A 113901-nucleotide genomic window follows, 5' to 3' on the forward strand; every position below is an offset into this window, starting at 1 on the left:
CACCCAGCTACTTGTTCTTTGCACAGAAGGAGAGCCCGTGTCTACTGTGAAGACTTTCTGTTCCCAAAGGTGCTCAGGACAGCAGCAGATCTGTGGCTGGTTTACTCCAAACCTGTCCCAGCAAACAGCAGGGAGCTGTGGACCTTGTTCCTGCAGTGTTCCTGTGTGACAGCAGTGATAGGAAGCCTCTTCTACAACTGGATGTTTGCTTCCCTGGAGTACTCCTGGCATTTCTCTGTTGGAATGGCCACCTCCTTCTGTCTGCTCCTCCTCCTGACCCTTTTCTTGGTACATCCTGCCCGTTGTGTCTTCACTCTGATCATGCCAATGCTGGGTACCAAACAAGGCCGGAAGCTTCTCTTGTCGACTTGCATCATGATAGCAGTGGTTAACTTGACACCCAGCATCATAAGCAACATTAAAACCATCCTGCAGGTGATTAAGTGCATCTGCAAGAATTCCTCTGAGAGTCTTTTGAACTCCACTGCTCTGTTAAATACAGGTTCCCGGGAGTTTGGGGATGTCATTCAGGAAAATGTTCATTCCATTGTTATTTATAAGCCTATGAATGGACCTTTCCGGTTTTCAATGCTTAACAACAGCTCCTTGATATACCAACAAATGCACCTTGCTGGTGAGAAAATAAGGAAGGATTTTATGGATATTGAGGCACTGGTCAAAGACTCTGTAAGTGTAGGCAACAAGCTGGTTGCTGGCTTCTCCATGCTCTATCTCTGCTTTGAGTCCACCTATTATTTGAAAAATTATCTCACCAACATCCGCTTTGACAATTTTTACATCACCAAGAAGCTGGAGCGTTTAGCTGTGGACAGAAAAGCAGCTCATCTGCTGGTGGGCTCATCCAAAAACCTCATTCGACCGACAGGCTTGAAGTTATCCCGGGAAGAAATGCTGCTGTGCCTCGTGCAAGCCATGCTCCTCACTGTGGCCCTGCTGCTGCTGCTGCTGCTGGTGGCAATGGAGCACTTTGTGTTCAGCCTGGCTGACACTGCAGTGAGGAAGGCAGCTCAGTTCTCTGTGGTGCTCGTCACCCTGGGCATCAAATACAGTGTAGGTGCTGCTTCCCTCTGCTCCCCTGCCCCCTGGGGATCACACGGTCAGGGGTGGTGGGGACTGCACTTTGCAGCCCTGGTGACACCATCCTCACTTCCCTCCCCAGCTGCCAGCTGGATGTGCCATGTAACAGATTTAGTCGGGGAGGAGGTAAAGCCACAACCTCAGCTGCTCCTTCCAGTGCATCAAATAGCAGCGTGTACCTGATCCGGATTGCAGCCCCTGGCCAGCAGGCATCCCTGTGTCACCAGGTCCCTTCCCTAGGCAGGGTGGAGGAACAAGCTCCTTGTGGCACCATCTTCCAGCCACAGAGAGGGGACAAGCACAAAAGGGGAGGTAGGGAATGAGTTTCTCAGCTGTGAGGATGTCTCCTTGCCTTGTTACATTGGCTGCTCTTTAAAGAGGAAGCCCTGCTCACTGGCTCTGTTGTGCAAACCTTCTCACAAACCTCCCTGGTTTCTATCTGTTTTAATGCCCTTTATCTGCACTACCTCTGGTTTAGTGTTTTAGCTTTCCTCTTTACTAGGCAGTCTGCAGTCCTCCCCAGCCTGGGGCTGCTTAGCACAGACACTTGCTTCACAGTAGAATTATCAGGGCTTGGGAAAAATCTCTGATATTCAAATATGGTGCCACTAAAACTGCTGCCTATATTATGTTTTTCATTATAAATCTCAAGCAGCAAATAGCTGTTATGATCTCTGTAACAGCAGAGAAAGATGACAGGTAGGACTGGGTTTGGCCATGTGAAGTGCCCAGCACCTACACATCATGTTCTTATTCTCACTCAGCACCTCAATGCCCCCCAACAAGCTGAAGCTGTGATTACACCCCCCAGGCTGATGGTTTGGTAGTAACCAGTTGATTTTGGTTTGTTCAGACCTCACTTACATTTTACCTTCCTTTATTCCAGGCTAAAATAAAGATCATGCCCGTTTTGGAAATTTTCCAGCTTTCTTTTGATGTACCACTTCAGGACTTTGAAAGAAGGTACCACCATCACCTGAACTTCAGCTCTGCCCACTGTGGGATCAGCCCCCCAACACCTCCCAACCCTTCTGTGCTGCTCATCTTGGGGCTGCTCTTCTGCATCCTTTACACCACTGTGCTCCTGCAGACCTATGCCCACCGCCTCTCCAGGAACATTGCAGGCTCCTTCTTTGAGAGCTGGGAGGAGAAGCGAGCACTTTACCTCTACAAGAAGCTGTCCAGGAAGCACAAGGAGGAGCAAGACTGTGTGAGAAACTAAGGGTACTTTTGGAAGTGCAAGGGATGCCTGAGAGCTGTGGCACTGGCTGGGAATTCTTAAAGATCTTTTCCAACCCAAACAATTCTATGGTTCTTATCTAGGCCAGCATCCTGGAGAACTTCAAATGTGATAGAAACTTAATGTTTGAGTTGGTGCTCTGCAGGGAAGAGGGAAATAGCAGGATCTGGGGGCTGGAATTGCCTGGGCTTGAGCTGGTTTTACTTGTTGGCTTGTCTCAAAACCAAAACCTCTGCTTCTATATCCAAGATGCAAAAATCTATCATGAGGGCAGCGTCTGACATGTGTTAGTTTTGAAAGAGAGATAGATTAGACACCTCTGAGTCCAGAGCCAGAGGAGGGGGAGTTAAATCAGCATCAGATTCCCTATTCTTTCCTTTCATTGTCTCATTAAAGTCTTCATTAAGGTAATTTTTTGGCATACTGCAACTCAATTGGATTAAATTAGAGAAGTGAAGTGGCAGCAGCAGCCAGATGCACCAAATTCCCTCAGCTTCTAAGGTACTTGAAACAAAGTAGGTCTGGATTTATTTTTTTTAAGCATCTATCTCACAAAATTCTGGAGCATTCATCGCCCCAGGTTCCTTAAATTCCCTGCTGTTCTGATGATTAATCCAAGCAGTTTTCTGCCTCTACAGTAAGTAGGGGGCTTTTTCATGAGGTTTCTGTAGAAAATGCCCTGTGCTCTTCTGTTTGGGGAAAGCAAAAATATTTCCATGTGCCCACTGAGTAGCCAAAATTATCAGGAGCCAGGAGTTAAAATAGCTGGGAAGATAACAGAGCAGCCCCTACAGCCAGCAAAGCAGCATGTTGCCTTCTAACAAGCATATCTTTAGGGAAACCTTTTCCTTGGGAAGACTTACATTTTTGGCAAGATATGCACACTGATCTTTAACAAATTATTGGGGTTTTTTATGGCCAGTAGGATGAGGTCTTCAGAGGAGATGGGGAATGGGGAGAGGAGCTAAAATGGTGAAGTACTGGGGACCAGCATGGGCCTGGTTTTGTTTTAGAGATGGTTCCTATAGGCTCAGAGTGGGGTTTGGAGCAAATGAAACCACAGAGATGGTGTAAGAGGACTTAAGTACCACTCCGAGTGTCCCATTGCATCCTCCAGACAGGCACTACCCAGCTCCCAGTCAGGGCAGCTTAGCAATGTGTGAGACAGCTCCTGAAATACCCCTTTTCAGCCTCAGAACAGTAATTTCCATCTTTTCTACAGTCTGCTTCAGCCCCCACCAAGTTTTAACTGCTCAAGACCAATCCTGGGAACTTTGCTTTTCTCAATTGTAAAATTCATCATCAGACAAGCCTTGATTAGTGTTAATTACATCTGCTTGGGAGGATAGCAATCAGTGCAAGGTATTGCCACTCTGCCTGGGCCCCAAGTTGCAGCCTTCACAAACCCCTCAGGAGGCAAAGCTGTGCTCCCACTTCCATTTTGCAGAAGAGACCAAGGATGACATTTTGTGACGTTCTTTGGTGTGCATCACACCCATTTCAGCGGGTTCAGTGATTGGGCAGCAGAGCCTCTGTTGCTTGCAAGCATCTAGGGGTCAATTCCCCCACCTTGGGTTGGATGTCTACCCAAAGAGGCAATGGGATGTACCCAGGTGCCACCCCTCTCCTCAGCCCTGTGACCTTCATGCAAGGCTTTTTGGTTTAGTAACTAAAACAGCAGGAAAGAATATGGGTTTGGAAGGTGGTTTGCAAAGTGCTGGTGAGGAGCTGAGGGTTGGGCAGTAGCTGAAAAACTGGCTTTTGTCCTGGCAATGGTGAGGTTTGTTGCTTAGAAAGGAAGGAGATAAATGTAAAGAAGTTTTATACTGTGCTGTAAAGTGTCATCTCTCTAGTGTCAGAAGGAGGTTTTTACATGTAGAAAGGAAAAGGTCACTTTGATACTTATTATGGTTATTTTAGAGGTGAAGTTGTACTTACGTTGAAATGTGTTAATGCTGAAGGCTGCTCTACTTGAATATCACTGAATCAATGCTCATGAAAAGGTGTACATGGAGTACTTGTTGCTTGGGCTGTTGTCACCAAATACAGACATGCATCATATGCAGTGAAGTGATGACTCTCTTTTGAGGAGAAAAAGGATGTTGAAAGCTGGCTCTTTGCCATTGTGCCACTTAACCCAGAGCCTTGATTTTCATGTGAGAAACTAAACAATCTGTAGCAAACAGGATGTTTGAGTGGGAGGCTTGGGGCAGAAGAGCTCTGAGTGGTTTCCAACCTGAAGGACCAGCAAGGAAAGCCATGGGAAACCAGAGGTATGAGTTAAACCCAAAGAAGTGTGTGGCAAATGTGAGACCTGGGGCAGCCTGCATGGCGTGAGCAAAGGGGACCTGTCAGCTCAGCTGGAAGGAGCTTAATCCCTGCAGTAACTTGCTTTTTCACCTCTCTGGGGGATGACAGCAGGACCCCAGGAACAGAAATAGGAAAGAAGGCCCTGAGGAGCAGAGGATGCTCTAATGGTCTCTGCTTTGGCAGGAACAGCTTGTGCAGTGCATCATCCATGTCCCTGGTGCCAAATTGGGCTACCATGTTTTCCCTGGGCTGGGGGAAGGCAGAGCCAGAGTTTGCTTAATGGTACAACAGAGGAATAATGAACAGATTTAACCATTGGCAAAGTTAATTTATTCACATATTTTTATTAACTAGAACTAATTTACAAGCTTCATTATTTGTGAAGGTATTTTCATCCCTCAGAGTCCCACTGTATTCCCACCCTTCCATCTGCTCCTCAGTGCTCTCATTGCCTTTCTTTCAGGAGCACTTTCCTATCTTGCAGGCAGGAGGATATGGGGGATGAGGCTCTACTGCTCCCCCCCTGAGCCTCCAGTACTGGGCTGGAGCCCACCAAGCAGGTCCTGTGTGTCCACCTCCTCCACTGGGAGGAGGCACCTGGAGGACAGTGATTTACTGTCCCTAACTGCTTTCTGCAGGGAAGGATTTCATCACATCCAGCTCCTAGGTGTGGAAATTCATGAAGGTGAAAGTTCAGGGTCAGATGTTTGTGTGCAAAGAGGCTCTAGGATGCTCTGGGTGGGCTGGGGAGCTTTTGGTGATGGGTACCAACTCTTTTTGGTGCTGCTCAGTATTTCCAAAGCCAGCTCCCATCTTTGCTGATGCCAGCCTTGACCCTGCTGTCAGGGCTTGTCATTGCAACTCAAACCTGTTTCAGCTGCCACCAGTGGAAATGTTGCCATTGATTTTTGGGGATCTGGAGCAAGCTGCTGTCTCCACCCTGCTTCTTGCTGTCACAGAGCTGGCTGCTGCAGAGACCCAGCAAGGACATGGGAACCAGAGGGGTCCTGAAGGGCTGGACATGAGAGGGGACTTGTAGTTGTGACTGGCAGCTCTCCCCAGAGCTCCCCTTGGTGTGGGGCTCATTGCTGGGGGCAAAGTCCCTTGTTTTGGCTTTGGCATGGGGATGACCCTGCCCAGAGTAATTCCCCCCAGGGGACACTAAGTCTATTTTGCCAGGAGCTCCCACCCCACAGTGCCCGTGGAGCTGTCTGCTTGGCAGGTTGCACAGGAGAGCAGCAGGCAGGGCTGTTTGCCTGGTTTGTTCCATGCACTTGTTGAGGTTTGAGACTTCATAATTACCTAGAGAAAGGTAATTAAGGTGTTAATTACAAGAGAGGCCCATGAGTTACCTTTTCTCCACCAGCACACTGAGGCCAGGGGACAGAACAGCCCTCAGACATGGGAAAGGATCTACCCTAAAGACCTTGAACCCCTTGAGGGTTTTTTGGTGGGTTTTTTTTTGTGGATTTTTCATAGAAAAAATATACAGTAATTTCTTGCTTATAGCTGCCAGGCAGGCAAGAATGAATGGCTGTAATATACTGAGGAGCAAGTGTAAACTGTTCAAGTGAGACAGTGCTCTAAGTAAGACAGTGCTCTAGGAAAGATCTCATCCATTGCCACAAATCTGAATTTTTGAGCAAGTTCTCTTAGAGATCTTTTTTTTTTTTTTTTTTTTCCCAAGGAGGAACCAGAACCTATCAAAATGGGTTGGAGATGTGAAACAGCTGCAGAGAGAAGAGAAGGGCCCTGCAATTCATAGGAAGAGTTTTCCTAATGCAAATGCAGATTGTGTCAGTGTTTCATTCTGAACTTAACGGGCCACATTTTGCAACATAAAATTTCTAAATTATTTGTAACAAGCCTTCAGCCTGCAAGAAAGGGTGTGGAAATGAGGAAGAAGAAACTCTGATTATCTCAGGAGACTGATAAAAGCAGGGACGTCACCACAGAAGCCTATAGTCCAGGCACTTTTCTCAGCTCCCTTGCCTCAGGACCCTTTGACCATCACTGATTGATACAGGGCTCAGGCAATTTGGCCACCAGCTCACTCCTGGGGCACTCCTGGGGTCCATGCTTGTGGGGTTTGCAGCTCTGTGCTTCACCAAGTGCTTGTGGTTAAGAGAGTTACCTGGCTGACATTTAGATGTCACAGAATCTGAAATAACCTGTAATTACAGCCTCATTATTCTGCTAGATTTTTCTTCTTTCATAATATTGCATGCAGTGCTTTTGTCTCCCCTCAGATTTATCACTGTTATTATCCTCCCCAGGCTGCCCCTCCAGTGCCTCCTCCACCCTGATGACAGGTTTGGAGGGCTGCCTGTTTCTGACCCTGCCCCAGACAAAACCCACCCCATGAGTTGTCCTTGGGACAAGCATAGGGGTGAGCTGTTCAGGTTGGATGTGATGCAGCTGGTGCCCAAAAGGCAGATGGGAAGATTTGTCATTTTCTGTGCTCAGCCTCAAGCCCTGCTGGTGTTGCAAAAGCTCAGCTTTGGTTGCCCAAACCACAGTTTCCTCCTAGAGCTCACTGAGGTTTTCCCACTGAGTGGGAGGTCCAGGAAAGGCCAGGACTCTTGAGGACTTCTCCTTTGTTTTACTGCCTTGAAAGCCAACACCACCACCTGATCATCTGGCTTTTAGCTTGACCAGGCAGAATTCCTGGTGGATTTGGCACACTGGAGCAGGCAGCAGAGCTTATTGGAGCAGCAAATGTTGTGAACACCAACTTAATGCTATGGGTGATGCCCAGAGCCCTGGGGGGGGGGGGGCACAGGGTGCCATGGGGCACAGGTGATGCCATGGGTGCTGAGCTCAATGGGAGGGGAAGGGGCACTTTGGGCTCTTTCTCCCACATTGAATCCCCTGCAGGTACCCCCAGCCATCCTGGAACCCGGGGCAGGGAATCCCTTGGCACTCAGGAAGACAAGGTTTGTTCTCCCACGTTTGGAAAGACACTCTGTGTCCTCTGCTTGCTTGGTTCCACTGGAGCCAAATGCCTGCAGAAAGTGTCACTCCAAGAGCTGAGGGGGCATCCTCTCCTGCACTGTCCCTCTCTGCAGAGCTGCACGGGTGCCCATCAGCTTGGTTTGTTGCCCTTATGCAGTCACTCCAATGCATATTACTGCAGAGTGATTTTCTTTACTATTGAGGCTGCATATTTAAGAGCTCAGCCCTTCCAGGATCTACTTGGAACAGAGTCTGAAAGATGTAAGCTACCAAAATGTTAACAGGGACAAAGGCAATGTATCCAGAAAGGGTGACTTAGTTTGGGATGAGGCAGCTGCTGGGACTGACCCTGTGGTTGGGGAGGCAACATCTTTCACACTTAGGTACAGCTTCAAAGAGGAGCAGCTTCCTTGGTTATTAAAAATTTACTGCAAAGCTGACCTCCTCACTGCCCTGCACCAGCAAACAGCTGGTTCACTGCTCTGTTTGTACAGTATTTTGACGAAAAGTCAGGTGCTAATGCTGGGCCAGGAAAGGGAATGCAGTTGCTGCTCTGAGGGGTAACAAGTTACTTCCTTCCTCTGGGCTCCAGGAGCTGAATTTGGCTTTCCAATGACTCCATGGTGATATTTCTGGGGATTAGCAGTTCTTGTGTTTTTTTTCTTCAGCAGGCAAAGGAAAGGAATCATTAGAAAACCACCAGCTAGTTAATTTTTATGTAGCACATAACCAGGTCAGTTTTGCATGTTTTAAATTGCCTCACAGTTGCCTCTTTGCTTAGGATTGATCTCTGAGGGCATTAACCCATAAATCCCCAAAGCAATTTGCTTCCAGGCTGTGATTCTGAAACAGGTGAAGGCAATTTTAACATAATTTCTCCTTCCTTTGCCTTTCTGATTGAGCAATAATGCTGCTTTTAACTGCCTGACTCATACCTGTCTCTAATAGCACTTGTCAACCCTCAGGCTGCTCTGCAGAGCCACCAGCACCTTCCTGTAGGGGTACAGATGTGGGAAATACATCCCCATGATCACTCACTATTCAAAATTTCACAGTTCCCCAGGGTCCAAAATCCCCTAGTCCATCTAACCCCCAAAACCCACTTGTTGCTTTCCTATGTTTGTCAGCACTGTGTGGATGCAGCCTGTGCTCCAGCTCTAACAGCAGAAGTTTTATGGGTTTAATATTTGCAGCTTATGAAGCACCAGAGAATCAAGAGCTGTTTATCACACATTTGGGTAAGAAGCTTGCTTTCTCCCAGCTCTGTTTATTAAATATGTGAAGCCTCAAAGGTCTTTTCTGTCCATAGAACTAAATGTGCTGCCCAGCAAGGCTGAGTGAGAGGGATGAGCTGCGTGAGGAGTGTGGGGAGATGCTGAAGCTGGCACTGGACTTCCTGAGGACCCAGCCCTGGGACTGTGCAGCCATCCCTTCCCAAAAACAGCCCTGCCAGAGCCAGGGGCAAGGCTATTCCTGTTTGGGAACCTCCAGGAAAAGTAAGACCTCTCCATCCTAAAGTTTCAGGCTGTGGGTGAAGGCAGGTATTCACAGGAGAATATACCAGTCGAGAAGGACACGCACAAGTATGTTAAAAGAGCTGAACAAGAAATGTTAGTTTAAAGAATTGATGCCTTTTTCCAACAAAATATTTGGGTTTAAGTCAAGCTGGAAGAAAATATTTCCTATAATTATCAAGCTGGTTGGCCTCACCTTAAATACACGCCTCAGCCACATCCTGAGCATTATAACTATGGCAAGAATCTAAAATGGAAAATGTTCATCAGCCTTCAGAGCCAACCTGGCTGTCTCAACAAGGTGTAGGCAATGTCACCCATGTGTGTTTACCAGACACAGACAGCACCCCCAGCCCTGGGATGGGCACAGGGCTCAGCTCAGGGGCTCAGGCAGGAGGAGCTGCTCCAGCAGGTGGTTTAACACCACTGGTATCACTGTGCTAATAACTCCTGAATTGTCAGTGCCACAAAGCAAAGCATCGAGGGAAATAATTATCTACAATGATCCTACACAATGTTCCAGGTTTGAGCTAGAGCAAAAATTTCTCAGGTCTCTGGGTATTTGTCTTATTGTTGTATCCTGATCCCACAAAGCCAAATCCTGGCATGGGTTTGTGGAAGCAGATGAACCCCAAGTTCCCCCTCAGGACATTGAAGCTGAGTTTGTGTCTCCTCCCTTCCCCATGTGCAGTGCCACCATGCTGGCAGGTTGCTCACCCATGTTTTGCAGTCAAGGATGTGCCAGGAACAAAATTTTTGCCAGTCCAGAAGTTGTTCCACTGGCTGGGCACAACTCAGGGCTTGTAGGATTGTTACCAGGTGGGCATTGGGGCTGTGCAGCCATGTGAAGCTCCTGACCCCCATGTTTAGTGCCTCAGCACATCAGATAAAGATGAGGAAAGGGGAAGCATCATCTTGTGGTTTAAGCAGATGACTATGTTACAAGCTGGGGCTCATTTGCAGCTCTGCTCTCACTCAGCTGAAAGATCTCAAGGGTTTGAAAGGTCTCAAATCCGAATGAAAAGCAGAAAGAGCCAAGGATGTGGCTGTCCCACAAGTGCCCATTCCCTCGAGAGTGAATTTTTAAAAATGCGAGGACTCACCTTTTGGTGCCTGGGAGGCATTTCTCTATAACTTTGGTGTCTCTCTAAAAGCCTGTGGAAGTTTCTATCACAGTGATGTGCTTGGAAGTGGAATGCCCTGTTGGGTACTGGCCCAGTCTCAAGCATCGCTCTCTGCTGCTGTAGCTTTGGTCCAGGTATGGCCATAACCTGCTGACAAGGGTGTCTTCTCCCTCAGGGAGGTGCTGTGAACACCTCCTGCTCCCAGCCAGTCTATCTACTTGTTAAAGGACAGGATTCATAGGACAGACAATCCCAAATCTTCTGCAAAAAAGCAGAAAAGGGGAATAGGCAAGGAAGGGTGGGTATTTGGAGACAGACACCCCCAATTTAAAATAAACACTGTTTTCATGAACTCATGAAAAGCAGGCACCAATGATTGTAGTTTTGAGTTCTTAGCTGTCTCTGCCCTGGTCTGCATCCACAGGACCCTCAGGATCCCTGTGGTACAGCAGCATTCTTCATGAGAGTCACTCCAGAGCAGATGAGTATGCAAACCTTTGAGCTATGTGAGCAAAATACACATGCCCACACTCATCCTCCTTCCCACAAACACGTGCAGTAAGATTCAATCTCCCCATTACTCATTTATCTCCTGATTTGTGCTGCTTCCCAACTAACTCTGAGCACCATGGCATAGTGGAGTATGGTTTCTGATCTGGATCCTCAGCCCTGGGTGTTTCCTGGCAGTATCCATCACATCCAGCACAGCACAGGTTGCTGCTGGCCCTGACAGGTTTCCATCTGTTGAAATAAGTGTGTGCCAGCCCCTGTGAGCAGTACACAAGAAGGGGGCATTTATTTAGCTTGGAAAAGGGCCAAAGCAGATGGGAATGTTAGTGGGACCTGAGGGCAACTTCAGAGAGGGACAATGAAGAGCAGCTCTGCTGATGACACTGGGTAAAGCAACCAGTAATAACCAAGCTGTGCTCTTGCCAGAGGACAGACACACTGATTGCTATGGATAATTGCAGTAGTGCCTTCTGCCTGACAGCTCCCTGAGCCTGGCAGAGGGGTGTGTGGTGGGTGTTGTCAGGCTGATACTCAGGCAGAGGTTTGTGATGGGTTGCTGTGTAACACAAGCTGGAAGGACTGGGAGTGTGAGGGCTCAGGTGTCAGGTTCCTGGTGAGAGGTTGCAAGAGGATGCAGAGAGAGAAGCAGGGGAATTTGGGCTCCTGAAGAGGTGGTTGCCAACTCAGTAAGTGAATACAGCCCAAAAGGTGTCACTAATAGATGTAACTTCTAGGGGTGGTGGTGGGATTTAAAGTGCATCTATTTTTAGTAAAGTGAGAGCAAAGTGCAGCCTGGAGAGGTGTCCAAGGGCAGGGGGATCAGCCTTGCTTCCCCATCCTGGGGGGGCAGAGGTGGGAGACTGGCAGGGATACAGACAGGCCCTGGTCCAGGATGCCAGTGGAATCTTAAGGAAGGCAAATGCGAAGAGAAGAACAGAATGCTTGTCCTTTATAACTGACCCAAAAGTGAATGAAATTTCATGGGAGGGAGTGAAACACTACAGGAATTGTCCTCTGTAGAGTCAAATAGGTACATAAGGTTTCAAAGAGAAAAAGAGAAAATATTATTTGAGATAGCAAGCCAGAACCTGGGGCAGACTGCTGCTCCCTGGGATGGGGCAAAAGACATTTTATCCACCCAGGGTTGTACAGCCCTAGCTTAGAAATTTACCTCTGAAACACTGGACTTGAGTCACCAGGCATAAAGACAAGCCTTCACACTTCGAATATGTGCCTCTGTCTGTGATTAATGGGACATCTCTGCTTCTAATTGAAACCTAATCTGATAAAAATGTGAGTTTTCCCCTTGTCCTTTCCTCCACTCCACAGCACTTACCTCTGCAAACACAATTGCTCTTTCAATTTGAAAATGCATTTTCTGACAGTCTGTGGAGATGTCAGGAGCAAGCATGGAGCTGGCAGCAAATTCTGGCTACTGCTGACCACCAAGAAGGTACTGGATCTCCCAGCCTGACCATCAGGGAGGTTCCAGATATCCTAGCCTCACAGCTGGGAAGACACAGGATGTCCTAGCCCAGGAGCAGGTAAGCCTCTCCAAGAAGTGACAATGATGTACTTGTTTGGGATGGGGTGGCTGCAGGAAGGTCACTACCTCATGTTTAATGACCCCCAGGGGAGAAACTACTCTGCCCCTGCCCAAGGGAAACAGGAAAGGTTCTCCATCCATGGCATCACCCTCCCATCCTCCTGAGGACAAGGAGGGAAGGAATGATCCTCATCCCCATTTCTCCATGCCAGGGAGCTGGCTGGGGACACAAGGCACCCACAGTCCCAGGTCCTGGAGCAGACCTGCTCACTGCTGGGGTGCTCTCAGCCCCTCAGTGTCTCTGCCCAGGGGTCTCCAACCTGATACCCCCACCTCTTGCCTTGGCTTCTTCCTCCTCCTCGGCTCAGAGGTGCGCTAGGACCCAGAGGGCACAAGAAGGGGATGTGGGCGGGGGTCCCGGGGCTGGGGTAGCCCTAGGTGTCGCGGACTGTCCTGGTGGTTCCCGGGGGGTCCCGGGAGCTGGAGATGTCCTGGAGGGTGCCGGGAGCTGGGGGTCCTAAGCCATCTCAGGTGGTTCCCTGGGCTAGGGGGACCCAGGTGTCCCGGGGGGGATTCCGGGCACTAGGAGGGTCCCAGCCTCTTCTCACCCCTCGGAGTCTCAGGGGGTGACTGTGCAGAGGAGGTGGGTGCAATTAGCCAGGTGGCCGCAGGAGTTGGGGTGAGTGGTGGGGAGAAAAAGGAGAGGGAGGAGCCGGGGCGGGCGGGAGGGGCGCGGGGGGCAGAGGGGCTCCGCGGCGCGGCTCCGGTGCCGGCTCCCCCCCATCTGCCCGCCACAGGGTGCGCGGAGCTCCGCGGGGAAAGGCTGCGGGTGCCGATGGAGAACGACTCGGTCATCTCCGGAGCCTCGCTGGGCGACGGTGGCAACCAGACCCTGGGTAGGATGCCCCGGCAGCCCCTGGAACTGCAGGTGGTCACCATCCTGCTGGTGCTGCTCATCTGCGGGGTGGGCATCGCGGGCAATGTGATGGTGGTGCTGGTGGTGCTGCGCACCAAGCACATGGTGACCCCCACCAACTGCTATCTGGTGAGCCTGGCGGTGGCCGACCTCATCGTGCTGCTGGCGGCTGGGCTGCCCAACATCTCCGAAGTGGTGGCTTCTTGGGTCTACGGCTACGCCGGCTGCCTCTGCATCACCTACCTGCAGTACCTGGGCATCAACATCTCCTCCTGGTCCATCACCGCCTTCACGGTGGAGCGTTACATCGCCATCTGCCACTCCATCAAAGCGCAGCTCCTCTGCACCGTGTCCCGCGCCAAGCGCATCATCTCCTCGCTGTGGCTCTTCACCTCCCTCTATTGCCTGATGTGGTTCTTCCTGGTGGACACCACCCATATCACCTTCTCGGATGGGGCACAGGTCAGCTGTGGCTACCGGGTCTCCAGAAGCCTTTACATGCCCATTTACTTCTTGGATTTTGCCGTCTTCTACATCATCCCGTTGGGGCTGGCAACTGTCCTCTATGGCCTCATTGCCCGCATCCTCTTCCTGAGCCCTCTGCCTGCCACCCCGCAGCATTCCTGCCTGGGCTCCATGCACCAGGGTCGCTCCCTCAGGCTCTCCTGCCGGGACAACAAGGGGGTCCTGAGCTCCCGCAAACAGGTAGGAGCTCCCGGGGGGCTGGGGCTGCCAGCAGCACTGTCAGGGGCTCAGTGCTTGGAGGGGCATTCTGGCAGAGAGTGGGAGCCCTGATATTTGTGGAGGGAGTGGAGAGGGTTGGTTTGCTGCACAGAAGCCTCCCCAAGCCCAGCTGGTGTCTGGCAGCACATGAGGGTTCCCCTCGATTCGGCTGAGCTGGGTAGAGCAGGACAGGGCTGAGTGGCTGGAGTGCAGGGGGGTTTGCTGGGTAATTAACTACTGATTGCCTCCCTAAGGAGCGAAGCTCAGGGACACATTGCAGCAGCAGGACTCACCCTCCAGGCAGGGCCCTGGGTTGGTGACCTCAGATTTAGAGAAGCAAAGGGAAGGGAGAGCAGGCATGAGCCCCTGCCCTCTGAGCTCAGCCCTGGCTGCAGCCACCCCAGTCCCTGCAGTTGGGAAAAGTACCTTGGTGTCCTGGTGATGTGTTTGCCTGTTGATGATTTTGTCATTCAGCTGCCTACTCACTTCCCATCTCCTCCTCCTCCCAGCTACTGCCCTCGTTCCTCCTTTTTCTTTGTCCACATGGACAATCACTCTCTTGCCCCATCTCCTTGGATGGGTCAGCATGTGAGCATGGGACACTCTTGCCTGCTCACTGCCCATTTCCAGGAGGCTATCCCATTCCAGTTACAAACTCTACATAGGCAGAGATATGGACTGTTATAAAGAAAAGGGCTGAAACTCAGAGTCTGGCTTAAGTCTCTGAAATCACCAGTTCTGCTGTGATTTTGAGTGAGCAGGACTTGATTTCCAGAGCCTGAAATGGGCTTCAGCTTCTCTTAAAGTCTTTGTTTTTCCAACTCATTTTGTCATTGCCTGACTTGCGCGGGAACCTTCATTTCCCAGGAGAGATGATTCAGTTGCAGATGGGAAGCAAACAGCCCAGAGAACATGTATTTCTTCATGAACTTCTAAGTCTTTCCAGTTCAGCTTTTCCTTCAGCACAGAAAGGTTTCAAGCAAGTCCTGACTCCTGCAGAAGCTCTTGCTTGCTCTCGCAGGGTCACCAGCTGCTATGGCAGCCTGGGGCAGGGTGTTTGGCAGGGAGGTCTCTAAACACTACAGGGCAGTACCTAAAGGTGCGGGTTTATGGACCTCTCCTTCCAGAGCAGTGCTGCTCCCCCTTCCGTGCTGTGCTGTGAAGTGGCTCCAGCATCCTTAGGACAAGTGGCTGAGGCTGTTACCTGATGGGGCTGGATGATGGGCTCTCTAGCTCCTGGGAACAACTTGTGCTCTCCTTTCTGTTTCATGAGAAGTTTTCTCAAGATGGTCGTTACCTCCTGAAATATTTTAGCATTATTAGGAGAGCTGGAGACATTAGGAATAAAGCTAGCACTGAGGTTTTAACCTTTGAAGCATTTTCCAGGGGTTTCAGCTATGGTTTGTTGAATGCTTCTTTGGAAACGGAATCACACCAGCAACTCTTCAAAACAAGCTGTGCTGAGGGTGATAGAAGAAGAAACCCCAGTGCTGCTCCTGGTGGCTGACAGCTGGGTTGGTGGCTGTCAAATGGATACAATGCTGTGCCTTAAAGGCAGCTGCAATCCAGAGTTTTCCATAAACATCTTTCACAGGTTGGATATTATATACAGCATGATTACTTTGTTTTGTGTATAGTCCTAGTGCAATTACTATGAGTGCCCATAAAATCAGAGGGAGGAAAGTGTTAGCTGTGCACTAAAGCCAAGGGAAACCACAGTTATTTTGATGGGAGTTTTGATGAGAGCAGGAACAGGAGTGCTTGGAACAGAGCAAATCCTACTCCTGCCAGAGCATCCACCTAGAGCAGTGCCTGAAATGCAGCCAGAGGCTTTTGCTGGGCAGATGGAGGGGCAGAAGCTGCAGTGAGTCATGATTCTGCATCTAGTTATATGGGAAAAGCCAACAACCCAACCATCCAAGGAGGAAAGAGGCCTCCAGAGACCCCAGAGGATCAGACCTGGAGGCTGCCTGGAATTTGTCACCCTGAGCAGGGGCAGCCAGAGCCACAGGAATTATATTTTCAGGGAGATGCTGCATCTTGAGAAATCCCAGAGGGGTGGTGGGGGCAGAGCAAAGGGGAAGCACGAGCTGAGTACTGGAGAGTGGGAAGATCAGATATTGACCTTTGGGACAGATATTGACCTCTTATGCTCTTCTGTGGAGCATTGCTGTCTGACAGGCTTCACTTGTGCAAGAGCTTCTCAAGACCCTTCAGTCAGCAGGTTGTGTCCCAGTGAAGCAGGACCCCAACCCCACAACCCCTGTGAGTTTGGTGGGGTGATGGTGTACCCCAGCTGCCAGATTCCCAGCACAGAGCAGTGGTGTGAGGGCTCTTTGGCTCCTGGCAGCCAGGAGAGCAGAGCAAGGTGAGGGGGTGAGCAGGGGGTGTGTGTAGCTCAGGTGGTCCCTTTGACCAAGGTACAGCACCCATATCAGCCCTTCAGGGCCAGAGGGGATGAGGCTCTTCCAGGCCCCGTGCCCAGAGCCCTCTGGAAGATGTCCAGAAGGAGCAGAACAACACAAGGCCTGAGAGTTTGCTGTATTTATCACCTATGGAAGCAAAGCCTCCCAGGTACAACCACCAGCTGCCTCCCAGCACAAATTTCACCTGTCGGAGAGGGACCACTAGAGGGAGCGAGATTCCTAAAAAAGGGTCCTGCAGTTTGGGATGCTGGTGCCCAATCTCAGCGCTGACCAGATTCATTTTTACACAAGCACCAAAAGCAAATTCCTAGCATTTCAAAAGTGCTACAGTCACTTCCCTCAGCAAGATAAGAGTGAGGAAAGGAGACAGGTTACCCGCAGATGATGCTGAAGACATCTTTCCCCATTGTGAAGATATGAGAGTGAGTTTGGGGTAGGTGGTCAGGTGCTACCCAGCAGAGACATCCTGTGTCAGCACAGCTTTGCTAAACTCACACCCAGAAGAACTGCATGGATGGCTGTCTTTAAAAGGCAAATTTCAAGCTTGCAGCAAGCCCAGGGCAGGGCTGCCCATCCCCAGCCCGGGATCTGGATGTAGTGGCCTCAGGGAGCACTGAAGGAAGGCATTTAGTGAGACAGGGTTAACTTTTTACTGTGCTGTTTGCCTCCCAGGACAAAGGCAACTTCTTTGCAGGGCAGGGAGGATGTGTAGCAGGAAATATTTTTTGGTTCCAGCACTATGTGATCTTCTGTGGCCAGAAGGGAGGTGGTGGGGACTTGCTTGGGCAAGAGCTGGCAGAGTGTTCACTGGCACTGCTGGCATTTCCATAACAACCAGCCAAAAAAGCAGGGGCAGTTATGGCTAAAAAACAGATGAATCACTGACTCTTTTCCAGACTACATTTCTTTTGGTCTCAAAAAGGACCAGAATGAGCTTACTTTTCAGCCTTATTAGGATATGCTTCCCTTGGTGCTGTGGCTTGGATGTTCAGATCAGTGTTCACAACCATCATGGGTTACTGAACAGTGAAATGAGGCAGAGAGTTACAACAGCTGAAAAGCTGCTTCAGTCTAAGGAGAAAGCACGTGAGCAGTATTGATGTATTAGTTTTAAAGGAGACATTTTGGCCATTCAGAAACCTCCTGGCCAGAAGTGAAACCTGCCAGAGAGCAAATCTAAGTATATAAAAATTCTGGTATTTATTCTCTCCAGCCCTGTGGTGGGTAACTGTGCCTCAGGAACTGAAACAATGGCTGTGCTGAGTGAGGAGTGCCTGTGTCTCAGCAAGGGCCTGCAGAGATGTGGTATATCACTTTTCTAGGATTTTATTTTGCAGCAATCCTGCTGCCTAGGACTGCTGAAGTTGTTGGAAAGACTCCAACAACTTTGTCCCAGAGACAGCCCTTTGACAAGGGCTCTTCCAAGCAGGACCAGGACATGTTCAGTTTCTTCATGGGATGCAGAAAGCTCTGAGCCTGCCCTCATCTCCCAGCAGCATCAGTCCCAATAAACTGCCTAGCAGGGAGTAAATTCTGATTGAAGTTGTACTTAGGATCACTTAAGTTGTGGAGCTGGTTGCATTTTGCTGTAGGGCTCAGCTATTTGCACAGTTTTGTTCCAATCAGCTTCACTCAGGTTGTTGGGAAACAAACCTCATGTGCATCAAAAGTATGGCAAAAGCAACTCTGCAAACCTCAGAGGTGGGGCTGGAGAAGGCAGCAGGCTGACTGCTCCATTGCTTCTGTGGCTATTTGTTTGCTATAAAGATATATAGAGAAGTAGGGACTGCATGCACCTCTCATATACTAGGTTGATCTTGGCTGAGCTGGTGTCTGGGAGCTCTCTGTTCCCAGGTCTTGCAGTGCAGACCACAGCAATATGGTCTCACCACTGCTATCATGATGAGGGGTGGCCAAGCCTGGCTTGCCCTGATAGCCTTGGTGGCTGCAACCATGCTGGGACACAGAGATTTTGACCACAGTCAACTGTGTGACAAGCATCTGCATTCCACTCCCAGCCTATCTGAACTATTTCTGTAAACCAGATTATCAGCCCCAGGAGTATTTCTATAAACCAGATTATCAGCCTCGCAGTTGCACACCAGATAGGGTGGCTGGAACCCAAAAGCTCATGAGATGGGTTTCACTCTGGGATCCAGCCTTGTAAAAGGCACTGAAAAGCTCTGAAGACACCTTTTACTGACACGTCTTCTACAGTTCTTCATATCTTTCCCAGAAGGCAACAAACATGCTGCAGTCTTAGCAACAGCCTCAGTACTGACTCTATCACTGCAAGATCTTATTCTGGGAAGCGTCCTCACATTCCCATTAAACCACACACAGCAAGACACTTCTATTTTGGCCACAGCTTGATAATAGTCCCTTTCTTGTAGGGAAAGTTTTGTTGCTACTACCAACCACCCCTGGTTTCTACTCAAAGCATTACAGGAAGGCAGAGTTGCTTGTGAATAAGTAAAAAAAGCACTTCAAGGAAAGCTGAGAGACTGTGAATGTGATCTAAGGGCTTATTTCCATATTGAGAACTGGAGTCATTGCACAGCTCCCTTTGTGACATTTGAAATGCCACTGCTTTACTATGCGTGTGGCTTCAGCGTTTGCTCATATTTTCCTCCTTGGGGATGCTTGTGTTCCATAAGTATTTGTTGGAGAATGATTGTCACCTACCAGAAATAGTTGTTGAAATTATTAGGATCACTGGAGTTTCAGTACAAACCTCCTTTTCTTAAACAAGCTTGAGTCAAGCTGAGGGCAATTGCAGCTTACTTCTGAATCCTCAACATCTTCCTATTCCTAATATATTAATGTAGTACTTCCCTAGAGTGCTGCAAATTAAAATAACCCCCACCAATTAACTAAGTAACTCCCATAACAGCACAAGTAGAAATTAGTGTAAGACTCCAGTCTTCTCTACTCCCAGCACTTCTCTGTACCAGGAGCTCATTCCCTGGAACAATATGGTTAGTGTAGGAAACCAGGAGATCCTAGGCAGAGTATTGAGATATACCTCATGGCACCCCCAAAACTTAGGTGCCCACTTTTGCACAAGATATTTTCCCAATTGATTTATTGTTTTATAAAGTTTCCAAATTTGCATTCTGGTACAGATATTGCTGTGATTATCCCAGACCATTTCCAGGCTGGTAGGTGCTTGTCATACAGAGTTTAAAAGGCTCTTCAATGTTAGGTTAAAAATTATCATGAAAGGGGTTTATGCAAGATTGTTTTATGAACAAAGAGGATCTGCAAAGGAATAGCCCCATGGCTTGAATGCCTATTTTAAATGGTTAAAGAGAGATAGAAGCAATATGTAGCCTCAGTTAGCTGTCTGGACCATTTCTCTGGGTGGGAAAATTCTGCAGGAGATTTAGCATCATCTATTTCTCTTTTTGCATATCCTGACTGCCTAGGTGACCAAAATGTTGGCTGTGGTGGTGGTGCTCTTCGCCCTCCTGTGGATGCCTTATCGCACACTGGTGGTGGTGAACTCCTTCATGGACCCTCCCTACCTGAACATTTGGTTCCTTCTCTTCTGCCGCATGTGCATCTACCTGAACAGTGCCATTAATCCCATCATCTACAACCTCATGTCACAGAAGTTCAGGGCTGCTTTTAGGAAGTTATGCAAGTGTGAAGAGAAGATTCGTGAGAACCCTGTGCCCTACACCGCCCCGGTGTACTACAGCGTTGTGAAGGACTGTTCCCATGACAGCTCCGATCACAATGTGACAGAACAAGAAGATCTGAACAATCTCCCTGTACCTGCAAAGAAGAACAAGGCTGCCAAATAAATCCTGGGACACTGAAACAATGCAGGGAGTGGGAACTATGCGGCTGTATGCACTGAGTTGGTAAAGTGCCAATAGGAATTGTGTTGATACTGCAGCAAGCTGAATTTAATACCACTCCAGGGCATTTGACAAAAGAGATTCAAATTAATTTGTTTTTCCTTAGCGTTAATTTTTTCTTGTTTGGTGAAGTGTTAGGCACAGGTCAATGTTTAGCAGCCTTAAAGACTCTGTAAATATAGTGGTGCAATGGCTGTCTGTGTTACATGCAAGTGTGGCTGCCTGTTGTGTGGGATCAGACACTGAAAATAAATCCAGAGAGAGAAGTGTATTCAAGGGGAAAAAAGATGGGTCAATTTTGTTGAATTTACATGCCTCTGATACAGCACCCTGTAGGAGCTGCTCCTTCAGTATCCTTTGAGAGTTAACTATCTGGCATTTAAGAAATCCCAGCATAGTTGTCTGAGGCAGACACACACCTCAGAAGGAGATGAATGTCTCCTGAGATGCAACAATTTCTGTCCATTGACTGTAAAGGGACTCTAGCAGGTGGAAACTCCTGTGTTAGGAATGAATGAGGCTGGGTGAGATGAATGTCACCCTATGGTTCTGGAAATATTGCTGTGCTGGTAGCAGATAAACCCAAGGTCCAGACCAGTTGGATTTGTTACAGGAAAAAAATGAAAAACTAGAAATGAGTGTTCCCAAAGTTAACAGTAATAATTCCATCATTGTTGGCTAAGCCGCTTTTGGATAATTTTACCTTTTCTGTACCAATCTAGTTGCTTAAGCTGGATACTGTAGCCTTGTCCTGTAAGCCCTGGTGTGCTGTACCTGCATACTGCCCTGCAGCATTGCTGTCTATCCCAGCTACAATTGCATTTGAGTAGCAAGTGAGTCTTTAATTTCCTGAGAATAATTTGTGAAAGTCCAGCAAGTGTTTTGTGGTAACTGGCACACTAACTGTAAGACATTAATAAAATGCATTGCTGCTCTCATCTCATGAGCAAGGTGGACATTTATAACCTGAAGTGTCCAAGAAATCAGGCTAAGGACACTTGCTCCAGACTTGCAAGAGACTATCTGGACTTGGAGTAAAATGTACAAAATTATACATGAGCCAAACAAAATCAGGGTCAGACACCAGTAATCTTGCAGTGACTGTATACATTTATTTGAACAGCTAATTTAGACTCACTCTTCAACATTATTTTTCATCTAACTATAATGTTAAATGTTTATAGGATTTTGCATCCACTTTGGAAAAGATCATTGTGATATTTCTAAGGCCACAAGATGTTAAGTAACTGTTGTCTGTGTATGGGAAATCACTTCCCTGGGCAAGTCAGAACAGACCTCATCTCCCACTGATGTGTTGGGAGCTGTCTGGGACTGGTTTCATTTTGGTGGTTTTGCATGTATTATTGTGAGTTATTAAACTATCTATTTCTTTCCACAAATAACTGAAGGACGAGGAAAGAGAACATTGTTTTTTGTAATTACTTGAAACAGCGTCTTTGGAACTTGGAACAGCCCTTTATTGCTGCTAAGTTCTGAAGAGATATTTAAGATTTGCTTGAAGAAAATGTGTTTTTGCTACAATGTGAGAAAACTGTTCCATTTAGCAAAAGAAACTATGAAATGAAACAATTTGCTTGTGACAATTCTTCTGTACTACAGAATTTTTTCCCTCTTAGAACAGACTTTTCTTTAGCAGCTCAGAGCAAACCATTGATAAAAGCATCTGCAGACAAACCAGAGCAGTAAGAATGAAGGTGCCTTGAAGTAACACACAGGGGAGGTGTAGAAGGAGGAAGGGGAGGGCTGGGGTGGCTGCTGGTTCCCTAGAGATGCTGAAATCCGGGCTAAGGTTTGGATGTGTCATCTCTTATGTGGGCTGGGTTGAAGCTCACAGGAACCAAGCTGGGCTCTTGTGCTAATGAGTCCTTCCAATGCATCAGAGTTGTCTTCTCAAAATATAACCTCTTCCCCTTAAACCACTCCATGCCCTGTACATCAGCATAGGAATTAGTTTCCTTCATCTTCACAGCCAACTGTGGCTCACACCTCCCTGACGCACAAGCTCCTGAGCTCACAGGCACTTTTGGGTCCACATATAACCAGAGCAAGCAGCATCCCATCCTCTCCTTTCTCTTTCCATCTCTGCTCTCCAGACAACTAACCTGTATGGCTGTAAGGGGATAAGGGATGGTAAGGAAGGAAGCGAGGAGCAAATTATCCTTTCTTAGCAACCCTGTAAGCCTGGTGGGGCTGGAGAGGAGGAAGAGCCAGGGCTCTGCATCCTCATGCTGTTTGCTTTGGTTCAGTAACTAGATCAGGGCAGCAAAGCAGAGCCCAGCTGGGAGGCTGTGGAGGGCAGAGCCCAACTGGGAGGCTGTGGAGGGCTGAGCCCAGCTGGGAGATTGTGGAGGACAGAGCCTCCCTGGAGCATCAAGCACAGGCAGCATCTCTTGGGCAGTGGCTGTCCCACATCCCCAGCTCTTCATCCTGTGGATGGGGGTGCAGGGAGCAGCAGGAAAACCGGCTTTGCTCTGAGGCCACATGGAAAGGGATGTTACTGTCCCAGCTTGGAAACCCACCTGCATGCAGACCTAAGGCATTTCTCAGACACGGAATGTGCAGTTTGACAAATGGCCTTGATCTCTGTGAACTCAAGGAGCAGCTCAACTCTGAAGCATTTCCAGCAGGATTTTTTTAAACCTCCCCATCACATTTGCATCACATTTGCTATCCCCCTTTACAATGTCTATGCCCTGATGCATTAATGCCCATGGGACTTGCTTTGGCTTCCTCTAGGGAGGGTCCTGGAGTGGTGTGGACCTCATTCCTTGGCTCTGGGACACAGAGGAGCACAGTAACCCTTCTATGCTTCTCAGCACCTACTCACTGCTGGGGCTACCCCAGCTCCGGCCCTTCCTCTCACAGAAGTCCAAGAGGGGCTGGTCCTATGAGCCTTGCTGCCCCACAAGAATGGTGGTTTGGCCATCGCCAGGATGCCTGGGCAGGTCACTCTCAAAGGACACCAGGGCTCAGGTTGCAACTTCCCTCCCAGTGCTGGAGGCTGAGGCTGCTGCCCTTCAGTCACAGGATCAGGCCAGTGCCTTTATCCTGCTTCTCACATATCAGACACCTCCCTGCCTGCTCCTGGGTACACTCAGCCAGGAGCAGTGTCAGGGACATTACCCCTGAAACCAACAACTCCCAAAGCAGAGGCCCAGAGCTGTTCCCCCTACCCTGGGGAAGGGGCAGGCTTTTTCTTCTGCCATTATCAATAGTTTTGAAGCAACAGGTCATTGCTTCAGCAGCAGACCCACCTCCCTGCAGTCTCTGCCACCCATAGGCCAAAGATCTGCTCAAAGCATCAGCCTGAGATTTATGAGGTGCAAAGGGCTCTGGTTACCCTGCTGCCCTCTGCCTCCTTCCAGAGACTGGATGAATGAGACGCTGCTGGTTCCTCCCATACCAGAAGCAAAACAAGCCCAGAGGAGAGTAAATATATCATTTCACTGCACCCAGCACCTTCAACCTCTAACAGAACATGAGATCTTCTATCATGAGACCCCTTGTGTCCCACAGAAGCCAGGGGAGCCCATGGTCCCTGTAGAAGCTGAGCCTGTGTCCTGCCAGCCCCTCTGCACAGCATGGCTTTGCTCATGTGAGACACTCCAGAAATAGAAAAGGGATTCAGGGTTTTGGCTACACTGGATTCCTCACGCTCCCAGGCCTTGCTGCCCCTGGCTGTTGCTGGGCTTTGCTGTCCCATCCTCCCCACAAAGCACTCTTCCCCTGTCTGCCTCTTCCCTATCCCTTGTGCCTGGCTTTCCTCTCCCTGAGGCTGTTTCAAGAGGCTGAGAGGACAGCCACTCCTCTCTAAATCCAGGAGGACCATGGCGCCGGAGGAGCGGGCAGCAATGCACAGCTTGGAAGAAACTTGGCAGGAGCACTGGGGGTTGGGAGGCAGCAAAGTGACCTGTGGAAGCCATCAGCATTGCCTGGGCAGGCATCAGGCCAGCAAGATGCAGAGGCCAGCATGAGGGTAGCACAGAGCTCGCTCGGAGAGCTGGAAGTGTCCTCAAACATCTGGCACCATACTATTAAAAAGTGTAAGTGAAAACATTTCTCTCTGCAAAGTACTCCCCCATCAACAAAAAATATGAGATTTTGAAACAAATATTGGGAAGAAACTGAAAACAACCCAGATGACACCTATGAAATTCTGTGCCATATGTTGTTGAACTCTCCTTTAAGACATGAATGGAAAGAAACCTGGAGATCAGCCCCCAAAGATCCAACATGGATACAGTGAGCAGATAACTGTTTATTATTGCACGTAATCCAGCAGAACAACCGACAGAAAACTCCAGACAGTAGTACACAGATTGTAGTAAACAGCTTGCAAAATCTGTGATGAAGGTATTTTTGTGTGAAGAGTGAAATGTATCTGCATCTTTGTAAGACCTGAAAAGTATAATGCAATATCCTAGTCAGTTTTGAAAGCATGCAGTCTGAGGTAAATTTGTTAGTTTGCATCTAAGAAAACAAAATCCCTAAGGGGCTATATATATGTATGTATTTATATCCATATCAGTGCAATATGGATATATTTATACGTCACATAAAAGCAAATCTACCTACTTTTCTCAGAAGGTTACTAGGAGGAACGCACATTACTGAGTGCACATCACACGCATAAAAAATTGGGGGTGGGATTAACTTAGCTCTGTTGTAAAAGATCCACTTTGTGCTTAGTGGCAAATAAAAGCCCCTCAGGTCTCTCAATGGAAATTGTCTCAGTGGTTGATAAAAGCAGTTGGCATATGAAAACTGCAGAGCTGGCAAGTGAGTGCCAGCAGACAGATAAAACGTTAAAGGCAGCAGAGCCTGGGGTTTGCAACACATTTATACTTAAGGGAAAAAAAAAAAAAAAAAAAAGAAAGAAAAGAAAGAAGCAAATTGCTACTAAGCTATGCTCTGTGGAAGTGTAGATGATGCTGCACAGCTTTCTCAGGACTGGTACAGCCACATGGCTTAAAAGGGATCACATTCACTTCTCCCACAGTTAATACCATGTATTTGCTACTGTGGCAACATTCCTGAGCTGAATAAGGTTAAAAAATAAACTTGGTTCAGAAAGAAAAGTATTGAATTATGCTCACTCTCTTGTGCCATAATTAGAGCAGATAAATTAGGCAGGTTTTGCCCTGTGTCTCCAGTCAGTGTAAACCCCTGCCTGTCTGCCATCCTGCCTCTGAAATCCTTTCATATTGACCTTTGGAGCAGACTGGGCATCTGTTTTTCTCCTTAACCATCATTTCCACATTCTTTCCAGTCCCTCAGGTTTTCCCACCCAGTCCTGTGCTGTGGGACTTCAGAATACACAGAGATTCACAACCAACTATAAATAACATTTCTGGTTATTTAAAAAGGGATAGAAAATACATATTGCTCTTAAAAGAAGGAAGAAATACGTCCAAGCACTCAGCCTCACACCAAACCCTAACTTCATCTTTGCCAACTTTCTAAGCTCATACTGCTAAGGATCAGAGCAGATCATGATGGAAACATCTCCTTCCAAAGGTCGATCTCTGTTTCAGCTTTGGGAATATTTGGTACAAATCACCCAAGCCTCTAAACCTCACACACAACAACAGCAGCTAGAATTGCCCCTCTGTACTCTACCTCTGCTGAAAGCCTGGCTGATACACATTTTTGAGCCCAGTGCTCAAATACGTAGGAGTCACTCAGATCTCTGCACCTTTTTCCACTCAGGAATAACATGATCTCTCCCACGACAGCCACCCTGAATCTTCTGGCTGGAAATTCTGTTCACTCTTGCAATGAGAGAGCCGAGGAGCACCCCCCTGCAGCCCAGTGCACCAACGGGGAGGAACCTGCAAGTAAGTACCTCATTTTCATTGTAACTCACACCATTTTCATAGAAAAAAAAGGCAGAGGGACAAATTCAGTACATCTGTTTCCTTTCCTATAACAGTGGGAAGCTTCCCACCGCAAGATGTTTCTGTGCAGAGCATTGCTGGGTGTCAAGAGAGTGCTCGGATGGTGCCTGGTCCTGAAATAGGCACCATTTCCACCCACAGCACCCCCCCATGGATAAGCAGCCCCAGATCAGCCAGTCCCTCCCACCCTAACCCACGGATCGGCATGGGCAGGACTCCGATTACTCTTCAACAATCCCAGTTTCAACTTGATCCCCTTGCTCAGTCCTCCATAGGTGGAAAACGACTCCAAGTGGTGGGGAAAGGAAAGACTTTGTTTGTCCCTTCGGATGACTTCCAAGCATGGAGGGTGATGCTGTCCACCCGTAGCCATGGCATTGCTCTCATGAGTCACTTTGGTTGCTGGGTATTGCTTATCTCCACACCATCTTTGGGAAATCTCTGACACTGAGTCAACCAAGGGAATTTCAAAACACATCAGTGTGTATGGTGAGACCTTCTCATTCATTTTCCTACTGCTACAGATAAATCCCTCATCCCTGGCATGACAGGACAGTTGATGGCTTTGTTGAGAACAATTTAAGGCAACTGCTATTTTATACAAAGAGGAGAAGGAGGCTGAATTGCAGAAACTCTAGCTTTCCCTTGGTAGATTGCAGGGGCCAGCCACAGCCTGGGAGCAGGGAGACTGAACTGATCTTCAGGGCACTTTTGTTTAAGGTTCTTGTTTGCAGTGCAGTCTTGGGATCTCAAGTCCTCCTCTTAGGTGTTTCCAGGTGGCTGAGATTTAATCCCTGCCAAGGTCTGTGGTCTCCATCAGCAGCAATGCCTGTCCCAGACAGAGATGAACAGGAGAGTCAGGGGGGAGGAAAACACATGACTGGCAGACAATCAGGTCTCTCTGCAAGGCTTTCAGCTGCACAGGCTGAGTGGGGACTAATAACATGATAGAAGCAAGTGCCCAACAAAGCAGCTTTATCCCCCAGGAGGCTCCAGGAAGGCAGCCCAACACCCTTCAGGGGGCTTGGCAGGATGAGCCTCACATTATGTTCCAGTGAGACCCAAGGGTAAGTTTCACCCTTGATGGGTTTTTTTTTTTCAGTGTTAGAGCCCAAGGCAACAGAAATCTTGAGCAAACCCATGACACATTCCTGGGTGCAGGAACCCAACAGGCATAAGAAACCTCACAGGATTTTATTGCCACCAAATCCAAATGCAAACCCTCACTGTCATTGAAGTACTGAGTGATCTCCAGTTTAACCTTAGTCAACTGAGTCACATCTCAGCTCATATTTACCTTCAGTAACACAGCTACAGAACAACCACAGCAGAACTAGCACGGGTGCAACTAGAGCTGCAAATTTCAGTTTCACGTTTTCTTTGTGTTCCTGCCTCTTGCTGGGCCGAGTGCCCAGAAATACTGCAGTGCATGAGTTAGTTGGCAGCAGCAGCCAGGGAACAACAAACTGAAAATGTTTCTTGCAGAAAACAAATTTCAAATTTAACATCATACACTCTTGCACTGGAAGTCTCTGAGAGTCATGTCCATCCAACTGTGAAAGTAAACTATACTGTGGTATTATATCCAGCCAACACATTTCAATTTTTAAACTCTGAGGAAGTGATTTTAAACAAAGACTTGAGAAGTATCCACTGAAAGTACTCCACAAATACTCTTGGAACAACAACGGGGTAACTGAGGATCTCAGTCCTCAGTGTAAGGCAATTACCTCATTTGAATAAGTGCCCATGCATTTCTACCACTGGGGCATCCATAAGTGAATTTGTGTTGGCTCTAAAGACAGTCAACCCTAAAGTGCCCAAAATGAAGCCTACAAATTCAGGATAAAAATCTTATTGCCCATCTTACCTTGTCCAAGGGGCACATCATGTCAAAAAATGTACAAATAGGATTGCCAGACCAATGTTCAGTAAGATGACCATGCAGATCACAATTGTGTTAGGTCCCTGGAGAAAAAAAAAAAAACAAAAGAGAATATTACATACTGCAATTTCAGGTGAGGAGACAGATAGAGTTTGATTCTGTTACTCAAAACACCTCCAGAAGCACATAAACATGGCACTTAACAACCAGCCTGAATTTCAAACTATTTGAATCTATCAATCCCTTTCCTATTTTGCCCCTGCAAACTCCTGCTAAGGAGGCTGAACCAGCAGAGATCTTGACCACAGGCACACAAATGGCCAAGCCATCCCATGTCAAGCTTCTCCTCCCACCTCCATTCTCCACCTGCAGCACAACATTTGTAAAGTTGTCATTTTTAAGATTAACCAATGCATCGGTATGAGTTTGTTCTAATTTCAGACCAAAATATTTCCAAGTTGTGCTTTTCTAATGTCATGTGGGAACCATTCATGTCTAGAGGGCTGCAAGATGAGAAGCAGTGGGCTAATAAAATGTCTAGTTTTACAGCTGCATTTGCTAACAGCAAAATTGAATTCCTGGATTTTAAATGTGGGAAATCAACCGGTGATTTGATACTTCAGGTCAGCTCATGAAGTGCCTCTACTGCAAAAGAGCAAAAGCAACTGTAAAAAAGAAACCCCACTCAACTTTTACTTCCCTATCCTACATTTTTACCTCAAGTTTCCAGAGCCATGTTGGCTGGTAAAAGGATGGGAAAAAAGAAGAGAAAAGTGTAAAAAATTAACCAGAAAATATCTGTTTCCCTCAGATTTTGAATGAGAGAGACATGTCTGATGTCTGAAAGAGTATCTACCCCGGCACAGAGAGGAAGTAAAAAATAACAGGGTTATGAACACCAGCCCCACCAGCCATGGCAAAAAGGGCTGGGAAGGTGTCAGGAGAGATGGAAACAAGACCCTCCTCCCTCCAGCAGGCTTTGGGATCCCAAAAAGAACCTCTGGACACCTCTCTGAGCCCACTGCAGTGCAGAGACCATGGGATCTGCATCCCTCTGGACCCTTTCTGATCTCCCGGAGGAAAACAAAGTAAAAAAACCAAAGCAAAGATGGCCCCCAGGAGTGCCTCCTGGGCAGTTCCCACATCACCTCTTCGCACTCCTCCACCTCTTGTGCTGCCACTGCCAGCGCTGAGCCCTTCTTGGCCCCCGCCTTGGGCTCTGTCCGCCCTGGCACCTTGGCCTCAGTCTTCCTTTCGGCGGGGGCTTCGGCCCGGCCCGCAGCCCTGCGCTCAGGGCTGGAGCGCTGCTTCGGTTCCTTGGAGCGGGGCAGCTCCGCCTTGGCCGCCGGCTTCTCCTCCCGCTCCTGAGGTGGGGTGGAGGTGCCCGCCCGGCGCTGGAGATCCCCTCGTGGCTCAGGGGTGGGCGACTGGGGCTCCTGGAACTGCTCCTCCTCAGAGTCCATAGCAGGGGAGACCGGGGAGGTCCGGACAGCGTAGCTGTGGTAGCCCTTGACCATTTCAACGCTGGGCTCCTGCGCCATCCTCTGCAGTGGCCCGATCTCCATCTGCGTGGCAGGATAGCCCCGGCCCCGTGAGGCTGGCCGGCCATCACCCTCAGGGGGCAGGGGGCTGCCGCCTGCCCGCCCGCCCGCCTCAGCCCAGCTGCCCGGACGGAGGGCACCGTCCTGGCGGGGGGCACCATCCTGGCGGGGGGCACCATCCTGGTGGGGGGCACCATCCTGGTGGGGGGCTGCCTTGGCTCGCTTGGCCTCAGGAGGGGTCATGGGGGGACTGGGGGCCGGGCGCTGGGCCTCCTCCTGCTCATGGAGTTGGGGGCTCTCGGGGGGTGTGGGGGGTGGCGGGGCACCGGAGGGCCGGGGCGCCGCCTCCTCCATGTTGATGGCGTGCTCTGCGTTCTCCATGATCTCATGCAGCAGCTTCCGCTTCTGGTACTCGGGGCCTGTGGAGACAGGGGTTGGTATGAGGAGCTGCAGCCTGGCTGGCCACCCCAGCTCCATGACACCATCGTGCTGTTGTGTCCCCCTGCCCCAATGGATTTGGAAACAATCACAAGAGGGTCGGGGCTGCAGCCTCTGTGACTGGGAGAGGAGGTCCTCCCAAAGCAGAGCCTGCTTCCAGAAGGGCTTTCACCCAGGATCCCAACTGCATGCTGCCCAGCCAGGAAGAGACAAAGGAACAGGTAGAGATCTCCAGATGCGAGTAAAGAAACAGTGAAAATCTGCAGCCCCACTTGCTGTGGTCAAACAGGTGGGTTATCTTGGGGCTAAAGAGCTCTAGTTCCTGCCCAAGTTTGTTTCTCATGCAGGGCTGGCAGTTTCACAGTCCTCCTCTGCAATGAGCCTTGCAGGAGCTGCAAAATCACCTGGCACCATCACACAGGCAGTTCAGGGCTTCAGTGTAAAAAATTAATCAAAAAATATCTGTTTTCCTCAGATTTTGAAACAGAGACCTGTCTGGTGTCTGAAAGAGTATCTACCCTGGCACAGAGAGGAAGTAAAAAAGGACAGTGTTGCTCCTGCTTCAGTTATTCACCTACCATTAAATCTTTGCTTCTTATTAACCTTAGGCAATGTCTGCATGGCAAACTGCAGCCCAGATGGGGTCTGGGGAGTTCAGCCAGAGCCTGACACCAAAGATATCCATTGTGGCTGAGCAAAATCCACCACTGAACCACCGGGAATATCTTTCAGAGTAGCACTGTACAGTGCTCTGTGTGCTGGGACAGAGGTCCCCACATGTCACTGCCAGTGAGAGCACCAAGAGCATGATCTTTATGTGCAGTGTGAGGTCACAAGGCAGCTCGTCTGAAAGCAAAGCACACGATTTTGAAAGTGGCTTTGGCCTCACCCAGCTGAATCCAAGCCACACAGAGGGGCACAGACATTCAGGGCTTGCTCTGTGCCCTTGAACAGCACAGACCCTGGAGCTGCACCTTCTTCAGCTACCTCATAGTTTCTCCCCTCATCTTCTCAACTCCAAGAACTAATGCAGACTTATGCCTGCTTGGGAAACTGGGAGTGGTACTCCTTTCCCTCTAATAAATCAGTGGTGTGATTTGCAAGCTGCTCCCTCCTGCCCATGCAGGCAATACCTCCATGGCAGAGAGGAGAAAGAGGGCACTGGTTTTGGCTGCTCTGCCATGCCTGCACGCTCCCGTCAATCAGCAGGGGACCCATTCAGGGCCATTTATTTCTGGCTGCAAGTGGATTATTTGGAAGCTGCTTCAACAGTTGTTCAGGCTCCTCAAAATAGGCTGCCTGCATCTCCAGGCTCCTTGCTTTCTCCTGCTGCTTTCTTCTCCTCCTGAATAATTCACAGCAGAAAAACCCAACCGCCTGGAGGGCACCATCCAGCCCTGACTCTCCTCACCTCCCAACCTTCACCTCACAGCAAGGGCATTGGCTTCTGTCCCTCTCCTCTAAACTACTAGGGTTGATATCCTAAGTGAAACCCAGTGCTAACTACTTGTTAGAGAGGTGAGGATTGCTGAGAAAGATTGCTCTGTGCCAAACCCAAGGATAGCAGGGGGAAATGCAGATGCCCAACATTGCCAGGGTCTTCTCACTGTACAACCAGCACCTCTGACTGCTAGCAAAATCCAAGGGTAGAATTCTGTCTGTCTGCTCCTGGACAGCATGGCCATGTAGGAAGAGATATTTCCTCTTGTTGTGCACTTTGGGAATTTAGAGATTTAAAAGAACCACAGGCCATTGAGAAAGGCCAGGACCCAAGCAAAATGCTACAAAAAAGCAGTGAGAGAATCCAGCTCCCAAGGAGCCAGCAGTGGAGGACAGGCTGCTTCAGGCATTTGCAGAGACCATTTCAATTGTCTCATTCAATTGACACGGGTGGAAAAAATAATCTAGCTAGATGTCAAGAACATCCCATCAGGAATTCCAGTTTCCTTTGGCTCTGAGCTATAAATACCCCAGTGTGCAAAGGGTGAATGTGGAGCAGTGAGTAGCAGCTGGGGGGGCTTATGTCAGGATCAAGGGATGTTTCGCTTTTGTTAAATGAAGTGCTACATGCTGGCTGACACCCCAGCCCAGGCATTGTGGTGTTCCCTCACTCAAAGCTAGCTCTGGTGGGCCTTACTGGGTTGTGGGGAGGGAAGGACAGCCCTCCAGCACTGTGTCTCCCCAGTTAGTAGGTGCAGGACAAGGTGGGAGTATAGGGAATTTAGGTAAATCAGTCAGCATGACTCTTCCCAGCCAAGCCCCAGGTATTAGCTGTTCCCCTTTCCCACTGCATGCCATGTGCTGGGGTGCAGTACTGGAGACCTGGAGGCACTGAAATCAGAGCAGGAGCAAGCAATGGGTTTTGCTGAGCAGGAGCCAACATTTGGCTCCTACCCCCAGTTTTGCTGTTGTGATGGCCACTTATGATCCTGCTTCAGAAGTCACAGGGCACTCGTTCCAGGTAAATCAGCTGAGTAATAAGAAAGACAAGATGAAAATGTAGGCACTTGGACCATTGCCTCCTGCTCTGCTATTACCTGCCCTTTCTGGAAAGGAATGCTTTCCAGGAAGAACATGTCTTTAGCTAACTTGGTCAAGGGAAAGGTAATGACATCCACAATACTGCTTCTAATATTATCTTTCCCATTTACTAATCCTCAGTGCTTGGTCTCATGGAAGAAATCTCTCAAGTGTTTTCCCAGTCAAATAATCAGCAGTGATGCCAGCAAATAAATAGGGGACCAGGGATGTAGCATTTTGCACTAATATCTTTCCCATAGGGTACTACAACTCCCAGTTAGCAGAGTCTGATCATACCCTGGTTCAGAGTGAGGAACCATAAGATATGGGCTTGTGAGTCAATGTCCGAAGCTGTTTCAAGAAAAAGCCATGAGGGATATACCTACAGGAGAACTGCAAATAGACCTGAGCTCCCTGTCTGCTCTGCCTTCAGTGTGTGGAGACACACGGGGGGAGCTTAAGGAGCTTGGGGTGGACTTTCCCTCCAGGCTATGGAGAGAAATAAGGTAACGTATTTCAGGAGGTAAAATAGCAGTGCTAGGAGGACAGCTTCAGTGCAGGGGGCTGGATGAACTTCTGCAAAAGAGGATTTAGGATAGACAAGAGGGCAACTTGAGGAGTTATAAAGGAGGTAAAGCATTTGACAGATTCTTCAAGGAAGTTGCAAAATCTCTCTTAGAAGATGCCTCTGGTCTTACCTGGCTGGTAGAAGTCTGGGGAGAGCTCCCTGGCCATCATCCTGGCTATGCCCGATTCGTTGTTAGCTGCCTGAGCTGCCTGCTCAGAACTTTCAGCCTTGGCTTTGGCATGAGCTGTTCTGCAGAGAGAGGAGGGGACAAGATGAGAACCATCTGAGCTGAGATCAGCCCAGCTCCAGGAGCAGACTCTGTCCAGTAGTAAAATCAAATCAGCCTGTCTGGCTTCACACAGCACTCAGAGCCTTCCCACTCGACCCAAAAACACTGCACCTGAGGAGAAAAGAGGAGATTTTCAACAAATAAGGGGCACAGATGCTTAAGGCTAAGGTGTGAAGGTTGCATTCAGCCACACAAGGAAATAGAGCATGTGTATCTGCAAACATGAGCACATTCATGTGTTGCAGTGGGGCAGCACATGCTGCAAAATGGGTTTGCTGCTGTGCTGTGAAGCACCAGAAACCTAACTCAGGGGAAAGCCTAGGGCACCATCACAGGCATCTTTGCAGCATAAAGGGGCAATAATGTGACAGATGGACACTTCTGTCACCAGCCCTGAGGTACTGCACCTCGCCAGCATGACACATTTTACTCCAAACATTTTTCCCACAAGTCTCCAGCAAACAGCACAGCTCATCCAAGGGGTTCTTTTACTCACCCCAGCCCGAGGGGCTGCTCTCACCACTGCTAGGAAAGGCAGAGTTATTGCCTCCCTTGCAGCTTGGCTCCCTGAGTCCTCTCCACTCTTTCCCAGCACATCCCCTCCTCGCTCCATGGGGCTACCAGAGATATTTTGCTGGCCAGCTGGCATATTCCTCACATGCCTCAGGCTCAGGGCCCTGTGATCTTTATGTTGAAGCAGGGTTGGCTTTACAGCCCAGCTGCTCACAGTCTGGGAAGGAGCTGACTTCAAACAGCAAAGTTGCACCTTAAAAACAAGTGAGGGTAAAGCACTATATACTCAGCTGCTTTGTTGCACTCGGGGCTTATGGAGAGGAGAGCTGCTTTCCCCTGGTCTCCGATCTCCCTTGCTGAAATAAAGGAGCATACACTGGCTGCACATGCAAAACCACATAATTTTTGATGGGCAGTTAGAACCCCTCAAACACCAATTCACTACTCTAAAACCTCTAGTGTAGTCTTCCCTTTTCAGGCTGAGGCTGGAATCTGGTCATGCTTTGGGACAAAAAATGGGACAAAAAATTTCTCATCCCTGCAGTGAAAATGCTTCATAGGAATTCTTAGACTGTCAGTCATGAAATCACGGTTAATTCTTTTTCAGTAAACTAAGATGCAGTATGCAATGAAGAGTAGCTGTGAGGAAAGAATTAAACATAGGGCAATAATCCCAAGTACTACAGACAACAGTGTGACCTGACAGGGAGACGAAAAAGCAGTTCATGACCCTGAGATAGAGAAGAGGTTGCAGAGGTGGTGTGGCTCTGCCTGTCTCTCACTGGGATGACATCCAGCTTTGCTGGAGCTATGAATGACCTCCCTGCCCACACTCACACATTATCTCCACAGGCTGAGCTGCCTGGAATTGCTGTCATTCTTGATCTTTTTATCCAGAATTATTACATCTCTTGAAAAACCTTGAGACAAGACATGATGAGGCAGAAAACAGCAATTTTAAGCCACTGATCACAAGCAGGAGGTCTGAGGCAGCTCTGAACAGAGAAGGCACCTCCTTTTTTGGTAGCATATAATCAGAGTGATTAATTCCACTATAATCTGGCAAGGGCCAAGGGGGATCTTTCTGTGCTTTCCATGTCTGGGGGATCAGAGCATGCTGGGCGCCCTGTGCCTGGGGCTCACAGCCTGCCCGGCGCCAGCCCTGGAAAGAAGTTTGTAAAGTAAGGATCCAGCTCCTCATCCAGACAGGACGTGGTCCGACCCCTGCCTTTGTCCTGCTGCTCTTGGAGGACTGGATTCAGCACACAGAGATGAAATCCTCTCTTTCAGATGCTCACTGAGCCAGGCAGAGGCTGTCCCAGTCACTTCCCAGCCAGTCAACCAGCCAGCTGGCCCCAGCTTGGGGAGCAGCAGGAAGCTCCTGGCAAGTCAGTGGATGATTTCCTAAAGGTGAATTCAAAAAAAGTATTCTGGAAGGGGACTAGAAGCAGGGGCTGCTCCCTCTAGTAGTAGGGACATAGCCAGACTTATGCTGATGTCTGCAGGTGGCTCCCAGATGCCCAGCCTAACCCAGCAACTGGGTCCAATGCAAGGGAACAACCTGGGGTTGCTGGAAGTGACAAGGCAGGTCTCAGTTATGCTCATCTCCTGCCGCAGGTCTCCTTTCCTCCAGAAAAGCTGCTGGATGCTATCTAGCTGCTGTGTAGAGACTGGGGACTGCAATTCCTCTGTGCAAAGAGATGGTGAGGCCAGGAAGACCCCAACCTGCATGTGCTGAGGAGCTGAGCCAGAGGGGCAGGAGGCCAGGGAGGCGATGGGGCAGCACCCAGGCTCCACACACAGGGCTGTCACAGCAAGCTGAGCAGCATCCCTTCAGGATCCCCTGCTGCCCTGGAGGTTTGAGCTGCACAGTGACTTCACCCAGCTCCCTACTCAGCAGGAGATGCCCAGCCTCTGCTCCTGTCCCTCTGCTTGCAAAGTCATCCAGAAGCACTTGTTTGAGGGTACTGAGATCAATGGAGCTGCATTTTCAAATCTGGCACCTCCTGCAAACCACGTGCTGGCCCTGTTGGCATCCTGTCGTGGGGAAGCTGTGGCCAATGCAGAGCAGGGCTGTTCCCTGGCCAGTAGCTTGGCTCCCAGCAGGGATGCTGATGCCCTGTGCTGGGTCCCACTAAATTCCAGGTTTCAGGGAGGTAGGAAGATGATCTTTGAACCTTGGACATGAAATACATAAAAGGAAAATTTCTTCCAACGTTAAGATCTGATAAAAAACCAGAATGAGCTTTTACAAAAAGGAGAACGTTGACTTTTTATTATATGCATATAAATCTGATAATTTGCAGGAAGCACTTGACTGAGGGCCATACTTTTTGATTTACTGCTGCTTGTGCAGTAGCTCCCAGCCCTTCTGCAGAAATCAGCCCATGCAAAAACCAGCAGAGGAGAAAGCCTGGAGATGAAGGAGGCCAGGATGAAACCAAAACAGAGGCCCACAGATTTCATAGCACCCAGCAGCAAAATTTGGAAGCCCCTTTTCAAAGCAGTGCTGGAAAACAAACCATGAACATTAACATTAATGTTAATGTCAGACATTAAACATGTCTGACAGACACAAGAAAGGGCCTTCAAAAACCAACGCCAACACTCGCCGCTCCAAGTACCATCTTGGGATGAACATTTCCCAGTTTCACCCTGAGCCATCTCCCCAGGCAGTGCCATTAAAAATAACCCCAGTGAATTTTTCAGGAGGAGGAGCAGAGCCCTGCAGAGAGCAAGGAGAGGTATGTGGGCAATGTCTGAGTCCTCCATCTCAGCACCAGCTGTGTCCTGATGGCTGCTCTGGGGCCACCCCAGGCAGAGAGGTTTCACAGCCTGGGTGGGAGAGGGAGGGTTAAATGCATCTGCTGTTTTATTTGCTCCTCTGGCAGGTCTCTAATTCTCTAATGATTTTTGTACTAGTGCAGGACAGAGCAGAACTCCTGTCTTTCCTGGCCAGCTCCCAGAAGCACTGCCCAAATCATTCTTCCGACTGCTGCTAAAATCCCCTGGGGATACACGAGCCGCAGCTGAGCACCGTGCTAACAGGTGAGACCCAAAGCCAAGCCAGCACACCCCTCTCTTTGGACAGTTTATGCAGTTTTGCACATCCACATTGGATTAGACTGCAAATGAGATTGGAATTAGCAGAGAATACTGAAAATACCAGACAGGGCTGGGGCGCCTGCAGGTGCAGCAATGACCTTGTGGCTAGAAATAGGGGAAGAGCTCAGCTCTCTGCCCAATGGTTGCACATTTGCTTATTAAGGGAAAGACAGACTTGTCCAGCACTGCTGTTCCTTCTCCATCCCATTGACTCAACAAACCCTGAGAAAAGACCAGCTGAGCATTTTTTCCTTGCCATTCTTAATATTATAAGCTGCAAAAAAAACCCCAAATCCTGTCATCAAGCATATAAAATTCAGTCAGCTGTCGAAACCAAAACTTCTGCTACGTTCTCCTCTCCTGGAAACTGGCTTTTCCATCCCCAGCCAAATTCCTGCTCAGTATCTACCAGGAATCCTTTTGTCCTTCTGTAGAAACTTAAGATAATGGTTCTTGGCAGGGATGTTTGAAGCACTCAAAAGGGATACAGGGAAAGCTGCAGAAGTGCTTTTGCTGATGGCAATATTGTCCCTGCTCCATTTACATCATGAAGATCAAGGACAAACAGACTTGTGTTGGGGGTCAGATGAGATCACCTTCAATGGTCCCTTCCAACACAAAGCATTCTTAAATTCTATCATAGAATCATAGAATCATAGAATTGGCTGGGTTGGAAGGGACCTCAGAGATCATCGAGTCCAACCCTTGAACCACCATTGTGGTTGCTAGACTCTGGCACTAAGTAACCAGGACCCAACCAGGACAGACACTTTCTGGCTTCTCTGTTTTCCACAGTCTTTGGACTTGTGTCACCTCTGTAGCCAGAGAATCCTTTTTTCCCTGCTCAGTCCCATTCCAGCTCCTTTGTGCTTCTCCCTCTGCCTCCATGCATATGTGGGTACCAGCAAAGCTCTGCTACCCTCATTTGCCTCTAACCAGCCCAGAGGGATGAATATACCTTTTCAGGTCATTCCTCCTACCACCTGCTCCCACATTCAAACCCAACTGTGTGTCCCTACCCCAGTGGCATCCTGCTCTGAGAGCCAGGAATACCTTTTACTCTCTTTTTGCTCCATCACTTGTGTGAACCTACTCACTCAGTTTAGACTCTGACATCCCCAGGGTGAGTGAATCTGCTGGTTTGTATTATAGACTCTGCACCTGTAAGGAGTGATCTAAATTATGAATTAAGCATAAACAAACAAAAACTGCCTTCTAAAGGAAACACCTCCATACTGCTGTGTATGTAAATCCAACAAGAGAAACCATCCTGGCCTTGCAGAGCAGCTCTGCCCTCCAGCCTCCCTTCCCTCACAGCCAGCTGATGAGAAGCCCCAGGCTTTTAACTCATGATACCAGCACTTACACAAAAGTGGTGGCATTACGGTCATGCCCAGGCTGTTTAAATTGGACCTTTTCTCCTTCCTTCCACAGAAAGGGCACAAACAGGCCATTCAGCTGGGACTAAAGCATCCTTTTCTGCACAGTGCTTCAGAAGCAACAGGCCTGGCAGATCTCCCTGCCACCTAACAAGCTCAGCAAGCATCAGCCTTTGTGATTACTTGGTGAATTTTTAAAATACCGAAACATTATCCTCAGCTCTAAATAGCTCAGAGCCACTTGCATCTTTCACCAAGGGATACTTCCCCTCGGAACAGTTAAAGTGATATTAATCTTACAGCACTCAGATCTGCAGCTGTCTTCAATAAGACGACAACTTATGCACCCAGACGTGTGCACGGGAGATTTGATCAATTAATCTCCACCTCCCTAATTGCCTGGGAGCTGAGCAGGGCCAGGCAGGCAGCAAGCAGAGAGGGCTTGGCCATGCCAGGCTGCACGGGAGCTGGGGGGCTGTGACAAGGAAACAGGGCTGGCACAGACCGTGGCTGCTCTCTGGTTCCCCACAGCCCTCAGATGCCAGGCAGCAGCTGCCCAGAGCCAGCTCTAAACAGAGCACAGCAAGCCAGAGCTCACGGAAGCATCTATGGGAGAGATACCTTTGGGGAAAACAAAGGAGGATTTGGAGCTGCCCCCTGGACTCTTCCTCCTCCCCAAGATTTTCAGGTCTGCTCCTTGCTGCCCTGGGTGCAGATCAAGCAGAGCCCAGAGGAGCAAGTTGCCCTGAGCAGCACAGCCTTGGGACTCTGCCCAAACACCACAGATTTATTCCATCTTCCATCACAACCATTACCAAGGGGGATCAGCTAATGGTCTGGAGTCCCTTATTTAATTTAGCTACTGCAGCAAGATCAAAGCAGCAGGGTTAGCTCATGATGAGTTTACAGAATTTCTTTACACACTGACAATCAAGGTCCTTCAGCCTTTCATCCCCCACCTGTCCTGCCCAAGTGAATTAATTCCCATTTTCAAGAAAATCCCAGAGCTGAAGCAATCATTTGTTCTGAGGGACTCCAGATTCACTCCTGTCCAGCCCCAAGCTCTGCCAGAGGGAGAACATTCACACCCTGAGTATGTTTTACCTGTTTTCCAGCCCTACCAGCACTAACATGGCTCAGAAAGAATGTTTTCTCCTCTAAGATTGTTTGGGTTTTTCAATGAAAATTCGTAGCAGCTTCTAGAGCTGATGTTTTTCAGACTTCAGCAATCCAAATCAATAGAAAGAGGAACTGAAGTGTGTTTTTTTACTGTTCTACTTTTGTCTATTAAAAAAAAAAAAACAAAAAAGAGGGATTTATTTATTTGTTTGTTTAAGGAAATTAAGCAGGCAGATTTCTTAAAATATTCCATTTGGTCAGAACCATTTTTCTCCCATCCCCACTTGTCTCCCGAGTTGGCATTCACAGGTCTGAGGTCCAGGAGAAATGAGAGAGAGCAGGGAGCTGCAGCACCCATGTCCTCTGCACCTGCATCCAAGGCTGCTCAGGGCACCCAGGTGGGTGGGACACCAGGTCCTCCCTGGCACTCACTGTAGGCCCAAGAAGGCCTCACAGGAGCAAAACAACAAAAAACTTGAACTCAGAAAGCTAAAGGGCTCTGGCTTGGCACCAGGATAAGCTGAAAAAAACAAATATCCCTTCTCCAGGAGGAGTAAGGGTTTCTGTATCTCAGGCTCTATATTAAAACTGGACATTTTACTTAAATGTTTTTTCCTTTTTCAAGATAAGCCCATTTCACATTCCATTGAAATGACAATAACCTTGGTGCAAAGCCTGACTGAAACAGATGATTTTCAAGCCCACCTTCCTGCCACCTGATTTTAAGCATTTGGATGGGAGTTGAAGCCTTCCTGCTCTGCACAGCAGCAGATCAATTGAATGACAAAATACCATTTGCCACAGTTGTTTCTGCAGATTGAAGTCACTCTTCATTTTTCCCTTTCTGTGTTTGTAAACTCTTGAGATAAAGATTTCCCACAAGGTCAGAATGTACAGTCCATGAATCCCACTTGCCCTGCCTGAGGTGTACCCATCATTGGGACTGATGTCCTGCCATCCCGACTCTTCTCCTCTTGAGGGACCCCTACAAGACACAGCTCACTTCCTTCAACCCCACAGACCCAGGGAATCCTGCAAAAAGCAGTTTGCTTCCCAACAGATGCTTACTCCTTGGAGCTACTGAAAGTCTGTGCTCTCTCTTACCCTAATAGGGCATGAAAGTGCCTGAGGAAATTCCTGTGAAAAACAGACAAAGCCATACGCACTCTCCTCTGGAGGCAAAATGCATCTCAGTGTAATGAACAAAATGGGCCAAAAATGTGTCAGTGCTGGAGCCACAGCCAGCCTGGGCTGGAGCTGAGGTTGTTCCAGGAAAAAGCTGAAGGAAAGGGGTGAATGCATCACTCCATCACTTGTTCCATGGCACCAAACCCCTCCAGCCCATGAAGTCCCCCACACAAACGACACACATCATGGGGGTTCCCCAGACCCAAACCCTGGGGCTCGCTGTCCCCACAGTCATATTGGGCTAGGAATGAACCCTGCAGCCTGCTTGGCAGGGCTGAACTAGCAGCAGAGGTGAGTCAAAGGTCTTTGGGGTGGGACGAGGAGGGTGACACAAAAGTCAGGCAGTGGTTCAAAACAGGCAGTACTTCCAGAGAGCTGGGGAAGTAAAACCTTCCAAAAAACCCAGTTCAACCAAGCCCAAGACAGCCTGTTCAGTCTAGATCATGTGTAAAGACCAAACCCTGGCTCTGGGACAGGGGCTGGGTGTCCCTCATCTCCATGACACAAGTGACACAAAGTCCCAAGCTCCTGATGCATGGCATGGGAAGGCTCAGATGAAAGCATTCCTTCCAACCAAACCACACATAATGACACCACAGCACCATGGCACAAGGCAACTGGGCACGTTCTTGCTTCAAGAGCTTTGAGGGAAAGCTGAGCTGAGGTGGCCCTGGCTGAGGTGGCATGGGCCAGGCAGGTTCCCTCTCACCATCCCCACTGATGGTTATCTGGACACTGACCTCAGTTTGTGCTGATAAGCCATGTGGAGGAGGTCACTCCTGCTCAGGAGCTGCAAGAGGAAAAGGTCTTTATTTGCCTGGTTTCATGGGAAGGAGAGATTGCTGCTGGTACAAGTGCTGTGAAGAAAGCAGAGTCCCAGCCCTGGGCCTCAGGTGGTGTGGAAATAGGTGCCAACAACTGGGTTTCTATTAGCCAAGAGTGAATGAAACAGGACTATCTTTACAAACACAATGAGCTGTGTGAAAATGTCTATGGTGGGAGAGCAGGACCAAGGACCATCCCTTCACTGCTGTGTCCTGGCATCCAGCTATGGCAGGAGCTGTGTAGCTGGCCTCATTTCTTCCTGCTTGTTCCTGTGGAAGCAGCAAGATGCTCATTCCCAGTATGGGGTCCATGGGACAGGCATAACACCCAGCCATCAAGGACCTGTCCTTGGCTCCTAACACACAGCTACCTCCATGTGTAGTTGACCTTGCTCAGAATGAGCCCCACTGGGGACACAGCTCCCTTCTGTACCCCATAAGGGATTTTAACAAAGCTGAGGCAGTCCTGCCCATCTCCACCTGCACCCATCTTTCCTTTAAGCCTCCCAAAAGGCCAGGCTGCAGCATCTTGGGTGTCTGGTCTTACAGCTTTAGAAACGTTACTTCCACCTCCTGTGTCTCTCCCTGGCAACTCCAGCTCAGCAGGAAATAGCAGCCAGTAAACCATCAGGGCCCAGAACAAGCTCTGCCCATCTCCTGCCTGCTGCTCCCTCCTTTTTACACACCCATCCATCACCTCTCAGCAATACAGTCCTGGAGCAAAGAGAGTGAAGCTGGGACAGCAGAGGAGGATCAGCTGCTCTCCTAGGAGGGAACTTTGAACCACCGTTGCCCATCTCACAGGTGGCCATGAGTATCCTGCCCCCCAGGTTCAGACCTGAAGTTCTGGGAACGGAACTGGACTCCTGATGTGTCTAATGCCCAAAGCAAGCAGAAGACAAAGGATATTTAAAAGAAGAACTGAGCTACACCACCAGCCCCGGGACAGCCAAGGCCACTGCATCCATCAAGCCAGCCCAGCTCCACCCTGGGCAGCCACCATGCCTCACCAGAAGTGCACAAGGAAGAGGCTGCTTTGGCTGCCCACCCTCCCCACCAGCAGCACAAACCCCCGGGAGCATCAGGGAGGGGGAAGTGGGGCTCGCAGGGGCAGGGTCGGGCCAAATAAAGCACCTTATCGGCGGGGGCAGCTCCCGCAGCGTGGGCCGTGGAGCTCAGCTGTCGCGCTGGGGCAGCGCTGATAAAGCCCTGCTCTGCCTGCCCTTATTTAGTCAGGAGGCTCTGCTGACTCCAGCGATTTTTGGGACGTCATTTGCACCACGTTCCCCAAGGAGACGCTGGCGGCCGCCCGGCCACGCCGGCTGGAATTGCTGAGCCCAGGGAGACAGCGGCTGCGCTGCCGGGAATGCAGCTGGGCAGGGGAGGTTGGGAAAGCGATACGGGAGCACTCATGCTATTTGAAGGAAGAGAGAGCTAAGACGTGCCCGAAAGACACGGGTACAGACAGAGAAAGGAGTTAGGCTTCAAAACCAAGCCACAGGTCACACCACGAGCCATGCCCACCCATCGCTGCCGCAGGAGCTGCGCTGACCTCGTTCCTGATGCGCAGCGCGGTGCTGCTTGAACACAGCCCGGGCTCACTGTGATGTGTAAACCCTGATTTCACAGGAATTCATGCCTCAAATTTTGGAATTTTAGAAATTCCAGTTTGGAAATTCTTCCAGGCAACTCTCGATTGCAAGACCTCTACAGATATTGCATTAAAATTGAAAATAAATCTGAAACCGACTCATTTTTAGTTGTACTCTCCAGACACCCAGCTACACAGAGGCTTCAGGGTCAGTGTCTGAAGAGAAGGAGGTGAAGCACAGCAGCCAGTCTTGCCTCTTACACCTTCCTTTCCTATCGATCCCATGACATCTGGCAGATACATCTGAGGTGTTATTAACAGGACATACACCAGTCAAACGATCTTGAGAGTGTGGCCAGACCCACGCCTTACAGGACAGGTGACCAAGTCCCTCTGTTGATTTTGGTCCAAGTCACAGGGAAGCACAACCCCCTGCAAAGGAAGGCCATGGTAGACATTGCTGCAGTGGGATGGTGGTGGAATTTACAGTAATTACACTCATTTTGTCTCCCAAAAGCACCAGCAGAAAGAAAAGCCCCTGTACTTGCTGCCCTGCTACTGAGTGCACAGCTTTCAAAAAAGTCAAAGGTTTGCCCTGCAGCCCATCCTGCCCTTCCTCTTTCTTTCTATTTGACTCTATTCTGAAAAGACAGAAGCTGACCACTTCCATCCTTCTTCTCCCTGCTTCCAGTGGAACCACTCTCCCCATATGAGAACTAAGCACATACTGCTTCCCACAGACCCAGGGGTGCAGAGCACCCTGTTCAGCACCAAGCCACATGCTCAGAAAACTCCAGGACAACCATTACATACCTCACGATGGCTTTTAACCAGTTTACTCACAGCTTAATGGCATCTGTCCCCTCCTCATCAGGGCTGATGTGGGACTGACCTACTGGCTGTCCTCAAGCCAGCTTCTCTCCTAAAACACCAGGGAAATGACCTCATGGCTGCAATCCTAGGACCTCACCTCCTTTCCCACCCATACCAGCATCCTTCTTTAGAAGCCCCCAGATAGGGGAGAGGGTGGGAAAGGCTGGAGTAACACTATGGGTGCCTTCACCTGGCACTATGGGAACTGGCACAGCAGCTGGGAAAGTGTTAGGACACCAGCAGCACAGGGCACTGCTAACAGACATCTCACAGCACCTGCTAAACCCCTTGTCCCTCTGTGGGTACCCCCAGGCAGGAGCAAAGCCACCTCCACTGGCTGCCACAGAGGCTGTGTTTCAGGATGATTTTTCTCCCAAGTGACAGCAGCCTGGGGCATTAATTCCTCATTAATTTCCACCAGCTCCATCCCATGAGCTGATCCCCAGAGCTGCTGATAGATGTGCTGAGGGTTTCTGCCCAAAATCTAAGCAGTGCCAAAAGGGCTTTGTCGGGGCTGAGGGAGCAGTTGGCTGAGCTGGGATGGGCTATTCAGCACAGCATGACCACATGCCACACGATTTTCACTAAAATAATGAAAAAGAGAGTTGTTTGTTTGTTTTAAAAAAAAAAATAAATAGAAAAAGAGTTCCCTCAGCCAATGGCAAGGTGATGCCAGCTCTGCCCTCAGCCTCTTGCACAACAGGGAAAGCAGCAGGATTCAGAAGGGAGCTGAGGAGGCCAGGCCAGGCAGCAGGGCAGGCAATAGCTGGCACTGCCTGCAGTGCTGGCCCAACACCAAAACAGAGCAGGAAGGCAGTGCTGGAGCTGCAGAGCAGCCTGGTGCCTTGGACACCCTCCAGGCAGAGGGGATGAAGGACTGTTTGCTGACCATCACCCCCATCACCACCACTGCCCTACCCATGTCCACAGGACAGATCCCAGGCAGGACACCAGCGCTGCTGCAGCCTCCAAAGCTCAGGCACATGCCTGGCATTCCTGCAGTGCAACTGGCCAAGGCAGCTTCCAGCACTTAAGCTTGTTTTCCTCAGGATTTCTATGCCTAAAGAAGCCTTTTATGGTGCAGAGAGTGAAATCTGGTCTTCTCCTAATGTTTCACCCCCAGGCAGCAGCAGGCTGGCTATGACTGCACTTCAGCTCTGTAAGAGGCTCCCCCCCAAGTGCCAGAAGTGAGCGAAATCAACTCACATATCCACCAGCACAGGTACATGGACTTAGTTGAGCTGCTGTGTCCTGCTATTTAGTTCCCAGAAGTAACCTCATATACAGGTGTGCCACATCTTCCCCCAAAAAAGGATTAATGTAGCCTCAAAGCATTTCTTTGGAAAGGTGCACACTGCCATCCAAGGAAAAACAGAAATGCTCCATCTAGAAAACTGTGCCTTGCAGTTCTGAGCTAGGGTGATGCTAATGATAGTACAGCCCTTTTATAAACCACGGTAATCAATTTTCACAATCTGTCTGCAATAACTCTGTCCTGCATGTGGAAACTGAGGCAAGGTTCAAAGCCAAAGAGAAAATTTGTGGCAGAGTTGGGATTTAACCTCAGGACCCTCTTAAGGCAAAAGTATCTGTGATTACTCTCGACTGCAAAACTGAGCTGAAAGGAGGCAGAAGAAAGAGAGTGTGAGTCAGATTTTCAACAGGCAGCAGGTAGCAAGAGTGGCTCTGCCCAGAGCAACACATGCCAGGAATAAACACTGCTGGAAACGACGAGTTACAATTTACAAGATGTAGGGGCCCAAACTCTTCTCTACCAGCTGAGCTGCAGGCAGCACCGCAGGGACGGGGCCCGGGGCACATCACTGCCAGGGAAAGCCATGTCCTCTTCCCCTGCAACCACTGCAGGACCTGTGAGGGGAGGAATCCCTGGAGGAAACTGCCTGTAATGTCTTATTTCCTCCAGCTCCAAAGTTTCCTTAATAGGAAATTACTCCCCAGTGTGCTGAGGAGGGATGCAGTGCCCCGGCAGGGCTGCGAGCACATTCCAGCTCCGATGGAAAACACTGCAGAGCCACTTTTGATCCAAAGTGTAAATAGTGTAATAATAAAAAAGAAGCTTGTGCAAACCCGCCAAGCTCTCAGGGAGCTGCTTTCACAGCTTCAGCCTCCTTATTTACAGGCACCCAGTGCTGCAGACATAGGCTTGTTCCAGGCACAGCCAAGCTGGTGTTGGGCTGAGCCTGCCCTGCCAGGAGGATCCAGTGGCCCCACATTGCCCCAGATTGTTATTTTTATCCTGACTGGCCTGGCATGGTGTTTCACTTTCAGACCCAATGGTTTTCCTCTGCCCACCCAAAGCAACTGGGTTTTGCTATAAAAACAACCTCACTCCCCACAAAACTTTCTAGAGCAGAAAGGGTCAGCAGAGAGCAGAGCCAGGGTTTCTTGGTGGAGAAGGATAGGGTTTGGGAAACAACTGCCCTCCCCGTTATTTCCCATTTCTGCTTGGTTATGAAGGAACTTTTATAATTATACAGCACAAAAAAGCAACAAGGCAGGACAGCCCTAGAGTCCCAACCACTGCTCAGCAGCTGAGTACAGGCTGAACAGGGAGAGGTTTCAATGGAGAGGCAAGGTGAAACCTCAGGGTCTCTCATAAACACATTTGTCTGAGGCAGAGAGGAGTGAAGGCTGCTTTCTGGGCATCCTAGGGCATCACAGGCTGTGGGAGGTGGCTGTGTGCCATGGGATTGGGCTCAGTCTTCTCACGTGGGCTCAGCCATCGACTGCCACAGCCTCTCCTGTGGCAGAAACATTCACTTAAAACCTGTCTGGTTTTAAGCAGCTGGGTCCTGGGGGGAGACAGGACACCCCAAGGCAGTCCCCTCCTCAGTTTGATACCTGCTGTAGGTCCTGCCTCCCAACTCACAGCATCCCAGCAGAGTGCTTGTCTCAGAGAGCCCATTACACCGACCCACTAAATTTAAGTGACAACCCAAACGCACCTCATAAACCCCCCAAAGAACCACACTGTGGTCTCTGGGGCTGAGCCACGCTCTGCTGCAGACCCAATTAATCAGGAACGTGTTCCACTGGCTGCTCATGACCCTGGATTTACCACAGCCAAACCCCACCATTTCTCATTCTGCCCCATCAACAAGCAGCACAGCACCAGGCTGCTCCCCATCCCACTGTAAAGTGGGGTCAGCACCAGGCCCTGCTGTCCAGCAGCTCCTTCCTAGACCAGGACTGCAAAGTGACACGAGAGGGGACAAGAAGGAGAACAGGTCCTGAACATTCCTGAGCTGCCATCAGGGCCCTCAGCCCTGCTCAGCCAGAATTTGGTACAAAGAATTAAGCGGAAGTTGCTGGGAGACGTTTGACCCCTCCACTGGTGTGCCATGAGGAGGCACCAAGCAAAGCTTCAGACGAACACGTAAGATGGGGACTATCGCCACCACCACAATCGGGGACCTCTACGCTGGAGCCCCAAGTCCTACCTGGATGCCGCGATCTCCGACTTCTGCCTGGCGATGGCCGCAGCCCTCTGGGCTCCCTCCACGCTTCTGTCCACCTTCTGCCGGATCTTGGCGCTCTTCAGGGGTATCACCCGCTTCTTCATGCCCTTGACAAGGACGTTGTGGCGGTACTTGCCCTCCTCCTTCTTGCCATCGGGCAGGGTGGTGCAGCCGTAGCCGTGCCGCAGGTTGTCCAGCCACTCGCCCTCGTACTTCAGCCCGCTGGAGCGCTCGCTGACACCGAAACCGGCACGCTTGTCGTTCTTCCACTCACCCATATAGGTCTCCGTGGTGGTGGCGTCGATGTCGGACTCGAAGGGGGGGTACTCCTCACCCTCAGCACCCTCCCCCAGGCTGACGGTGGAGGTGGCATCGCTGGCGGCCGAGCTGATCCCGCTCTCACTCTTGAGGAAGCTGACGCGGCTCTTCTGGCTCGCCAGGGACGACTTGGACTCGGACTTCTTCAGCTTCCCCAGCAAGGAGCCCCTGCGGAACAGGCCCCCCTTCTTGGGCTTCCCGGCCTCCGCCTCCCCGTAGAGGCTGAGGGCGAAGCCGCCGCGGGTGATGGTGGGCGAGAGGGGCAGGGTCTCGGGGTGTGCGGCGGGGGAGTCCTGCTGGGGCAGGGTGCCATTGCTGTGCTCGCTGCGCAGGGAGGAGAGGGAGGTGCGCAGGGGGGAGCGGACCACAGAGGCCATGCCGTAGGGCACGCTCTGCCGCACGCCGTAGCCATGCCGCATGCCGTTGGTGAACTGACCCTGGTAGGTGCCTGCGGGAGAGAAGAGGGAGGGGGTAAGAATGTCAGCTTGCCTCAGGGGCGGCCAGCATGGGAAGATGGGCTCCTCTGGAAGGGCTGTACCCACCTCTCCTGGAGGAGAGAAACCCCGGCTGACCCACATGGAAAAGAAGCCATCCCCAGGGAGTTGATGGCAGAGTCACTGCAGGCAGGTGACAGCTCATCAGAAAGGGGCTGGGGTGTCAGGGGACACTGGTACAAACCCAAAGTCACTGAATGGATGGGTTCTGGATCTGCACCCAGAGCAGACAGCAAGAGGCAAGCCCACAGCACTGGGGTTTGGACTGCACTGAGGGTGGCAGCAGCCACACAAGCTGTGGTGGCACAGCTCTCCTTGGCTCAGTGACAGTCTCTTTCATTCGATTATGTGGTTTGTCACTCACAGGCTGTCAGCAATGATTCTGGACCCCCAGATGGGTCCCTGGCCATACCACAGGCTGCCCCTGGTACCTGCAGCCACATCTGGCAGGCCCTGACATACACCTTGTCCCAGGACTTGAGCCATAACACAAGAGATAATTGAAAAAGGGAGGAGAGGAGCAGAACAGCTCTGTGCAGGGTTCTTCCAGCTCTGCCCTGAAAAACACCACCCAACCACACTCCTCCAGACCCAGCTGAAGAGACCACACAGTGTCATATGATGGGGGGCCCAGAGAGGATCATGCTCACCATGGTGGGGCTGCACCCTGGGTACAAGACCCCACTGAGAGCCAGCAAGACCTTGGCAGCAGCACCTTGAAGGACTGTGAGAAGACCAGCAAGCACTCTCAGGAAGGTTTAGCAGAGCCAGGCTGGGACAGAAGGGACTGACCTATCCTCAAGGCATTCGTCTTCTCACTCCAGCACCGTTACTGAGACCAGGGATGACCCTGTTCCCCCAGGAGCAAATCCAGTTCCTTCTTTGGCAATTGTGGGAGTTCATATTTTACAGTCTCCCAGGCCACTTCTGCAGCATAATCTCTACTCACAAGCTTCAGGTTTCGTTGAAATCCTCTTTGCACCCGCCTGTGGGGTGTTGACTTACAGCATCAGGGGCCAGGAAAGACAAGAAGTGCCTGAGCAGGCAGCAGCTGCTGTCCTGGGGTGAGCCACCCCCCACCAGCCCCTGCCCACCCCACAGCACACAGGGCTGGGGGCTCCCTGCAAACATTTGGTCTCTCCTACTAAAAAAAAATTAAGGATTCAAGTAGTGCAGAGCATCTGTCGTCAGCCATGGAGAAGCTCCATTAAGAAAAAACAAGGTGGACAGCATGGGTTACAGGTGTCAGGCATAGGCAGGGAGCCAAGGACCATCACTGGAGATGCACAGGTGTCTGGGGGTGTTCCTCCTTCTTCCCACATCCCTCTCTGTACAATGGTGATGAGTCTTCCTAGCTCGAAATGAAGTCATGGAGACCTCTCTACTGCTCCCATGTCCCTCCTCATTGAGAGCTGGTGAAGTCAGTGCTCCATCTCCACCCACCCAGTCAACAAGCAGGGCTGACATATAATCAGGGTGACACTGGAGACCTCCTAGGGCTGGACCATCTCACTCTTGAAGGGCTGCAGGTGACAGTGCCACTGCATTAACCCCCTTGGAAGAGGAATTCTGGAGGAAGGTGTCAGGTTAAGGGGACTCAGCTGCTCCTCAGGAGACAGGTCAGAGCTGTCACTGACCCCAAGCCCCCTCTGTACCCTGAGCAGCACCAGGGTCACCTGGAAAGCAAAAGCCAAGTGGCACAACTGGGCTTCAGGGAGCAGAGATTGTGGTGCCACTTCTCCAGGGCACACGTGGTGACCCTCAACACCAGGTTTGATACCAGCACTTCAGGATGGCCTTGGCTGCCTGATTTCAGCCCATGTGGGACAAGCAGTGCTGTCCCTCCACAGCACACGGTGTGCCCAAACCTGCCAACTGCATCCAGCTGAGCAGAGGGCACTGACATATGGTGCTGCCCAGCCCTGCCCACAGAATGCTGCAATTCAGAGCCTGGCTGAGACTTTGTGCCAGGGCAGAGCTACAAACCACCCCTGGAGTGGAGCCAGAAGCTGCTGCAAGCAGCCAAAGGTGCTGGTGGCCCTGTGTCAGGGCACGCAAAGTCTGAGCAGAGCCAAGCCCTGGGTCACCAGTATGTACCAGTGCAGCCAGTTCAAGAGAGAATGTGGCTGTGCAAACCCCCTCTGCATGGTGGGCTCAGCAAGGCTCCATGTCCTGAGCCACCACTACCCCTGAATATCAAAGCAGCCTGGCCAAGGTGGGACAGGAAGGAAGCAAAGCTGACAGTCAGGCACTCACATGTGTCTAAAGTTCTGGGAAAAAAATAACAAAAAACCAAACCTAGTGGATGTGAAAAAACCCTCTATTTAGGATGAAAATGGGACAGAGTCCCACTTCCCTGCCTCCCCAGCCCTGCCTGATTCATCAGAGCAGGGGGACAGAGCCATGGAATCCCACCAGGGTGAGATTATTGGGGGACAGGCCCCCAGTAATCCTTTATTCCCTTGATTTTTTTCTTGTCATAGTGACAAAACAGTGGTTCTGTGCAACCCCAGGTGCGGGGTTCATCACCTCTGCCTGTCCCCAGCCAAAGCTGGGGAGTGGCCCTGCCTGGGTACCTTCCTGGGGTGAGGAAGATTAAATTGTGGGATTGATGAAAAGGGTGCCCCTGCAGCCTTCACCTTCAAACACTCTGATGGGGTGGCTGTACCCTACATTTTGGGCTGGCAGCAGGACAGGACAGTGTCCAGCTGCACCAAAAGCAAAAGCTTCAGCTCTTAGTGCACACCCAGCCCAGCAGCAAGAGCCACTGTCAGCAGCATCATCTCTCCCCTTCCCAGCCTGTCTCTGAGCTCTGGTGTAGTTAGTCATGAATGTAAATAATAAAAGCAACAAGGTAAATAAAGTAAACAACTCAAATCTAATCACTGCCCTATGATCCCCTGCTGTTACCCAGAGACTGTGATGATGGACTTGTTAGAAGAACCCAATGCAAGAGGCCAGGGACAATAAATCATAAGACAGGCCAACACAAAACTAGTGCTTCTTTTTGGTGCCAACAGTGTTATCTGATTGTTTCTGTTGGAAAAGAAATGCAGAGACAAAAAAAAAAAAAACAGAGAGGGGAAATTTATTCACAGCACTGGTTCATGGGTCAATTCCAGCCACACGGGAGCTTTGCTACAGGCAAAGCCACCACCATTTCAGCTCATACAGAGTCCATTCCTGCTTCCCCAGCTGTAGTCCCACAGATGCTGCTTCTTTTGCCCCATCCCTTCCCACCACACTTTCCCTGCCCCAGGCACCCAAAGAGTTGGTGCTGCTGCATATTACCCCATTTCATATCTCCCACTAAAACACTCTTGATTTCTTTTCCCCTTTCGTGTGGTCTCATGATCACTGAATGGCCTCATTGTTTCCACACCCAGTTAATTGACACCACTCTTCTTTTGTAGAGCCCTAGACATCACGTTGTAGGATCAAAACCAAACTGGGCTTAGGTTGCTTCAATTTCAGGTGAGGCTTTTTCCCTCCTCATATATATATATAAAATATCTGTGTAGCAAAGCCTAGCTTTGGGACCAGGTCCTGCATACCCAGTACAGTTCTGCACTAACAGAGATTTAGTTTTTCCTGCAATGAGAGTTAACTGGGTCAGGCACCCAAGTATCCACAAAAATAAGGCCTTCCTTAGAGCAGAGACAAAACTGTAGGGTGGCAGCCAAATAACTTGGTGTTTACTCAGAGCTAAGGTTGCAAAATTATGAGTTCCTTTATACTATGCCCTCCACAACCCAGATCACCATCTGCTTTAGCCAGCAAATCCTGCCCCTCTAAAGGGCTCCAAGCTCTTTGCTGGCAACCACAGCAGACACACACCTATCTTCAGCTTGCATACCCAAGCAAATACATCATAGTGTTACTGTCTCTGCCTGCCCATGCCAGAAGCTCTGAACCCCTCTGGCTGATTTCATTTAACATTACAGAAGGGGAGCTCTTTAAGCCATCAGTCTCCCATGGTTTCCACAAAAATGGGCTCTTGGTAGCTGAGAGAAAAAGCCAATGACCCAAGTGGTGCCTGGGCTAAGCCATACCATGAGTCCACCTCCTACTGGACGTCAAAAATCAATCTGGGATTCAAAAAGCTTCACTTCAGTCTTTGATTTTATTTAAACATCAATCTCAGCCAGGCAAAAGATAAAATATATTCATAGGGTTGTCTGTGATTTCTAAGTGCATTTTAAAGTATAAAGTTCCTATGTGTATATTTATATATGTACTATGTCTACAAATTTAAAGTCTATTTTAAAACATTAGAATTAGCAACATACTCCTGAAATTCACAGGAAGCCCAACCATGGCCTAAAGCTTCTAATGATTTGGCAAGAGCCATGTGTTCCCAGAGCCCTCTTTCTCCTGTCACTGGCTTCCACAGGAGTTGGGAATCACATCCCCTACTCAAGGGACAGCAGATTTCCAAAGCCTTTCCAGATGTTTATTTTAGCAACCTCAACTTCCAATACTAACAGGACAAATCAGCAGCCTGGATCTTGCAGATGGTTACTGGGTACAGGTGAGGAGACAACAGGAGTGGGTTCTCAAAGTCCTACACCCGTGATGCTGTCTGGCAATTGGCTTGGGATACACATTTCCATGCATTCCTGTACCACTAGAGAAGCTCAAGTGATGAATGAACTGCTTGGACCAGTGGGATCACGATGGCCCAATACAAGGAGCAGCTGGTAGGCACCACCAGCCTTCCTGAGCCAGATTTGGGAGGCATTCAGCTCCCTGCTGCCCAAGGTGGCTTTGGCTGGGCACATTCATGTGGATCAGGGCTAACCTGCCAACCTCGGGTGGCACCAGGGATGACGCAGACAACACATTCCTGGGTGCAGGACAACCCCCAGGGAGCCATGCTGAGCAAAGCAGTTATCTCCTATAGCCTTATAGGAGAAAATCTTGACTCATCTTTCCCACTCTTCTGTCCCAAGTTTTCAGTCCATGACCTAACTCAAACTCCCATGCCAAGTTTTGTTTCTCAGAAGTCTCTACAATTAATTTGAAATCCAGTCATCCTGTACCCTCAGACAAAGACATTTTAGGAAGCAGTGAAGAAGCCACTGTGCAGATTCATAGGAGACCTTGACACCTCCAGAATGGAAGTCCCAGCAGCAGCTGCTACTGACAGTTACCTGACCACTGCTCATTGCTCATCAAAGCACATCTTACACTTAACCTACACATATTCCAGCCACATGTGAAGTTTCTGCAATGCACTAGTGTACACCTATGCATTAGACAGAACCTGGGCTCTCACTGCTGCTTTGCAACCTGCACAGGTCAGTGTTTAACCATTCTACAGCAACAGGACAGAGGATGGGGGGAGAAAATTTAAGGAGCTGGAGGGATGCATCAGTTCATGTTTGTACCTTCAACCTCCAAAGGCACAAAGGAAATGAATGAATCGACTTCAAAACTATATTCCTAGGCTTGAAGTTAGCCATGCACATAGACAAGACACTGAGAAATACTTCTGTAAAAGCACAATTCTGACAGCCAGTCTTGAATTAGTTCATTCTTCTAACCTCTATAAACTCAACACTTTTCATTCTGAAAAGTTATACCATTAACACTATTTTTCTTAACAAAATAACTCCACTGCCTGTCCCAGATAAATATAGATGCAATTCTGATCCATATTTTGAAGAGTATTTCTTTCAAAACACCCTCTCTATTTAGCTATACTAAATATGGCAGCCTGGAACATTACCGTACTGAAAAGCTACAGAATTACTTGCACAGAGATTCTTGCAATATTTCTAACACCAAAATTGCCACTAATGCAAGAACACAATTAGATGGAGCAATTATAGAGCACAACAAATATCTGACTACACAGTGCATTTGTGTACTAGTAGGGGGTGAGAGCTTCCAGGGATTCAAAGGGATTTATTTCAGGGGAAGGCGTGTGACCATGTATTCTCAACAGGTTAAATGAACTCAACCAAAACTGTTCAGCAAAGCAGATGTCCAGGCAGCCAGAGGCATGCAAGCAGTGTTTAATGCAAAGGCACAGCATGCTGTGATGCTGTGGGCAGTTTGTATCCAACGTGAAAACTTTCACAGCTTGTGAATGATGGGCTCGTGGTGGTCACACACCAGTGAGGAGTTTCTGGGCTGGTTCAAGAATGAACTGCAACAATCAGTCCCAGGAGTTACAGACTACACAAATCAAGCTGGTTGGTGTTAACTATTGACACAGACACTTGAGAGCAGCTCCCGAGGTGGGGACAGTGGGGACAATGATTGCTGCTCCTCCTGTGTATGGAGACGGTGAGTGGCATGTGCTGCACCCGGCAGCAGGGATCAGGGCGCACACACACGTTTATGAGGGGATGTTCATGAGCTCCAAGCCCTGCTTCTTGACTGAAGCACCCCAATGGCTCGTTGTAGACCACTGTGCCTGTCTGGACCTCACTGGCAGGGATAGGGTCAGGTCACCCTTTCAGCAGGAACAACTCCCAGCCCCTGCAGGCTGGGTATCATGCTCTTCATCGCCCCCCCAGCCCCTCCAGAGCCACACATACCTCCATCAGCGTACGTCTCGGTGCCGTAGCCATCCTGCAGCCCGTTATTCCAGGTACCTTCATACTTGGCTCCACTGCTCATGCTCTGCCTAGCACCATATCGTCCCTTAAAGCCATGGGTCCACTCTCCTCTGTAAACCCACCGTCCTTTGGTCTCGATTCCCAGGCCGTGCCTCTTGCCTTGGGACCAGTAGCCTTCATAGGTGTTGCCACTGGGCCACGTGTATATGCCCACCACTTCAAAGCCGTAGTTCCAGGAGCCCGAGTACTCGCCCTGGCCCTTGGGGCCGGTGCAGATGCCGTGCCCGTGGGCTTTGCCCCCTTCCCAGCCCCCGCAATAGGCACCTCCATCATCGAAATCAAACCTGCCGCCGCTCATGGTCCCCACGGTGTCCCCTCAGCCGGGCAGCTCTCCCAGGGCAGAGCTCCGGGGCGTGGGGGCGGCTGCCGCATCCCCGAGCGGCCGCTCCTGCTTCGCCTCGCCCGGCCGAGGGGCTGGGGAGCGGGAGGAAGGAGAAATTGGAGGGAAGGAAGGGAAGAGGGGCGGGACGGGCTCCAGCTCACCCCGGGAGGGGCAGGTGAGCACCGTCGCTACCTGCGACGGGCACGGGTTCGAGCCCGGGGAATCGAACCTGGGGGAACCGAGCACGGGGAACCGAACCCGCCGCGCTCTCCCAGCTCGCCCCGTCCCGTCCCGCTCCGCACTCCTCCCCCGCCGGGAGAAAGGTCAGCGCTGCCCTAACAAGGCCATCGGATCCCAGGAGATGCTCCCAAAAATAACCCCCCGGAGCCCGGCCTCCGCCTCGGGGCCCTTTTATGAAGGAGGGAAGAGACACATCCCCCCCACCCCGCTCCTCACCCCCCTCTCCCGCCCCCCCGGGCAGGGATCCAGGCGGAGAAGAGGCTGGGAAAGTAAATGTCTGCTTAAAATAGAGCCTGGGAAGGGGCCGCGTCGCTCCCTCCCCGCCTCACCATGAAAGGGGGCAGCCTGGGGGGGATCGGGCCCTGCTCCGCACTACCCCCGATGGGAGGGATGCTCCTGGGACGGGATGGCTGAAGTGGGCAGAGTTTGAGCAAGGAGCAAGGGGACAAGCGTTCACCCCGCTCACCTAAGGGCAGCTCAACTCCTCTCCCCGTCCACAGCTTTTAAAGCAAATTTCCAGAGATGCTTTGTGGTAGTGGGAAATAAACAAATAAATCCACAAATAGTCATTCATCCCAGTCCCAAAGAAGAAAGTGACCAAAATCTCCTGCTGTCTTAACAGCTGGCAGCATAATTTAGCATCACTGTGTCTGGAAAAGTGAGACCCTACCCTAGGGACAGTTGCACAGATATGAGGAGCAGACAGCCCACCTTGCTTGTAACAACCCATGTCATCAAATACAGGTGGTAGGAAAGAAAAGGAGTGAAACACCAGGTAACTGGCTAATCCCAGCCCTCCCTTGTTCCAGCTACACCTGTTCCATCTCCTAAAGACATTGTCACAGCAACATCATGAAGAGGTGACCTTGCCCTCACTGCTCATGAGATGCTGGGAAGTTCAAGAGCTTTGGGCCAGGGCATGCTGTGCTCTGCCCCTCCAGATCAGGTCCTGAGACATACGCCCAGCTCTGGGGCAAACACAAGTTTCAGACTTGGGTAGCACAGTTTTACAACTTGGAAAACCTCCCCATGGGGGGTCCTACAAGACAGCATAGAAAAAAAAAACATATAAACTACAAGAAAATATAAGCGAGTCTATAAAGCACAGCAGCTACAAAACACCTGCAGGCACAGGTGAAGACCAACTGCAAATTACAAAGGCTTTACTTCCATTCAGCCACAGGAATGGGCACTGTGGTAAAGGACACTGACACAACTCAGAAGTGCTGCTTGGCAGAACCCACCCTCTCAAGCTTTCTTTGCAAAAAAGAAAAGTCAGATTTTGAAATTTGCTCAAGCTGGGTGTTTGGGTTTGTTTTTTTTTTAAAGCTAAGCTTTTATACTACTCTGTCACACTTTCAAAATTCTCTTTGCACAGTTAAGGCTGAAAAAACACAGTTTCTCAAAGCATAAACATAAATTCTTGTTTTTGTGGTTTCTGAGTAGACCAAAGCATCTTAAAATGCCCTGTAGTAACAGAAGAGAAAGTGTTAAGGCAGATGTTGCTGCTGCCCATGGTCTTCTATTTCATGGTGTTCCAGCACTTACCAGCACAAATATGTTGTAACTGCCCTAAGAGGATGCCAAGTTCAGTACAGCACAATTATTTACTTAGCAGCTCTTCTAATTACATTGCACAGCTGTGAACTGATAGTACATTTCATTTAAATGTTATTAACTTATGCAGATGCCGGCATGTAAAGAGCTTCTGTCAAGTGCTGTCTAACAAACCCCCAACAATCAAGCTTCAGCACCCGTGTGCACCAAGGCAACACTCAGCACAGGGCCCATTTCTTCATTTCGGCTGAAAAAATAAAAAAAAAGTCGGATTCCCCCTTCAAGGCTGGGCCAGCCCACAGCCTGCGGGGGACCTCTAGTGGCCCAGCACCGCTGGCCTCCCTTCCCAGTCTGCACCAGTTCTCACCACCTCCCTTCCGAATTCACGTCTTTTTTTTTTATTTATTTTTACCTCCTGGATTTCAATCCACTCTCTATAACGCTGTAACTTGACACAGAATCCCAAACCCTGCTGGTATAGGTCTGTGGTGACTAAGGAAAGAAATGTTAAGAAGAAGCATGGTCTTGAAAAGTGTTCTCTCAGCCCCACAGCAGAGCTGTGGCTGCTGCCCACAGGCATTTGGGAACAGCAAAGAATAATTATTTGAGCAGTAAGATCATTTTGCACTTTGAAGTCCCATATTGCAGACAATAATTGCCTTGAATTCAGAATACAGCTGGTTAAGGGCAGGGAAATGGAAGGGTGATGAGAGGTCCAAGCACACTCTGCAAGGGGTAGATGACACTTCACAACTGACAAAACAGGTACCTTTGCAAGGCCACTTAGTTCTAAGATACCAGATGCTGCCAGAGAAATGACAACAAAAAAAGCCCAGAAGTAATACCAAAGGATTTCACAGGCAAATGTTTATCTCTGTTTCTTCTCCAGACTTTAAATGTTAGAAAATTGCAGGGACTGCAAATTGTAAAGCAAAACTTAGCACAACTCTTCCTCAACAAATGATATTATTTGATGGGATGCTCCTTTGCTACGTTTATAAAAGGCAGTCTGTGCAGATGCACAAAGTATGGCACAAACTGCTTCTGGCACCAACTTTCTGGAGTTTGTTTCAGGAAGAATGCAAGACTCCACCAATATTTTAGACCTGGAAAAGTCATCTAAAGTGACAATGGTTTAGTATAAAGACTGGAGAGGAAATATTTCCCTACAGTGCAGCTGACAACTGTTAACACAAGTGTATGGGTTTGGACACTGGAGGGGTTATACCTGATGTTACAGAGCAGGCTAAACAAAACTAAAAAACCCACAAAACCCCCAAAGTGCATGAATTAAGGCCACTGAAGTGAGCAAAAGCTGTTTCTGCTTTCAAAAAAAACACCACTGGTGTCCATCACCCCATTTTTCCTTTGGTTAACTGAAGCAGCAAGGCCCTGAAGCCAGCAGGTGTTTCTGCTGCTGCAGACAAGTCTCTAAGGCCTGTTCAATTCAACAGAATTTACCCTTGCTTTATATATTCCCCTAAACAATGGTTCAAAAATTAGAATAACCTTTGGAAACAACCTTGCTTTCATACTCCAAGTTGCCTTTCACATCAGGCAGCTTAACATATAAATGTTATGTTAACCTAACAGCATCTGACTACATTAACATCATCATCAAAGACAGGACAGGAGAACACCCGTTCACCCAATCAGAAATAAAGTCTCCTTAGGCACAAAGAAACAACAATGCCTCCAACCCAAGAAAAGGTAACCATGTCTCCTGGATTAGCCCAGAGTGGTGTCAGTACCAAGGGGAGGACTGAAGATGGTCACACTCCTTTATGAAGAAGTCAAGCACCCAAAACACAAGGGGAAGTGTTACAACCAGAGATCAAAGTAATTTCAAAGCAGCTGAATCACACAAAGCTTTTCACAGTAAGATCTCTAATCACCCAGCAATCTATAAACTTTCCCTGTTCCAACCAACCAAAACAGGAGGACTTTGAAAAAAAGAGAATTTCCCAAATGTTAGGTCACTTAGATACAGGCAGGTATGCCCTGAACACATTCACCATGTTTACTTCAATATCCCAAGCTTAACCTAAAACACTTAAGCTAAACTGTTCAGCTTAAATGATGAACACCAGCTAAGATGCAGAGAAGTGTCTTTATTGCAAGCAGTGTGAGTGGAGAGTGAGTTGCATTCATGTGAGTGTGACAGAGGGCAGATTTAAACCACCCACCCTTGCGTTTTTAGTGCTCATTTCTCTCAGGTGTACATCATTTCTGCCATATGAGACATTTTCTTTGGAATATACAAGTAATATTCCATGTATCCTGAAAGATCTTCAATAGTCACATCATCCACAAAGGTCCTGGCTTGCTCAGAGCAAGAACGCGGAGAACTTGATGGAGTTCTTGATGGCAAAGACTGGGAGTGATCCTCAGAAACTGTTCTTCTATCAGGTGTCAATGGGAGGGTGTTCTGCAAGCCAGAGAATTTGTACACTTCCATATCTTGCCACCGTTTACACTGACAGGCCTTGGCTGCACACGCACACGGCTTATTCCCGTTCAGCTTGGACATGGATTGGAAGTCAGAAAGCTCTGTAGTCTTTAGGCTTGCTTTGGATACTAGAGAAACAGCTGGAGAGTTCTCCTGCCTCTTCTCTGATGCCAACTGTGTAGCAGAAGCTCCCAAACATTCAACATCAGCTCTCTTCTGGTCAGCGTCAGGAGCAACGCTGCATCGTTCATGTGCACAAACTTCCTCTGGGACTGGCATCCCAAACCCACTGCAGTCATCTGGTGCATCAGCCTGGCCCTTGTGCACTAGCTGGTTGCACGTGGAATGCGATTTTGTGCTGCAATGGATAAACTTTGGAGGATGAAGGATTGGAGACTTGGAACGCCTGCGCCGCTGGGTTCTCACAACTCCTCTTAAAGGCTTCTTCACAGACCTATCAGGGAAAGGGATGAGAGGGAGTGAAGATTCACTGCTGGATCACAAACAACACTGGGAAACACCTCTACTGCATTTATATTGCATGAAAGAGCTTTAGGCTCAGAGTATTTGCTCAGGAATTTTACTTTGTTCTACTAAAGCAGCTGTATAAAATATAAAAGGAACACATGATAAATGAATCCTAAAACATCTGCTTTTAAGGTGAGAAAATGGGTTAAGGATATCAGACATGAAAAAATTACCTCTAAGAGAAGGAAAAAACACAAGAAGACAGCACAAAATTTATGGTTAAGGCCATGAAGTGGTTTTGTTTCAATAGATGAGTGTGAAGTTCTGTGGTAACACCCCAGAAACCAGTTATTTATTTTGATCTAGTTCAAAGCGTACAGGCAGCAACACCAAAGTGATTCAAGGAAATGCATTTGTGACTGATTCATAAACAGCAGTTCACATTTCTATTAAATCTCATCTATTATGTTTAGAAACCTACAGCTGAACAGCTTTTCCCTCCATATAACTGTAAATAAGAACTGTTGTCACCTAATAACAGAAAAAGGTGGTGTAGAGTACTATAATAATAGAATATAATTAACAAAATTTGAGTTCCTTGCATAGAGGGGTGTAGTTACTAGAAAACCTGACTAATTAAGATTCCCTTTCAGTGCAGTATCATTTGATATAGTCTGATAATCCCAAGATTCTCTTACCCTTGCCAGGCTTCCTTAGAACTACATGCATTCTTAGGTTTGGTTTCATCTGCTGCTGTTCTAATTAGTGCTCTTGGACTTGTCCCTTCACCCACAGAGAGAGAAGCAGTAGATCTGTGAAAGAGAAAATGAGAAGTTAACAGCCTAGACTGGTCAGCACTATGAATATGAAAACATTCATCAATCTTCTTTCCCAGAAAAGACTGCTCCAAATAATTGACACTATGTCTTAAAAGACCTGCCCACAAAGACTCAACTCAGAAGGATAGTGTTTACACATTCCTATCTGAAAAGTTTGTATAACAGACTCTTTCATAACACATGATGCCATCCAGCAACTCGACTGCAAATCCCAACTCCACATGTCAATGACAAAGCACACACAATGGCTAAATTTCAGTTTCCAGGGAGAGGGGAGGGGAAAAACACCATCACCAAAGAACCACGTCTCTTTTTCCAGAGACAAATAAGCCATTCTTTCCTAAAAATAAATGTTCTTTGGACATAAATAGACTTTGTCCAACTGAAGAACACTTAAGCCTCTGTCTAGGACAGCATAAGCTAAAACTCTTCACACTATTGCAAGCTCAATCACTTGAGCAGCAGAGCTGTGTCAGATCTTCAACTTATATTTAAACCAGAAACCTTACAAGATGTACTAATTTTTCTGGCACTATAAATTCATAACAAACTCCTATTTTCAAGGAGATGTAATAATCCCAAGAAGAATTTTCCTAAGTTATGACTTCATAAATTAAACTGGAATTCACAAGAAAATTATTTTCCAAATCCTGTATCAAATTGGTTTGTAGGCAGACTCTCCAAAAAGCAAAAAAAGTCCCCTCACATAGATCTAGGAAAGGGTTAACTGATATTTAAGAATCCAATCTATCAGTCAAACACCTGCTATTTTCCATCTAAAGGACAGTGAAAACAGAGCAGAAAACTGAAGGCCAACAGTAAAAACTCCAGAGTAATTAACTGTGCCTGACTAGGGGGTGGAACCAGAGACACTAAAGAAAAGAGAGGCATTTGCATGGGGATTAATTTCTAACAAGTTTAATTACCTAGATTAAAGATCACTTTAGAAGCCCATCTACTCACAATCTAAGTTCTTTAGTAATTCTAGTTACCACCTTGATATTTACATCTGCCTCACCTACGCTTTCATTTCAGTCACCAGCATAATTGTCACTGACAACATCTTACTGAAACACAGCATGATACCTGTAATCTGTAACAGTGCACATTTGTCACCAGAAAAAAATATATAAAATCCCTTTTTAAAAAAATTCAGATAAACATGATCATCGCCCACGGCTGCTGCCTAAGCCTAGGAAGGTAAGAGCCACATGTTGTACCTCCCACAAAACATGACAACTTCTTTCCAATTTAGTGATTTTGATTATAAAGTACATTTGTAAGTGACAGCAATGAAAACAATTTGTGTGGGAACCATGCACTTCATCTGATGCTGTTCTTTACTGACAGGGAAAGAACATTTCTCTCCTGGGAAAAGACAGGAGTGAATTTCATGACAGGCTTTTGGAGCTGTGACAATACACTCACTGCACCAGCAGAGTTCTGGTTCTGTGGACAGACAGACTCGTGCCCAAATTAATTTCAAACCTGCTGGCTGTCAACTGCTGACTCATTAGGTTTGTTTCAAACCTGCTGGGAGCTAACAGCCAACAAACAAATTACCCTTTCTTGAGAAGTGCAGTCTACAGACTTAGTGAGTGTAACTGGAAGGAAGGCTTCAGTGCCTAACCTGTTGGAATTACCTCATTCCTTCAAATTTACGTCTGGGTGTTCCCTTCAAGTCAGTTTGTAATGTGTTAACTTGGTTACTCACCCAGCTGTGTCAACTCTTAGCTTTTTGAATGCTGTCTGCAGGCTCTCTTCTTCTCCATCCTTAGCTTCTGTTTTCATAATTGGGATGGCAGAAGCTGACAGAATTACCATGTGCTGCTATAGGCAGAAAAAGAGACATGGCTGTAAGAACCTTGTGAGAAACATCAGTTGCCCAGCAGCATCATAACACATGAAAATAAACTCAAAACAGTACACTGAGCTCACAAAGCTGAGGTCATTCTAGAAGAACATTTTTGGAAGCTGATTCAGAACAAACTTTACATGAAAGGAACAACCAGTCTCTTGTCCAGCTGCACAGGTGAATGAGCAATTGAAAGTAAAATTTGGTGTCAGTTGCATCTTGCATCTCCATTACTGTTTAGACAGACTCCTGTTTGTCCTGAAGTGTTATCAGTGTCTCCAGAAGTGAAAATCAGGAAACATTCAACCATTAGAAACAGTCAACTTTCTACAGCCATCATTTCCAACTTTAGGACTTGATGTTACATACACATTTTAAAAAGCCCAAACCAATAGATTTTCTTAAGATGAAATTTAAAGCTAAGCAACATTCTTTAGATCTTATGTCTAAGATCCCAGCAAGAGTAACAGGCTCCTATCAGAACATATTTTGATTGCAAATAGCTATTTAAAAATTTCTGGTATCAGAAGCAGCTCTTGCACAAGTACAAATGCAAGTAACAGTACAAACAGCAAAGAATAAGCCTTGTTTTAAATAAAAAAGGGATTGATAAAAACTGGCTAATGTGGTTCTTTAAAATCTAACCAGCCCATAACTTAGCTACAGAGGACTTTCAAATCTTTCTAAATTTTATGCTCTTCAGTGCTGTACAGTTCTCCAAGCACATGCACATCATGCACCAGCCACACTTCCCCTACAAAATACTTAAGGTTTGCTTCCTTAGTGTGGCTTTGCTCTTGCTAAGCAGCAACAACTGAGAGCATAAAGTCTCAGTCAAGAAGAAAAAAGGCAGATCAGGGATTTTATCCAGGTATATAAATACCTGAAGGGTGGGTACAAAGGGGACAGAGCCAGCAGTGTCCAGTGACAGGACCAGAAGCCACAGGCACACACTGAAGCACAGGAGGTGCTGTCTGAGTGCAAGGAAATACTTCTTGGCTGTGAGGGTGACTGAGCACCAGCACAGGCTGTCCAGGAGGCTGAGGAGTCCCCTTGGAGATATTACAACTGGCTTAGGGTGGCCCCTGGAAGAGGGGGTTTGGACCTCCAGGAATCCCTGCCAAACCTCAACTGTTCTGTGACTGCATCTTCCCAAAGCCCTAAGAATCCATGACAAAGGTCCCCATCCCAACCCAGCAAACAGCAACAGCTCTGGGAGCAGCAGCACTCTCACAGGGAGCACCAACCCTGGCTGATAATACACCAATAATACCTCCACTGGTACTACTTTTACCAACTAGGCACCAACTTTTTTTGTAGCATGTCTTGGTGAGGAAAGAGGAGAAATCTGAACCTCTGCAGCTCACTGACAGACACAGAGCAGTAATTTCTGTTCCCTTACAGCCTCCTTCTTCCCCACTGTTGTTCCTGCTTGCTCTGCTAGCATTTCACCTGGACACTGGATTGCAGACAGCTCTGATGACACACAGACACACAGGAGGATAATGTATCATAACAACTTCAAGGCACATGTTGGCCAGTGAGTCACACAGCAAGTAAACATGAGAGGAGGAAATTAACACAGGGACTGACAACATGATGCTCATTCCAGTAAGTTATTATCTCAAATACTCTCTTAGGCAAATTCTCCTGATCTGGCAAAACACATGGTTCCTACTTCAGTTTTTTGTTGTTCTGTTGCTTTTTTTTTTTCCTCGATCCAAACAGAAGGTTCTTTAAAGTTGGGTTGGTTTGGTTTATTTTTTCAAATACCAACCTGTTGCATTACATAACCTTAGCAAGAAAGTTACAGTAAAACATTTTAAAGTCACTGTACATTACCCAAAAATGTGCAAGCAGACCTAGACTCAATATTTTGTTGTGCTGCCCTTCATCACTGGCACAGTAAACCCCCCAGATGACACGGAATTTATTCAGATAAAACCCCACTCACTCTGATAATTAAGCATAAGCATCTCAGACACACTAGCCCCGAGATCCAGAAACAACAAATTACTGTGGAAAAACAAACAAAATTTAGTGTTGTATGAAAAACCACCTTAAAACTTCTACGCTTTTTCTCCTAGGGGAAAAAAAAAATAAAAAAGAAAGCAGCGCACATCCATCCTTTCCCAGTGGTTTTCCATCTGTTTCCCAGCAGCCCAGGACCCCGCAGGACACGCACACTGTGGAGATGAGGCTGCAGTGCACCCACACACGCCTTGGCTTTAAAACAGGGGCGCGTACAGGGATTAAAAAAAAACCCAAAACGTTGTTCCCGAGGCCTCCGGTAGCTCCGAGACGGGACACGGGGGCACTCCCGGCGGCACCGGGCAGAGGGTCCCGCCCTCCCACTGCCGGAGCCACCCCACGGACACTCCACAGACACCCACCCACCCCCGAGCACCCACTCAGAGCCCCGGGGACCTCTTTTCCTCTCCGGAACCCCTGGACGGGCAGCGGGGGTGACTCAGCAGAAGGGAAGGGAAGGGAAGGAAGGGAAGGGAAGGAAGGGAAGGAAGGGAAGGGAAGGGAAGGGAAGGGAAGGGAAGGAAGGGAAGGGAAGGGAAGGGAAGGGAAGGGAAGGGAAGGGAAGGGAAGGGAAGGGAAGGGAAGGGAAGGGAAGGAAGGGAAGGGAAGGGAAGGAAGGGAAGGGAAGGGAAGGGAAGGAAGGGAAGGGAAGGGAAGGGAAGGGAAGGGAAGGGAAGGGAAGGGGTCCCCGCCAAACTCACCGCGATGCCCAGGTCCCCGCCGCCGCCTCCCGCTGCCCCCCCTCCCCCCAACCCCCGGAGCCGAACCGAACGGAACCGAACGGCGGCTGGGGCGGGGACCTGGCCGCGCACGCGCGGGTCTGTGACCTCACTTCCTGTTGTGCTCCGCTCGCGCCCCCTCAGCCCCAGCGGCCGTCGGGGAGGCGGCGGTGAGTGAGGGCCCGGGGGCAGCGCGGGGGGACCCCACGGACCCCACACACACCCAAACCCACACCCACACCCACCCACACCACACCCATCAGAGCGGCTCAGGGCGAGGCCAGGGGAAGCTCCTGGGGACGGGGGAGATGGGGCCGGCGCGGGCCTTCCCGGCGCGGCGCTGAGGAGAGGCCCCGGGGAGGTGGCGCCAAAGCGCGGCCCCGAGGGATCCAGCGTTGTGGGGCCGGGGGCTGCGGGGGGTCCTGGCGGACAGGGCCCCAGCGGGTCTGGTGTCGGTCCCTGTCCCCCGGCCGGTGCGCTGTTGGCTGTCAGGGCTATGCCCAGCTGGCTGGGGAGGGGGTGTCAGGCTCGCAACTCCAGTTGAAGTCGTACTCGTTGACAATATTTGTTCACCGGTGACAAAAAGGCAGTTCGCTGCTTTTCACCTATTCTGAGAAACACGGAGTTGGGAGCTCGCGGTGGGAAGTGTCAGACAGGTCTGGTCAGAAAGCAGCACTTACCAGTTTGGTTTTTCAGGGACTGTGTGTGTTCAGACCTCAATGTCAAGTTTTTGTTTCTGTGTTGAGTTTAGGCTATATGGCACAGCTGGTTACACACTGAGAGCCCATCAATGGACTTGGAAGCTAAAGATGAAGAGGAAGAGAGTCTGCAAACAGCTTTCAAAAAGCTGAGGGTGGATGCAGTAGGGTAAGTGAGCAACAGAAAGGATGACGTGCTTTGTAATTTCTTACTAGATATTTATATGGGAGAAATATACAATGTTACTTCAAACCTTGAAACAAATGTCATCTGGTGAAAGGTTTTGTGCTTCCCAAGAGGAGACAACTGCATCACTTCACATGAAATAGTCATTATAACTGTCTCATAGGCAAAGCAGTACTTCATTACTCATTTTGACACAATATCCAACTGAAATTACATAGTGACAGTGAAGTGACTCACCCGAAGTGTTGAACCCACTCTTAACTGTTGTGTTGCCTTGTGTGACACACAAGTCGTTTGTCTGTTCATGTGAACACTGGAGTCTTCAGCCACCTTATCAGCCTTTGCTGTTGTCCCTGAAGGTGGCCTTGGAAGTGTCCAGAGCCAGCACTGTCACTTGGTAGTGCTGGAGAGTCTCACTGGAAATAAATCATCAGGCTAAGCATGAGCACTGAGCATTTCCGTGTCTGCAGATATTCTCCCACTAAAACCTTTACTCCACAGCTCACTGGGTGTACTGGTAACACGTGGCATAAGCACCTTCCTCAAAAGTAGGAGTTAGTTCACTGGAAGTCATTTGAGAATTCAGAGACACAAGAGAAAGCTTTATACTAATAATTAATGTTGTCTTGTGAATTCATCTCCATAGCCATCAATACTGTGAACTTGTGACTTCCTTCTCATGTTAAAATATATTTTGCTTTGCTACTTCTTCTGTTTCAGGAGTTCTGCTGTAAAAAGTGGAAAAAAACACAGCTGTTCTTTAACAGGGAACTGTGCTTATTAAGTGTACTAATTCTGATGTATTACCAGTGACAGACTGGAATTGTGGTTGATTCCTGATATCTTTTTAGGCATAAAAAAAGATCTTGTTTTGCAGGCATGTGTTTTGAACAAGTCAAGTCTTGTGACTAATCCTTAAAAATAAATTTGGAGCAGAGTACTTGTGCTCTTCTGCCTCAGTTCTCATGGTTTCCTCTCCCCTGCTCAGTCACACACACAGCCATTATCAATACAGATTTGCCTGCTGGGACATTTGTGTTTGTTGCCTGGACCCTGAGGGCCAGATATTTTTTTATGCTGTGTTTATCTGGGAAATTTAATGAGGAGTAAATTAGTAACCTCTCCTTGTCCACTGTGCCTCACCCACTCCTCCTCACCCTGCTGCTGTGGGTTCCTGACTTGGCATTCTAGATGAGCAGGAGTCTATCTTTAACTGCTATTGTCTGACAAGAGCATTTGGAACCCGAGTTTACATTCCTTTTGTGTCATTTTGGTACAAACAGGGCATGACATCAGCCTCTGGGCATTTTGGCCTCCTTTCACTTCATCTCACCCATCTTTAGACACTTGACCGAGGTCACTACAGTAAGAGTGGTTAAATAAATCTCTGTAACACCCCCTGCCTCTAACCACTGACTGCAGAGGAGCTCAGGGCAGCAAACCCAGATCTTAGCTGGGTCTGTAAAGCAGAAGGGCTGAGTCTGGGGCTGTGGGGTGTCTGCTCAGCTCTGCTCTAACGGGGCCTTTCCCTTCTTACTCAGATGTATTTCAGCTCTGCCTGTGGGCGATGGGACGCTCAGAACAGCCATGGATGGAGCCAAGCCACAGACTGCCAGCTCAAAGGACACCTGGCATGGGTAACACACACTGCTCACTGCACTGCTCACTGCACTTCTGCCCCCAGACACTGAGCACTTGCCTGCTGTTCCCAGTGAAAGTTTTTGTATGTTGCTTCAATGTATCTTTTCTCTCCTTTCTATTACAAAGCTTTACCAAGACTTAAAATAAAGTCTTTCTTCTTAGAAAGTGTACCTAAAACTTTCTTTTCCACTTACTTGCTCTTACTTGTCCACTTTCCACTTGCTCTGAAATCCTTTTGTTCAAGTCTTACACCTCTGCAAAAACCCCTCTTTCCCTTCCTTGGTTTATTTTATTTCTGTATTGAAGGACTTGGATATTCAGTGTGATTTTGCCAGCAGCACCAAACAGTATCCAGGTTGAGCACTACAGTTTGGGGTGACAAAGTATTATTTACTTAACACAGGACATCTGGGGGGAAGTACCTCTAAAATCAGGCTGTTAGTCTCTCTCTCTTCTTTGGGGGCACCCCAGTTTCTTCAGACTCCTTCAATGTTCCTGTCATATTGACCAGTCACCTGATTTTTCTAAGAAAAAAAGATAAATCTTCTAAGACATTTTAGCTCCATTTTAGAGCTGTAGAGCTGTGGTGTGGTTTCTGGAGTTTCCTACTTGCTGACCTGTTGCAACCCTGCAGGTGTGTGAGGAAGCCTTCCAGAGGGGCAGCGAGGGTCCCGCGCCGCAGACGCTCCAAATCTCCCGTCCTGCATCCCCCCAAGTTCACCTACTGCAGTATGAAAGCCAACAGCCAGCTGAAACACAAACCCCAGGCAGACACATCGAAGGGCAGTCTCAGTGCAGACGTTTTTGTCACAGCAGAACACGGTACCAAGGACAGGCACGATTCTCACTTTGAGGCCAGTGACGACAGAACTGAACCTTCGGATGCTTTCACCGCCGAAGAGCCTTTGGAGAAGTCAAGAGAGAATTTCCCTGCTGTCTCCTCGTCCTTTGAAACCAGCTTGCATTCGAGCCAAACCTCTGACTTCCAGTCCTTATCCATGCTGAGCAGTGGCAAGCAGTGCCCTTGTACGAACAAGAAGTGCCAGTGCAAGCAGTGGAGAACCATGGAAGTGTATTCCTTCTCCGGGCTACGGAGCGTCCTGTCGGAGTGTGAGAAGGCAGTGCTGGGAGTCCATGCCCAGTCTCTTCAGCACAGATCCCCCTGTGGGACAGCCTCGTCAGGTTCTCCTAGATCTTGTTCTGAGCAAGCTCGAGCCTTTGTAGATGATGTGACTATTGAAGATCTTTCTGGATATATGGAATACTACTTATATATTCCCAAGAAAATGTCTCACATGGCAGAAATGATGTATACTTGACTGAAAGCAATAGAGAATCCCAAATCAGAGTTTGTGATAATGGTTGGGTTAAATGCCTTGTCAGTGCCATGTTTTCACTGTTGCGTGTTTGATCAAATGTTCTTTGCCTCACACAGTTTAGTTTTCTAATAAAATGAAAAATTGGAATATAGTTTCTGAGCTTAGTTCTAAAAAGAATGCACTAAATCTCTGAGTACCTTAACAAAAGCACTGTAGAACAAACAAACTCCCTTTGTTTCTTGGTTTGTGCTGTGGATATTCAAGCTCTATATGCTGTTTTCACTATGTTTGGGGGCAGGGGGGGAAAATAAAGCCTTTTAGGTTGTGTTCTGAAATTTTGCAGTGTTTGGAAGGTTCATTCTTCTAGCGTGTCCCAGCACTTAGAGAAATGTTTCATAGCTACAGCTGTATCCTCATCTCTCTCTAGAAAGAAGACTGGGAAGACATTCAGCATTTTGGATGAGGTGGAGCTCTGTTCCTTGAACACTACCTGGCTCCTTTTCAGTTGGATCCAATTGTGAGTGCTTCCTCCTCACAGCTTTGTAGGGAGGTGCAGAATGTGCAGGGTGTGTGCTTGAACCCTTTCATAAGCTAACTAGCTCACTCTTAAGCAGTTCTATTTTTCTGCAGATAAGTGAAGCTCTTAAAAGCAAAAATATATTTTGGTATTTGTGCTGTACAGAGGGAATAAATCAGGGGGAGTGAAGCAAGCTAACTTTGTATTTTGGCCCATGCTGTCTTAGAAGTGGAGATGCTGGAGCCATCTCTACAGATTTTTTCTGAATGTATTTGATACACAAAGCAGTATGGAAATAGTGTAAACCAGAGGTGTGTATCATAGAGACTCTGTGGTGTAGAGCTATAATATTCCCTCTAATTGAAAATATGGAAATAAAAGAATTCTGTTGCTGAGACTTGCATTAATAAACATTTGTCAAAACCCAGCAAATTAAAGCCTGAGTAATTTGACTTATGCTCATTTCCTTTCACAACCCATTTTTCTTTTGTTTTAAGAAAAACAAACCCAAAACTGCTTCCAGTATCAGAACATGCTCAACAGCTGCGTTTGAGTAAAATACATGTTTAAAAATTAGTGGTCAGCAAGTCACAAGCAGTTAAATGGACTGTTGCAGCCATAGACACTTGGCCTTGTATTGTGTGCTAGAGAAGTCTCAGACATTCTAGATGATAATGGCCAACTGTAGGTATTACTCTAATCATTCCTTAGATACTATGGATCCAGGAAGTTCAGATGTAAAGTTCACATAAATCCAGGTATGTTACAAGAACACAACTGAAGCCATGATTTTGCTCCCCAGTGGGATGCAGTTCCTTAGCACACAATACTGGCTTGTGCTCTGAAATTAAGTGTAAGCAATTTCTAAGTTTCCTGTCCCCTCACACCTCCTCCCCAGACCTCCCTCTGTGTTAGAGCAGGCAGTGGGGAACCTCAGCTGCAGGCTTGGCAAAGGGAGGGCTTTGGGGCCACCTTAGCTGTTTCTGCTGGGGGCTTCAGGGTGGGGTGAAGGTCTTTTTTTGATTTTCTGAGACCTGATCTGGAACAATAACAACAGCTGTGTCATTATTTTACCTATAACTTACAGATTACATTTACCTTACCTGTGAATTGCTTTGTTTCAACATTCAGAATTACACACATCCTTCTCCCCTCTCAGGTTAGTGCATTACTGTCCCTTTCCCCTCACTTTCCTCTTCCAGCACTGTCCTTCCTGCCCACTCAAAGTTTTTGTTGTGCTTTTTCTCCTTTCCTCTTCTTTCTCCTTTCTGGTATAACCCATACTTTGCTTTTAAATGTAAATATTTAGTATTAGTTATCTTTGCTGCTGCTGCTGCTTTTTCAGAGGCTATTTCTGCTTCAGCAGAGGATGTCTGCTCACATTTCTGTTCATGTTTTGGGTTTGTGTCCTCTTTAATACAATTTTAAGGTATTGTTGAAGGTATTTGAAGGTATTTCTCCCTGTTAGACTCTTCACAATTACCCTACCTCCCAGGAAGTGCTGACCTGGAGCCCATGCCTATAAAGCTGGGGCTCAGATCTTTGATGTGCACAAACAGAGTTACTGAAAATGGCACTGGTTGCCTGTGAGAGGAGCAAATCCCCAGCCCTCACCAGCTGGGGCCCTGCAGCACACCACAGCACAGTGAGGCTCTGTTCCCCAGAAATGTGGTGTGGGCAGCTCAAGGTCACCTCGGTGCAGCTGCTTCTGCTGTGGAGCTGCTCCTCTTCATTAAGACACCCACAGACCCCTCCCTGGAAGTGTCTGGACCTTCGAGCTGGTGTTACATACAGCTAGCAGGGACCAGGGGTGGTGGCACAAGAGCATTTCCTGCAGTGGAGCAGGACAGCGTGCAGCAGGTCTGCTCTGTCCACAGAGAGCAGGGTAACTAGGGAAAAGAGCCCAAGATCTGTCCTGAAGTTTAGGGATGGGAAGTGAATTTGAATTTCCAGAAGCCAGACAGGAGGGAAGAGGCTGAGAGCAGGTTCTCCAGACACATTTCCATAGTGTCCTGGGTAAGATAGAAGCCAGTGGTAGTGAGGAGTGAAGGAAAGGGGAAAGAGACAAACTCAGCAGTTTGGTATTCTGCCTGCATTACTATTTGTGCTTGTGTTTAAGCACATCCAGTGCTGCCTGCAGCAAAAGAAGGGCAGCAGCTGGTTTGGGTTTTTCATTGCAGCCATAGCAAACACACTGAAACATTGCTGCTGACGTTGGCATTGCTCCAACCATCCCGTTTTAGTACAACTACAAGACCCAAGCTCAGTTTCCTTCAAAGTCTTTCCAGTTCAGCTCACCCACTTGGCTCCTCTGGTAGCTCAGTGACTCCTGCTTGCTGCCTGCCTAGAACCTCAGGAGTCCCAAAAAACCAGGACCTTCCCCAGGAGTGCCTGCCCAGCACAGTCAGCTGGATTGATGAGCAGCAGTGCTGGGCCTCAGAGGTGGCTGGTGAAACCTGTGCTGAGCCAAGCCCTGCCCACCTTACTGCTCCCAGCCTGCTGCTCTGCCTGCCCCAACAAGCCCAGGGAATTTTTCCTGCCCAGGGATGCTTTAGGATGTGCCCCCACTCGATTTACAGGAGAATATATTTTACATTTTTGGAGACAGCAGATCCTCAGAGCAGATCCTACCTCTCTACTTCCTATTCCATCAGACCCAGGCTGGTTTGGTTTTTTCAGTGGCTCTGACTGCCCCCTCAGCCCCCAGCACTTCACAAGTTACTTGTGTGCCTTGTCTCAGGACTCAGTTCAACCTCAGTGGGATGCAGAAGGGCACCCTGAATCAATGAAATTTATTTCTCACTCTACAGAAGCCAAATCAAGTCCTAGCTTTACACCGGCAGATACTGAATCAGGCCACTCAGGAAAAAAAAAAAATTGAAAAAAAAAAAAAAAATCGATGGAGCTGATTCCACAGCCTGATTTCCACCCATTCCTTCTAGAACAGAGAAGGTGTTTCTGTGCTGGCAAAGTCCCATGACCGACTCCAGCCGCCTGCTCTCTCCCTTTTGCAATGTTTGCATCAGCTCTGACACAAGACACCCCAGATTGTGTATTCCCAAACCAGCAGCACCTGCAGTCCTGCCCCAATGGCACCTTCTTCCAGGGCTCTGCCAGTGCCACCAGACCTCACCTCACAGCATCCCATGGGGCAGCCCAGCATCAGTCCCTTTCCAGGAAGGCAGGCTGGGGATGATATCAAGGTCATACAAGGTCAGAACACCCCAGAAGGGGGCTGGCACCTATCTTGTCCCGAGGCATTGCTCTATTTAGCAAGCCAAAGCCCAGCGAAATACAGAAGCACCTCCAGAGGCGGCGCTTACGGGCCGGACCCAGAGGGATGAACCCATTTGTCGATTTTTTATTCTCAAAGGCGCAGCGTTAATTCATCTCTAAACGCGCCACTAGATGGGGCTTTCTGGACAGCGATCTGCAGGAAACAACCCCTTCTGCTTGGTCAAATTGCTCCTTTCCTTTTCTAAGCCTAAAGGTGTCCCCTTCCACTGAAAGGAGCCTCAAAAGAGGCTTCTTGGACAGCAAGATCTGTCCCGTGCAGAGCGGGCAGGAGGGGAGGCTGCAGGGCAGAGGGTACTGCACCATGGGGCCAGCTCTAAAAAGCTAAGTTTTCTCCAAGTTTGCATCAGCTCAGGTCACTACCCTGAATTTGCAGCCCTAGAGCAGAAGCCAATGAAGAGGCTTTCCCTATGATTGTCCCCAAGACCAACATGGGAGCTCTGGCAGCACTTGAGAAGCCCTGGGATGGGGACAGGATGGTTTTGGGGCTTGCTGCCTATGGGGGATGTGGCAGGGATGAGGCAGGGCAGGGCATAAGACATCCTAGACTAACTATAGACTAACTATTACCCCTATTACCTCCTGTAGACACACACACACACACACACACACCAGGGGCAGGGCTTCACAACACCACTGTATTCATTTTCACCTCCCAGTACCCAGACAATTGCTGCTTTCACTCTGCTCATGGGGCTGGGAACCAGTTTGACCCCATTTCCTCCCAATGCTTCTTGACAAAGCATGCCCCAGTTTCCCACTTGAATCAGCTCTCCCAAACCCTCCCCTGTTCCCTTCTACACCTGGGGCAACCCTCACCAACTCCACTGTGGTTGGAGATGGGAGCAATGCTTGGAGTAGATGTGTTTGCACCCAGAGCCCTTTTGCAGTGCTGAGATACAGGCTGGCTCCCTGTGCCTGAAGAACCCTCTACTCCATCCTCTCCACAACCTGCCCCTGCAACCCACTTAACCAGGCTGGTTTTACTCCCCTGGCACTGACAGATAGTCCCATGTATGGGCAATTATCTCCAGCCTCCCAGATTGCCAGAGATGGAGTGTGAAATAACCAAGTGTCCTGAAGCACAGGCCCAAATGCCCAGCTTGCCGTGTCCAGAAAGCTGTCTGCTGTCTCCACACATTTATCTGCAAACCTCTGGGTGATGCTCGTAGTGCCTGGAGAGCAACAGCTCCAGAAGCCCCGGCACTCTCCGAGCATGGGAAACCCGGCGGGTTTGCAATTGTGCCACACCTTGCTAACTCTGGCAGTGCCTCCCAGCCGTGCTTGTTTGGTGCAGGATGTCTGGCTGGCTGGGATGGATACCCTGGGGCTCTGGCACACTGAGGGCTCCTGGGCTTTTCCCCGGGACAGGCTACATAACACCCATTAGGCAGTAATTAATCTGTATTCTTCCAAAAATCACCGAGGACCTTTAAAGAGCCAGCGCTGCATCTTCTCATGAAAGCTGCAAGGCAGGCAAGACACCTGCTAGACATTTTAAAACCAGTATCCAACAACGTGGCTATTTATTGCATACCTGCCGTGTCAACACCAGTCAAAAAAAAATAAAAAAATTAAGTCTTAATCTCTGCTGCAAAATCTTCCTAAGGAGCTGCAGGGGCTGGAGCTGCCCTGGATTGCCGAGCTGGCAGGCAGCAGGAGCCTCCGCTGCTGACATACTCGCCTATTGAAGCGATGCCCGCACGTTTCCGTGGGAGCCCCGCCACGAGCGGGGACGGGCTGGGATTTCACCCCCACCTCCAGCCTCTCCTGTGACCCCCGGCGCCCACCGCCCCACGCTGCCCATCCCAGCCGGGGAGCTGGAGCTGCCCCGGGAGTGATGCTGCTGGCAGGAGCCCATGTGATGCTGGGCTAGCGCCGCTCGCTCCCTCGTCCCTCTCCCCGCTCGCTCGCAGGCTGTCATGGCGACTCCCAATAATGTTACTCCCACCAACTGCAGCTGGTGGCCCATCTCGGCGCTGGAGAACGACGCAGGGAAATCCACGGAAGGGGAGGAAAACCAGGACCCGACAGACCCCGCTCTCAAATCCCAGGACAGACTGGTTTTGTATCACTGGACCCAGTCCTTCAGCTCACAAAAGGTAAAAAAAAAAAAAAAAAAAAAAAAAAAAATTAAAAAAATTAAGAAAATCGCTCGGATGGGTTTCCCGGGAAGAATCACCTCCACTCCCCGGGGCATCCCCTTGCCTGGAGAGGATGGATGCACTGTCAGGGAGACCCAGGGGCTCATCCCCAGGGCTGGTGAGGGCAGCAGCATTCGGCCGGGCAGCTCTTTTGTACCTGCGGTTCTGCATTTTAACAGCATCTGCCTGGGAGGGGATGGGAGACGGGGGGGGGGGCTCAGCCAAATCCTGCTTTTGCTTTGGGATGGCAGCTTGCACCAGGAACCGCCTTGGCTTTGTGCTGGCTCACAGCCCCACTCCGGCAGGGCCAGAAGCAGAGACAAAGGCTGAGCAGGGCCCTGGGACCACCCTGCTGCTGGGAGAGGGGGAGGCAGCCCTGGAGCTGAGCTCCTTCCGGGGATCAGACCCCAGCACGCAGAGATGATTCACCTCTGACATTGCAGCAGCACCCTGGAAATCCCGTTCCCGAGGTGCCTCTGCTCCGTGCGAGGCTCCTGGGGCTGAACAGCCGGGAATCACAGTCTCCGGGCAATAGTAAATGCTCATTTTGCAGCACAGCAGCTGTGTGGCAAATCCATCCTTCTCCTCCCAGCCCCAAATCTCATGCCATAGATATTAAACGGGGAGAAGGCTACTCGGAGGGGTAGGAGAAACACAGGCTCTCCCCCTTATTCCAGGACCCTCACACCCTGACGACGAGGCCAAGGGCAGAGCCGGGTGTTCCTGCTGCCGGGCACAAGGGACCGGGAGGCTGCTCCCTGCAGGGTTGGCTCCACATGTTCGCCTTTGCCGCCACCGGCAGTGGGTGACGAACGGGTTCCCGGTCCGCACCTGCCAGGGATGGGCCCGCCAGGCTCCCCGCCTCACCCCGGGCTCGCTGCTGGCTTTTGTCTCGCTCCTTTGGCCACCAGCGGCGCGGAGGCAGCGGTTCGGGCACTTTGTGCTGGGGGTTTCCTACAACCGCCCTCACCTCGGCGGGGCTGGGGACAGAACAGCCCCAGCACCCCCCGACACCACTTCGAGCTTCGGTTCTGGGACCACTTGAGAGGCAGAAGGGTGTGCGGGAGGGTGGGCCAGCATGGGCTGGGGGTGGCGGGGGCTGTGCGGGGACTCCCTGCAGAGGAGTTCTGCTCCCAGCCGGCTGCGGGCAAAAGCTTTTCCTCCTCTTCCCCGGGACCGTCTTGGTGCTGGGGGCTGTTTGTGGGAAGGATCTTGAGACCCCCTCCCCCAGGATCTGGCCCTGCTTGCAAAGGGATTTTTGGAGGTTTATGGGTTTTCACACAGGGCTCCTCATTGCAGCCGTGCCAGTGCTGCAGGGACCAGCTGGGGGGTCTGGGTAGGGGCTCCCAGGGTTATGCCAGGAGCTGAGCCCTTCTGCCTGTACTGCCCCACGCCCAGCACCTGCCTCCTGCCAGGTCTTTGGCCTCTGCTTCTGATAGCAGAGAAGAGAAGCACTGGGATTTTCAAGACAGATGCCCTGAGTGGTCCTGGACAGTGTTTATCCATTAGTCGGGAGTTAAAAAAAAAAACAAAACAGGCCAAGAGCAAGTTGCAGATCAGGAACTAGGCTTTTCCTTGTTTGATTTTTGAAAGAAAATATTAAATTGCCATCTCTGTAGATAATTACCAACTCCCCAGGAACTCTGAAGTACTGATAGAAACACTTATATTTGTTAAGCTATATTTTTAGCTGCTGCAGGCTGGAGGAAAACAAATGTGTTTCCCTCATTCAGTGGTTCTGTGAAATGTGACTGTCTCACATCCCTCAAGGCTTTTTTTTCTTTGCCTGCTTGACATACTTAGTTCATAACAACCAGTTTTTTATAACCCAGAGGCCTAAAATGCCACCCCTGAGTACATATCCAACACCACCTCCAACACAGAGCAAAGCAGCAGGACAAGTCCTAAGGGCTGCGCATGGGTGAAGGGGAAGGGGATGGTGCCCCACATCCAGACCCCCTCCTGCCCCTCTGTGCTGCCAGGCCCAGCTTGCCCACCCATAAGACAGTAAAGCCAGAGCCCATCCTGAGAGCAGGGCATACCTGAGTTGGCATCCAAGCCTCCTCCAGCCAGGCAGTAGCACCACTGAGTGCAAAGCTGCAGCCTCTACAGCCTCCTCCCTAGGGATGTGCTGGGGTTATATGAGGAGCCAGAGCAGCATCACTGATTCCCCCCAGCTGGGGAGCTGCTGTCTCCCTCCACCTGCTGCCCAGGGATGGGGTCTCCACCCCTCCACCTGTGGCATGTGCCACTAGCAACCAGAGGGAGGATGGTCCATCCTGCAACATTAGGATGGGGTTAGGTCTCCCCCATTTGCTGGGAAGAGAAAGCTTTGATCTGCTGCCTGGATTTTGCAGTGGCCCCATGCCAAGGACTGCTTCTTGCAGAACAAGCTGTGTCCTAGCACGTGGCTGAACTGGGGCAGTAGGAGAGGGTCAGGAGTGCAATGGGGTGGTGGTGGGGATTTCAGGGTTCCATTCAGGGCTGGATCAGTGTAGGGTCTGAGCACTTTCTCCCTGGCTCCTTGCCCCAGGTGCGTCTGGTGATAGCAGAGAAGGGGCTGCCCTGTGAGGAGAGGGATGTCAGCATGCCCGTGTTGGAGCACAAGGAGCCCTGGTTCATGAGGCTCAACCTGGGGGAGGAGGTGCCTGTCATCATCCACAAGGACAACATCATCAGTGATTACAACCAGATCATTGACTACATGGAGAAGAACTTCACGGGAGGTAATGGGGGTGGGGGAGTTGGATGCGTCTTGGGGGAAACTCTGGTCTAATCCAGATGCTGTTTGCCAAACGCCGCCACTTTGTCCTTTAGAAGTTCAGCTTTACTCCAGAAGACCATCAAGCCACCAGCTCTCCCCAGACTTTTACATTTTCCCATTAAAATTAAGGGTTCTCCGCAGAAATCCCCAAATGTCCCTTAGAAGTGTTGCTCGGAGGCTCTGGACTGTAGCTGGGTCCCCTCTTTTTCTGCCACGGAGGTTAGGCTCCCAAACCAGACTGTTTCCCTCTGTCCCTGCTGTGGATGGTGGCATCTCACCAGAGCCACAACCTCTGGGAATACTTCTGGGTGTGGCCACCTTTGTACTTTGGCCTCAGGTAACAGTATAAAAACCCCAGTAACTCCCTATAAGTGGCCCTGCTGAGAGAAGGTGAGTTTGGGCTGGGTGCTGCTGCCCCTCTTCCCTTCCTCAGTGAGCCCAGTGCCACTGCCATGGGCAGGACGTGCCAGCATGCTTCAGAGAAAACCACATCTTTAAAGTCGAAGAAAGCCAGAAGCACTGGGGACCATGGGAGGGTGATATGACACAAACCCAAAGGAAGGGACAGCCAGGGGAGGGAAGCTCTTATTTTCCTTGGAGAAGGGCTGCAGTTAGCAGCTGGCTGAGCCCAGAACACCAGGATGCTGAGACAGTGCTGGAAGGTGGCTTTTTGCACAGCCACTGCAGTAAGCAGCCTCTCTCCAGCATCTCATGTCCCTTTGTCCTTCTTTTCCCTCTGGGCTTTCAGGTTGGGACACTCTGCCAGGGAGGCTTCAAAGCTGAGCAGGGAGCTCAGGCTGTTCCATCACAACGATCGCCCCGGCATCCATCCCCCCCTTGCAACACAGACATCAAAACCATCTCAAAATAGCAAGGGCATCTTGGCAGCTCAGCTGCTGTCCTCTCCTGGCCCCATCGTGCTGGTGCTGCTTGGAGGAGGCATGATGCTGGTTGCTGGTGGGGGCAACAGGGATGGAATCAGTCAGGAGGAGCCCAAGGAATGGCAGCCTTGGGACCAAGGCACAGTGAGAAGCATCAGTCTGTGAGGATGCTTCCCCACATTGTTCACCCAGTTTCTGTGAAGGGCAGGTGGTCTGGCATATGTGACAACAGGCTGTCCCCAGCAGGAGGGGGACACTGCTGCCCATGCACTGGGAAACTCTTATTGTTGAGATTTTCCAGCCAGGTGCAGGTTCTAACCTTTTTGCTGAGAAATGGAAAGGGAAGCTCCAGGGCAGAGGGAAGGGGGCCCAGAGCATCACTTCCTGCAGCACACCCTGCCCTGAGCAGTCTCCCTCAGCACTGACTGCCAAAAATATTCCCTGGGTGCTGGGGTGTTGGTCAGAGGGGGAACCACTCGCAGAGCAGAAGGTGTGTTCAATGAGTTTGATTTTCCCCTGGGATGGCAGCATGGCCTTTTATAGCTGCTTACACACAGTCTGAGGGTCTGCTGTCAGTAAGGGGGGGGTGTGAGGAGCAGTGGTTTTCTTTTCTCAAAAAAAAAAAAAGCAGGGAATAGTGTCAATAAGCCACCTTTGAGGGTACTTCTCACTAGGGCATGGCCTAGCAATGCCAAGAAATCACTGCCAGGATGCCCAGGGACAATGTTTCTCAGAGCTTGGGTGAGGGGCTGCAGCCCCCTGCCCCTGTCCTTCTGACCTGCCCCCATCCCACCTTTGCCCAGCCCATCACTTGCTGGCTATAAATGACAGCAGCCCATACACTTAAGTGTGCCATAGGGTGCAAAGACAGAGCCAGTGGTGTCCCAGTGAAAATTCTCCCTGGGACGTGCTGCAGGGCATGGGCTGGCAGCCAGCACTCTGCTATTTCATTGTGGTCACTCCATCTCACTGCAGCCGGGGCAGTCACTCTGTGCCTGTGATGTTTTCCAGCCTCAGCACCAGCTCTTTGGGTGCTGGCTGGGAGCCCTGTGGAAGGAGCATGCAGGCCATAGGTCAGTTGTTATTATTATTTCATCCAGCCAGCCACTTTTCTAGGATGGAAAATCCCTGCTTGGAGAGCTGGAGTTCTGGCAGTGCAGGCAGCCAGAAGGGAGATACCAAACCCTACCCTGGCTCAGGGGACAGTGACACTGATGCCCATCAGTCTGAACAAATTTTATGGGGCCTGCCAGCAGAGACAGCCATGGACCAGAGCTGGTAGGAGGTTTGCAGTGCAGGAGCTGCCAAAATTTCCCTGGTTGCTGCCCAGCTGCAGCTGCTGGCTGGCACGATGATGTCCAGCCCCGGGCAGGACAAGCTGCATCCCTGTGCCTGCAGCCTTCCTCCTGCCAGTGGGGCTGGGCAGAGTTGTCATTTCAGGCTCTTCATTAAGGACCCATATTGGCCATGCCTGCCAAAGTCCTTCTGCCAATGGCTTGGCCTGAGCTGCCAGGCAACTGGGAGAACCAAGTCCCAGTGGAAAATGTACTCATCACTTACTTACTGTTATCTGCAAAGGCCATGAACATTTATGATCCCATAAAAAACCAGACCTGATATTCTTGGGGGAGAGAACAGCAACGTTTTGCTCCTTGTGGTGTCATTTGCCATGTATTTTGAGCTGAAAGTATAATAAAAAAGAGCAGGATACAAACTGCTGTCTACAAAATATTAATAAAAGTCAACAAGGCAAGGAGGAGCAGAGCCAGCCAGGGTGAGGGCTGCTCCTGCAGGTGAGAAGGAAGGATGTGCTGGGCTCCTTCCTCGGTCATCAGCTCCCTGATGGCCCTTTTTGGATGGGATTTTCCAGGAGGCCCAAGGTGCCTCGTTGCAACTGATGTAAAAACCATGTAACTCAGGAGATCCCAAACACAAATCTCTATGTTTTACCTCTTTTCTGCAGAAGAGGAAGATTTTGTTCCCCTTCTGAAAGATGGGCAACCAGTGTACAAATTCAGGGGCTGAAGAAGCAAAGGGCTTAAGGGTTTGCTGCTCTGAACTCCTGGGGACAGGGGGCTGGGTAATGACACACACACATCCCCGTGTCCTGCAGGTTTGCCCATCAGTATGGGCTGGTTCCTCGCTGGGACAGGGAGAGGCCAAGCCAGGACTGCCCGCCAGGGTCCTGTGCGTGCTACAGAGCCCCTGATGAGTGTCACCCTAACACATTTCCCGTTGCTCTCCCAGAAAACGTCACCCAGCTGATCCCGGAGCCGGGCAGTCTCCTGCACTCCCGGGTGCTGCAGTACCGGGAGCTGCTGGACTCGCTCCCCATGGACGCCTACACACACGGCTGCATCCTGCATCCCGAGCTCACCACCGACTCCATGATCCCAAAGTACGCGACCGCTGAGATCCGCAGTAAGTCGCCTCTCCAGCAGGGCTGCCCTGGGACGGCTCCCCCAGCCCTTCCTTTAGGTTCCCTTCGGCTCCGCAGCCCTGCCAGACACCCTGCTCTTGCTCACCTCCCTTTTCCACCAACACCGACAGCGGCAGAACTGGGAAAAGGCAAAGCCCAGCTAATCTGGGAGCTGCAGGCACCCTGCAGAGGCTTCCTAACCTAACCCCAGGGGTGTCTGAGCTCCCGTGGGCCATGCACACTTCTTGTCCAGCTCTTTCTGAGACATGGGAGTTTGCTCATCTTCCTCCTGCAGCACTAAGTGCAAAGGTGGTAAGGGTACAGCCAGATGGAGCTGCAGAATGTGGATGAATCTGCACAAGATTGTGTACCTGACCTTCAAGTGCTCATGAAACATTGACAATGCTTAATATAACTCCCCTGCAAGGATCACTCCTGGAGAGAGTCCCTTGCCAGAAAAGTGACCTTGCTAGGAGGGTACCAACATGCCCCACATCTCTCCCCTCCTTTAGGCTCTGGACACAAATGGTGCCTGTAGCAAACACTGTTCCACCCCCTCCAGCTTCCCTGGGTCACAGATGGTTCCTCTGAAAAGGGATGCACTTGCACACAGAGGGAAACAGGCTGTTTCTGAGGTGTATCTCATGCTCTGCGCTGCCTCTGCTCACACCCTGCACAGGCAGCTTGCCCTGTGTCACCAAGTGTCATGTGGGCAGATGCAGGGTGCAGAGACCATTCCCTCCCCAGAGGGTGCTGCTGTGGTGGCTTCAGACCCCATCTGCCTTGCATCACCCTCTCTTGGAGAGACCTCTCTGTCCAAATCTCCTTGCTGGTGGTATTTTTCCCAAGCCATAGCAACAGTGGGGCTGTGGCAGGTCTGTGGGATACCCCAGTGCCAGTGGGGCACATCCCCTACACCAAGGCAACGTCTCAGCTTCCAAGGAAAATCCACATAGTTGCATCCCAAGGAGAGAGTGAACTGAAGGCCAGGTTCTCACACAGAGAACAGGAAAATGAAACCAGGGTGTTATCCAGGCTTCCCTCCAAGTTACAGCCCCAGGAGAGCCAGCTGGGTGCCTTAGTGAGCACGAGCTTCAAGGCTTTTGGTGGAAAACAAAGAATTTCACCATTTTGTGGCAGCATGCAGCCTGCTGCTGGCTGCAGCCCCATCCATCCCTGGCACCTCCTGCACCCACACACCAGCACAGCCAAGCCCTTGCTGGAGGGAACAAGGAGGGAGAGACAGATGGTCCTAGCAGGAAGACATTAGCCCAGCTTCAGGTAATTTGTGTTATCCCTGAGGTGTTACTCTGCATCTCCTATTCTACACTGCACGAAGCCCTTCAGATCTTCCCCATGTCCTGGCAGGGAGGAGGGTGGGCATCTCCCCCCCCACTCCCAATGGGCTCCACATGATCCCATTGCATCCCCAGGCACTGAGCTGGGGTGGGACAGCTTCATTCTGGAGGGCACATCCCCTCCTGTGCTGCTCTACACCCATGTGTGTAAAACCAGCCCAAAGGATTGACCTGCTGGGGGTGGAGCTGCAGGAACCTGGTTATGGTCAAGCTCAGGGATGTTCTTAAAACAGAGGGAGACAGAGGTCTGCTGGCTGCTCTAACCTGAATACAGCAGAGGAAACAAAGAGGTGAATCCCTCTCTGAAACCCAGGGCTGAGCCTGACCATGGCCAGGGAGGGGGATCTACTCTGCCCCACAACCAGCACTGCCCTGCCATGTGGCCCAGCAGTGGCCCAGCCACCCACTTGTATGGCAGCATGGCAGAAGCAAGCTATGAATTTAGCTCATTTTAGCCCTCTGGGGTGTTTTTCTTGGTGCCACAACACTATTTCACATACATGGATGCTTGGGACACAAGGTCTTCTCTGCCCCTGCCAAACACAGCCCCCCAGCCCCTCTCTCTTTCTCCCCTTCCAGGACATTTAGCTAATGCCAACACTGATCTGATGAAGCTGGACCATGAAGAGGAGCCACAGCTATCAGAGCCCTACCTCTCCAAGCAGAAGAAGCTCATGGTAAGTGGGTCAAAACCACACACATCTCTTTGGCAGTGGGGGAACATGACCCATGGACACTCCATGGGCACTTTATGTCCCTGCATGGTAACAAAGATGTGTGTTGACCTCTGCCCCATCCTAACCCCACTCTCCACCTAGGCCAAGATCCTGGAGCATGACAATGTGAACTACTTGAAGAAGATCCTTGGTGAACTGGGGATGGTGCTAGACCAGATTGAGGCTGAGCTGGAGAAGAGAAAACTGGAATACCAAGGTAGGCAATGGGCTGTGTTTATGGGGTATTTTTCCATATAAGGCTGAGGTACAACACCAGGAGTAGCTGATGGCTTTGCACCTGATCAACATCCTCCACAGGGCAACTGCTTAGTGGGGCCAGGGCTGCTGCTGAGTTCTCCTGGTTTTGGGTGCACTGATGTCACTGAAGCAGTGGTGTTACAAACCTCCAGCAAACCATCCCTGGAGCCCATCACCACAGGGACAGCAGGATCCCTGTCCCCATAGCGGTTCTGTGGGGACATCTCCTGCAGCCAAGGACACCCCGGCCTCGAGGCTTTGACACATCCCAACAGAACACAGGCAGGGAAACCTGATGGACATTTGAGGGGCCCTGGAGGGGTGGGAACTTTCACAGGACCTGCGTCAAACACCAGCGGGAGGGGAAGAGTGACACGAGCCATCTCCAACATCAAATATGTGCTGCTGGGTGCCTGGCAGAGGGGGATGAAGGGCACAGCTGGGCAGCGCTCGGCCCGCCCTCACCCTGGGATGACGCCGTCATCCTCTCATTCCCGCTGCCTGCAGGGCTCCAAACCCCGGCCCCAGGAGGGATGGTGGCTGCCAGAGCCTCGGTGCCAGCTGCAGAGCCGAGCCCAGACGCAGGTAGCCGGGGGACAGCCCCAGAGCTGCCCCTGCCCTCGGGGAGCCGTGCGTCAGCTCGGGCCGTACCAAAGGGCCCCGCCGAGCTGCCGAGGTCCGGGGCTGCCAGGCACCGGGTCAGGGCTTTGCCGAGAGCCCCTGATGTGCTCACAGCGGAACCATGCCTTCCCTAATTGACTCCAGTGAGCACTCTTCATTAACCGACCCCAGAGCTGGGACAGCTCAGCAGAGCTCCACCTAACGAGGTGCCCCGGGGGGATGCACTCGGAGCAGAGGGATGGCTGCTGCCGGCTCCCGGGCACTCCGCTGCCTTCCCTCCGTGCCTCCTGGTCCTGCTCTCTGCTCCAGGCCCCCAGACACCCCTCACCATGCCCACTGCCAGGCTGGGATCTCAGCAGCGGCCACAAGCACCAACCCTTTGGCAGCTTCCCAGGATCCGCAGTGCAGCAGCTCTCCTCCCACGCAGCCCGGGCTGCCGGCCCCACCTGCAGCCATGCGGGCAGGCAGAGGGTGGGAGATGCTGCAGGAGCACAGGGTGACCCCCCTGCCACAGGCACCTTCTGGCTGGAACAGACTGGTCCCAGCTGGAGCAGATGGCAAGGGGACAAGTTGCCTTTGCCTGTGTTTCTACCCCAGGACATCCCACAGCTGTGACCAGACCTCAGCAACAGGTAGAAGCCCAGAGACAAGGAGGGGTAGGGCTGGGTCACAGCTCTCTCCCAAAACCACCATCCTCACGTGTGCTTTCTCCTCACCCAGGAGCCAAGCAGGCACCTCAGCCCCTCTCTCCTTACCTCTTAGCTGGGGTATCCACAGGTTTCCCACAGCACCCAGGAGGCTCTGGTAGGGGCACCCCCACAATTCATTAGTCACTGAAAACATTTATTGACTAATTAGGCGCAAGCAATCTGTCCACTTGGGCTGTGCCTCCAGTAGGATTAGGCAGGCTGCCAAGCAGCTACAAATGAGGGCTGCTAATTACCAGTAATTCCCTGGGCCTGGCCCTGAAGGCAGCCTGGCAGCACCAATGCCAGTGCAGGGGTGCAATAAAGGTGCCTCTCTCTCCTTTCCTGATGTAACAGCCACTGCCACATTAAGAATCTGGTACAAAGCCAGGGGCTCAGGCTGGATGGAGCCCGGATTTGTGCCTCCTCTGCTCTTCTTCCTTACTTGCACCTCCCTCCACCTCCCTTAGCTCCATCCCAGCCCTGCTCCTTGATATTAAAAGGGCACTGGGGGAGTGTTTAACACTATCCTGGCCTGAGCTCATGTTTGCCAGCCTAACAATAGCTTGGTTTATTCCTGGATGTCTCTCTGGTGAGGTTCTTTGCATGGTCACCCATTATCAAGGGCCATCAGTGCTTTATTGTCTTTCTTCACACCCAGCATTCACACCCAGCTCTGCCTTTCCCAAAACCTGGCTGTGAGCACAAACATGTTGCCCGTTTGGGTGTCCTGGAGCAGGACACTGCCGTCCTCACTGTTGAAGAGGGGACAGAGGCAGGACCTCCCTGCCAGCACACAGGGAGAACAGCCAGACCAGACAACAAATCGTTTTAAGTCCTGAGGATTTCTCACATCCCTAAAATAGGACAAGTTAATATGACACCCCCGAAACAGGTCCTGGTGCAGCCAAGGACAAACAATGCTGCTCTCTCTGAGCACTCACACATCAGAAGGGGTCACTGCACTGCATCTTCCTTCAAGACAGGGGAAGGGCCCTTTTCCAGAGACCTCCTGGGTAAAAGAAGATGCCATATCCTCCTGCTCTCGAGCTGGGAGAGAGGCTAAAAAGCCATTTTGCAGTCAGCAATTTCATGTGGGCTATAAACGAGCATCTTGTATTCCCAGCTCTGTGGCCCCAGATACCCTCCATCACATAGCCTGCTTGATGTTCTCCTGGGACATCAGAGCACTGCGAAAAAGCATCCCAGGTCCAAAGCACATGCTCCTGCCTTTCTACATCTTTTGAGCAAGCCTTTAGGTGCACACCCAAGGGTTTCTTCTTACCCTGCCTGCTCTGTCCCTTCTTTCTCCAGGGCAGAAATGTGAACTCTGGCTCTGTGGCTGCGTCTTTACTTTGGCCGATGTCTTATTAGGAGCCACCCTGCACCGCCTCAAATTTCTGGGACTCTCTAAGAAATACTGGGAAGATGGCAGCAGACCCAACCTACAGTCCTTCTTTGACAGGATACAAAAACGCTTCGCCTTCAGGAAAGTTTTGGGAGATATCCATACCACGCTCCTCTCTGCAGTGGTACCCAATGCCTTCAGGCTGGTCAAGCGGAAACCTCCCTCCTTCTTTGGAGCCTCCTTCCTGATGGGATCTCTGGGGGGAATGGGATATTTTGCTTATTGGTACTTAAAGAAAAAATACATCTAGTGCTGGCTGCTTGGTGTTTAGTTTGGTGTCTCTGTGCCGTGTGAAATTATGATGAAGCCTCAGTAACCGTAACAAAATTTGAAGCAAGGTAATGAATAATTATATTGTTTAATGTAACATTCCATAGTCTAGAAGTAGAAACGTATACTGCAAGGAAATAAGACAACAACAACAACAACAAATTTGCGTCAACTTGTAAATGCCTTTTTTAGGTTTAAGTATTCAACTCCAGTGAGAGGCTCAGGGGTTCACGGGCTCAGCCATGCCCGCCGGGAAGAGCTGCCACCTCTGGCACCTGCCCACTCCAAAGGGAGAGATGGGAACCCTGGGACACTTCCCAACATCCAAGTTCAATAATAGGATGTGGATACTTGGTCCTGTATGTTTGTGTCTCTCAATTGTTCACAGGTCACATTTCACACACGCAGGTAGTTGGGACTTTCTTCTCCTCGAAGGTGTTGTGCTGTCGTGCTCGGAGGCTTTCCTGGAAGCAGGGTGCAGTAGCTGGTCACAGTCAAGGTGGATTTGTGTTCAAATATCCATTTTAAAAATTATTTTCATGTAAAGGAATATTTTTTATTGAGCTGCTCTTAGAATGTATCCACTTTCTACGTCTGGTTTTGGTGGGCTTTTTTTAAAAAGAATTTAATCTCTGTCTCTAGCTGCCACACTTTTTTCCTGAGATAAATAATTTTGACTTCAATCCTGAATTTTGGCACATGAAGGAGATTATTGTTTTAAGCCTTTTGGCTCTGTGTCTTGAGTTTTGCTTCACGGATTTGCAAAGCATCTTTCACCGACTGAGCACATCTGGACTCTGACAAAGTAAAACCACTTCAGAACCTTTCAGCACTTTCTTGAAGGCACTTTGGCTTTCTCTTCCATCGGGGGCTCTTTTCTGTCATTTCCTCGCTATGTGTTTTCTTAGAGACACTTTGCACAGAATCACATTGATGACTTTCTTGTGCCTTTTGCATGTTGGAAAGAATAATGGGCCTCACTGCTACTCATGCTTTGAAAACTGAGATCCTCAATAAATCATATGGGAGGAGTAACTGCTTCACATTTCTAAATGTGTTAAACACACTTCTGGTTTTATCCGTGGGCAGAGGGGTGTTCAGGTGGTTTGTGTTTTTTCTCAGGTACTACACTGGTATAAAACTTGCATGGAAACAAAATGCATTCCTTTTCCCACTCAGCCTGCTAGCACCTCCTGTTTTCTGGCTGGTTTTCTGAGGGCTCTGGTGATTCCTGGCCATGCTGCTTTGCTTAGGCTCAGCAATGTAAGCCAAGCATGGCAGAAGCAGTAGGAATTGCATTTGCCTCCAACTCAAAAATTATCTTCATGCATTTGAAAGCAGCAGGATTCCCCAAGAGCTTTGGTTCTTGATTCAACCTGGCAGTCAAGGAATTGTGAGCATTTAGCAGGAATTACAAGGGATTAGGCAACACACAAATTTATGCTGTGCTTGTCACAGTCATGTTGGCTGGTCTGACACAGTTCTGGAATACAATGACCTTTGTAGCTGCAAAGGTGCTGTGTTTACTGTGTGACCCCCAGTGATTAGGGTCACACTCCAACTTGGTGTGTGAGCACCCATCTCCACCACCTGCCCACACAGCCCTGGCACCCACAGCTGAGGTGCTGTGAAACACTACAGACACTCATTCCCCAAATACAATGTTAGTTTCCTTCCTTTGAAGAGAAAAGCAAGAAGGTCTCCTGAGGTCATCTCTTTTGCTGAATCTGAAAGATGCAAGAACACACATGATGACACATTGTTCATCTGGTCCATCAGTGGACACTAAACTCCACTACAGATTTTATAAAGACACACTGACATGAAACCCCTGCCAGGATTTCATCCTTTTACCTTTGTCCATTGTCCTACACACACAGTCCCTGCTGATCTCCAAAAGCAGATGAAATGCATACAGCAGGTGTAGAAAGGAATATCTGTGGAGGTACAAGACCAGGAAGCACAGAGAGAATGAAAGCAAATACTCACCAAGTTCCCAGGATTTCCGCTGAAGGAACCTGCTTAGCATGACTGCTCCTGGTTACTTTGCTTCTCATTCTGGTTTGTTGGTTTTTTGTTTGTTTTTTTAAACCAAAGAATAAATTTAAAATTATGGAGCAAACCAGAACCCTAAACACTGGAGAAAATCGTGTTTTGAAGCACACTGTAAAAATGCAACTATTACAAGGAGCCAGACATGGAACAGGGTCTGGGGCAGTCTGGACCCAGGTGTGAGAGCTGCTGGTCATGTTACTTCATGGACTGCTGAGAGGCCACAGAGGATATAGGGATGAGTTCTGTACAGGTTCTCACTAGGAATCCTTTGTTTTGAGGCAAACTGAAAAAAGCAAAAATCAGTGAAGACAGTGCAACTCCTCAGCCCTGAGCCTTGTTTCCCTGGCATGGTAATGAAAAATACCAGGACTTTGCTCCAGGGAAAAGCAATCTGCAAGAATGATAAAAGACAATTACTGGTAGAGGCAGAGGCTGGATTGATGCTCAAGACCCTGCTGAAATGAACCAGCAGCTGAATGTCACCACCCCAATTGATCCAGATGAAGGAGTCACTGCAAGCAGCCCTGTGGTGATTTCAGGCTGTCATCACACCAAGTTGCTTTTGCTCCAACTGATCTGAGCCTGATCAGACTTTTTCTGCTCTAGTTCCATTTAAAAGGGAAGATCACTGCACTGCCTGGCCAGAAGATGTGCACCAGTTCACTTCCCAGGGCACTTTCTGTACCCAGAAATATGAAAATGAGAGCAAAAATCTGTTCTCTCACTCCAGGACTTTACGCTTTGCTCTCAGCAAGGTGTGGGGTGAGAGCAGCACCCAAGGCTGGAAGGTGAGGCACCTCACCTCAGAGATTCTATTTGGAGCAAACATCTGCTCTGGGAAATTTCAGCAGCTGAGCAATTCTGTGGCAACTCATGGGAGCGCTGCCTTGGCTCTAGTGGACAACAGAAGGAATGGGTTGTCCTTCTTAGACTTGATCCTATATGGACTTGGTTACCTAAACAATTTTTTTCCATCAAAACCTCTGGATTTTAGAGGCAAATGGGTTTTTAGGTCCCTCAGGGCCTTAAAAACTCTATCTGTGCTGTTCCACATGTGCTGTGGAACTTAAAATTACCAGAAGGAAGAAAGTCAGGTCCACGCACTTCTGAGTGTCTCCAAGGTGGAGCTCCATGACACCAAGCAAGCTCACAAGGAGTGGTTGGTCCCTCCCCCCTCCCAAGCCTCCTGTTTAACAAGATCCCCATGGTCAGATTTGTAGCACTACAATTTCTGACATCTTTTTACTCCTACAGGTTTTGCTGAAAAGACTCAATTATGAAAACTGAAAATGTATGTCAGTCTTACAGCTGTCTGGCAGCCTTCTCCTTTGATTGTCAAGGGATGGATAAGACCTTTCCATGCAAAATAAAGGATTTCAAAACCAAGCTTGCCAGAGGAGAGAGGACACACTAGAGAGTTTGTCTGTCATGGGTTGCCAAAGAAATCTAGATCAACAGCAGCCCAAGAATACCCAGTGACCATCCTGGGGCCCTATCAGAGATTAATTGCTGAGTCTTGCTTTATTTCTAAATGAAAAAAACCTATCCTTACCACCCAAGAGCAATTTCAGAATCCCAGCTAAGGTCAAAAGGGTAAGATCTGCTCTTTCAAGTGAGGGGAAACTCTCTTTCCACTGTGAAAATAAATAAATAAATAAATAAATAAAGGACTTCCCCATCTGGGGACAGCAAGCATTACAGTTTGTGAAAATATTTAACCTCAGGCTGTGTTTTGTGGCATTCACTGCTCTTAACAAAATCAAAGCCAGGCACCCAGACTGCATCCACAAAACAGGCTATGACAACAACTAAATCTCACATGTTCTTAAGAGATATAGGGGATTAAAATAATATGGGATAAAAATATGGTAAAATGGGATTAAAAACTAAATAACCAAAGAACCAGGAAACAGTGTACAACCTAAGAGCTAACTAGTCTGCAGCTAAAACACCAGCAGTGATCTGGGATGTAGAGGGTCAGAGGATCAGAGGGTAATTTCACACCTGTTCACCCCACCAGCAAAGCTGTCTCACTACACAAACCTGTAGGAAAGCATCATCTGCCTTAGCAGGACAGAATAAAGTCCCCAACCCATGTTCAGCCCCGACAGAAGTTCAAACCCACGGGTATGAATGGGAATGTAAACATCTATGTAAGTATGTTGGGAACAGGTTTTGATTTTGCATCCCTAAGGCACCTCCAGAAGCATGGCCTCAGTGATAAACCAGATGTTTTAGACCAAGTTGCTTCTAATCCCAAACCCAATGTTTTAAGCAGTAGTGAAAAAGCAACTTGTGTTCTCTGAAAAAGTACATTCACAATGTACAAATTTCCTGTTGTTTCCCTTTGTGCTAATTTCCAAATGTGCCCAAACGACAGATTCACCACCATGTTCTTTCACTCTCTGTTTTACACGCTTCCCTCTGAAGGATTAAACAGACAGAAAACAGTCAGTTTGAAATGTCTCCCAGTGAAAGAAAGAATACCACACATGCCATAAATAATTCAGATGAACAACTGCTTTGTCAGAACACAGATGTCTATCACTGCAGAGGAGGTTCTGTACTGCAGTACCCTGGGTGCAGCAGCCCAAGGCCCCACCTGCAGCTGCCAAAGCAGATCATTATTATTTCTATTTCCTTGCAACTTTGATGCTGAAGGGCAGCAACCAGCCAAGTGTCAACCTCCACCCACTCCTTGATAGCTCACAGCAGTAATGCTCCTTTTTCTGTCTTTCTCATCTGCACAATGATCTACTTCCAGCTCTCTTTCCTTTATCCCTCTCTCCTGTCCTACCCTTTCCTCTCTCCTAGATTCCCCCTGATTTATCCCTCGTGCTGCAGACACCTGTGGATACAGAACTATTTTCAGAGACGTTTCTGCTGTCAGGACCCCACAGGTTGTGAAGCTCTGTGTAGGAGGACACAGCATCTCTCATTTCCACCTTTTGAGAAAGCAAGCTAAGCAACAAAGAATATACTCTTGCTAAAACACCCTTAAGGAACAGCACAGACCAGTGACAACTTAGGAAGCCTTTCTGTAAATATAGCACCATCCATTCCCCCACTTCCATTGCCTCCTTTCTCAGCCCTTTTCTACCAGCACCTCATCTCTCCCGTGACCTAAATCCTTTTTAGCTTCAGGAGAGTTAGCCAAATAAAGCTGCTTTGCAATCAGAACAGTGTAACCAGGTTTGAGGGTGCTTTATAATGCTGCAGGCAATTCTTGACACAGAACTGAGCATTCTGCATAGTTAAGTGCTGTTCTGCTATTGCTCTTTGCAGCACAAGGTCATGTCACTCCACTGCAAGCCTCTTGGAACAGTCTTCTTTTTTTTTGCTTACCAAAAGCAGTTTCTTCCCATTCCATGCCCTCAGAGCTAACCACTACAGAACAGCAATGGGGAGGATTCTTGGCCACAAGCAAAAGAAACAAAACAAAACAAATTCCCAGAAAGCAAGCTGTAACAAAAAAACACCCTGGCAAAACTTCTCTTAACTTCCTACTGATGACAATCAACATTAAAAAAAACCTGGAATCATTCCTGGTCTTCTAAAATCCAGGCTACAGCAAAGCTGGAGCAACAGCCCACAGTGCTGGGAAGAGCTGTGATCTAGGATGACACTGGTGCTGCAAAGCCCCCAAGTGCTGGGCTGGGGTGCAGCAATTCACACCCCCGATGCTTGGCTTTGGGGGCTCAGTATCATCTTTGTTTCCAAATAATTTTTGCCTGTCTTTCTGCATCACAGTCAACTATTTTTAGCCACAATCTTTTTAGCTGCATTTTCTCCAGCACTGAGTCATGATGCTAAGCCTGTCACTGATACAGTCACGCCACGTGTCACCTCTTGGCACTGCTCTTCTCTTCTCCCCAGTCCCCATGGGATGGGAAGGCTCTGCAGAAGAGAGGCAGCAAAGGATCCAAGGAAGAGTTTCTGAAAAGAGCTGACATTTACACTACAGATAAACCTGTTTATTGCTCTGACATCAACCATGCTTCCCACAGATGCATCATTGCATGACTGAGGGAATTCATGACCTAAAAGCATGAAATAAGCATAGAGTGGACATGGGAAAAAAGGCTTCAGAGAGATGTGAGGAAAAAGAATCGTAATTTATATTTACTTTTGTTCCACGCTTTTCTTTCTTTAGCATTACACCACTGGAGAGATAAACGTCTCCTTCCATTGGATACACTCCCTAGAAAAGCATGAAAGGACATTTTTCCAAGAACTTCTTTTCCTTGCTATTCAACTCTCCCAAAACACTAATAATAATAATAATAATAACTAACATACTGATGTTGGTTAATTGAAATTAGTAAAAAGTTGGGGAGAAATAATACAAAAGAGAACAAAGAGATGCACAGAACAAAACCAGCTTACAGAACACTGAAATTGCAAGAATTAGAAAAAAATGTACCTGAAGTAGTAAGCAGTTTGTCCTGGAGAAATAGGCCTTCAAGCCAGGGATGGAAGGCAGTACACCTCACAACTTACCTTGGCTATAGCCTTGAGCACCAAGTAGAAATCACTGACTAATTGGACTCAGCCCATTAACATCCCATCAGAATATCCAGGTCCTGTTGGCATACTAGAATACTCACCCATTGTTCAGAGGGACCCCTACTAACAAAAAGCCCCCCACTCTTTGAGCATGCATAGTGACAGCTTTAAGCATGGTCACTTTAAAATGGAAGTGAACTTGTTAGAAAATGGTGCATATATAAGTGATGGAATATAATTAGAGATAAAGTCATTTTACATCTTTCTGTGTATAAAAGGAACCTTTAAATTTCAAGAAGCTGAGCTGGCTTGTAGAATACCACCCAGCTCCCTTTTCTGTGCAGAGCTGGATATTAAAACACATCTCAACCCTGTATGGATTGGCTTCTTGAAGCCTGGGTGATGAAATTCGGTTTTTGGGACAGCAACATTGTAGTCCCAAAGCTTTAGAGAAAAGTTGTTCAACTTGCTGCAATGTACATGGCATTGCTTGTGTTTTGTGATGGCCTGAGGGCAGTTAAAAATTAAACTTTCAGACTAAACATTACTACATGGTGGCCTGAAATCTCAGGGACTGCACTCAATCCCCAGAATCATTTCCATTTCTGCTTTTCCAACTCATAACCTCTATGTTCCCTTTGTATACTTTGTGCACCAAGGTACCCTTCTCACATTCAGAGGAATTTAAGATTTCCCACTAACCACCTGGGTGAAACTTCTCTGTACAGAAGGAAAGGGCAAGGCTAACTGTACAGAAGCACCAAGTGGTTCTGCCACAAAACCTTTCTTCCCTTCCATGCAGATCTGCTCCCATAAATCACAAACACCATTACAGTGACAGAGCAACTCCTTCAGCTACAGCTAATCAGAAGTTTGGCTTCACAAAAGCCTGTATGCAAAACACTTTCAACTTAAGCTTTAGCAAAATACTTAAAAGAGAGGAAAACAAAATACAGAGAAAGGATGTCTCTAGCATGTAAAGAGCATTTATTACTAAACTGAGCTCCAGGAGGTGAGATGAAGCTATGAAAATAAATAATCCAAAGAAATGGGTTTCTGAGTGAACAGAGATAAACGCAGGCTGATCAAAAGGACAGAGATGGAAAAGGCTGTTTGAAAAGAAGCTGCAGGGATCTGATTTACATTACAGCAGTGAAAACAGGTATTATTTCTACACAAAAAGTGAGGCAAGACTTGTGTTCATAACTAAAGCCTGATTTTCCAAAACATGTAATACATCACAGCAGCCTCTACAGCACTGACATTAAAATGCACCATAGGGGATAACTGGGTGTTTCTCTCTTTGTCCTAACAACAGGATTCTTTCTTCACAGCCACTCAACAATCTACATTTCAGTACAGAAAACTAATAACATAATTTAGCACCACTGAAGCATCCATGGATTGCTCTGAGCAAAGCCTTTGAGGAAGAAGCAAACACCTTTTTCAGACATTTTCAAGGTCTGAAATGTTCAGATGGCTCTTACGAAAGACCTAAACTTTCCTGTTTGCCTGATCTTGCTTCCAGTGATGCAAACATCTGAAACACTCCCAGGTAAGTGAAGAGTGAAATGAATCCTAATCCAGTTAATCTTCACCTGTCTTGTAGCTAAGACTCCTTTCCCTGCTGGCCCCAGCAGAGGAAATCATTTAAGACACCAAGAATTGCCTCAGCCACATCATCAGCCAGGCCAACTGCTGTGATACAAACCCCACAAAGCAGGCTGGAAAACACAGGCAATGAAAAATTAACAAACATTATGCCACATATGTCATATAATATGCCAGTAAGATGTTGGGATATAATTAAAAAAAAAAAAAAAAGGAAAAAGACCAAGTGTTTCTTGTGATTATAGTTGCTGTCTTTTGGAATTCACTACCAAATATGGATATTTATCTTTAAAATATTACACTTCTGAAAAAAAACAAAAAAACAACAAATCTGTGCTTCTGGCAGAGGACTTCAGATCCAGGTGCTCACAACACTGCTTCTCTTTGGCTATAAATCTGTCACAGAGAGGCTGAATCTTTTTTAATCACAAAAGTATATTTGGGACAGGGAAGGAAGTCAGATAAAAGTGACTGAAAATAGGTGAACAGAAAATTGGAGACTTTTCTAGCATAAAGAAGCAAAGATTTCCTCTGAAATGAGTCAAAAGGTGCAAAGAAAAGGTATGGAGCAGAAGGGAACTTTCTAAGCCAACAGCTGGCACATGGTCTCTGCACAGAAGAGAAGGGAGACCGGTGTGCCAAGATTTCCAGACTCAGAGGCACTGCAGCACATGGGAATTTCTCCAAACATTTCAAGGGCTTTCACTTCCCTGCAAGAGGCAGCCATCCATGTCTAAAAAAACCAACTGCCTGGTACAACAGGCACAGACAAGGAAACTTCCTTTTGTCAGGTATGACTTTGTTTTGTCTCTTTTTAAGCCCTGCACTTTAGAGAACCTGTGCTATGTTAACCTGTTCAAATGCTGCAGAATTATCCAGGTCAGTTTGATCATGCATGCAGCAGTCACAAAACCAGTGTGAGGCTGGATCATTCAGGGACATGAAGAGCAGAACCTTAACAGACATCAGAAACAAAAATCTCAAAGACAAAAACACTGACAAAAGTTTGTTTTTTCTTTTGTGTTTAAATAAAAGTTGAGATTAACCATAATTAACCAATAACCATATCCCACATTGTTTCCATAATAAAAACTTTGTATGACACTGGTTAGAAGTGGACAGAAGCATCCAGACAGTCATTGCACAAAACATTTCTGCTACTGAAGACAATTTTAGCAAGTCAGTTGGCTTAAATAAATAGCTTTTCCTGTTCCAAGGCCTTGATTAAATAGGAAAGTTACATGAATTTAACCTAAAATAGAAACTTAAATCTAATTAAATTAATTGTAACACCTTCTGGGTATATAATCCTTTTCCATGGTGAAAATGGCTTGTGGTCTAGCTTTAACTCTATTGGGAGCAGGCTTACATCAAAAGAATGTCTGCAAATGCATTTGCATCGTTTAAAACAAATTTAGTTAAACCCAATATGAGTTAATCAGTGCAAATTTTCAGCTTAACAGGCAATTCAATCCAAAAACAAAAGGAAGAGCTTGATGGAAAATACACAGCTTCCTTTAACAACTCGTTTCTGCAAGGTGATTTGCACTTTTTAAGGACACACAACAACTTCCACACACCACTGAATCCAGTGGAGATCCCAGGGAATTCAGCTCTCCTCAGAGGCAGACCACAAGTGTGGAATTAACACTGCTGTACTTACTGCAAACGCTGTGGCTCCCTTGCTGGGAGAGAGCTGTTGAGATGACAAAGAGAAATGTCCCCAGATTAGGCTCTGGTGCATCATACCCTGTATTCACCAAAATATTCACCTTGGAGCCAAAAGCTGCAGACAGCTCACTCTCAGATTATCTGACTTTTCTACAGCCTTACCCACAGACTTTTTTGCCTGTCTTGCTTGTCACTGGAACTGTTAAAACAGCTTTTGTGCAACTGTGACAAGAATAAGCCTTTATGAGACAACAAAAAGCTTTTCATGATAAAAAAACTATGCTAAATGTATGATTGATATGATTACCTTTTAATTATCTAAGTGTTTTATTCAGTAGTGGGTTTCTAGCCACATCAAAAGTGGCCACAGCTTTCTGTGCAATCAAATTAAGCAGCTTATTGATATTGCTGGATAAGCAAGAATAAATATTGCTTCAAGCACGCTGCTCTGGGGATAAACAATTTGCTCCATTCATTACTAAGCAGACTGTTAGGGAAAGAGCAGATTAAGCTAGCTGGCTCATAGCACCAGAATTTAGTGTTCTTCTAAAAGAAACCTATCACAAAGTACTCATTGTTGCAAAGTGTGCAACTCATAAGATTTAAAAAAAAAAGAAAAAACAAACCCAAATTCTCATGCTAGACTTTTTAGGAAGGAGTTTGTTTCTTGTGTCAAGAGTAAAATGACAAAGTATTATTACAGATACTTCACATAAGGAGAAAGTTAAGGCTCATTTTTCAAGAGTTTCCTTTTCAAAGGCAGGGATGAATTTGAAGTCAGTTTACTTTACATCTCACAGTCTTTTTGTGGCAGAAGGTACAGACAGCTAACAAACATTTGTGGCAAGTTAGTGTCATTAACACCTGACAACATGAGATGTTCTAGTTTCACAACAGAGCTCTACACTGCTTTAAGGAATATTGATATTTTGCAATACTTGGCAGCACTGTCACTGGTAGAGTTTTCCTGTGAGACAATACAGATAGGAGAATTAAAAAAAGAGGTGTACAATGTTTGAATCATCCAAAGTATTTCAGGCTCCTAAAGAGCAAAGGCTTCTCTCAGCCTTGGATCTCCTCCTCCATTTATTAGTAAGAGAAAAAGATCCAACTTCTGATTTCCATGATGAGAACTCCAGTCAGCAGCACCTAAACAAGGTCAGATCTCTTCCAATATCCTCTTTTTTTTCTTCCAAGAAAGCAGCTCATTATCACCTGCCAGCCATCAGCCAGTACAGATTCGGTTTCCTCCTGCCCATCACCGTGTTCCTTACAGTGGAAATGCCATAACCATTTCTACATTCAACTACTGACAACAGTACTGAAAGCAAAATCCAAACATTTTAAAACATTTTATCTCCTATAACTGTATTTCTTTGAACTTAAAGGTATATTTGGAAGTGGAAGTCCAGGGGAAAAGGGCTTTAAGTACCAAAATCTGTAGGTCCCATACCAGGCTGACAGACCTATCAGCACACCAAGAAGCTTTTGACTGAAGTCATGGAAATAGATGGCAGTGCAGAGAAACATGAACACCCAGATCATGGTGAGAAAACACAAGGAAACAAACAGGCTGTTGATCACAACATGCAGCTTAGAGTTCTGGTCTATGGACAAGCCTTCCAGCACAGCTACTTCCTCCACAATCATCAGAGCACAGTATGAGAGCAGAAAGCAGTGCCCTGAGATATCAAAGCCATCCCAGATCCCGTTGTCCTGGTGGCACTCCTGTTTGGTGGCATACAGCCGGTGAGGCTCCCCGGGTTTACCCGAGGTGGAGCAGGTGCCAGTGAGATTCTCAATATAGATGAAGAGTCTGGTGCAGAGGTACCAGATGGCAGTGCCCACGAGCAGCGAGCTGAGGCGCCGCAGCACCACCAGAACACTCTTGGTGAGACCATAGAGGAACCTGCTCTTGGCAAGCTGGAAGGTGGTGACTGCGATGAAGGGCAGCAGAAGCCAGAACGTCCATGCCCAAGCCACCTTGACAAAATACCTGCCAGAGAAAAGCCAAAAAGAAAAAAAATAAAGAAATAAGCTTGTGTGAAACTTCATGGGAGCTGGGTAGAGTGGTGGTGCTTTAAGAAGTAGGGTTTCAAGGTCAGTGTTTAGAGCTGTCTAATGCAGACACTTGTGCCCTCCCTTCAAAGAACTTGCACCCTCCTTTAAAATATCTTATCCCTCTCCCTGCTCTTTCTTTTGGGCCCCAACACCTGAACACACTCTCAGTCAGGAATTTAAACTGCTGCCCAGGCAGTTTTCCTTTGGACCTTGTTCAGGCTTGCAGCAGCCTGGCAGTTCAGTTTTGCAATCTCTCTTACCCCACAAACCCGCTCAACTCTGCCCTACTCAGAATGCAGCTGCAAAGCAAGTATTTTTAGCTTGCTGCCCTGACCACAGTAACCCTTCCTCTGACACTTCTCCTCCATCTCAATTATCTTTACTTCACAACCTAGGCCTGTTAATACTGAATAAAACAGCCAGGAGATGCCCTGACTCTTTTCCTGGATCATAAAACTCTTCCTCTTTCATCACCTTATAAGATAAATGAAGCAGCATCACGTGTTCATTCATTTGCTGTTCCTCCAGCTGCTGAGACCTCCCTTTGGGCAAAACCAAATCCTTCCATCTCTCAATTCACTCTCAATCTTGAAGTTTTTTGCTGTGATGCCTGTAAAATCTTGAAAACCACCTAATGATGTGCTGATACCCTGTTTAGCTGGGGACAGTATTGTGTAACTAGTCCTCTTTTCAACTCCTGAAGTGGAGCAGGTAAAAGTGAATTTACTATCAAGTTAAGGAGACCACAGTCTATGATCTTCTTTCTCCCCTTAGTACCTTCCAGTGCAGCTTGCTTCCTGTCAGCTGGAGGGAGGAGGGAGCTGTGCAGCCCCACGTTCCAATTCGAAAAACAGAGACAGCAGAATTCTGATCTGTGGCTGAGCTACAGCTGGACACACACAGATCTCACATAATCATCACCTCAGCATCCCAGACAAAACCAAGCAAGAGAAGAGTTCTGTATCTAGAATAAGACCCTAACAAACACTGTCAGGGTCTTGCTCAGGATTCTGAGGAGTACCTTCTTTCACTTTTCATTTTAAAGACAAAGGGGGATCTGTGCAGCAACTATAGCTGCTACCTTGGACAGTAATTGAAATCAGAACCCTCATTCATTGAGATAGAAGCAGAAAAGGCTTCTATGATTCTATGATTGCTGCTGGCAAACCAGGAGGAAAGTAATTTGTTGGGGGAAAAAAATACTTTAGGAACTGTCACTACAGATAATCTTCCTGTAATCAAAACAGAGACTTGAACTGCATGTAGTGTGTTTTACTGTAAGATCAATTTCACTCCCTACGTGTTCCTGCCAATCCTTCTTTTCAGGTGCACTAAAAGCAGCTCCTCTCCCACATGTCACCAACTGACGAATTCGAGTCAATAAAGCACAAAATTCCCCGAGCACAGGGAAAAACAGCAACCTGAGCTTTACTTTCTGACCTGCAGCAGGTAAAGCACACACATGCTGCCCAAGCTCACTGCCCTCCTCATGCCCTTCAAAACGCCCAAACACAGTTTTAAAGAATTCCTAAGGCAGTTAAATCACTACGAAGGGACTGCAGTAACTCTGCTTTTACCAGAGGCACCAGAACACTTTTTCTTTTCAGCTTGCTTTTACATCAGCTCAGTAAGCGCAAGTTTACTCGAACCTGAGGAATTATCTGGGAACTAAAGAAAAAAATAAGGCTGAAGAAACCCCAGTTGTTCTGCAAGCTCCCAGCCTACAGCAGGCGTTAAGAGCAGGAATCCTCATATAAATAATTCTCCTCATATAAATAATTCTCTTCATCCCCCCCCCAGCGTTCCCGGCCGCTCCCCCCACTCCCTCCTCCCCTCGCCCCCTCTCCCACCCGGGACAGCCCGGACACACACAGACTCCCCCCCCCCAGCCCAGCTTTGGCCCTCCGGGTCCCTCCGCCGGAGCCCCGGCTTTCCCTGGGGAGAGACCACGGGGCAGCAGCGCTGCAGAGGTCCCGGTCGGACCGAACACCCTGGGCCTGACAGAACCAACGCCCCCACCCCTCCCTCAGGGCCCGCGTTCCCGCCCTCCTCACACGTTGAGCGGGTTGCGCTTGTTCTTCAGGGGCGTCTCGGGCACCAGCTCATGGTCCTTGAGGGCAGACCCGAGGAGGACGATGCCGATCAGGAGCCAGGGCAGCCGCCGGCTCACCCTGCCCGCTGCCAGCCCGGCCCGCAGCCTCCGGCCGCACCGCTCCAGACGCTCCATGGCCACCGCCACCGCCCGGGCGCCGACCTGCGTCACACCGCGCGCCGGCCACGCCCCCCACCTCCCTCTGGCGGAGACCGCCGGGCAGCGGGAGAGAGGGCGCCGCCTGCTGGTCCGGTCCTGACACTGTGAGGGGTTCGGTCCCGACGGTCCGGTCCGGTCCGGTCCGTTCCTGGGGTCCTGGTGGGGTGATCGGTTCTGGAGCTGGTCCTGGGGGTCCGGTCGTGGGGGTGTCAGGCGTTCGGTCCCAAGGGTCTGGTCCTGGGGGTCCGGTCCTGGTGGGGTGATCGGTCCGGTCCTGAGGGTCTGGTCCTGGGGGTTTGGCCCTGGCAGTGTGTGGGGTTCGGCCCTTGCGGGGTGAGGGTTCTGGTCCTGGGGGTCAGGTCCTGGAGGCCCGATCCTAGCGGTGTGAGGGGTTCGGTCCCGAGGGTCTGCTCCTGGGGCTCCGGTCCTGGCGGTGTCAGGGGTTCGGTCTGAGGGTCCGGTCCTGGCAGTGTGAGGGGTTCGGTCCTGAGGGTCTGGTCCTGGGGGTCCTGTCCTGGCAGTGTGAAGTGTTCGGTCCCGAGGGTCTGTTCCTGGGGGGTCCAATCCTGTCAGTGTGAGGGGTTCGGTGCTGTCGGGGTGAGGGGTCCGGTCCTGGGGATCAGGTCCTGGAGGTTCGGTCCTGGCAATGTGAGGAGTTCGGTCCTGAGGGTCTGGTCCTGGCAGTGTCAGAGGTTTGGTCCTGGTAGGGTGAGGGTTCTGGTCCTGGGGGTCCGGTCCTGGCGTGGTTCGGTTCCCTGGTTGCAGGGTCCATAGTGTGCCTGTCCCAGTGGAGCCGGGGCAGTGCTGTCACTCGTCAGAACAGAAACCAGCAGAGCCGGGCAGGGGACAGGGCTCGGGGGCATCTGCAGATGAACACAGAAACCTCAGAACCACAGAACCACGGAACCATTTCTGCTGGATCGGACCCTCAAGACCGTGAATCCCAAGCGTTAACTGCCAGGTCACCCCGGAGCCATCTCCCTGCACCCCTCATCTCTTCCAACCCCCCCAGCATCGGTGGCTCAGCCCTTCCCTGCGCAGCCTGGGCCGGTGAAGTTTTTCCAGATATCCAATCTACACCTCCCCTGGCCTGAACTTGAGGCCCTGTTCTCTCATCTTATAAATGAGCATCAGCTTCTTCAGCCTAAGGTGTCAGCTCCTCTTTCTGAGTGTCCTAACCTAATATTTGAGAGAAAAATTGAGAATTTCCTCATTCAGGATCATTTTTTGACTTTTCTCTTGAGGCTTAAGAGAGAGGGGAAAAGCTCTTACTGCTCCTGCCCATGCTTATAGCTGAAAGTGGTGTCCAAGTATTGGTATTTGAGACCTATTTCATCTATTGAACTACTGCCACAGACAGTTCTACTTAATTTTAAAATAATAATATATTAATATTATATTTATTATATTTATTATATTATAAATTATTTATTATATTTATTATATTATATATAATAATATTTTAAAAAGCATCAGCAAGCAGAGAAATGGATAAATGGACAAAGAGCCTTTATCCATCCCAATGGCCTCAGTAAGAAAAATGTGGGAGGGGGAAAAAAAAAAAGCAGACCCTATCTGAGACAGGATGAGGGGAAAGTATTTTTTTGCCAGAATGGGTTTCAAAGCCAATTTGCAGTCCCCATCAGTGAATCTGTGACAACATCTACTGAAAAGCAGTAGGAGACATCAAAGCATCTCCAGTAGATACAGAGAGTTTCAGCTAAAGGAGGTTATCCAGGGTAAATGGCATTTGGCAATTTATTATATGTTGTTTTTAATAAGACTGCCATGGCCATGTCTCTACCCCTGAATCAGAAAGCCCAGACAGCTGCGTTCACTCAAATGAGGGAGGACGAGAGGGGCTGGGAGCAGGTTCCACGGGGTCTGGCATTGTCTGCCTAAATCCCCCTTTGCCTTTGAAACCTTCCCTCCTCTGCTTCCCAGGTTTGGGTCTCTGATCCCCAGACTGTTTGCAGTGCCTGTGAGCTGGAGGTGCTGAGCTGCTCGGCTGGTTGCTAATGAAGCATGGAGTCTACCACAGGGCAGGAAGATTTCATAAGCCTGGCACCTGCTCCAGATGAATGGAATTGATGGCATGGGCTGAAAATGTCTCTCTCTTCAGCCCAGCTTGAAATGTCTGAGGATTATCTCTGTAAATCGCAGATTCTTGCAAGTGCAGTGAGCAGAGCTCAGCTGGGTCCAGGTGTCCTGCAGATTTAGAAAAAAAAAAAGGCTCTGCTTTTGAGCCATGTATTTGCTGTATGCATCAGCCAAAGCCAATAGTTCTTCCTAGGAGCTGATAGCTATTCCTCTGTAAAGAATCAGAAGTGGAATTTAGGTCTTTTAAAACGGCAGAAAAAGCTTTTATTCATCAACAGGGAATAAGGTTTGTTCCAGGTGAATTGCAGAAGATTCCCAAAAAGCTCTCATAGATACCTATTGGAACTGTATATACAGGGATAAATCACACAAAACTGAATTAATTTGTCAACTACAGAAGATATGGCTGTTCTTCCCTTTCTTCCTATCCTTTTCCTTAATGGCACCTTAATGCCAGACTGAGACTGAAATCTTCCACAATATTTGGTTAAAGAAATATGGTTGTGTTAAGGTTTGTTTGGTTGTTTTTCTGTTTTAATTTGAACCAACACCTCCAACAAATTGTTTCACTTTCTCTGAGAAATAAAGGTTTTCCACAGGAATAGACCCACTAGGGGCTGTAGAACGACTTCCAGAGCTGAAGTGTGGTTGGAAAGCCTTGTCCCTGTGTCCCAGTCACCTTGAGCTTAGGGCACTTACCTGGACAGGCAACGTGGAGATCCCGGTGCCTGAGCAGAGGCTTGAAGGAAGATGCAACATGCCTGGGAAGAGCATCCTTACTCCTGAGCTGCAGCAGGCTTGTGGAAAATCTTTCCTGGTCATAGAGTTCATGTTGTATCAGGTATTTCACTGTTCCTTGGAGCAAGAACAGTGGCACACTAAATAAATAGGTTGGTTAGAAAATTGTCTCATTTTGGTGATTCAATTAATAGTCTGTTAATCACCTCAATTGCAAAGAAATATCTTGTTGATGGGTCTTGTATGGATAACTTCCACAGAACTGGGGATCCTCCCCTGGAAACAAGTCAGGGGAATGACCACCACCACGCTTGCCAGGAGCCTGGGGCAACTTTGTTCCTCATTTGGTGCTTGAAATTGGCTGTGGAGAAATGCAGACCCTGCTGCAAGACAGTGGCATTTGGCTCAGGCTCCTGGTGCTGTCACTTGGATGCTGAAACATTGATGCTGTGTCCAAATTTGCTGCAGCATCACCACAGCCTCACACATTAAGTGTCCTGATGCTCTGATGCACAAATTCCTCCTGCTGAACACTCTCCAAACCATTGCATGTTAGAAGAAGAAAAGATCTGAGGACATGATTATTCCTTAAAGCCAATTGCAGAATGAATTACTGAAGTTTAATTCTCCAGCCCTTTGACAAAGCCCTGCAGGAACATCAGCTCTCACACATGGCCCAGCAAGGGAGCCTCCCTGCAGAGAAGAATCAGCTGGCAAAGGCTTGGAGCTTTGCTGTGGAACAGGACCAAGAAGTCTGAACAGAATTCTCAGCTCAAAATGGGAATCTTTCTGGTTTAGTGGGGTTTCTGGGTCCACTGCACCCATGAAGAATGCCTGGAGAAGGAGAAAAACCTCTATCAGACCTTCTTTTACAAAATTTGTAAATTTTCTTTTGTGCCATTTTTGGTTTTGGTTTTTTGTTTTCTTTTTTTGACCTGAGCTTGAGCTAACGTGGGTTCTTGAAACCCCCTCTCTTCCCAACTTTTCCTTCTGCCTAACAGCATTTCCCAGACCCCACTGGCATCTGCTCCACCATAGCCCACCCAGAGCCCTTGCCAGCCCCCAGCCCTTCCCTCTGGAAGGCAGGTGTTCCAGCAGCTGTGCCATTCATTCTTCCCAAGCCTCCTCAGCTCTCTGTTTTCCTTGGTGAACACTGCTCACATCTCCATGATTGATTGTGTTTGAGTTTGATCATGGAGCGTCCTGGGATGTTCGCATGAGAGGTGCAACATAAGCAGAATTTGTGCTGTATTTTCTTTGCCTAGTAGAAGCTTAAGCTTGGAGTTTAAGATAGTTTTGGCCCTTTGCTGAGACACTGTCCATCAAGCTCAGTGCTTTCAGCTCTGCAGCCTCCTCTATTCACTGTCAGCTTAAAAAAAAAATTATATATATACTTATATATATAAATAAAACAATATTATGCTTTGTTCCCTTGTGTCAGTGATGCCTTTGAAAAAGGTGTGGAAATTAACCCCAGGGAATTTCTACAGACTGCACCATCGCTGAACCCTGCATGAAAACCTTTGTGGGTCACACATTTCCTCCCCCAACCCTCCTCAAACGAATAGGAGGGGTATGATCTGCACTGCAGGGAATTTTTTTAGCATATTTGGTGGTTACAGCCAAAGATCAAAATATTTTGGGATACCGGGCAAAGCGTAATAAGGGATCAATTCAGTTTTCAGTGACGCAAACTTTACTAATGCCACAAATTAATACCTTCTGCTCCAAAATATTTATATTTTGTGTTCTGCACAGCCAGATTGCAGCAGAGCATACTCATAAAGGGGTTTAATTTATAGGGAAGTATGGTCCTGTGAAGAGCACAGATTCTGAGGAGCTGGGTTTAATTTGTGAAGCTGACAAACTCCCTCTCCAGCCATAGGCAACGCTCTTAAACATTGTAGCCCCATGCCCTGAGCAGGATATGAGGTTCCCTTCTCCTCCTTCCTAAGAATCTTTCAGAGATAATTGTGATGTTGGAGAGGGCTGCAATAATGGTAAAAATAACCAAAGGTCAGGAAGATGTAAAAGAGTTACTTTAAAAGAGTTACTTTTCCTTACAAGTTAAACAGCCCATCAGCAAATTGAGTGGGGATGAGATTACCAATGAAAAAATTAAAAATGTATAATTCCTGTGACTAAGCGTACCTGCGTTTGGGCATAAAATGGTCTCAATTATTCATGCTTGTCTATATTGACTTGACTTCCTTGAGCAAGCTGTGGGGTCTGTGTGTGCAGCTGAAATATTCCCCTTTTTTTGCACAGCACATAATGTCTGCCTTCTGTCCCTGCCAAAGAACATCCTCACTCCCCAGACCTGCATGTTTGAATTAATTTGATCCTCACAGTGTTGCCCTTTGGGGTAGCTGCTGGGCAAGTTTTTCCTTGCAGGCAGTGCTCTCCCAGCAGCACAGTCACTGGGAAGTAATTTCTGCCCAGCCCCATTCCCCTCTGTTAGCCACGTGCTGAAGGGATTTGCTGGTGTTTGCATCTGGTCCCTTTCTGTGCTGATCATCAATCACAGACTAAACATCATGCAAGACCCACAGTTACAATTTCCATGAGAACCTTTTCTGGGTGGCCCTTGAGTTACTGTACATATTAACAGCATTTTTTTTTAATAGGAAGAAAATACTGAGTGCTGGAACTGATGAAGCATGGGAAGGAAATGGGCTGTACTTATTCATTCTAATTCACAAATATGAACTTCTAAAATTCTACCAGTGTGTTTTTAGATCATATGTTTGCAGGAAAGATTCATATGTTCAGGTGTAAAATTTGGCAATGATTTTGATGATTAGCTGCAGAGACCACAGGTCATAGTTCTTGTTTCTTGGCTGGATAACCAGTGCAACCAGCCACATAACACAAGCTGTAGCAACTTCAGTGAAATATATAACATTAACACATAAAACAAAATATATATATATACACATATAATATTTAATCTGTGATTTACTGCCCTGGTTAATCATAAAAGTGTTGGGTGGAAATGTGATTTGAATTTGCCTTGACCATAATCATTATTGCAATGCTCTATAGATATAGTAATAATTAGATGTCCCAAGGGCAAGCTAATGGCTGGTACACAAGGCTGTCACAGTCTTAATTTGGATGCTTAAGTCAATATTTTTTTCTTTTTAAAAATAATTTGTTCCATTTTTTACCTATGTGTTTGCTGGAGGCCTTCCTGTTCCCCTTGGTGTGCTCTTTCACCACAAGGCTGCCCTACACTTCGGAATCTTTCTCCTCAGAAGGAACAAGGATGCCCAAGGCCATGGGGTCCATAGGGTCATCAGCCATAGGTGGCACCTGAAAGACAAACTAGGCAGAAAGATGTTGGGGTGAGAGGATGTGTCAGTGTGAAGAGCTCTGAGCAGTGCCCAGGTCACCTGTGCCTGGAGTTGGGACAGGGAAGAAAGGGTTTGCCTCCAGAAGAAGCCCAGAGCTCTTTGGGTGGCTGGGCTCAGGTTTATCACGTTTTCCCTGGCCAGGACTTTTTCCTTTAGCTTCTGGAAGGGTTTGGAAGTGCTCTCTTTGCTGTGCATATCTCTGGGGTCCCACCAGGTGTAGAAGAATTGCCATTAGCATGAAGAGCTCCCAAACAGCAAATTAAGCCTGAAGTGTTCATTAGGGGACTTCCTGCACCTTCTCCAAGGCATCTCATGAGATTTTACTGTAAGGCATGAAAGGTGGGCAAGGCCATTACTGGTCCCTTATGGTCTGGCCCAGTTTCCCAACATGAAGTAGACCAGACCGGCTGCCCTCAGCTCTTGCCAAGGAAGCACATCCCAGCCTGGCAGGAACAGAGCATCTCCTGAAACACAGCAGCCCAGTCTGCTCCTCACCATGGTGGGAGGAAGGGATGGAGGGTGGCCAGCAGTGCAGGGGGGGTCACCTTCAGCCTGAGGAGGAGGTGAGTGGTGAAGGCTGTGATCCTGCTGCACGGACTCTCTTTGCTCTGAGAATAAACAGCAGGTTTTTGCCCACCTCCCCCAGCTTTAACTTTGGTGAAAAATAAAAGTAAAGCCAAATCCTTGGCTAAATCAAAGCATTTACCAGCCTCACTTAAAGAAACAGGATTCTTTTCATAAGTGTTTATTTGTATAATTCAAACAAGCTATTTTTTAAAAATATGAACCCACCACAGATGTGCAACTCAGCCCAATCTCTGTTGACACCATTCAGAGGTTAGGAAAAAAAATACCCCAGAAGCATGTTCTGCCACTTTGCTGGGGAACGAAAAAAAAAAAGCCTTTCTTTGAGCTAGTTACTTAATGCAGGCTCCAAACAATTGGCAAAACTGGTCTTACCCTGGTGTGAGGAGATGAGCAGGAGCCTGGGAGATGAGGGAAGATGCCTGTGCTGCACCAGGTGTCCTCCAAGGAAGACGTGGTTCCCCTCCTGGCAGAGCAGCATTTTTGCATGCTCACCCCTCTCTGAGACATCAGCGTTGCTGCTTCTTTGAACTCCACTTCAAAGCTGGAGCAAGGTTTCTGTAAACCCAGAGAATCAGGTAAATATTTGTCAGAGTCAATTAACCCTCCTCATCACCTCAACAGTCATCTGTGTCAGAGGGCCAGAGGGGTTTCAGCAGGCACAGAGGGAGCTTTGTGGATTCACTGAACCACTTCAGGAGATGGGCAGACACCAAACACTGCTCCTGGGAGAGCTGGAGGTTTCCCCTTAGCACAGCTCCTGAACTCACAGACATCTTTGCCATCACTGGGTCAAGCAGAAGAGGACAGCCCTGTTCTTGCCTGAGGAGAAAGAGAGAGAACTGACTCTTAATGTGGCTTTAGAACCACCCCATTCATCCCAGTTACTCCCAATAAGCTTCAGCTGCTCACAGAGCCTGAGAGCACACTGGGTCTCCCCCCTGCTCTTTCAGGTGCTAATGGTGGACACTGAGCCCCCCATGCTAGAAAACCTGAGATCATATAACACTTCCCATGGGTCTAAAAAGATTTTGACACCCCCTCAAGTGCACAGACAGGGGTCCAGGGTGTTGGTTTGGGAGAGGTTTTGCTGGGCTGCTCTGTCCCTGGTGTCTGAGTGCAGGAACCAGTGGAGAGGGTGAGGAGGACACTCAGCAGCCAGCCCCAGCCACCAGTGCTCCCAGTGCCTTTCTCTCATCAGCACAACATGAAATTGCCAGCTCAAAGAAGTAAAAGGGAAGGGTAAAAAACAAGAAGCAACTCCAGGCTCATTCCTCATCCCCCTTGCCCAAACCTGTCCGAGCAACTCCCCTGCTCAGATAAATCCCCTGGGGCAGTGCCGCCCTCCTCTTCTTTTGGACAGGAACCCACAGATGGATGCTGAGAAGCCCAGAAGCACTGGGGCTGTAACTGAGGGGCTCCTTCCCCTGGGCTTTGGGAAGATGTTGGCAGGGGGGTTGCAGGGTGCTCCCCTGCCCACAGGCTCTCCCCTCTCCAGGACCCACAGCAGGGAAAACTGGGCATGGGGGTCCCAGCCCCCCCTTATGGGCTCAGCCTGGCTGGGCAGCAACACATGAGCAGCAGATGGGATGCTGGGGTCAAACCATGCTCCTTGTCTGCCAGGGAAACAGAGAGGGGAGAGGGATGTGCCAAAGGCAACAGCTGACTGGTGAGCTCAGTGTTTGCTGTCCTGAGAGACACCGACCACGGGGCAGATGGGCTCTGTCCTTCCCTTCACTGAGAACCTCCCTCTGACCTGCCAGGGCCCCTGTGGGAGCTGGCACCAGCACATCTCTCAGAAGGGTGAAATCTGGATTATACCAAGCTTGCCTGCAGAGGCCAGGTAAATCTCGGCGGCAGCAGCAGTAGGGAGGACAAATCAATATGAACTTTATTATCCATGGGCCTTACTGGCCAGATCTTCCAAGGCTTTGGTTGGAATCCGATTCTCTGCTATATCTTCCTAGATATGTGGGGGTTTTCCCCATGTATTTTAAACACTCTCATGTGCAGACCAAAGACCAAAGCACACTCACACCCAGGAGTGATACCCTGCTGGGATGGTCACCTGCTGATCCACCCACCAAGAGTGTTCTGGCTGAGGAATCCAGCCATGCACTGGCACATCTTGTAGCTTTACTGTTATTTAAGATGAGCCAAACAAACAACAAATGGCAGCAACATTTTTCTACAGAAAAAAAAAAAAAATTGCAGCTGGAGACAGTGAACTGTGCAGTGGTGGGGATGGCTGGAGGGGATTCACTGTTGCTGCAGTGGAGGATGGCACATGAGCAACGGGGCCACCCCCAAGAAGAGGAGCAAGGGGAACAAAACCTCCCTGTGCAGCCACAGCAAACCTTCCTATGAACCATTGCCAGGTGCTCAGTTTCTATCTTAATTTTGGTCTTGGAAAAAAGGGGGAATGGACTAAATACACAGGGGCTGCAGTCAGGCTGTGGCACACACCCGTCCAAGCAAGAAAATTACATGGTGAAGCTGCCAAGGTGTCCTGAGTTCACTTCCCCTCGTATGGACTCTTGGGGATGTGATCTGCTAGCCCCTGACCAGCAGCTGATCCAGCCCTCTGCCAGGGCTGCATTTCCTGACCATTACACGGGTACTGCTTGGTGGGTTGGTCGCAGAGGACAGAAATGATGTGGATGGTGTCTTTCATGCAGGTTGGTTTTGCCCCATGGGATGGGGAAAAATCCCACCAGGACCCCTGGGTGGGACAGATGGGTTTCCCATCACTGAGTCTAAAAGCTAACCATGCTCAGAGCAGGGCCTCATGGCACCCTGCACCCACAGCACTGTGCTAAAGAATAAATTATTAGCAAACAGCAAAATAACATCTTCTGGATTGTGCTGAGAGGAGCATCCATGTTATTTGTGAAGTGGATTTCTAAACTTAGCCCAGTTACTGCAAAAAATACCTTTGCGAAAAACTACTGTCCACAGAGCTCAACTTCAGAGACATTTATTTCTGGAGACAGTGGAAAAATTTCTCACCTTTCAAAGGCTCCAATTATATCTTGGTGTTTCCTGGAGCCTGTGGCCTTCACAGCTGCTGCTGGGGACCACAACTCCAACAGTTCTGAAGGGATAGGGGGAAGGTAGAGGGGCTGACACCCACTTGTTGACCAAAGAGATCACGTAGGGTCCTGTTATTTGTGATGGACACCTTAGTCAACACCCCAAAACAAATGCCACCAATGCATTAGCCCTGCTGGGTTTCTGGCCATGGTTGCTGCTACCACTGAAGACTCCTGGGATAAGGTTTCTGCCAGGACCTGTCCATTTGCACAAGTAAAAGGAAGAAATTGCAGCTGGCAGAGCTGGGGCAATGCCCACTTTGGTGAGCTGGTCAGCAGCCAGCTGGTGCTCAGGGCTGCTTTGTGCCACCCACCCCACTCCTGGCAGTGCTGCCAACACCCAGGGCACTCCTGGCAAATGCCCAGGGGCTATCTTGCTTCAGGTTCGCTCCAAAGGTTCCTGTAAAGCCCAAAGCATTGCAGTTTGTAGCTCAACTTCCAGCTGCAAGAGGAGGTGCAAGCCTCCAGCTGGCAGCCTTGGCTGATGTGTCCCCTTGGGGTCCCCAGAGCCCCATTTGCCTTCCGTGCCAGAGAGGTCACCAGGGCAGCTGGAGCCATTGGTGCTGTTTGGGGCAGGACTAGTGAAATTAAGAGCTTTCAGCAAAGCTCAAAAGTGAGCCTTTCTGTTGGTTCATAAAATGGGAATATTTTACTAAAGCAACAGAGTTTGTGCATTACCTGGGAAATCAGTTTTATTCAAGCTGGGCTTTGGTTTTGTTTATTTTACCCCAGAGGAGGGTCTCGCTATGGAAAGCCACATCAGCCTCTTCCAGGCACAGGGATGTGGGATGCTCAAGGACCACAGCAGATCCCATCCCTCTTCAACGGGCAACAACCTGCTCAGTCCTGTGTGGGCTCATGTCACCATCTGCCACCTTGATGCAGGGGTGATGTGTGGTGTCTGGAGACAACAGGTAGGAGAAACCCTGCAAGTTTCTTTATGGCTTATTCTGGGGTGAGCTGCTATGTGTGGCAGTTGTAAAAGTGTCAGTGGGTATCTCTGCCAAGAGGGTGCTGTGAGCCTGGTGATTTATCTTTTTTCTTTTCCCCAGTGCTCATTAAAATGAGAGTTTGCCTTCTCTGCTGCTGTATCCAGCCAAATGTGTGTGCTTCTTGGCTCCCAGCAAGGTCCTCGCTGCAGATACCCTGTGCTTTGGCAGCTGGGCCAGTCTGGGCTGCAGGATATTATGCCTGGCAGGGACACAAACCCCCTTCTAGTTCCTGGAATTTGGATTGTCTTGCAGAGTGCTGATTAAGCAGTGCTTTCAACCTGCACTCAAGACAAAACCCTTGCCTTTTCTCTCAGCACTCAGGCTCGGCTGCTGCGTGGCAGTGGGAGCTGCAGTGGGTTTGCTCTCCCCCAGCCCCAGGGAAGTGAAAACTTAAAAACAATTCCTCAGATACAAAGCTTTGCAGCTCATGGTGCTGGTTGAGCATTCTCTGCTCAGGCTTCTGTCTTATGTACAATAAGAATTCTTTCAAAACCCTTCCCCATAGCACGGCCCCAGAGCCCTTCCTACCTCCATGTGCACTTGGCTGTGGCTTCTCCTCCCAGTCTGCCCCAGTCATCTTCCCAGTCTGCCCCAGTCGAGATGGCTCCTGCATGTCCCATCTGCCTTTCTGATCTGCTGGGAATGAATCTGTCCTTACCAGCCTTAGTAATGAGAGCTTTGACAGCTGGGGCTGAGGGGAGGGTGCCCTCTGCAGCACCAAGGGCTGTCCTGCCACCCCACCGCTGGAGCTGGCACCCACCTCTGCATATGGGTGAACATAACATCAGGGTGTCAGCAGACTGGGAGTGTCTGGTACCTGTGCAGAGCTGGCTGGTGTTTTGGGATGGTCTGGTGCTGGGAAGGTGCAGATGAGCTGGTTAGACCTTCTGTAAAAGGCAGCCTGGAAAGCTGGTGGGTGCTGGGGGCCACCCTGACCCTCCAGCATGCCCTCCACCAGCTCAGCACACACAGCACAGTCCCCACGGTGTGCCCAGCCCCACCTGGCATGGGTGCTGCTGCTCCCCACACCAGTGGGTCCCTTCCACACCACCACAGAGGGGCTGGAGTTGCCTGGGCAGTAGTTTCCCTGTGGGATGTGATGCTGCTGTGGGACTGCCTTCTCTCCACTTCCCATCCTGGCAGCCCCGTTGTCTCCTGCCCAAGCAGCAGCTTTCCCCCAGCACACCTTAGTCTCTGCTCTCTTCTGGAACTCCTGCCAATCAGGAGAAGCAGTTTGGCCGTGGAGCTCCCCCTCATGCAACCAAAGAGCCAAATCCTGGCTTCGGCTCCCCTGTGCCCTGGTGAGCCCACTCCTGGTGAGGTGTGGGGCAGCATCTTGCTTACCTGGGCATGGTGACACGGGGTGGTGACAGCAGCAAGTCCTCCAGGGCTCACCCACCTCTGCTGGTGCTGCGAGCATGGCAGGAGGGAGAAGAGATGTGATGGGCATTGCAAGCAGCCCCTCCAGCCTGCCAGGGTTGCATTTTTGTGACCTGCAATCGTTCAGCCAGCCCCAGGCATTGCAGCCACTCGGGATGTTGTAGGGAAAGGCACTGGATGCTGGCAGACTGCTGCTTCCCCTCCCTAGGGACAGACCCCTGGTCTTCAGTTGGGCTGTTTGGGCAGCACAGCCCACAGAGGAAGGGCTCTTTTCTCCTGACAAGGTGCCCCTGACCAGGCATCCCCAGCCCAGGCTGGTGGGGAGGATGTGGACAGAGTGGGAAGCCCTAGTCCTTGGGGAAGTCACCAGGCAAGCAGCTTCATTCTAACGGGGGGAGATGCTGGCCCAGGGGCACACGTGGTCACCAGGTCCCCTTCCATCCACCACTGGCAAGGGGCACCTCTGCCATCTGCTTAGCCCACACCACAGCAGGCTTACCCTGGGTCTTGCAGTGAGCACCAGCCCCACTGCCACCCACCCAGGGCAAAGCCCCCTCCTCAACCCTCACCAACCTGGTTATGCTTCCCTATCCACAGCTGCCAGAGAGACCCCAGCTGGGGAGGGGTGAACAGGAGGGAGACGGCTCTGGGAAACTCTCCCTGTGGGTACCTTGAAAAACAAACAAACCCCAGGCAGCAGCAGAGGAGCAGCCCCCCTGCTCTGCTGGTTTCCCCCCGCCACGCAGGGTTCGGCGTCCCTGCCTGCGCCTGTGCATCCCGGAGGCTATAAATCTCCTAGCACGGCTCCTTCCAAACTTCAGGACGTTCCTCGGGAGAAGAGTTAAGATGCAGCTTTTGCGTCAGAGGCTGCGGAGGGCTGCCCGGCGGGGTTAGGCTGAACCTCTCTCTCCTGTATCTGTCCCAGCAGGTTGTTTGCAAAGGT

At 49.0% G+C, this 113901-nt stretch overlaps 7 protein-coding genes across 18 annotated transcripts in view; 4 read left to right on the plus strand and 3 right to left on the minus strand.

Moving 5' to 3' along the window:
- OCSTAMP (osteoclast stimulatory transmembrane protein) overlaps positions 1-2320 on the plus strand; it is a 3221-nt gene extending 901 nt beyond the window's left edge. Inside the window, exons 2-3 of the mRNA XM_030463249.1 lie at positions 27-1071; positions 1985-2320. Of these exons, the coding sequence (XP_030319109.1) occupies positions 27-1071; positions 1985-2320 (1381 nt within the window). The remainder of the gene's footprint in view (positions 1-26; positions 1072-1984) is intronic.
- Positions 2321-13132: 10812 nt separating this feature from the next.
- On the plus strand, positions 13133-20171 carry LOC103532273 (thyrotropin-releasing hormone receptor). The gene is made up of 2 exons (XM_030463188.1): positions 13133-13918; positions 19791-20171. The coding sequence occupies exons 1-2, from the start codon at positions 13133-13135 to the stop codon at positions 20169-20171; spliced, it is 1167 nt and encodes a 388-aa protein (XP_030319048.1).
- Positions 20172-24487: 4316 nt separating this feature from the next.
- JPH2 (junctophilin 2) lies at positions 24488-55593 on the minus strand. Its single transcript, XM_030462909.1, has 6 exons — positions 54819-55593; positions 47441-48224; positions 33229-33347; positions 29180-29991; positions 28017-28114; positions 24488-26975 (listed from the first exon to the last, which is right to left on the minus strand). Exons 1-5 carry the CDS (start codon positions 55195-55197, stop codon positions 28034-28036), a joined length of 2175 nt encoding a protein of 724 aa, XP_030318769.1. The 5' UTR covers positions 55198-55593; the 3' UTR covers positions 24488-26975; positions 28017-28033.
- Positions 55594-59109: 3516 nt separating this feature from the next.
- On the minus strand, positions 59110-65473 carry OSER1 (oxidative stress responsive serine rich 1). 7 transcript variants are annotated; one of them, XM_030462927.1, is made up of 5 exons: positions 65423-65473; positions 64584-64645; positions 62489-62604; positions 60634-60747; positions 59110-59921 (listed from the first exon to the last, which is right to left on the minus strand). In XM_030462927.1, the coding sequence occupies exons 3-5, from the start codon at positions 62596-62598 to the stop codon at positions 59231-59233; spliced, it is 915 nt and encodes a 304-aa protein (XP_030318787.1). In that variant the 5' UTR covers positions 62599-62604; positions 64584-64645; positions 65423-65473; the 3' UTR covers positions 59110-59230. The 7 variants fall into 7 exon arrangements, with proteins under 7 accessions (XP_030318787.1, XP_030318782.1, XP_030318781.1 ...); XM_030462922.1 differs by lacking the exon at positions 65423-65473 and adding an exon at positions 65362-65392; XM_030462921.1 differs by lacking the exon at positions 65423-65473 and adding an exon at positions 65041-65140.
- An 18-nt stretch (positions 65474-65491) lies between these two features.
- LOC103532144 (oxidative stress-responsive serine-rich protein 1) lies at positions 65492-70168 on the plus strand. 2 transcript variants are annotated; one of them, XM_030462928.1, is made up of 4 exons: positions 65492-65549; positions 66131-66246; positions 67806-67901; positions 68540-70168. In XM_030462928.1, exons 2-4 carry the CDS (start codon positions 66170-66172, stop codon positions 69222-69224), a joined length of 858 nt encoding a protein of 285 aa, XP_030318788.1. In that variant the 5' UTR covers positions 65492-65549; positions 66131-66169; the 3' UTR covers positions 69225-70168. The 2 variants fall into 2 exon arrangements, with proteins under 2 accessions (XP_030318788.1, XP_030318789.1); XM_030462929.1 differs by lacking the exon at positions 67806-67901 and having other exon boundaries at positions 65496-65549.
- A 4728-nt stretch (positions 70169-74896) lies between these two features.
- GDAP1L1 (ganglioside induced differentiation associated protein 1 like 1) lies at positions 74897-87595 on the plus strand. 5 transcript variants are annotated; one of them, XM_030462893.1, is made up of 6 exons: positions 74897-75137; positions 77686-77905; positions 81072-81245; positions 83181-83278; positions 83420-83534; positions 86197-87595. In XM_030462893.1, the coding sequence occupies exons 1-6, from the start codon at positions 74958-74960 to the stop codon at positions 86538-86540; spliced, it is 1131 nt and encodes a 376-aa protein (XP_030318753.1). In that variant the 5' UTR covers positions 74897-74957; the 3' UTR covers positions 86541-87595. The 5 variants fall into 5 exon arrangements, with proteins under 5 accessions (XP_030318753.1, XP_030318752.1, XP_030318754.1 ...); XM_030462892.1 differs by having other exon boundaries at positions 77713-77922; positions 81038-81245; XM_030462894.1 differs by having other exon boundaries at positions 77713-77905.
- A 6492-nt stretch (positions 87596-94087) lies between these two features.
- Positions 94088-100744, minus strand: FITM2 (fat storage inducing transmembrane protein 2). The gene is made up of 2 exons (XM_030462897.1): positions 100519-100744; positions 94088-98399 (listed from the first exon to the last, which is right to left on the minus strand). The coding sequence occupies exons 1-2, from the start codon at positions 100689-100691 to the stop codon at positions 97757-97759; spliced, it is 816 nt and encodes a 271-aa protein (XP_030318757.1). The 5' UTR covers positions 100692-100744; the 3' UTR covers positions 94088-97756.
- Positions 100745-113901: the final 13157 nt, after the last annotated feature.

This window comes from Calypte anna, chromosome 20, assembly GCF_003957555.1.
Source record: "Calypte anna isolate BGI_N300 chromosome 20, bCalAnn1_v1.p, whole genome shotgun sequence".
NCBI lineage: Eukaryota > Metazoa > Chordata > Aves > Apodiformes > Trochilidae > Calypte > Calypte anna.

Bases quoted from the DNA above. Each gene is read 5' to 3' on its own strand.
- LOC103532273 (XM_030463188.1), top strand. From the start codon at position 13,133: ATGGAGAACGACTCGGTCATCTCCGGAGCCTCGCTGGGCGACGGTGGC. The intron at 13,919-19,790 runs GTAGGAGCTCCC...CTGACTGCCTAG, and splicing joins TCCTGAGCTCCCGCAAACAG to GTGACCAAAATGTTGGCTGT.
- JPH2 (XM_030462909.1), bottom strand. From the start codon at position 55,197: ATGAGCGGCGGCAGGTTTGATTTCGATGATGGAGGTGCCTATTGCGGG. The intron at 33,348-47,440 runs GTAGGACTTGGG...CTCTCTCTGCAG, and splicing joins TCGGAGATCGCGGCATCCAG to AACAGCTCATGCCAAAGCCA. The intron at 29,992-33,228 runs GTAAGACCAGAG...CTGTCTCCACAG, and splicing joins CCCAGACTTCTACCAGCCAG to GCCCCGAGTACCAGAAGCGG.
- OSER1 (XM_030462927.1), bottom strand. From the start codon at position 62,598: ATGGTAATTCTGTCAGCTTCTGCCATCCCAATTATGAAAACAGAAGCT. The intron at 60,748-62,488 runs GTGAGTAACCAA...TCTCTTTCACAG, and splicing joins CTAAGAGTTGACACAGCTGG to ATCTACTGCTTCTCTCTCTG. The intron at 59,922-60,633 runs GTAAGAGAATCT...TTTCCCTGATAG, and splicing joins TCTAAGGAAGCCTGGCAAGG to GTCTGTGAAGAAGCCTTTAA.
- LOC103532144 (XM_030462928.1), top strand. From the start codon at position 66,170: ATGGACTTGGAAGCTAAAGATGAAGAGGAAGAGAGTCTGCAAACAGCT. The intron at 66,247-67,805 runs GTAAGTGAGCAA...CTTCTTACTCAG, and splicing joins CTGAGGGTGGATGCAGTAGG to ATGTATTTCAGCTCTGCCTG. The intron at 67,902-68,539 runs GTAACACACACT...GCAACCCTGCAG, and splicing joins TCAAAGGACACCTGGCATGG to GTGTGTGAGGAAGCCTTCCA.
- GDAP1L1 (XM_030462892.1), top strand. From the start codon at position 74,958: ATGGCGACTCCCAATAATGTTACTCCCACCAACTGCAGCTGGTGGCCC. The intron at 75,138-77,712 runs GTAAAAAAAAAA...TCCTTGCCCCAG, and splicing joins AGTCCTTCAGCTCACAAAAG to GTGCGTCTGGTGATAGCAGA. The intron at 77,923-81,037 runs GTTGGATGCGTC...GCCCCTGATGAG, and splicing joins GAGGTAATGGGGGTGGGGGA to TGTCACCCTAACACATTTCC.
- FITM2 (XM_030462897.1), bottom strand. From the start codon at position 100,691: ATGGAGCGTCTGGAGCGGTGCGGCCGGAGGCTGCGGGCCGGGCTGGCA. The intron at 98,400-100,518 runs GTGAGGAGGGCG...TTTCTCTGGCAG, and splicing joins AAGCGCAACCCGCTCAACGT to GTATTTTGTCAAGGTGGCTT.